General features: G+C 37.0%; 1 non-coding gene across 1 annotated transcript; it reads left to right on the top strand.

Moving 5' to 3' along the window:
• The first annotated feature begins 117,059 nt into the window (after window positions 1-117,059).
• Window positions 117,060-117,163, top strand: LOC122682295. Its single transcript, XR_006337312.1, has one exon. It is a non-coding gene; the product is annotated as a U6 spliceosomal RNA (small nuclear RNA).
• Window positions 117,164-144,179: the final 27,016 nt, after the last annotated feature.

Raw genomic sequence — 144,179 nt, 5'->3', positions numbered from 1 at the left:
TATTCTCCCCACTGAATTTTTCAGTATCATTGTATAACTTACTTGAACACGAATGAATACATATATTTCTGGGCTTAAGTATGCTCCCTTGATTTATGGATCTAGTCTATGTCATAATCACACTGTCTTGATTAGTGTAGCTTAGTAGTAACTTCTGAAATAAGAAAGTAGAAGACCTGTCATTTTTTTTCTCCTTTTTCAAAATTGTTTTAGGTTCAGAGTCCCATGCATTTCCTTAAGAATGTTAGAAAGAACTAACGAATTTCTGAATAAGAGCTAGCTGAGATTTTGAGACAGATTGCAATGAATCCATAGACCAATTTTGAGAATGTTGTAGTCTTGTCAACAAACTTTCTGATTTATAAACATGGGATGTCTTTATTTCCTTTTAACAGTATTACATGGTATTCAGTAAATGTCTTGGTCTTCCTTTATTATTCTTTCAGCAACTTTGATATATCATCCCATTACTTTCTGACATCCATAATTTCTGATGAGATGCCAACTGTTAATCTTAAGATCACTTTTACACAGTGAGTCACTTTTACTTCACGGCTTTCAATAATTTATCCTTGACTTTTGGCATTTTGACTGTGATGTGCTCAGGTGTGGATCTCTTAGATTTAATTCTGCTTGATGAGTGTTGAAATGCTTGGATATATATGACAGGCTGTTGTTTTTTAATCAAATTGAAGTTAGACCATTATTTTCTCAAATAGTCTGACCTTTCTCTCTTTCCTAATTTCTAGATACTTCCCCTATGCTTATGTTCATACACTGTATTGTGTCTAGTAAATCTCCGAGGGTGTGTATTCATGGTTTAATTTTGTTCTTTTTTTTCTTCTTTTTGTTACTTACCCTGGATAATCTTAATGATTTTGCCACTCTAATGATTTTGTAAAAATTGTATTTCATGTACTTTTGAACTCCAGTACTTTTATTTTTCTCTTTCTCACAGTTTCTCTGTCTTTATTGATATTTTCTACTTAGGAACACATCATTCTCATACTTTCCTTTGATTCTGTAAACGTGAGTCCCTTAGTTATCTGAATATGTTTATAATGACTGTTTTAAAGTCTTTATCTAATAAATCCAATGCCTAAGCTTCCTTAAGAATGGCTTCTATTTACTGTTTGCTTTTATTTTGTTTCGCTTTTTGGTGTATGGGCTATAGCTGTTTGGTATGTCTTGTAGATTTGTTTTTTAATGAAACCTGGAAATTTAATAATATAGGCAACCCACTCCAGTATTCCTACCTAGAGAATCTCATGGACAGACCATGGGATGGCAGAGCGTCAGACACAACTGAGGAGCTAACATTTTCCCTTTCATTTTCCTTAGATGCCGTAGAAGCAGAAGTAAATACTTATAACTCATTTTCAACCTGTTAGGAATATATTTGATTTTTTCTTAACTATTGTTGGCTCTGTGGTGTTGAGTAATAAGAAAAGGAAAGAGGTAGTTCAGAAGTCCTGAGAATAAATAAATTTCTGACCATCCCCTAGTACCATGTAACTGTAGGTATTGCTTCTGGTGCGCAAGTAATCAGGTATTACTTTAATGAAATATTTTAACGTCTTTTGTTGAAGTTGCTTTCTGCTGTGTACATTTATGTGTAACAGAATGAAATTTTCAGAAGCATTCAGTGCAAAAATCCAGTTCAGATCCATAAGTAGCTTTTCAAGTATTCTGGTTAATATTCTCTCTGCCCCTCAATAATACACATAAAAATGTACATAATGATAAATAATAGATAAAAATAATAAATGTGCTTAATAAAAAAAAGTGTAACCCAGCCAAAAGAGCAGCATCATAAATTTAATTTCATAGATTTAAGAACTAAAAATTAGAATTTAAAAAGATTATGGTATTATTTTTATTTAATGTGCAAAATGTGTTAATTTCAGTATTTTTAAAGAGTTTTATAGACAATTCCAGATAAATAGCTTGTATATACACAAGGGAGAATGCTTTCTGAATGACTTGAGAAATTTTTAAAGTGACTTTTTGATGCCTTTCCTGTCTCCTTTTGGAACACCTCTCTGAAGTACATAATGCAGTCAGTGCAAATCTACAGGAAAGGGAAGTCAGCTATAATGATTTCCATTTTCTTTTTCATTTAATTGGAAAAGTCTTAGTCAAAAATATGTACATATTATTATAATGCTAAGTCAGTAAGAAGAAACCTGGGAGTAGTCCTATTTGATCATATCTTAGATGCTTCCTATAGTGAAGAATTTCCTATAGAGATAATGCATGCATTTTCAAAGGCCACGTGCTTTTCTTTGCCTTTTCATATTTTATATGTAATTAATTTTGAACATGCAAATATCCCTTTCATAACTCAATGTGCTACAATAAACTGGAGAACAATTTTTGGAGAAAGGAGGTGGTTTGGACTGAACAGATTCCATGCATTTCTGTGCTAATTTGGGTTGACAGCTCCATGATTGTTCTGTACACAAAGTTAAAACAGCAGAAACAAAGAGAGCTGGGCAGCCACCACCAGAAGTTCTCTGTTGCCCTCTGCTGGCTATTGTGGGATATGCACGCGTTCTGTAGGCTTTGATCCACGGGAAAGACGCGAAGGCTGGGGAAAATGTTTGCTTTCTACTCATAATTCCTATCTGTGTTTTAGCTGATGGAATGATACCAGGAATAAATTCATTTCATTACAGAACATTTTTTAATGTGCACTGTGAATTATTTTTAGGTTTCTGAGTTTCCAAAGACAATAATTTAAGAAATGCTCCTTATTTAGTGTGATGTTTTTGGGGGAATAGGAATAATTTCTTCCCTTTTATAATTTTGCTTGCATGATATTTGAAAGTAAGTCCACTTTACTTATTTCTAAGCAGCTAGTAACATTTCTGGACTTGTATTCCTTTTCATTGTTTTTCATTAAACAACTAGAGGTTTACTGTTGGTCATCTTCATATGCTTTTGGAAACATTCCCAACAGGAGGAAAGAAAAAAGATAAAGGATGAGAAGTGGGCTTGCCACAAAATTTGTTATGATTTGTTGGCAAGGTGAAACCAGAAATGTGAGCTCTATCAGTAAGAGAAAATCCAATCAAATCAATAAGTATTTACTGAATTCTATCTAAAGTTTCTTTAGTGCATAATCACTAAAGAAGTTAGCATCTAAGCATAGAAGCAACAGAACCAGACATGGAACAACTGATTGAAGGAATACGGCAAGGCTGTATGTTGTCACCTTGCTTATGCAGACTACATCATGCGGAACGCAGGGTGGAATGAATCACAAACTGAAATCAAGATTGCTGGGAGAAATATCAATAACCTCAGATATGCAGATAATACCACTCTAATGGAAGAAAGTGAAGAGGAACTAAAGAGCCTCGTGATGAAAGTGAAAGAGGAGAGTGAAAAAGCTGGCTTGAAACCCAGCATTCAAAAAACTAAGATCATGGCATCTGGCCCCATCACTTCATGGCAAATGAAAGGGGAAAAAGTAGAAACAGTGACGGGTTTTATTTTCTTGGGCTCCAAAAATCATTGTGGACGGTGACTGCAGCCATGAAATTAAAAGATGCTTGCCCCTAGGAAGGAAAACTATGATGAACCTAGACAGAATATTAAAGAGTAGAGACATCACTTTGTTGACAAAGTTTGTATAGTCAAAGCTATGGTTTTTCCGTGTATAGATGGGAGAGTTGGTCCATAAGAAAGGCTGAGTGCCGAAGAACTGTTGCTTTAAAATTGTGATGCTGGACAAGATTCTGGAGAGTCCCTTGAACTGCAAGGAGATCAAACCAGTCAATCCCAAAGGAAATCAACCCTGAATATTCATTGGAAGGACTGATGCTGAAGCTCCAGTATTTTGGCCACCTTGTGTGAAGAGCTGACTCATTGGAAAAGACCTTGATGCTGGGAAAGGTTGAAGGCAAAAGGAGAAGGGGGCAGCAGAAGATGAGATGGTTAGACAGCTTTACCAACTGAATGGACATGAATTTGAGCAAACTCCAGGAGAGAATAGACAAGAGAGGGAGCCTGGCATGCTGCAGTCCATGGGATCGTGAAAAATGGGACACGACTCTGTGACAAACAACAAAGAATAGACGAAAATGGTTTATCTCTTTCTTTTGTTTGCGTTGTTTCTCTGTCTTCTCTCTTTTCCTCTTTCTCTTCCCATTTCCTAACAACAGAAAAGAGTAAGAATAAAACTAGACCTAGTGTAGGAAAGGGATGAAATAGTGTAAAAAGTTGTAATGAGAATTATGTGTTTATTGTTTGACAGTTATAAAAGTTAAGCATACGTGGCACAGAAAATAAACTGAAAATTCTGCTAGGTAGCGTTTTCAAGTCTCACCTTTTGGGAGGAGTCAGGTAATTAACTGCTACTAAGAAAGCCCTTAGAATGGAAATAAGCAGCCTTGGAATGCTATTCTGAATATGAGAAGATGATGTCATGAGAAATGAGAGGATATAAGGATGAAAGTGCCTAAGTGTAGGTGGAATTAGTCTTCGTGTTTAGCAGAAAAAGAGGGAAAGCTGAATGGAGGGTGGAATCTTCCAGCTGTCATGTATGGGCATGGTACTCAGGTGAAAGGGAGTAGGATAAATATTAGCCCCAGTCTATCGTCAGAGAGATCTCATATCAGCCAGGTAAACAGAAGCTGCCTTTAGTAGTAGAAGGAAATAATTTGATGGAGAGAATTAAAGCCTTGCAAAACCATTAGAACTATGCAGCACAGATCTCTAAAGCCAAAACGTTCAGGAAACAAGAAAAGAACTGGGCTCACCGGAAATTACTACTGGTGTTCTTAGCTGATTCCCCAAGTGAATCAGCAGTGCAGATCAGTGGGAAGCCAGCTCTTTACATATTATGTAGCCAGCACTTCTGCCTACAGATTTTCTGACTCCACAAAGTCTTTATTCCTGTAGAAGTTTCATATTTTTATGTAATCATGGTGATGATGGTTTAGTTGCTAAGTCATGTCCCGTTCTTGTGACTCCATGGACTGTAGTTGACCAGGTTCCTCTGTCCATGCAATTTTCCAGGCAAGAATACTGGAATGAGTTGCCATTTCCTTCTCTAGGGGATCTTCCTGACCCAGCGATCGAACCTGTGTCTCCTGAAAATGTTTAGGACTCTGTTAAACAGTTCCTGATAGGAGAATGTATTTGCTTTACAATTTTTGTTTATACAAAAATATGTTCTCTACTGTATGTGCTATTTTCTATATTATTTTTTCACTTAGCAAGAGATTTTGAACATGCTTAATATCATTTGCATAATATGTGCATTTGCATAATATGAGTTTTAAATGGTTGTGTTTTATATCAGGCCAAGCAAAGTCAGTATTGCCTATTGACTGAGTTTGAAAATGTGGGATGGTTCCTGTAGAGATTAAACAACCCTGTGACTTTGGATGTCATTTCACTTTCCTGAAACTTAGCCACCCTCTTTATAAATGTGAATAATAATAATATATCCACCAAATAGCATATGATGAGACTGAATAACATAATAACTGAAAATATAAGGGCTATAATTTCACCTTCACATAGTCATTCAATACATTAGCATTCAGGTTTTTTCAACTTCTTCATGTAGTATGCAATAGTGCAATAAAAATTCTATTTAAAAACTTTGAACCATATATCTAATTTCTGAAAACTAACAGATAAAAGTGGAATTTCTGCATTAAAGAATGTACATAACTTTAAGTAGCATACTACAAAAATGCCTGCCAGAAAATAAATGCCAATTTCCAGTTCTACCTTCATTGTGTGAAAATAGCTTTTACCCCAGTTCTTATTAGTTTTGAGCATTATCACTTTCAAAATGAAACAATACATATACCAAAACATATTCCCACATTGCTATAAACTGGGTGTTTGTTTTTATTGTGCTGCCCATTTCCCTTTCACCTTGATGAATTATATTTTTTTTAGCATTTCTGCCTGGGCTGCTGATTTTTTTTTGGTGTATTTAAAATATATTAATTCCTTGCTTCTCAAATATGTTCCAAGTTTCCTTGTTTGACTTTTAAATCTTATCTTTAGAATTTTAAAATGTCAAATCTATAAATGTGCATTTCATTATTGGCTTTAATTTTTTTGTTTTTGAAATCATATAGTCACCTATATTTCTTTCATATTTTGAAATTTTTTTTAAATTGATCTAACAGTTATTTTGACATCTGCCTTAGGATAGATTCTCTGGAAGCAAAGTCTGGGGCAGAGTTGTATTTGGGTTTTTGTTGTTGCTGTTTTTGGTTTTTTGGTTTGTTTGTTTGCTAGGCTTTTCTTTTGGAGGGATAATTTGGGAGTGTTTTACAGAGAGAATGCTATCAGGAGAAACTTGCAGGGGGTCAGGAGAGCAGGGTAGAGAAGAGGGAAAATGTAAGCAGGAATGAGGTTCCAAAAGTTTCGCTTCAGTGTCCTTTTTTGTGATTCTCTGTAACTGAAATAGAACTGCAGAGCCTCACCTGCCCTGTGGCAAGGAAGTGGGATTTTGCACAACTCTCCCCCCTTCAGCATGCCGTTTCTGGAGACTCAAGTACGACTCTGTCATACCTCTGAGTGGAGAGGTGCCCCAAATCACCCGAAAGCGGTCCTCTGGAGAGGTTTGCAGATGGAGTATTTGGGAACAGAACCACAACTTATGATGGATGGGTACCCCAAACCAGTTAGAGTGTCCTGTGGTAATGACCTCATGAAAATGCTTAGTCACGGCACCAAAAAAAATAATAAATAAAATAAAATATGACAATAATAGTTAAACAGTGACCACCCATCTGTTGCTGGGTTTTAGCTCCTCCCACTTCTGCTCAGTTATTTTTTGCAGCTTTCCTTAAGTTCATCACCAGCCTATACTGGCTGAGCAGAGATAATTTAAGTGACAGATAACACATGGTATTCTTTGTTTCTCTTCTTCTCAGACACTGGCCTGATTCTCCTCAATTCTCTCTTTCTTCCAAGTTATTTCCCAGAGCATTTTCCAGTGTTCATGTAACTAGACCCCTCTTAGATACAACCACTGTCCAGGAAATGTGCGCTAGTCCAAGAGAAATCTTAAGTTCATGCCTAGACTCCCATGATATATGGGAGGGGTTTTCTTTGTTTTTAATAGTAGACATTTTATTTTTTAAAAATCTGGTGAATATGAAGAGAAAAATCACAAGATGGTGTATTAAATATCAGCATTTCTCCTACTTTGTTTTCCTGTGTGTGAGAATTTACTCAAATTTCTTAATTTGAGTGCAATTTCATTTTTCAGTGAAAATTTTCACAGATAAACTCTTCATAAGTGGTAGCACTAAGGACTAAAACCCAGAATTCTAAACAGGAAAGCAAGGAAATGCTAAATCTTGCCTATATGAAGAATAGCAGAAATGAGATATAAGTTATGTAAGAAGAGATTCTGAGTGTTAAATTTAGCCAAATAAAATACTTTATAATATATTTTCCACCCGAGTCCAGCACTTCTTACCCAGACTTTGCTCTGGCCATATTAAGCTGCTAGAAGTTCCTCAGTAGCATGCTGTTCCCTTCACAAATCATGCTTTTCCTTGTCAAATTTTTTTTTGTTTGTTTTTTTATACCAGCTATGCCCAGAAGCCTAGCCTCCTGTCCGATTTCATTTTCTGTTCTCAGTGTTTTCATGGCATCACAGGCTATGCCACTCACCACATTCTGTTATAATTTTTGAGTTCTTGCTATATTCTTACTGGAGGATAAGCTTCTTGAGGATAGACATTGTGTCTAATTATCCTTGTCCCCTAAATGACTAGTACAGCATCCGCACCTATTAAGTTACATTCAGTCGTTCAATTTTGGGGCCTTTTTCTTTGAACGGTGATGTTTCACTAATAATCTTTCTACTGTGTTAGTGATAAAATCAGAAGAGATCATTGCTTGGCTCCATTTCCCTATCGATGTGAGCTTCCCAAAAGCTCATGTTGTATTCCTGAAGAGCAGCCTTTACATATTTGAAGAACTTTCTCTTTTTCCACATGTTCTTCTGCCTTAGTTATTTTTGGTCTTTGACATTGGTTTCTATGACCAACCCAATTTGCAGGCAGTCCTTTGTCCTTCAGACCTTTATACTCCAGTGGAATGTTCCATTGTAAGTGTTAGCTTAGTCAGCCTGTAGTCCTCAGGTGACCATTCCAACATGAATCTAGGTCCTATTGTGAAGGTATTTTGTAAATGTGATTAACATAAAACCAGTTTATTTTTAAATAAGGAGATATAATCCTTGCTAATATGATCCAATAAGCTGACAGGCTTTCATTACAAAACTGAGGCTTCTGTGAGGTGGAAGAAATTTCACCTGTGGACAGCACCTCTTTCCTAAGAGTTTCCAGCTTATCCTTTCTGACAGCCTGTCCTGTGGATTTTGGACGTACCCAGCTAACCTTCGCAATCATGGAAGTCAGTTTTTTTCCCCAATATCTGTCTGTCCATCTATCCATCTGTCTCTCTATCCATCCACCTTATTAGATATTTTTCTCTGCTGGACCACTGACTGATAATTGAGTCTTGAGGCAAGAGGAACCGTAGAGGTCACACGAGTCTGCAGACGTGAGTGCTGGCTCTTCCTCATGTACCCTCCAGATGCCATGTCTACCCTCCTTCACCTGGCCTGGCCTGAGACGCTTGTCTCTGTGGCCTGCATCAGGGAGGCTCCATCCTCCTCTGTATTCAGGGTGCACCCAGCGCTTCTGGCAGCAGACTAGAGGGCCAAAGGAGAGTGAAGTTCAGGCAGTCACTTGCCCAGCTTCTTGGCTGTTGGGTGTTTCTCCACGTGAGGCAGCCTTTGACAGCCCCTATCCCTCCACTTGTACCTCCATCTTTAGCGATCATCATGGCTTCCCGATGTTACTACAACAGAGCAATGCACCATCTGGAACTGGTTGCCTTCAACCCTGCCCCACACCCTTGCAAATCAATTTTCATTGTGGTCCCTTCAGTTATCATATTTGAGCAGTCTTCCCGCTGCCTTCCAAGCTTTGTACCTGTACATCAGAGATGCCGAGGAGATTTGTACATTATTCCTGATCTCCCAGCCTCTGCTAATCAGCTACCTAGACAAATATCAAGAACAGATGAGATGGAGTGACTTGAAAGCATGAGCCTGGCTGCAAATTGAGAGACTATGCAGAAGCCCCATCATCAGCAGATCTGTGCACTACTGCTGTGTTAGCAATACCAAAAAAGGAAGCAAGTGATAAAAGTAAGCTTGATATTCTACCTATCCTAAGAGGACAAGGGAAAACATGTAACTAAAATGCAAATTATCTGGTCCTTTAAAGGACCATTGCTAAAATAAATAGTTCCTCAGATGTGAAATATTCTAAATTTATAACTTGAACATTTTCATCTAAGAATTTCAAAGCAGCTCTTCACCGCAAATGACAAGAGCATCAGATATATCTGGGTATCCGGGCTCACAGCACACTGCTTATGTAACCGAAGAGACTACCTGGTGCTTTAACAGAACTTTTAAATAATTCTTCTCATGTTCATTGTGTTAAATATCACAGTTGTCAGCTCACTTCATAATCACTAGTCTTTCTTAATAACACAGATAAAAAATGATCAAGTTTCTCAGTTCCTTATTAAAATTGCATCAATTGCATCTAGTTTATCCCGTCTTCTTGCAGCAACCAAAGTAAGGAAAAGCAGTTAATATATCATGATGTATCCTAAACGCTATATTTCTGGGCCAGCTGTCAGTATTTTAAGAACTCAGTTTATTACAAAGATTTCTCAATGGGAAGATATAATAACGAATAATGATCTAAGTTATGGTACTAACAACATTTAGAGTTGTTGAAAACATTGCTTGAGATCGCCTTAATGGCTCACAATGAACAATGTAAAAGGTCAAGCAAGCAAATACAATTGTTGTACCTAAAATTTTTCATTAAACATTCAAGAACATCTGATTTCCTTTAACCATTTAGAAATCTAAGGATTTTAGGCCCTACTGACTTTAAAGCAAAACATTTTACACCAGAATTGTGGCACCATACAAGTTCATGCACCAAAGTCTAGAATATGGACTTTATCTTTTACAGTGTTATATTTTAAACTCCTAATAAAGATTTGAAAATTATTTAGAGTTTTTGTTCAGGAAGATTAGTTCTGATATATTTCTGAACATTCATTGAGTGTGTGTGTGCTCAGTCACGTCTGACTCTTTGTGACCCTTTGGACTGTAGCCCACCAGGCTCCTCTGTCCATGGGATTTTCCAGGCAAGACTACTGGAGTGGGCTGCCATTTCCTCTTCCAATGGATCTTCCAAACCCAGGGATCAAATTTGCTTCTCCTGGGTCTCCTGCATTGGCAGGCGGATTCTTTGCCACTGAGCCTCCTGGGATGCTAAACTTGAGAAGACTTGGTAATAAAACTATAAAAACTTCAACATTTAGACATGCAAACAAACAGTTTCAAATTGGTGGCTGCTCTGATGAGCAAATCAAATGAATGAATGCCATGTACTTTTAGGTATTTTTAGACTTGTGCCTGCCTGAAAGATACAGGGAAGTCTTTACAGAAAAGAGAGCAACAAAACCAAGACTTAGAGAATGATCCAAAGTTTTCCAGGAAGATGAGTGGGAAAAGGTATTCAAATAGAATTTATCTGCTCTTATTATGTCAACTATAATCTATATGCTAACATCTTTAGGGTGTTTATCTTTAGCTCAAATTTTCTTCTGCCTCAACATCCTAATCTCAAATTGCTAATAGGATATCTCCATTCAGATAACCTAGTGGAACCTTAGATTAACTATACCTAGTCTCATCTCTGTCCAGTCTATCTGTAATGTGTTCTTTCTCTTGTATTCTCCATATCAGAAAATGCTATTACCTCCTGCCTAGTTGATCAAATAGAACTCTTTGGTATCATCTTTGAATCCCGTTTTCTTTCATATCCTGTTTTGAATGAGTCATCAAGCTTAGCCAATCCTACTTGTTTCATTTCTCCTAACACATTCAGATTCCCTCTTATATGTCTGTTTTTGTTCAAATCTTCACATTTTATTCCTTGAAATATTATTACAATATCCTGATGGACCATCTTGCCTCCATCAATTTCCTTCAATTTTGTTCTCCCAAATCACCACTAAAGCTGCCTTTCTGAAAAGTACATTTGATTACATTTCTCCCCTGTTTGAAGTCTTCAGAGGGATTCTCTTTATGGCTGAAATCATAGCAGAAAAATCCCTCCCTGACCTGGATTCTACTGTACTTCCGGCCTGACTTCTATCTCTAGACCTCACAAGAACCCACTCTCTGACAGGCACTGTGCGTCAGCTATCCCTGAGTCTTCGTAAATGTTCTGAGTGGCCTTGAAATCTCTTTTGATCCTTTAAATTCTATTGGTCCTTCAAAATTCTGTCCAGGCGCCACTTTTTCCAGGAAGATTTTCCCAGTTCATATCCTATAATTCCCACTCTCCTTCCCACTTAGCTCTTCCCTCTCTATAATTTGCACATCATTGGAGGCTGGCTTCCTGCATTTTAGTTGAAGGTTGGCCTACTGCATTTTACTATCTGTCTTCCAATCTCTTTCCTTGCACTAAGGTACATCTTGAGTATTTCAGAAGTCAATATATTGGCTATAACAACTGGTAAATTGTCTTCTTTTTTGCAATAAAACTTTTTCACATTCAAAAGTCTATTTTTGTTTTCTCAATGAATTTAAATGCGGGACACCTTCTTGAAATTTTTCATTTAAGGCAGACATACTCTTCTTCACCCACCGCCAGATATTTCTTAAAAGAGTCCTGTGAGAAATAAGACAGATAAAAAGTGGATAAATGACAGCATTCTCCAAATTGAATTTTTTATAAAACAAAATATAAGTTAATTCTAAAGATAGGTACTGGATGTCTATTATATTTTGATTAATGTACCAGGACTGAAATTACAACAGCTAATAAAAAAGACATCCCATACACTCAATGAGTTTCCATGAGTTTATATTGCTACATTCAGGGCTTGGAAATAAGTTACCTGGGTATGAATTGGGACTCATATACGTTCTATGTCAGCTGGTATATCAGTTTTCTCATCTCTCAAGTTATGGTAGGAATATGCATAACAAATTTAGAGTAATATTATAATGTACCATAGTTTATTAGGGCTTTTAACAGTAATTCACATTCTTTATCTTATTCAAAGATGCATTCTTCAATTAATATTTTAATTTTATTAATATCTGGTTCCATGTTAAAATATATTATTATTTGCAAAGCTCTTAGAACACTGCCAAGTACACAGTATGTTTCCATAAATGTTGATCACTATCAAAGTTGTTATTTGAAGCATGAATTGAGTCTACCTGTCTGGAACACATAGCCAATGAGAATCCAAATCCAGCTCTTTGATTTCCTCTCCTTACAACTCATGGGAACCCATCCTGAACTTCCAGTGAGGCACAGACCCTGCTGTTTGGGGAAAGAATCAGTACAATAACACATGTATTACAGGTGCACAGAATGAGTGAGTGAGTGAGTGATGAGCAAGTGAAAACACTAGCACATCAGTGGCATCATTCAGTCAGTAAAAACCAGGCACATGTCTAGAACAGGAAAGTCTATAGAGAACAAAGTCAATTATTTGCCCAGGGCTGGCGGGCCAGGGGTGCAGCATCAGTCAATAGTGAGATGTGACTGCTAATTGGTGAAGAATTCTTTGGAGGGGTGAGGAAAATATTATAAAATTATATTAATGATGCTGATTGCACAACTCCAACTACACTAAAGATCATAGAACTGTACACTTTAAATGGGTGAACTTCATCCTATGTAGATTATAAATCAAGAACGCTAGTTTTTTTAAGTAAACAAGAAAAATTCAGACATCTAGCAAAATGCTTTTGAAAGAGTGAATGAATGAATCTGAGAAAATAAAGCTGAGAAACATTATGTTATTTCCCAGAGACAGGTAAACCTGTCTTTAAATTGTTTTACATTTTGTGTTCTGGCTCCTTCAGGCCACTTAAAAAAATACTGAGTTTTAGGCTTATTTTTAGTAACTGTATAAAGGCAGCCTCTTTATAAGCTAATTATACTTTACCATCATCTTGTGGTAACAAAAGGTAATTGCTATATTTTAAATACTTGTAAGATCCCTGGGTCTGGAATCTCTGAAGAAGGGAATGGCTACCTGCTCCAATATTTCTGCCTGGAGAATTCCATGGACAGAGGAGCCTGGTGGGCTATAGCCCATTGGGTTGCAAAGAGGCAGACATGACTGATCTAGTAACACTTTTACTTTTCACTTTCAGTCGTATTAGAATAACAATCTCATGAATCATGCTGCATTACAAATTTCAAAAACCCATCCCATTGTTAATCACACTCAGCTTTCCCAGAAGTGCTATGAGGTTCATGTTATCATCATACCTATGGTGAAATATAATAATAATATATAACGTAGCCATCTGTCCATTGTGTTGACTCCATAGAATCCGTCCATCTCACCTTCCTCCCCTGCAGATGAGTATAGTGAACACAGAATGCTGCCCTTCTGGTCACGAGGGTCAGTCTATGACCCCGAATGTCCTCACCCGCTTGCCTTGTGTAACAAACAAGAACAGTTGCTCCTGGGCAGGGCTTGTGACCCAAACCGACCTTGCGGACAAGCTCCTTGGAGACTTTCAAACATAGATAATTAAAAGAAGGTGTTTTTCTCTTTGATCATGAGCTGTACATGTATGTCAGTACAGAGCGGTCCAAGAACATGTGTCCTTTCATACAGTAAAGCTAAAGTCAGAGAATAAAACCTCCTGCAGAGAGTATCTGAGCAGAGATACAGAGTACAAACACTCCCACAGTCCAGTTTTAGGATCTTGTAGCTCTCCTCTGCCCTTCCTAATAGAAGTGCTGTATATTAGGTACCTGGGCCAATACACTGTTTCCTTAATGTTCAACAAACTGGATTTCTGTGGCTTGCAATCAAACAGTTCCTTCAAATGCAAGTAAACAAAACAGTGGCTTGTGTAAGTTGGCGCATTAATGAGTGAGATTTGAAGGTAAAGCCTGCATGCAGCTCTTCTGACGACAAGTAGCTTTGAAATAAAATATAGCATTGCTGCCTCCTGCTGAAGAAGAACCTGAGGAAAACACAGTTCACATTTGTTGAGCTCTTCATCTGTACCGTGAGAGACCAAGATCTTTCTTTGTGTCTCAGCATCCTTAGGATGTTGGATTACATCCTCTGCTGCTTGTACTTCTGTTTTTTTCCTTTAATTTATTTTTGGCGGTGCTGGATGGTCATTGCTGTGATTGGGCTTCCTCCAGTTGTGGCGAGCAGGGGCGATTACCTAGTTTCAGGGTGCAGTCTTCTCATTGCAGTGGCTTCTGTTATTGTGGAGCATGGGCTTGGTTTCCTCAAGGCGTGTGGGATCTTTGTTCCTGGACCAGGGATCAAAACTATGTCTCCTGCTTTGGCGGTGGATTCTTAACCACTGGACCACCAGGGAAGCCGCCTATGCTTTTACCGGTAGTGACAGCCAGATGATAGGAGAGAGAAGGAAAATGCAATGGAGGAAGAGGGCAGAAAAGCTAAGCGGCTTTCAGCCAACCCTCCCCACCCAAGATTTCTGCTTACATCTCCCTGTCCAGAACTAAGTCACAGAGCCACTGCAGAGGAGACACAGTTCTCTCATTTCTAGATCACGTTCACTTCATTAATGGAAAATGACAGAGGAGAAGGGGGTTGTCATTGAAAGTTGGTTCAGCTAATCCTGCTTGGTCAGATTCTGCCAAACTTTCTCTTCAACATAGTAGACTAAGCATAACTGTCTACTTCCCCTTTTAAGATTCTCATTAAAATATATATATATATATGTATAATAAAACATGTCAATTAATAATGGAACTGTAAGAAGAAGAAAAATAATAAGATCCATTCACACATCCTAAGATGGGCAATAGGAAGCAGATGAGATAGACCTGAGTGAGAAACAAAGAACTACAAACAACAGACCCAACAGAGGAAAGTGCTGCTCTAGTGAAAGCAAGCACCAGGAATCAGAGTGGCCAGTGGGTAGTTATGGGGTAATTAATGAAAAGCCTATTAGCCAGGGCTATAGAGTTTGTCCTCAGACAAAAGCACTGAAAATTAGCTCTGAGCAGAGTAGGAGACCTGTAGGAGGGTGAAGCCCTGGAAAGTAGGGCTGGGCATGGGAGATAAAAAGAAATAACCCATGAGAAAATTCTAAAAACTCTGAAACAGTAAAGAGAGGGGGAAAAGTGAAGACAACCCTTGCTATTAATGAAATACACTAAAATTCTCCACAATGAGTGTGAAGTTTCTTTATACTGATAATTATGCTCATTCCAAATTCAATTTTTGCCTCTCACTCAAACACCATCAAGGAGAAACAGTCAAGATAATCAGTTCAGGAATCGCAGAGGCAGCAGTCAGTTCTCTGTCGAAGGGCACAGCTAAAGAAGGAAGAAGATAGAATTAGCATTCTGCAAGGTAGCATCCCTTATGGCAGAAAGTGAAGAGGATCTGAAAGACCTCTTGATGAAAGTGGAAGAGGAGAGAGAAGAAGCTGGCATAAAACTCAACATTCAAAAAACTAAGATCATGGCATCCAGTCCCATCACTTCATGGCAAATATATGGGGAAACAATGGAAACAGTGACAGACTTTATTTTTGGGCTTCAAAATCACTGCAGATGGTGACTGCAGCCATGAAATTAAATGACGCTTACTCCTTGGAAGAAAAGCTATGACCAACCTAGACAGCATATTAAGAAGCAGAGATGTTACTTTGCCAACAAAGGTCCATCTAGTCAAAGCTATGGTTTTTCCAGTGGTCATGTATAGAGGTGAGAGTTGGACTATAACGAAAGTTGAGTGCCAAAGATTTGATGGTTTTGAAGTGTGGTGATAGGGAAGACTCTTGAGCGTCCCTCAGACTGCAAGGAGATCCAACCAGTCAATCCTATAGGAAATCAGTCCTGAATATTCATTGGAAGGACCGATGCTGAAGCTGAAGCGCCAATACTTTGGCCACCTGATGGGAAGAGCTGACTCATTGGAAAAGACCCTGATTCTGGGGAAGATTGAAGGCAGGAGGAGAAGGGGACGACAGAGGATGAGATGGTTGGATGGCATCACCGACTCGATGGACATGAATTTGAGTAAGCTCTGGGAGTTGGTGATGGGCAGTAAAGCCTGGCTTGCAGCAGTCCATGGGGTCACAAAGAGTCAGACACAACTGAGTGACTGTACTGACCTGAAGGTAGCATCAAAGAAACTTCCCAGAACATAGGGGGAAAAAGAGAGAGAGAGAGAGAGAAAGAGAAGCAGCTAATGAGGGAAAAGAGTTGTGGAGCAAAGGTAGAGCAGATTCAACATCTGTGTAGCAAAACTGCCAGGAAAAGAAGAATAATAAAAGATTATATGGGGGGTATGGAATTGGGAGAGAAGTAATAATTGTGACCAAATCAATAATTCATTGAAAAAGAATTTCTACAAACTGTAAAACAGAACAAGTCTTGAGATTAAAGTGGCCCTTTGAGCAGCAATGAAGAAAAAGTTAGTGAAAAGGCACTGACCTAAGCATATATTACTGTAACTTATGAACTCAGAACTGGGGGAAAAAAATCAGAGCAGGTAGCAGAAAATTTCTCATTGAGAATCTACCTGACAAAATGTTATTCACTTTTTTTTTTTAATTTGACAGAAAAATTATTTGAAGTTAGAAATAGTCTCTCTCCAAATCATCAAGGAAACATGAGGGCAAAGATATCATAGAACATGTAAAGATTTAAAAATGACACCAATAAAGCTATCTTAGGGAAATAAAAATATCAAAGAGCCACAGCAGCAAAATAAAATATAAGAAAGGAGAAGAATTAGGGTTTAAGACACATGAGAGTCAATATATAGTAAAGTCAATCATTAAATCTTAAAATGTATTTGTAATATAAAAGTGAAAATTACTGATAGCATTCAGGAAGAATTGCCTTCTGATTCAAAAATTACCCTGCCACTAGAATTTCATGTATTTAAATAACAGTTAATGAAAGTTGAAGCAAATGACATTCAAATATTCTGGTTTGTTCAAATAAGGAAGTTTGTATATACTCATTATTTCATTATGGTGCTTGAAAAACATGTTAAAATATGTTTGGTTAAGCTTTAATTATGACCATTATAACAATAAAAATAAGATTTGATATTAATACACCCACACACTATAGGAGAGTGAGGGGGGAAATTTCTTTTTTATCTGACAGGCATATGTTCTTTGCTATTGTTTATGTTCTTTATTTATGTCTATTCATTTAATGCTCATAATATTGCTATGAACTATTTGCTATTATGGAGGAGGAAATGGCAACTCACTCTAGTATTCTTTCCTGGAAAATCCCGTGGACCGAGGAGCCTAGTGAGCTACAATCCATGGGGTCACAAAGAGTCAGACATGACTAAGCAACTAAGGACATTTGCTATTAATGTTCTGTTTCATATTTGAAGGTTTATAAATTATGTTAAGTAAAAAAATTTAATTGACAAGGAATAAGTACAAACATGGGCTTCCCAGGTGGCACTAGTGGTGAAGGACCCACTTGCCAATGCAGGAGACAAAAGAGACGCATGTTCCATCCCTGGATTGGGAGGATCCCTTGGAGGAGGGCATGGCAACCCACTCCAATATTCTTGCCTGGGAATCCCATGAATAGAGGAGCCTGGCAGGCTACAGTCCAGGGGATGGCAAGAGTCAGACATGACTGAAGAGACTTAACAAGCACACAAGTATAGACATAAGATTATTCAAAACATTTGTGAAGGGTTACATTTCCTACATTAAGGAAAAGATATTCTCAGACTGAGTAAAGTAAATCCAGCTATATTCTTTTTGTATAATAAAGCATTTAAGTGATGATACTAGAATACTGAAAGCGAACAAAACGAGATTACTTAGTGGGAGACCAGTATCCCTAGCCTTTAAAAAATCACCAAAGGGTCAAGAGTATAAATGCAACTCTTGCTTTAAGAGTATCATGTCGGGACTTTCGTGACAATTCTGTAAACATAAACAGCCATCTTTCCAAGATCCTCTGAGAGCTGTGCTCATTGATTATTAGGTAATTTTATTTACTGTACTCAGGGAAGGAGGCTATTTGCTTCTATTATTTGAAACCATGCACTTGGAACCGGGGCCAAGATAATAAAATAAAAGAGATCCTGCTACTTGGTGCCCTTCTTTGTGAAGACCTGCTATCTCAGGTCCACGCTCCCAGACGTGTAGTTCACAGAAGAAAATAGAATGTTCAGTGAAGCCGCACTTGCAAAAGCCGGTGTTAGTTTTCTTTGTATTTTAACTTGCTCTGTAAGCGACCTAGGTCGTATAGGCTCCAAGGCACAAAAGGCTTAATTTACAAAATCTTCTAAGTAACTGATTGCTTTTACACTGTGGGTTCCTGAGCTGTATGATCAGTCACAAACGCACTCGCTGGGGAGAAAAAAATCATTCATTTTCTCTCTTTGCAAAAAATGCAGAGAAATAAGGACATTCATGGGAAATAAGGAATTTCATGATCTTAGGAAGCTATCAGATCATTATTTTTGTGACATGCTGTTTAATAAGCACATAATGTTGCCATCCCATAACACATCAAGCTTCCTCTTTTGTTCCTAATGAGGGGATTTCTCTGATTTGTCAGATGTCTATGTCGGAATGAAGCAGGAAGGCAGTATATCCAGACCCTCCAGAAATACTGTCCTCATTCTCTTGATTATACTCAAGAAGAAGAGATTGTATCCTTCCTCAGTGGGGAAAAAAAATTATTAAACTGAATGCTGTGTGAGCATGCAGCATGTGAAATAATAAGTCAATTATTATGGAAAGAAAAATATTTCTTTAATGTAAAGTTTTGTTCTTAATGGGAAAAATCTCTCTCTTTTTAATGAAAAGCATAAGACCATATTATTTTAGATCTAAGATAGCTCATTTGTCATACTAATTTTCCGTCTTGGGCTTTATTATAATTTTTAGAAACATATATTCTACTTGCCCTTACATGCACACGCACATGTGCACACACACACACACACACACACACACTCGCTCTCTCTCCTGATTTTTTTCTGTTCTTGTTTTTTTGCCACGCCTCCCACAATAAGCCCAAGTTTCCAAGAATCTACTTTTAGAACTGTGCCCTGACTTGCAGTCTGATGCTTGTCTTTTCTCTGTATGTCCTGGGTTCTAGTCAGGAAACAGGTTTTGCTATCTTCTCACAGAACCATGGTGCTGTTCTGATTACGTGCATCATCTTGTCCCTAGAGGACTGGCCTTTTCACAAAGCAGGGTACTTCTCACTCCCATATTGCCATTTCTCATCTTTTCCCCCACCCCCAGCCCATTACAGAGGTTTAAACGTAAATCACAGCAGTGCTCTCAAAACTTTTGTCACCTGTGATATTTTCCTTTGGTTGAGTTTCTTCATTTCTTCTGGGTTCTGAATTATCCATGAAGGTTGATACTAAACAGTATTTTTAACTGGTCCTCATATCTTTTTTTAGGTTTCTATTGGTTGTCACAGTTTCTTAGATTTTTTTTATTTCGATGACTCTGATATTTGAGGGGTATTGGTCATATATTGTACACATTGCCCCTCCAATTCAAATGCGTCTGATGTTTTTCTCATGATTAGACTGGTGGTGTAGGTTTGAGGAAGGAGGATCACAGAGGTAAAATGCCATTTTCATAACATAATATCAAATGTACAGTTCTATCATCCTAAATAAGCAAGAATTTACTAAAATCCTATGTTCACACATGACTCCAGATTTAGATTTAGGATTTTGACCAGAACTTGCTAAGACAATTCAAATTTGACTAGTTAATCATGGTTTCCTAAATCTTGAACATAAATATAATATAAATAAATATATTTAGATAAATATAGTGAAGATATATAATAAGATAAATAAAGTGAAGATGCCAGAACTTCCTGAGCATAGTATTTCATGGGAAGGGATCAAAGAGTTCAGGAAAGTGGACATGTTAGAATGATTTTCACCTTAGACCTTAAACACACTGTGTGATTATGTTCCCTTAGAGGACCTAGACTACATTCTTTTCACCGTCTTCAAGTGTTGGAGTTGATGGTTGAAATGTTACATAGAGTTGGGCTTCATCATCTAAATGCAGATGATAAGATGCTAGCATGCAGGGATAAGACAGCAATTGACTATCAGAAGCAAAGCAGGCATAGGTATCATGATGATCAGAAAGACATGATTTGTAGCCAGGGAATCTTGATCTATAAAGATCTGTGAGTCCTCAGTTGAGTCTGACTCTGGGATCATGGGACTTGTAGCCAACCGACTCCTCTGTCCATAGAATTTTCCAGGCAAGAATACTGGAGTAGGTTGCCATTTCCTCCTCCAGAGGATACTCCTGACCAAGGGATTGAATTTGCATCTCTTGTGTCTCCTGCATTGGCAGGCAAATTCTTTACTGACTGTGCCACCTGGGAAGACTTCATGAAGACCTATGGTGAATGCTAAATCCATCAAGATGGGGTTAGGCATGAAATAAATGGACAATACAGAGCCTCTTAATGTGTACAGTTTTAAAACTCAAGACTTGGTGAGTAAAAGGCTTATATCAGCTGTTGCAATGGAAAGTTGGCATTTTTCAACCAATACCCATATCTAATTTATTCACAGACCTATATGGCTCATTGATTAAAGAGCAGTCCAGTTACCATGATGAAGGTCACTACAATATCATTGTTAAATACCCTTTAGATCTTTCACAAATAGGGTCTGAGCCATTTGCAAAATAACCATGCCATGAGAAAATGAAAATACTTCAACTTTTGAGGGATATTAAACATATGATCTGAGATGAACTGAAAAAAGTCACCAAAAATATCTTCATGGTTTTCTAGGACTAGCTTAGGGAGATGATAAATAGAACTTGCCCAAAATCTCTCTCATAATAAGTCCACTAATCCATAGACCTACTATGGTTATTTCCTCCTGACTCAAACATTTAATTGGGACAGACAAACAGCATCTGGAAGAACCCATATTCTGATTCTGTAGCCAATGGGATAAGAGCCATAATTTTAATATGGCCAAGTGAAATCCCAAGAAAAAGCCTTCCACTCACCCCATTCAAAATAGAAGCAATATTATAACTCAGAAGACTTAGTTATAGGCACCAGTGATATCAGCATTACCAGGAAAGAATTTACAGAAGTTGGGGTGGTAATGCTCATAATATCCCCCATTTAATATACCTGTTTAGACCCTGGGGACAATGTCAGAATGTGGCAAATGATGGTGAGCTAATGAAGCCGGTACAGGCAATTGCTCTCATTGTGGTTCATTACTAATGCTGATCAATACAGCCTGTGTTGTATCACATGCCATTGATCTGGTGAATGAGTTATTTATTCATACCTGCAGAAAAGAGCAAAACTTCCTTTACAGAGAAATGTGAATAAACTCTCTTCCCTCGTAGCTGTGTTAACTCTTGCACACTCTGTCATAATGTATCAGCAGTCTTGAGGACTTTGAGCATCTTAACGTTTTGAAGAATATTACACTGATCCACTCTGCCCATAACATCATATTGAACTTGATGAGTAGAAATTGAGGAGTACCCTAGAAGACCTAATATAGCAGGTATATACCAGAAAGTAGTAGGTAAACATCACAGAAATGCAAACTCTAGTCAGTTAATGAAATGTTTAAGAATCCAGTGGTTTGGTTTTGGTCAGGAAATCACTTCTAAGATAATTGACATTTAACTAATAGCCACTCATATCCCCTGCCACTAAGAAAAATACATGGCACTTTGTGAATCTCTGTATATTTTGGAGACAGAACATACCACACATCAAATATTGTTTATATTGATTCTTTTTCTGAGTAACTCAGAGGTTGATAGGTTTGAAGGGGGCACAAAACAAGAGAAGGTTTTGCCTCAGTTCCAGGTTTAGTTATCCCTTATTCTTCTTGGTGGTGAAATAGAAAGTTAAAACAGTCAAAATGCTACATTTGATAAAATACACACAGTGCATTTATGTGAAGAAGCCATATATGCAAAAATTTGGGGGTGGAGGATTTTACATGCTCTAGTATTGCCAAGTGACACTGATCACAAAATGCGTAGTCATTTAATTAATAAATTAAGGAGCAGTAGTTATTAGCTTTCTAAATTTCAGCATATAACTTGGGGAACAATAAGTGTGTGTTTTCAAACAGGCAAAATTTTACTTAGATTTAAACATCCAAGAACAATATTTTTCAAGAGCAAGTACTAATATAGTCTCTCTAAAGAATAAAATACATGCATTGAATTTGGAGTAAATGACACACATTAAACATATAGATGCAACCATGACCCACAATAGGGAGTGTTGATTCTCAGCAAAGAATTATTGTGAACAACTTATAAAAATGTGAAGGGAAAATCCAAAACCCCTTTCTTCTGATAAGGCACACTTTAGATTTTGACAAAGAAAATTGCAAGCATTTTAAGGAACCAAGATTTATTCCTAGTAGTTTCTTTCTATCTCTCCTAACCTCAGCCATGCCTGACAATCGAAATGCATAGGCTCATAGGGAAAGTAAGAAAGGAGATAAAAAAGAATGATTATTAGGTTCGACTAAGAAAGAAGATCTTTTCAATGGTAAATGGCTGCTTGGAAAATTATTCATTGATTTCATTGGAATATGATTTTTATAACTTTCTTTATTCCATAAAAGTCAGGGAAAGATATAGTTATAAAAAGGTCTTCTGCAGGATTGCATTAGTGCCTCCAAATGATTCACATGCAAATTCTTTTAGTTCCCACTCAGAAAGAAGCCTGAGACATTTTCAATCAAGAATATGCTCTTGGTTACATGTGGGAGCCTCTGCCAAAAGCAGCAGAAAGAATATTAGGGGGAAAAATTGACCCAAGAGTGTTTTTTTTTTTTTTAACTTTGAATACACTTTTATTCATTGCTATCAAAATTAAATGAAAGGAAATTTTCAGCAGATAAGAAGTTTTTATTTGGTTTTCTTTTTCTTTTTGCCTTTATTTCTTATTTACTATCTTATGTGGGGGCTTCCCTTGTAGCTCAGTTGGGAAAGAATCTGCCTGCAATGCAGGAGACAAGGGTTCATTTCCTGGGTCAGAAAGATCCCCTGGAGAAGGAAATGGCAACCCACTCCAGTATTCTTGCCTGGAAAATCTCATGGACAGAGGAGCCTTGTGGGCTACAGTCTATGGGTCGCAAGAGTCGGACATGACTTAGCAACTAAACCACCACCACTATCTTATATGGAGTGATCCATATATTCACATTGAATATATATTTTACTTTATCCAGCATGTTTTGTGTTTGCAAGAAAAACTTTGTCGAAATGTTTACGTTACCGGAGAGTCAGGTTAAAATTCCGAAAACAGCTACTACGTACATGGTGCATGATGCTACTTTTAATATTGGCAGAATCCGTCAACAGGCCAGATTTTTCTTGAAATTATCATTCTGAATTCTAGGGCATCTATCAATGTTCTTTAGAATGGCTCCTTAGATTGCCTGGAGTTTAATTAAGATTTTTATAACAAATTTCAGCAAATAAAAAATATATATATATATACACAATGTGTATATATGTGTGTGTGTATATGTATATATATATATGTATATTTGAAAGAACTTAAAACACTGTTAAATACATTGGATTTTTTTCTTCTTTCAAGCTCCAACTGTTTCCCATCTCTGAATATATTGAATTTTTTTCACATTAAGGGTCTATTAAATTTCTCTGATTTATATGTCAGGATTTCAAAGTTTATTGGGCTGCACTAGAAACCCAAGTCATTAATAGTGTTTCTCTAACTGCTGCTTTAATAATGAGTCCGTGATGTGTGGTCTGCCTTCATTCTTCCGAGCACTGTTTTCAGTGACTTGTACTCTGCGTAGACTCAACTCTTTTCTGCTTCCCAGGTTTGTAATGTGCTGTTTCGTCTATGAGGCTAAGAGATCTGGCCTCTTCTTAGACTGACTGACTTGATCAGTGAGTTTGGGATAAGGAATGGTGACATCCAACCTGATGTCCTCTTTTCCTTTTCTCCACTCTCAGGAAGCACAGCTGTAGTCTCCTCACTACCTGGCGATGAGAAGCTGGCAAGTCTTAGGGCGCCAGCCCAGTATAGGACTGGGTGGGGAAAACCCCCCTCTTTGGTGTGTTACCATATTCAGAAGCCCACTGTTGTCACATAACAAGCCACATTCTTAAATACTTTGTCAATAATAAAGGTGACATCTTAATTTCCACTTGCCAAACATCCTTGTTCCTCAAAGGTGGTCCAGAATTTGAGCTTGGAAAAGATATTTATTAGCCTTCTAGCATACAAATAACTACTGTATTACTATTTACGTCTTTTTTCCGTATTCCACATACTCACAAATACCACACACACACACACACACACACACATGTTTACATTATATTTATTTCTTTTATCTATCTATCTATATAATAAAAAGCATAAAATCATACTGTTATTCCAACTCCTGGACAAACTCCCAGATTTATTTTCATTTTCCTGTTTTCTACATTTGTAACACCCTCTATTGTCAGTAAGTTACCTGGTATCATTATCATTGGTATATTTATGTATTTAATCAATCTCTCTTTTCATATGATCTTGAACTATTAGGATGGAATTTGTTCTATAAGCTATCAGTAAAAAGACTGCCACTGAAAAAGCAGCCATTATAGAGTATGAATGAACAGATTTATTAAATTATATATTGTGATGTTATTTGAAACAAATGCTATCATGCCTATTTTATAGATGAAGAAATTGAAAAAAACAGAAAGTTTAGGTTCTTACTGGGTAACTTTGAAAAAGAGATAGCCATACTAGTATAAAATTCTTCCTCCCCCATAAACTAACTCCTAAAATAGTATGACACCTGAATTTTTTAAAGTTAACTAATATTAAAATGTAACAGTATCTCTAAAATTTACTATATTTTGAGGAAGTGAGAAAATTAATATAGATGACTTTTAAATCTATTTCTCTCACCGTATCTTTCTACTGACAACTGGACCTTTAAAATACTCACAGTGGTTTAGTCTTTTCTTCATAAATGCAGTGTGGGACTATTGAGATTTATGATAGTGGCATTTACTTCAGTTTACAGATACTTAAGCTGAGGTTCTGGAAAAGGAAATGGCAACCCACTCCAGTGTTCTTGCCTGGGAAATCCCATGGACAGAGAAGCCTGGTGGGCTACAGTGGGATCGCAAACAGCTGGACACACTTATCAACTAAACAATAGCAACAAGCTGAGGCTCAGAGGTCATATATTTAATAAATAACAGAGACCAAACAAGATCCAAATATTTTTGATCTCGAGTCTATCACAGCTATATCATGTTAATAATAGCTTAATATTCTCTTGGTATATACTGGTGAAGTGCACCTGTTTTCACGATTCATCAATTTAAGTCCTGGCTCTGGAGGAGCCCAGGATCCACAAATCAGAGACCTTGACCATATTCTGTCCTAATTTTCCAAAGTCTTGTGACCAATTAGGGTTGTGTGGAGTCTTCTTCAGTATGTTAACATCCAGCCTTGAAGGGGTTACGCATGTCAAAGTGTGACAGTCCACTCTCTTTCCCAGGATTGTGATGTTTAAACAGTAAATACCTCAATACTAGAGAACGTTGATGTCTTCAAATAATCTTTTGAGTTTCCCTTGCAGGTTATATCTCAACTGCCAAAAATGAGACAGTGTAAAGAACAGAAACCAACGCCATGAGCAGTCCTGGATGTGTCCGGTGATGGCTTGTCTGTGAGCAGAAAGATGAAAGTTACTCTCCTGAGCCCTGCAAGTACAAGGCTGGCCCAAATCCTTCACAATAAGCATCAAACGGAGACAACTAGCTACAAGAAATTCCTCCAGCAACAGAATAAATATTGGCACTCCAGGAAATAATCTACCGATGGGAATAGAGGTGCTGAAAATCATCCAGTGACTAGTCAATCCCAAGTTCAGCGGCAAATCCTCGTCCTGACACAATCAGGAAGGTGTCAAAGTAAGTATATTTCCAGTCAATATAGAAGCAATTATCCCTGGTTTTGCCTCCTGTTGGCAGTTCTGTGCTTTCCCATTTATAGCTCCAGAGTTGTTGCTACATGTTTACCATGGTGCTTGCATGCTCAGTCATGTCCAGCTCTTTGCGACCCCGTGGACTGTAACCCCCCAGGCTCCTCTGCGCATGGGATTTTCTGGGTAAGAATACTGGAGTGGATTGCCATTTCCTTTTCCAGATGATCTTCCCAACCCAAGGATCAAACCCTCATTTCTTTCATCTTCTGCATTGGGAGGTGCATTCTTTGCCACTGGTGCCACCTGGAAAGCCCTTACTCTGACACTGATACCAGCGTAAATTTAACCAAGAGAGTCACTGGGTGTTTGCTGACCAGCCTATGGAGTAGTTTGTGCAATCCTACCCAGATAGACTGGAGGAACTGTTTTGCAGGGGCCATGGTCCTCTATCTGATAGCAATACATGACTGTTTTTCTGTGGAATGAAGCATTGTAGTGTGGCAAAAAGAGACACAGTAGAAGTTAGTAAACTCCACTTCTAGTTACAGTGTTTTCACTGTGTTGTGTGGGAAGGAGTTTTGCTTTGGAAAACTCATAGACTTTTGTGTGGATAGAGTATGATATTTCTGGTGGGGCTGCTTTCGAAATGATAAAATTACATGAAAATGGGTGCTGTTATTAATATATTTGCTTTGTGAAAACTATTCTCATGAGATTTTTGCTGTCATTTCTCTTTGAAACAGACCAGTAATATCACTTAAATTCTTCCACATTTATGAAGAAAAAAAAAGTGAAATTATTAGTCTCTCAGTCATGTCCAAATCTTTGTGACTCTATGGATTGTAGCCCACCAGGTTCCTCTGTCCATGGGATTCTCCAGGCAAGAATACTAGAGTGGGTTGCCATGCCCTCCTCCAGGGGAGCCTCCTGACCAAGGCATTGAACTGGGTCTCCAGTTCTGAGGGCAGATTCTTTATGGCCTGAGCCACGTAAAGAGCATGATAGACACTCAAAAGAGCTCCTTTGATACTTATCATTATTTAGTACTGTAACTTTTAGCCATTTCCCCTTACTTTGTAGGCCTCACCATATTTTTGGACAGATTTTACTTTTACTGTCAGTACAATTTAAAAACTAACTTTAAAAAATAAAAAAAAAATAAAAACTAGCTTTAGATTTTTGCTCCAAACAGCAATGCAACATGAACAACTCTGATCTTATATTTTAATTTTAAAAGATACGTTTTTAGTTTAGTTATTTATTTGGCCATGCCAGGTCTTCATTGCAGCACTCGGAATCTTCAGTCTTCGTTGTGGCACATGGGACTCTTTTAGTTGCAGCGTGGGAACTCTTGGTTGTGGCATGTGGGATCTAGTTCCCTGACCAGGGATCAAATCTGGGCCCCCTGCATCGGGAGCACAGAGTCTTAGCCACTGGGCCATTAAAGAAGCCCCTGGTCTTGTCTTTAAAATCATAGCTATTATTCAGGTAAATAAAACATTTTTATGTCTTGGCCAAAACAAAAGTGACATTTGTGCCTCCCCATCTTATATTAAATCCAACTGATTTATGGTAAGTGTTCCCATCTACTCTTTTAAATATTATTTTATCAGCTGTGGATAAATACTCCTCTTATTTCCATGCCACACTAACCTTGTGTCATTTAATATCCATAATTCCTAAGTTACACTAAAATTAGCACTACTATTAGCCTACCACCCAGAAAGTAAGAGATGGAGCTGGGATACTATCTACCCCTTGATAAATATGCTTTTTAGAATCATGCTAATGCCAACCGTCATGGTAGTAGTGACAGGCCCTAAAAAGCAAGCCTTTCTCTTAGCATATGTCATTCTGAATCATATTCCATTATACAGTAAACACTGGTCATGTGCAGTGATGGAGTGGCTTAATTCATGTAATTTCTGCTCAGATGTTAATTTTGTCACTAACCAGCTAGTAATGAAATAGGGCTTTACATTTTCAGTAAGTTATACGTAGACAGACTAAATAGAAACACGTATCAGCGGTAGATTAAGATTCAGGAACAGCTGTTCTCTAATTCAAGGCATCCATAAGGACCCATAAAGAAGCCTTTTAAGAAGTAATTTGCCAGAAATGAGCTATTAAGAAGAGAAAGCTGACTGAGATTACTCAAGGTTTAGTATGGAATAGTACGCGAAATAATCAATCACATGCAAAATCTTCCCACAAAAATTTTGAAAATTTAAACTTCAAACTAACCAGCTGTCAATTCACTATGAATCTTTAAGATGTCACTCAGCGTGTTTTAAGTACTCTCCACTCTTTGAGTTTTGGAAACACAACTCTCTCTCTCTCTCTCTTTCTTCCAGTTTCTATTGAAGTCAGATTTATCCAAGGAGCCAAGAAACATTTTCTACCTATTTCAACTCTCAAATAACTCAGCTTACTAGAATATCCAAGCAGTTTTATTAGCAGAAAAATGTTTTGCTCATGAAATTTTTATTAACTATGCATAATGACCTTCCATGCATCAAAAGATTCATTGATAATAAACATTATTCATAGTTCAAACTTTGTTGCATCAAAAATAGGGAAATCAGATAAGCATTCATGATATTCAAGGGTAAATCCACTTTTCCACTTGATGGCACCTTATGCTGGAATCATCTCCCCTTCGTGAATTATCCACTCTGAGTCACACTGGCTTCGCCTGTGTTATTTGGAAACTGTCAGTTTATCTGTGATCTACCCATTCTTTAATTTCCTCTGCTTTCCTGTGGATAGTCATTCCTGCAGCTCAGTACTCTGAGTCAAATCTTTTGTTCCCCTAAGATATACATAAATCTAGGCTTGCGTTCACTATGGCCTCAATCATAATAACCACCATCGCCAACCAACAGAGAAGTAGAGAAAGTCAACATTTAATATTAACTGAGCATTTGGGGATGTTGACCTGAATAGCCAGTAGAGGTCTCTGCTGCTCTATGTAAATGTCCTTTGTGTTAGTTGCTCAGTCCTGTCTAATTGTTTGTGACCCCATGGACTGCGGCCTCTGTGCATGGAATTCTCCCGGCCAGAATACTGCTGTGGGTAGCCACTGCCTTCTTCAGGGGATCATCCTGACTTAGGGATCAAACCCAGGTCTCCTGCATTGCAGGCAAATTCTTCACCATCTGAGCAATGAGCGAAGCCTTAAGGGCAAAACAAAATGCATGGGGGAAAAAAAAAGGGCCTTTAAAAGAAGAGCAGGGGCCAAAGTGTGGAGTAGTCACCTGGAGTGTATTAGGAGAAGAGCATGTCTTCTTTTTAATGGTGGGAAGAAAAGTGTAATAGTGAAGGGAGAGCTGATTCCAGATTTTCAGGGTCTGGCAGGGTCTGATGAACGAAGCAACTGTAAGCAAATTTCATAGGAGGATTTCAGTCAGCCTCCAAGTTAGGAATATCATTAACTCCAGGAAGTCCAGCTGGGTTTGCTTCAGGGCAAAGGGAACTCAGAGTTGGAGATACACAATAACAAATTCTCCAGAGAGTCAGCAGTGGCAATGTCTGCTGCCAGGTTGTGTGGTTCAGTTACTGTGATTCTGCCCCAAGGAACAGCAACAAGAAACAATTCTAACAATTCTAAAGCAACTGGGTATCAGAGTGTGTCAAGGCAGGGATTAGTCACAGAGGAAGAAATCATGGGGCTTAAATATAGCCCTTGTTCAGTAAGGTCAGAATATTGTCCTAGAATGGATTCCCTGGTGAATCAGATGGTAAAAAAAAATCTGCCTTCTCTGCAGGAGACCCATATCCATCCCTGGGTAGGGAAGATTCCCTGGAGAAGGGGATGGCTACCCACTCCAATATTCTTGCCTGGAGAATTCTATGGACCGAGGAGAAAGAAAAGCAAATGTGCTTATTAGGAATAGGTGTAAAGATCAGAGCTGTACTGAGTAAGTAGTAAGATGGACCAGAAGCTAAATCACTTGAATGATGTATGTAAACTCCCTCTGCATGGGAGTCAGACTGAATTCAGAGCACATGGGGAGTCTAACCCTGCAGAGGTCAGTGTGGCTGCTACAGGCGTACGGGATCAGGTCCCTAGGCGAACAGGTACAGGACAGACTTCAGTCTGGTGCTAATGGTTCCTCTATGTTTTTTCCCTTGTTCTCAACTGTGAATTGAAATAATCCACAAAATATTTGGATTAGCACCCATGAAAAGGAGAGGAGAAGTAGGGTTGGGCAAAGTGGACAGGTGAACCAAAATGTAGAGTCTACAGAGTCTCGGATAACCCGGTGGCGTGGCACCCATCGGAGCTGTCACACAATAGTCTGGGCTTTGCCTCTGCCCCAGCCCCCATCCCATCACTGAATGTGGATTGCCTAAGAGGGGCACAGCCCTAGGACATCTTTCAGGTAGAAAACTACAAGCCATTCTACAAGTCAGCCAATGAAAGTCATTGTTAGTTTAAGAATCTCTTTTTGTTAGAATTGGGTTGTTCTCTCTCGAGAACACGACTGCAAAGGGATTCAGCCCCAGAGTTTGACAAGTAAGATGACATTGTTCTAGATTGATGAAGTTCAAGTCAGGATAAAACCTCACTTGTTGAAGGTTTTGTAAATGCTATCTGGGGAAAAAAGAGATTTGTTAACATGAGGGTGCAGTCTTTTTGGCATTCAAGAACTTGTTAGAATGTATGGATATTTTCTGATTCTCAGTGAGCCAGCAAAGAAATGTCAGTATCTGTTTATAACGTTTCCAAGTGTTCTAATGGAGCAGTCGATAATCAGTGGACCAGTTCCTTTGGAATATCGTTTTGTTTTTATTGGTGGGGTAGGGAGTGGGTGTTGTGTGTGTGTGTGTGTGCACGTGTACACTCAGTCAGCTCAGCTGCATCCAACTCTTTGCTACCCCATGGCCTGTAGCCCACCAGGCTCCTCTGTCCATGGAATTCTCCAGGCAAGAATACTGGAGTGGGTTGCCATTTTCTTCTCCAGAGGATCTTCCCAATCCAGGGATTGAACCTGCATCTCCTGTGTTGGCAGGTGGATACTTGACCACTGCATCACCTGGGAAGCCCAGGGAGTGAGTGTTATTGGAGAATAAATAGGCAAGCAGCAAAAGCAGTCTCTGTGCATTCTAATTAGATGAAGCCTCAGTTAAAAACCTCTTCACTAAAAATTCATGAAATTCAGTCTTTCCTTTTAAATTCCTCCAATCTCCACTCTTATTCACCACCAATGAATAAGAAGTGGAAGTTTTATCAGCTATAGTAAAAGTGGTCAGAAATCTTTGATCTCTCTACTCAAGATGCAAAATCAGAGAAGACTAAGGACCCATATTCTTAACATTATACTTGGAAATTTTGATGTCTGAAAAAGCACTGCTATCTGTGCGGTTTTGACTCTATAATTACAGAGTACTTCAGGATGTACTATTCATCAGGTTGTAGCACATGACCAAAAGAATCTGAACTATTTAATCTAGCCTTAAATGATCATTATACAGCCCTGACTGTTGTGGAGTTATCTAATCTCTTGGGACCTCAGTTTCCTTATCTGTAACATGGTGGGTTAGGAATAGTTCTGTCAAATGCCATTCAGCTCTAAGACTCTATAATTAAGGTTTTTGAAAGTAAATCACATTTCATAATCTCTTTGCAAGATAGGTTGAATTTTGTGAGTTTGCTTTGGAATTTGAACTCCAGGAACATTACTTATGTGTACACAAAATAGTCCCAATCCCAAATAACTAACTTAAAAAAAAAGTGTTAACCTAATACATTTATATTATAACCTTTGCTTGTACTTTAAGCATGTTTAAGAAAACCTTGTTAAATATGTGATCATTTTATCCACAAGATGTCACTGTCTGCCACAATTTGTTTTGTAATAGGCATGCTTACTTACTTTTCCCCTAGGGCCAGCTTGCTCAGTGGTAAAGAATCCACCTGCCAATTCAGGAGGCACAGGAGACAAGGGTTCGATTCCTGAGTTGGAAAGTTCCCCTGGAGTAAGAAATGGCAACCCACACCAGTATTCTTGCCTAAAGAATTCCATAGGCTGAGGAGTCTATGGGCTACAATCCATTGGGTCCCAGTCAGACATGACTGAACAACTGAGGACCAGTGTGCACCCTGTTTTAGAGTCAAGCACATTGAGATCTAAACCTTTTGTGATAATTTCTGTGTTCAGTAAGTGCCTATGTGTGATTAGTAGATTTCAAAGGTAAATATACATCACTCACAGTAGTCTGTTCTGAAAAAAAAATGCTTTTAACCTTATCTACTGATTTTTAATATACATTGTTTCTGATATGTAATTTTATGAAAGAATCATAGATAACATATCATTTCAAACACAGAAGAATATTTAAAAGGCTGAAAATAATTCCTGTACTGAAACACAGTATCTTCTAGGAAAAATAGAAGGGTTGTTTGCTTTATGTTGTGATTGGTCTAAAATGACAAGGAAAATGTCTTGGCTAAATCCAGAATGTACTTTGCAGCAGAGTTTGATATCACCTGGGTGTATCAGAAGGACCTGGCATTTCTGCTTAAATACGACTTGGCTCTTCCCCCGGCCTTTATGCAATGCCTATGCTTTTGTTTCCAAGGCTTTTCTCATGTCTTTGCCTTATTAGCAATACCTGAATTCAATTGCACCATCCCTTCCGGTGGAGGAACCTGAATGACAATGCCGAAATCTCATTAGAATCATCCATGTCACCTTGCACCACAGAGTGGAACGTGTGAACATGGAGTTTAGTAACTGATTAAGTGTTTCACTGTGTGACAGCTGAACCTATAAAGCACACCCTCATCTTAAACTTTGAGGATATTGTTGGTAAAGGACCTTACCATTCACTTCCTGTGAACCCAGATCACAATTATCAAGATAATCTGACTCCTGAAATAAAGATGCAACGTGTTAATCCTTACATTTGTTAACGACTGTGATCAGATTTTTTGAAATGTCTCCTAATCATATGTGGAGAATTGGTCGTGCAAGCATAACAATCAAAAACATCTCCATTTTCAAATAAGCATGTAGTATTTGGGGAGGCCACCGGATGTCAGGCTTCACTCTAAAACCATTAAATGAGTTCAAAGCCACACTTATTTACCTCACATTTCCCTGGATGTGAGGTTATAATAGGTAGTTTTTATAATTCTATTATCTTTTGGCGGACTATTGATTTCATCTGAGTCTAATTATATTTTTCAATGAATGTACAGATTTTAAAAAAAAAAAGCATAGATTTTGTTTTCTTGTTTAATATGCCCACATGTTTACTTGTTTTTAGATGACTTTCCTACTAATGTTAATATTCCTACATTAAAAAGAATGAATGAAATAAACAGCCCCTCCTCCCTCTTCTCATGTGAAGTTTGTTACTTGTCTTGTTTGTCTCACTCATAGCATCATATAAAGAGAACAGAATTTCTATACCGTTCTCAAGTTCTTTCTGTGGTTTGTGTTCTATCAGCCTTGCTAATTCTATGTCCAGTAGTTCATCTTGGCTGAATTCTAGGAAATCTGAAAGAAGCAGTAACAGTAGGATACACTGGAAACAGCAAGGAACCAGACATAAAATACCTGGGTTCAAACCCTTATTTTGCCACTTTCTAGCTGAGTGACTTTGAGATAAGTTGTACATTCTCCTTTGGCTTCAAATCTAAACTTGACAAAATTAGCATAATATGGACTGCTTTCACAGAAGTTTCATGAGGACAGTAGGCTCTATTTTATTACTATCAGTTGATGACCACCATCTCAGAGTTGTGTGGAATTTTAGGAACAGCAGTTTCATTTTTCCATGAGTTATATTCCCAAACACAGCCCTGAGAAGCTTTATCCACTGACCATAGCCTTTACCAACAGGATGTTTTCGCTGCTTAATGAGGGACAGAGATGAAACTGCGTGAAAAGCTGGAAGCAATCCACTTGCTAGGCCAAACTCACTCAACCAGCTAGAAAGCTGGGCATTGGCACAGTACTGTAGAGCATGAGTCTGGCAGGAAGCTTGTTGCCTCCTTGGCCCCGAGTCATCTTTCAACTTGCTTCAGCTTGTACGGGCTTTATTGTTTCATTCTTCCCCATGGACATTCGGAATGTCTTTGGTTAAGGTGCTGCCAGGCTAACAGAAGGCAGAACTGTCCTGTTTGTGGCCACCACTGGTGCCCACCGTTGCTGTCCTGTAGAGTTTGCACGGGGGCAGCTGGCTGTGTGCCCATGGTCATCTTGGCCCTCAGCATCGGTCTGTAAACAGGTAATGCCTGTGGGAAATAGTGGCATCCCTGGTTCATGCGTCCTTAAAGAATTTAGACACCAGCAGTTAACAACTGCTGCGTTGCTTTAAGCTTCCCAGAAACCTTAGGACATAGTATTAACACTGACATTGAGCTCTCTTTCCTTCTCTTTATCTAATCTCGCTTCAGAAATTAACTCAAAATGAATCCTGCTCTACTATATTGGTGAGGCGGACAGACTTAACTTGAAAGCACTTATGAGCTAACCAAATCTTACCAACTGATGGTGGAGAATAAGAGGGATGCAGTGGCCTTTTCCTCATGGCCCAACTCTCTTGGCCGGGAGCAGTCCAGGCCCCTCTACGTGGTAAACCTCACTTCCCTTTTAAGTGTAGTTATTTCTCTGGGCCTTCTGATCTCTTGTACCTAAAAACCCCATTTGCCTCTGCACCCCTGTCAACCTGGGTGCATCCAGCAATGAGGAAACTGACACTGCTGACAGGCTTTGCAGAGTCTGTAGGGAGATCTTTGGAGGGCCAAAAATGTGGCTGTGACTCAAGTTATTGTGAAAAGAGATGGAGAGGCGTGTTGTAAATATTGCTCTCTATCATTAACAGAGATAGTCATCTTTATTGAGAGATGGAGATGTGTGTTATAAAGATTGCTGTCCATCATCCAAAAAAATATACTGTAAAAAGATTATTTAGGAGAGCATGAGCAGGCATGTTACTTTAATTATTTTACCAAGCAGTCATTAACCCTGTTTAGAGTATAAATATAACTTTGCAATATTACAGTAGTATAATCTCTTCAGTATATTTCAACCGAACATTTGATTGGAAAGATATATATATTTAATTGTTAAAGTTTGCTGGTGAGGACAATATTTTTCTCCTACGTGTACCTCATTATGTTAACATGTGCTTTTTGGCCAGACTGGGATTAATTTATTCATTTGGGTTCACAATACCAGTTTTAATTCATTGCAGCTCACTTCTTTATTTGTTGAGCTAATAATCTACAAACTCTAAAGAAATTAAAAGGAAAAAAATCTGTGAGGCTGCAGTACCAAGTATCAAAGAAAAAAATCTTCCTCCCCATTATGATTGTTCAAGGCTGTGTTGACTTATCTGCTCAGAGGATTGATTTTGTACTTTCCCTGTGCCTATTCACCAGGGGCAGATTCCACCTGTGGTATTTCTATTTGTCTGATGAGCTAAAGAAAATCGTGGAATTAATTTACAAGGATAAAGGAACACAGTGATGAAATAGGAAAATGTTTCACGCTATTTAAAACTCAAACCAAAACCTTTACTTTGAAAAATATTCAAGTCATTATGGAAAAAAAAAAAAAGAAAAGAATGGCTTTTTTCACCTGAAATTTTCATAAAAATATATTCAGTCAATCTATAATTTTCTGGCAGATGTCTGGCAAGTATTGTCATTTAAATATAAATCAAGCCTCCTTTAAAATTACAAACTCACACCTTGGGTTTGTGAGCAGTTGTCATCAACCTACTAGTTTACCTCTTGCCATCAACCCAGGGCAGTTTTTATCATGTTAAAAGATCATAAATTAACTCTTTGCATGTAAATTTTATCCTTATTTTTTAGTTGAAGGGTGGAGTTTTACTTGTATAAGGATTGCAGAAATTAACCTTTTGACAGTTGAAGATGAAATGAGAATAATCTTTGGCCAATAAACAGTGAACGGTGACTTAAGGCATCAAGCTAGAATTAAATTCATGGTACTGTAAAATAGTAACCTCATTGAGGATCAAAGTCATGCTTTTTTATCCAGCGCTTCTTTGTGACAAACACATTATGTCAGCTCCACTAGCTCATTTGTCTGCTGCAGTTCCACTTTATCAGGCTGGAGTAAAAAGAATTGATGTGTCTGGATAGATAAAGTAAATGGAAACTCAGGACTCATTCCAATATGCTGTACTTTGATATATTTTGCAAACCTGAGAGCAGCTGGTGTAACACTAGTTACTGTTTGTATTTAAATATTGTACATTAGAAGACCTTTGAAAAGGTGTTTTATAATGTTCTTTTTTTCCCTCCCTTTTTAGCACCTATTGGCTTTCAGATTGTTCTTTTTTCTTTCGTTTCCTTATTGTGTCCACAAATATTTTCAGAGCCTGGTCTTTCAAAAACTTTTGTCTCGTTACCAAGTCAAGTAGAACAAGATTCTTTACAAAGTGCTAGTGGAAATATAATTTCAAATTGTAATTGTCACTCGCCTTTGCCATATATCCTCATTCTTTATTAGATCAGGTCTTTCTTGAATCAGTAAGATTTATCTTCCAAAATTCCCTGTCTTCCAATTTCAATCCTTCGAGTGAATTCCAAAATGCTACCAAATTCAGCATAACAGATGTATCTTCTTTAACTTTAGATCAAGAATTGATAATGAATACAATAAATTTATTTTCATATAAAGTTACCTTTGACATGAATTATTTCATCAAAATAAAAATATTTAATACATTTTAATAAAACCAAAGGAGCGCCCAAAACTTACAAATACTAGAACCATAATTTATCTCAGATCAAAAGACTCAAGCAAGTATTAAAATATGGATACTGACACTAAAATTGCTGGTGTTTTATAGGTTTGGATGGCAAATAGTTTTAAGATTGTAGCTCAAGATGCAATGGGGAAAAAGAATAAATTATAATAATGAATAAATTCCTAACAATTAATTATTCCTATACTTTGTCCTTTCTTTCCTTTAAAACATTTTTATACCATCAAATTACAGTAAATTATTGGGAATATCACTTAGATAATTGAAACCCAAATATTACTGTTTCATTATTTGGATACTTTAAGTTGTGTGGGATTTTGTGGGTGTGGGGTTGTTTTAATTTTTAATAAATACTCTGCTTTTTCATTCAGTACTCTGTTACACTTGATTAAATCTTGATTTAGAATTAGAGGGTAGGAGTAGGATTGTGAAGCCTCTGAACGAAGTTAAACTGGTACCAGATATTATGCATACTAAGTACATTAGTAGAAAGAGACATCGATGGGGTGGGGGGTGGGCCTGTGGAGACAGGGAGTATCAAGAATGAGGGGCTAAAATGACCCACAGATCTGTCTTTTACCAATACATTTAGGAGGAGCTAAATCAGCTACTGATAACTCTGCTGATTATGGGCTTTCTCAAGCTGCCTTTATGAAGAACAGGGAGACACGATGATCAGCTCTTATCCCTGAAGAGGAACTTGATCCTGATGGAAACATCCTAATGGAAAATGTGCTGCTGGGATGAGAGCCTGTGATGGAGTGGCAGCTTGGCCATGCCACAAGTCACTTAACATCATGTGTGCCTCCTCACTTGAAATTTTCAGACAGATTTTTACATGTCGAAAAAAATGCAGTGATATAAAATGGCTAACATAGGGTCTACACTCCTCATGATTCCTCAGTCACATGTCACATGTGTCTTCAGAATACAGTAGACTCTTTGAAAACATAAGTGAGAGAGAAAGCAAAGGTAAATTCATTGCTCTCCTTAAAAATATACGTGGTTTTTATGTTTGATTTTTACTGTAGATATAATTGCCAGAATATTTTAATCCAAAGGGGAAGGGGGAAAACAGTGTGAAAGAAAACAGAAAAAGCAAATTGGTATATAAACTATATCCATGTAAAAATAAGTGTATTTTAAAAGTATACTTTAACATCAGTCATTTCAAACATGGATGCTGAAGTCTATGAGTTTAGTTCAACTGAGCTTTTTTCAATAAAGTACAGACTCAACCATTTTAAAATTATACTTTTAAAACCTCTTATTTACAGAGATGGCCTTTGGTATGTGCATGATATATAATCAGCATTTCGGATACACTGACAAGGACAAAAATGTCATATGTGTCCAATACGTACATATCTGTACCCTCTTACACTCAAACAAAACGGTAAAGATTCCAATCCTAACAACCAAGGAGGTTTTTCTTTGTTTGGAAGATTATTTGAAGAGCATCTTGATTCCTATATGTCTGTTACTATGAAAAGTTATAATGAAAAAGAGAACCAAGACAAAAAGAGAGTATTCAAAGGCTTTAAAGAGTATGAGGATTTCATGTTAATGAAGCTCCAGTCAAGTTGAGCTGCTGAAGGGGCAAAATATAGAACTAGGCCAGTAATAGGAGTAAGGATGATTGAGAGCAAAGAGGAGAGGGAAGGGCAGAACCAGACAGGGGTGTTATTTAGGGTGTGTGTAGTGTAGACTCTGTGTGGCTTGTCTCAGCGGCTTAAAATGCCACGCCATTGTTTAGTGTCTTCAAAATGCCATATGGGCCACACAGTTTGTGCGGTGACATTTTCTAAGTTCTATCAGCGGGAAAGAACACCGTGTCGAGTGTCGTGGGCCCTTCTATGGAATGCCTGTGCATGCCTTCAGTGATGTCACTGAAACCCTATCTCAAGCAATAGATGTCAACCAGTCTACCGTCTAAATGCCTCACTTGATGTGGTGGAAATGCAGTGGGACTCCTCCCCGTACATTGCACTTTCTTCTTTGCAGTTGGCCAGAGCCAATTCCTTTGCAATATAAATGACTTAATAACCCTGCATTTGCCAGTTCTGACGTGGGTAACCAGATGACCCGAAGAGTGCAGAACCTGCCCTGAGCCTTACTTGGAGTGACAGCCACTAAGATGAAGAGACTGCATGTTACAGTATGAAAATTTGAACGTGAGAGTCCTGAGCATGGAGTCCTGGTCTGACCCTGTCCCTGAGTCGCTGAGGGACTGGGCATGTCATCTGATCTCTAGGAGGCTCAGTTTCTTTACCTGTAAAGTGAGAATGATGGGCTAATCTTGACACTTGGGATTTTAGTTATAAAGTTCCTTGAGATGTGAGGAAGAGGCATCCTAATTTCGCTCTCATGGAACCTGATTTCTAGTAAAAAAAAAAAAAAAACAGTTGGGAATTTCAAAATCTGCTCCTGTTGATGAGAAATAATAATGGTGATTTATCTGCCTTTGGGATATAAAGATTTCAGACAGGACTTTGAAATGGAAATCCTCAGAGAGAGTTTGAAACAGCTATTTAAAAAAAAAAAATCATTTCTCTGAGCAGAAATTGTGCATACGTTGTCATATTTAAGTTTCCTAAGAGTCCTGTAAGTGATTAAGAGCTGGTCCCATTTTATAGATGAGAAACCTGAACCTCAGAGAATTGCCTTGCTGATTGGTGCCAGAACTTGCACAGCCTGCTGGTCCAAGCTCATCTGTTCTCCTGTGTGTTACAGCTGCTGGGAAGGGACGAGAGGAATGTCTTGCAGGCCTACAGTATGTCAGGTACCACGTTACATCATTATTTAATCCTTGTTTCGGTGGCTCAGCCGTAAAGAATCTGCCTGCAATGCGGGAGACCTGGGTTCAATCCCTGGGTTGGGAAGATCCCCTGGAAAAGGGAAAGGTTAACCACTCCAGTATTCTGGCTTAGAGAATTCCATGGACTATACAGTCCATGGGGTTGCAAAAAGTTGGACACGACTGAGTGACTTTCACTTTCACTGAATGAAAGGCAGATTATTCTCATCAGTATTTGAGATGGTAAAATTCCATCCCACCACCTGCCTTTGTAAATAAACTTTTATTAGAAATACCTGTTCATTTGTTAATACATATAATCCCTGACTGCTTTCAGGCTACACAAGTTGAGTAATTGTGACAATCAGGCTGACCCACAAAAATTAAAGTATTTATTATCTGGACATGTACAGAAAGAAAGTTGTTTGAGCATTGAGTTGAATAAATTCTTTGGGAAGAAAAGAGATCATTGATCACAAGAGAAAAGACATTTGGTTGTTAGCCTTAACACAAACATAGAAACCTTTAAAAGAGGTAAACCAACTGATTAAAAAATGCAATGAAATAATAATGTAGCTATTAAGCTAATATGGCTGATTTCTTCCTGTAGCTGAAAACTTACTCTGAATGTGATTTGAGGAAAAAAGTTCTAAAAATATTTTGAGCAATTGAAGCATTATTGGAATAACTGATTATTTATTATGCTTTTATATTTATCATGTTTATAAAAAAGGTTTATTTCATTATTATAATTGAATGAAGATGTTTACTTTGAAGAAAAATGTACATTTGTGCAATTTCCAGTAGTTTTTTTTTTTTCTTTAAGTATGTGTCATTTTCAGGCTTCTTTTATCAGAATTACTCCTGGTAGGATGAGGTAAGCTAAAATGTGACATGAGAAGATAAATATACATGTAAGGTGTTGAAATTCTTTTTTTATCTCTAAAAACTTTCTCATTATGCCCTGATGCATTTTCCATTGCATAGGAGAAAGCAGGGAATAGAATGTGAGCCAACTCTAAATTGTTATGTGGATGCCTTCTGTCAATCTTCTCTGATTGCCACCGTGCTGCAAATCTGCTTCCTCTTTTCTGAATTATTTCTTGTTGCTTTTGGGGACCCAGAACTCCCCATTGTAAAACGTTATCCAGATCTGCTTCCCATCCCTTAGATCTACTTTCTTCAAACTTGCTCCATCAGACTTACGAGGATTGTTTCCTCTTCACGGGGCTCTGGGGATCTCCAGCAGTTAAGGTCTTCTGTATGGTTGCTACATTTTCAGCTCCCAAAGCGTTCTCCCTTAGCGAGACCCAGAGGATTGGTTGTGCTTTTCTATGTGCGTTGGCGTTGCTCCAAGTGGCGCACACACATGAACATATGTACCTCTCACAATCACGTATCCAGAGTCAGTTACTGTTGCTAGTTCCGTTTTCCTGATGAGGTCACTGAACAAGAGAGGTTGTCCAGTCAGCATTTCGTGCCTTGGTGGAACTGGAACCCAGGGGCTCTCCTCTAGGACCTATGCTCTTTTTCACCGCATGATACTGCTTGATTCCTGCAGCTGTCCTAATTGATTTAATCCGTACAACTGCCCCATGGGGAAGGCAGATGGAACAAGCAGGTTTATTATCCCTTGACTTACAGATGGATAACATGAGTCCACCTGTGCAATAGCTAGAACATAGTAGATCCAGAATGAGAATCGAAACCTTTTTCTAAAAACATGTTTTTTTTTTTCACAAAATCATTCCTTCTAGGAAATAATGGAACAACCACATTATTCTTGAGATTATAAGACTTTATAAATTGCTAACATTTTTTGGACTAATTGTGTTTTATTCAGTGACACCTGAAAAAATGGTTAACTCGTAGGAGTAAATTTCTAATAGTCATACTGGGAATCATGATGGGTTGGTGAAGACAGGGGTTTTTGCAGAAGGGGTTGAGTGAGTGAGTGAGTGAAGTCGCTCGGTCGTGTCCGACTCTTTGCGACCCCATGGACTGTAGGCTACCAGGCTCCTCCCTCCATGGGATTCTCCAGGCAAGAATACTGGAGTGGATTGCCATTTCCTTCTCCAGGGGATCTTCCCGACTCAGGGATCAAACCCAGGTCTCCTGCATTACAGGCAGATGCTTTAACCTCTGAGCCACCAGGGAAGCCCAAGGATCTCTCAAAACAAGGTTGAAGGGATGTGACTACCTGGACTTCCTTGTGCAAATTAGAAAGTAGCTGCAGATAATTCTACTAGCCTCACATCATCTACTAGCCTCAGAATGTGTGGAGTCATCTATTTAGCATCCTGAAAGGGAACGGACATCCATCAGCTCAACTCAGTCCCCAGACTGTACAGGCAGTAATTAACTGAATGAGTATACAAAGTTACTAGAGAACTGAATTGTTTAACAGATGCCAGCAGTGAACACAAGCTGACATCTACAGAAGCTGTCCATGCCTAATCAAAAGACTTTATCAGTGGCTTGCTATCATGATTTAGCGACATGGACATTGTATTGAGACCTAAATGATGTAGTAATTATGTCTGGCAATGAAATATAAGGGCAACTGGTGAGATTGAGAAAAAGAGGAAGAAATATCCTTTATTTCCTGTCTCAAACAAACTTTTTAACTAGACATGGTTCATGTCAAGACACAAATGGATTCAGAACAAATGAGAATATGGTTAAAAAAACAACAACTTTGCAGTCCAAGGGAACTAAAAAGAGAAAGAATACATTATGGATGGGAGAATTTGACCATGATATTCGAAACAGGCAGTTTCCCCAGAATTTGGCAAATTCTAGCAAAAGCAAAAAGCCCTGAGTAATCAGTTGTTGATGTTGATAAAGGTGACCAAAATAAAAGGTTAGAAGGGCAACTAATGTAGATGGTACCATAAAACCTTTCAAAACAACAGACACAACAAGACATATTTTGATACCAATACCAATACAGTCTCTTTTTCCTCTGAGGAAAGAAAAGCCAAATTTATGCCTAGTTTCAAGCAAGAAATATATATTTCTGGTTTTAGAAAGATAGTGGAAGACTCTGTCATGTATGAAAAAAAAGTCAGTGGAGAAATCACCTGCAGGAGCCATTTCAAAGAATACCAATTACCTTGTGGTTTCCACTATCATTGCAGACCCAGGAAGAGATCTTTACCAAGTGATTGACCTCCATGGCCCGTAGCACTGGTATTCTAACTATTTAGAAGAAAAATAATTCTTCCCTCTAATCACTCTCAATTATCAATGCCTAAATGAAGCCTTTTCCCAGCTATTCTGTTTCCCAAAATGAGAATATATGTCCTCACTCAGCATGCATAGCCACATTGTAAAATGTTTCATGAAACAAAACTTGTGCTTTCTCTGGGCAGTGCAGTTGATATTTTTTACCTCTGTGCTATTTTATTCTGATATGTTGTCTTTCATTTGAAAAATAAATAATTTCACCTACAGAACTGATTTAATCACTCAATAATAATTCTGAATTACATTGTGAGAACTTGAGGCATATCTTAAGTCTATTAATGCATCTTCAGTTATAGAAATTGGGTGATATAAATGCCAATGTAAAAAACCAAGTTTGCTTTTCAGAAATAACAAAGCTTGCTTAAAATTTCTTAGATTACCAGATTCCATCTTCATCAAGTCCATTTGAAGAGAGATTTTAAGCAAGCTGCATATTTTATGACAAATAAGTCAGTTATATAAAGAGATAAAATACTGGTACATGAAGTATTATTTTACTAAAGCATCATGAATATTAAAGAAACTTCCTGTATGTTTAGGTCATTCTTTTAAAATATCAATTAGTCTTGCCACCATGTAAATATTGGATTAAAGCAATTAGAAAGAAAGGAAAGGGAGACCATTGCCAGCATTTGGCTTTAACGTACAGAAGATTTTTTTCCACATTTTTCAAAAGCTGCCTCTTTTAAGAGATTAAAAAAAAAAAGTAACAAATTGATCTAGAACTTGCTAAATTGGCTCCAAGCTTTTGTATCATATTAGATCTTTCTAGACTGAAAGCTATCCATGCACTATGACTTGTACATGATTAACTCAGTAAGATTGTTACTAATGGAGTTGGGAGGCTGTCCTATACGGATGATGACTTCTCAGGTCAGAGACTGTATTTGATTTATCTTTGCATCCCCATTACTTAGCACTTGGCTACTCATGATGAGTAGCTATGTGAATAAGTGAATAGATGCTAAGTGACTTAAATCTGTTTCATTCACCCTCTTACCAACACCTATATCCTAAACACAACTGGGCAGCGAAATCATGCGTTGGTACTCAGGAGGATGATAAACCATAGCCATCCTAGCATAACCAATTCAGATATTCAGTTGAATTAGTTACAAAGTAAAAACAAAACAACAACAACAAAAAAAAACTGAGCATTTTATTTTCTGGGGTCATGCTCAACTATATCTATAGGATGTCCCCAGAAAACTCTTTAGAACTATCATATTTTTAATCACTAACAAAGAAATATGCTAAATCACATAGTTCCATCACCCCATACCATTGTCATCAGGAAGGATAAAGAATCTCTGGTAGATACAGTGGTCCCTCATGTATAGTCATTCCCAGAATGGAAACCACCTAAGTAGCTTATCACAGATGATATAGGTACATCCAGTGTCACTGTTTGGGGAACAATTAACACTTTTCGAGAGTACTTACTGTTCTCTGAATGTACTAGCCTTGCATTTCCATTTCAGCATCTTCGAATATATTATCTTGTCTATCATTCATCAACTTCCTGTTAACTCTTGAACTTGGGGTGTTGACATTCATTCTGCTCTGCAGTGTCTGGCTCACTTGTTACATCTTCAAAGAAAGCTGTTATGAATTTCTCACATGGGTAGTGTCTCCATCTCTTGCCCTGAAGCCATTTATAATTTTCTTTTATATATTATTGCATACAATATTTTCCATTTTAGAGTCTAAGGCTCTATGACCTGAGACCTTACATAACTTGCTGCTCAAGGTTATACACCTGGAGAATAGAATCCAGCAGTGTTTGGAACACAATTAATTTTCAACCATTAAGCACACATTCATTCATTCAACGGTGCTTTATTGAATGTTTAACCCTGTTGATGACGTTTAAAGCACTGAGAATATCATTGTAAACAGGATAGATAGAGTCTCTGCTCCCTAAGTGCTCCGCTGGTGGTTCAGCAGTAAAGAATCTGCCTGCAATGCAGGAGACACAGGTTCAATCCTTGGGTCAGAAAGATCCCCTGGAGAAGGGGATTGCCACCCACTCTGGAGTAGAGAATTCCCTGGGCAGAGGAGCCTGGTGGTCTACAGTCCATTGGGTTGGACACGACTCAGTGACTAAGCAATAGCAGCAGCTGCTGCTCCCTAAGTGCTTATATTTACACCTGAATGTCTAAATTAAAAAAAAAAAATAGGCAAATGGATGAATGAATTGTGCTATTATTTAGAATAATGTTGGGGTTTGGATTTGGGTTACCTTAAATTCAAATCTTGCGCTTACCTTCTATAAGCTGAGTGAAGCTGGAAATGTTAAGATAAATAGAAATGTTAACAATAATACTTATAACTTTATTTGGAGAATTAACAAGTGTATAAGTTATTGGCACACATCTGTCACTCATTTAGTGTCAGTTTCCTTCCAGTTACCAAAGGATAAGAAATCCTTTCTTTGCTATTGTTTGGAATACAGCAACAAAATAGCATAGGTGAAGATCCTTCCCTTTGTGTATTAATAGCTTTCATTCCAATGTGGAGATACAGTGAGCAGACAGGAGAGTAAATTAATAAGTTACAAGTGAAAGTGTTAGGCGCTAAGTTGTGCCCAACTCTTTGCGACCCCATGGACTGCAGCCCACCAAGCTCCCCTGTCCATGGTATTTTCCAGGCAAGGATACTGGAGTTGTTTGCCATTTCCTTCTGCAGGGGATCTTCCCGACCCAGGGCTTGACTCCAGGTCTCCTGCACTGCAGGCAGATTCTTTACCAGCTGAGGTACCAGAGAAGCCAATAAGTTACAAAGTATGATATAAAAAGAGAAATATTACAGGAATGAATGAAAGTAAAGCTAGGTAAGGGGAATGGAGAGTGCTATGGGGTCAGTAGCTTTATAGAGCTATTTCTGCAAAGTCTTCCCAAACCAACCACAATAGATAACAACTGTTAAACAGCTGATGCATACTGAAAGAGTCCTTCTTATAGGTCATATTAAATACTTTTTATATGTAGACATAACAGAAAGTGGCTATTTGGGAGGAAGAATTGACTGTGGTCACTGATTTCTATCTAGTGTATGGTTGTCTTCGGTCAAATAATCTTTTTTTTGACTGCCAAAAATACATAAACGAATAAACAGGCACTTAATTTATACAAAGTCTCCCTTTATTGCAACTATATAAACATTTCTGAGAATGGTCTTTGGGGTACTATTTGTAAGACCTCACCTCTTGAAAGGTGATGAATATTTGGGTATTCACCACCAAAATATTTATGGACTAGGTAAGTCACAAATAGGGAAAGAAGTACGTCAAGGCTGTATATTGTCACCCTGCTTCTTGAATTTATATTCAGAGTACATCATGAGAAACGCTGGACTGGACAAAGTACAAGCTGGAATCAAGATTGCCAGGAGGAATATCAATAACCTCAGATATGTGTATGACACCACCCTTATGGCAGAAAGCAAAGAAGAACTAAAGAGCCTCTTGATGAAAGTGAAAGGGGAGAGTGAAAAAGTTGGCTTAAAGTTCAATATTCAGAAAACTAAGATCATGGCATCTGGTCCCATCACTTCATTGCAAATAGATGGGAAAACAATGGAAACAGTGACAGACTTTATTTTGGGGGGCTCCAAAATCACAGGTGGTGACTGCAGCCCTGAAATTTAAAGTTGCTTGCTCCTTGGAAGAAAAGCTATGACTGACCTAGACAGCATATTAAAAAGCAGAGACTACTTTGTTGACAAAAGTTCATGTAGTCAAAGCTTTGGTTTTCCCAGTAGTCATGTATGGATGTGAGAGTTGGACAATAAAGAAAGCTGAGCGCTGAAGAATTGATGCTTTTGAACTGTGGTGTTGGAGAAGACTCAGGAGAGTCCCTTGGATGGCAAGGAGATCCAACCAGTCCATCCTAGAGGAAATCAGTCCTGAATATTCATTGGAAGGACTGATGCTGAAGCTGAAACTCCGATACTTCAGCCACCTGATGCGGAGAACTGACTCATTTGAAAAGATCCTGATACTGGGAAAGATTGAAGGTGGGAGGAGAAGGGGATGACACAGGATGAGATGGTTGGATGGCATTGCCAACTCACTGGACATGAGTTTGAGGAAGCTCCAGGAGTTGGTGGTGGACAGGGAGGCCTGGCGTGCTGCGGTCCATGGGGTCGCAAAGAGTTGGACACGACTGAGCAACTGAACTGAACTGAAGTCATTCTCTAAAAGCTGTAATTCAGTCTCTGTTAGTTGCCATGTAGCCAGCTACTTTAGGATAAAAGCTAACCTGTGATGATCAAAGACACCCACAAATATAGTGTTTTGAATAATATAAATGTGTATTTTGCAGACAAATGCTAGTTCTGAGCTAGTAAGTCCAGCCCAGTCGGGCTGCTTGGCAATCGGGACCCAGATTTTGATCTGTACTCCGTCTTTATATATGTAACCACTGCTACACTGATTTAGTGTTTTAGGGTTAAGATTAGACGTTAGAGTGCAGGATAGGGAGTCTTTCCTGTATGATTGATATCTACACTTTTGTGATTGCTGTCTGTTTGGAGTATCATTCCAGTTCTAAATCTCTGTGCAATGAATGTGTCTGTCTTTTGAGCTTGATTTTGTGTAACCATTCCTCCCTCCAAGCACATGCTTCCTCTTCCTATATCGCTGTGCTTAATCACACCTGCTTTTTTTTAGGCTTACAAACTCATCTTACTCTTCCATGTGTATGCCTTTCTCTCTGTCTAGAATTACATCCTTGCAACCCAGCCTTTGCATATCTAACTCCTTCTCCTTCTCTGAACCTCACCTGAAAGGCCAGTTCCTGAGGGAAACCTTCTATGGTTCCAAAGAACCTCCACCTAACTAGGTTGAACTTTCCTTCTACGGATACAGTGCCCTGAATTTCTCCTTTGTGATATTCATGATCATCAGCTCGATGTCAGTCTTTTCTGAGAGACTTTTCTAAGCTTCCTGAGGTCAGGAAATGTTTCTGTCTTGTTCACTGTTTCACTGGTTTATCCTTAACATGTCGACTTGAGCAAGTCATAGTGGAGACACTCAGCAGGAATTTGTTGATTGAATGAAGGAGTGATGAATGAATGAATGTATGAAGGACTGTCCCATTGTCAGAGAGGAAGTATTCTTGTAATATTTGCACCTGACTTCTGAGATAGTTGAGCTTATTTTGGCTTCATCATAACAACAACAAAAAATATTGCATCAATTGAATCAGCATTTGATGAATACCTGCCATTTACCAGGCATGGTGTGATATGTTGAGAAAGATACAATGATGAATAAAGTAGGATTCATTCCTTACAGAAACAACAATTTAGGCATTTTGGAGCCTTCCTGTCACTTGGACTTGACTTAATCATGAATTAATACACAGGAAAAAATGTGTTACAAAATTCGTACAGTACACACTTAGTAAAATTTAAAATAAAAATATCTGAATGAATATTTGTTATCCTTATTTTTAAAAAGCAATATGTCTCAGTAAAAGTTGAGTAACTGGGACTAATTCTCCACTTTTATTTGGTCTTCAGATAGCTTTGTTTTTTAACAGAAACTGGCTGACTTTGGATTCCACCATAGGGTTATTGGTAACAGAGAAAGATGCAACTTCACATGATAAACACAGAGCCCAAAGTAAATGGCCTGTTAGGAAAATCTTTACCTCTTCAATAGTACTTTTCATATTGGCACAATTATTAGATGAGATTAAATGAGCTTTGAGGGCTCATGAAAGCAGTCTTGCTTTCTATGGTTTTTAGAGTCTGGTGCACAGAGAACTTGAATGTATAATAACTCATGCAGTGGGTTCCAGATTGTTTATCTGAAAAGTAGGTTATCCATTTGATAATGTGTTGTATCTATTTGAACTGGAAGTCATGTGCAGGCTGTAAAATTTCCAATTAGAATCAGAACATTTCCATACCCACCCATATGTTTATCTGGATGAAGTCAAACTTCCACTAGTAATTGAATTCCATTAGCTTCTTTAGATATAGATTTATGTAAATAATAAATTATTGGATAAATACTTTTCTTAATTTTATCGAACCTTTATTTGTGCTTAAGACTTAGGCCCATCATTTTAACTAGCTGTTCCTATAATGCTGATCACAAACCTCAGCAGGAGCAGGAGTTAATTAAAATTAGCTGCACTAACAGTGTTTCTCATACCTTTCACTTAAAATATACATGAATCCCTAGCACGATGGAGCTTAAAGAAAATTCTTATTAAATCTTGTTTTTCTTTAAAGTAGTGTTTTGAATGTTTATTTATTTATTTTTGCTTCTTCTCTCCCCTCCCTTTTGCTCTATGTGTTCTGTCTTATTTTGTTTCAGCTTGCATCTGTTTTTCAGTTTATTGCTCTGGTGATAAATTTTAATTTATATTTATTTTTTATTTCCAGAGTATTTATTCTATTTGTACCCACTGACTTACAGGCCAGGATGGTGATTGTTATACAGTAGTTTACTTTTAAAAGAAATAGGACTGCTCAAGCAGCTAATACGGGAAGATGTATCACCAGCCTGAATAATTGTGACAACCATAGACCGTATCAGTGTCTGTTTGTTTGCACAATACCCTCCTGCATTAAGAAAGCCGTCCCAGCTGTCTTGGGCTCTGGAGTCGCCCATTTCATCACTTGACACTGCGGCAGATGTTATGGATTGATAAGAGACTTCACTTCATTCACTCCACATCTAAGATTACCTCTGGAAAAAAAATCTAATACATTATAACCCTCCTGGCCATTTGTTAAAAAAAAAAAAAAAAGATCAGCAATTTATTCCCCTTTTTAGCATTAAATTGTGGGGTTTTTTTTTTCTCGCCTCTTTGAAAGCACATACTATTTTAAAATGGCCATTTAACACATTCATAGCATGGTTTTCTGTAGGCAAGAAAATCAGTGCAAGGCAAGAATGTAATGATTTAATTGAATTAGGACCAGATCAGATTTAGAGTTGATGACTCATATTCCTATTATGTAAGAAAGATGCTGTTTGCCTTTAATAATAGAGATACGTACTACATTCGCAGCTTCGTTAGAAATAAGTGCTTCTTGACTTCTGAAAACCTGAAAAAGAAGAGCTCAGTCTGGAATTTGAAAGGAAGTATAAAATCTGTATTAAGTTGAACAGATTTCTTAGCTAAACAGCAGATTCTCCCCTTTCGTTTAGAAAATTCTAGGATTCATGTAAATGTACCACAAATAGGATTGACCATTGCTTACAGATCGTTCAGTAAAACAGTCTGAAGAGTGGGCATTTCCTACATACAAATAGATTTTATGGAAAAATGTGGATAAAATGACTAAAAATATACAATGGGCTTGTTTCTTAGATGTGCATATGCTCTGTGCACAAACAGTGTGATTTTATTGTTCAGGCTGTAGGCTAGCATGTGATTGGAGTGTGTTTCAAAGTCGTGTGGCAGGAGAGGGGTGTGTGTATCACGGACACTGTTTTTAATCTCGGTCTTGAACTGGCACACAGAACCTTCATTTCTGCTCTCTCCATTTAGGCATTCTCACCATTTACTCCCATCTATTCCTAACTTAAAATTATTTCCTGGGGTGGGGGGGACTGTCAACCTGTGAATCTCTCATCAGTCCAACCACTACCACCCACAGGCAAGGTCATCAGATCCCAAAGTGGCCAGAGCTACTCAGCGTATCAGGGCCAGGAGAGAAAAGAAAAGGGTTAGGAAAAGTGCATCGTGAGACTAGACAGCCCCCAGGAGAATGGTTGTTCATTTTCTCTTTCAGGCGCTCAGCATTTTAAAGTTCACAGGGTCTTTCATATTTATTATGTCATTTTTTTGATCCTATGTTGCACTAGAACGATACAGTCAGGGCAGGTAACAGCCCTTGTTTACAAGGGGAAACTGTCTCAGAGAGAGGTTTTTTTTAGCTCTCACAGCTGATCAGCGGCAATTACCAGTTTCAACCCAGGTGCATGCATTGCCTGTGTGTGCTAAATCGCTTCAGTCATATCCGACTCTCTGTAATTCCATGGACTATAGTCCGTCAGGTTCCTCTGTCCATGGGGTTCTCCAGCCAAGAATACTGGAGTGGGTTGCCATTTCCTTTCTGCAGGGGATCTTCCCAAGCCAGGGATCCAACCACGTTTCCTGGGTCTCCTGCTTTGGGAAACAGATTTCTTACTGCTAGCGCCACCTGAGAATCCCTATCTAAGATACGGTACTAGTAAAACTAGTCCTGAAGTCTGCACTGCAGAGCGGAAAACAATCACTTCTATATTTCATCACTTGTATATCACTGATGCTTTCACATTTGAGCATTGAAATGACAGTTCATCTCAGAATCAATGGTATCTCACTTTTATCATTAAAGGTGTTTTTGTTTTCTTTTTTAGGAATGCAATTTAATTGTGCTTGTTGCAATGTCAGGCGTCTAAAATGTAATCAAATGATCACCAGGTATCTACTGTGAAGTGAATAACCAAATAATGCCTCCCCCCCCCAAAACACAAAACTTTGATTTATCTGGATCCAGTAAAAAATAACCCAGACTTTCCCAGAACAGTGGGTCTAAAAAGGAGACCCTAGCAAACCTCTGCTGCTGCTATGTCACTTCAGTCATGTTCGACTCATTGCATGACTATAGCCCACCAGGCTCCACTGTCCATGGGGATTCTCCAGGCAAGGATACTGGGGTGGGTTGCCATGCCCGCCTCCAGGGGATCTTCCCAGCCCAGCGATAGAACCCAAGTCTCCTGCATGCGTCTCCTACATTGGCAGGTGGGTTCTTTACCATTAGCACCACCTGGGAAGCCTAGCAACCCGCTGGTTGAAAACGAATAAAAAGGATTTTGCTGAAAGAATAATACATCATATGAGTAAGCTGACTTTTTATAACAGTCTCTCAGTGTATAATTTATAGTTATAAGATGATCATTAGTATTGAGGCACATGTTTTAATTTCCATTATATACAGCAAAGAGTGAAGATTAGAGCAAGAGACCAAACTATAGATAGACCGGAAGTGTGGATTTTGATGGGAGAAGTTGCTCAATCCATTCATCTGTGAGGGTGGGAGGATGCTGGAGAGGCAGCAAGGCACATATCCTGTTTGAAGATGTCCTTAAAAGGGAAACCCAGAAAGGAAACTCCCATTTATTTTTTATCTAATCTAGATTGCATTTTCTACTTTATAAAATTATGTGTGTTCCTGGAATGTCCTCCTCTGTGTTGCTAGAACTTTGAAGAATGAGAGATATAATAAGCACTGGGCAGACCTTGTTTGTAAAGTAAGTAAATGTTCTCCATTTATCTATCCTATAAATTTGAATTGTCAGGTTGATATACACCTACTCTTAAAATGGTAATGATGATGATGATATAAAACCACTAAATAGCACCAGCTCTGTGATCAGTCTTGCATATAACATGCTCAAAGATAAAACTCATGACTTTAAGAAGTTTGCATTATAAGACAGAAGATAAAAATGTAAGGAGGGTTTGCATTCTTATGAGACCAGACGTGGAAGGTTTTGGAGGTGAAAGTGGAAAATATTCTCTGAGTTGACTTGAGAGGAAGGCAATCACATGTTCCTTTTGTGTCAGGAAAAGGTACTGACCTTTAACCATCCTGACTAAGCTCTGAGGTTTTCCGTCCTCTTCTTAGAAACTCTGCGATCTTTTTTCCTCATGCCTCTCCAGCAGGTGATCAGGGGCAGCAAAGACGACTTCCCTCTCTAGGGTTTAATGGTTGTTGTTCAGTCGCTCAGGCATGTCTGACTCTTTGCGACCCCATGGACTGCAGCACACCAGGTTTTGCTGTCCTTTACTATCTCCTGGAGTTTGCTCAAACTCATGTTCATTGAGTTAGTCATTTCATCCTTCTCCTCCTGCCCTCAATCTTTCCCAGCATCAGGGTCTTTTCCAATGAGTTGGCTCTTCACATCAGGTGGCCAAAGTATTGGAGCTTCAGCTTCAGCATCTGTCCTTCCAATGAATATTCAGGGTTGATTTCCTTTAGGAATGACTGATGACTGGTAGAGTTTAATGGCCACCTACAAAGTCTCTATTGACCTTAGAGAGAAGCTCCAGCTTTCCAACCATTAATTGTGTCTTGTCCTGGGTGTGACTGTGGTCTGTCTGATTGCAGAAGAAATACAGGGGAATTACACTGGTGATCTGAGTCACTTTCATTTTTTTGGTAAACTTTGCAGAGGACACTCTCTTGCTCTTGGCCAAACTACAGGCTAAAGTCCTCATTTCCACATTATTACACAGAGGAAGGATTTCTTGCAAACATACCAAGCAAAGAAAGAATATAAATTCTTTTCTTAGAGCCATGAAAACTTTTCAAGAATTGCTCACATACTTAGCCTCAAAGAAAATTTAAATAAAGTCCACAAATTAGAGCATTTAGATATCAGAAATAAATGACAAAAATAACTGAAAATTTCTTAGCTGCTTGAATTTGAAGCAGATCTCCCAAAGAATCCCTGGACAAAGAGGAAATCACAGAATATTTCTCAGGAAAAAGTCATAGGAAGAAGAACACTTCATTCCGATGCTGGCCACAAACAAAAGTATTCATAAAATCAAACTCTATCGCATGTCAGTGTCACTAAAGAGGAATCAGTGTAAACTGAAATTGAATTATCAGTGGAAGGAGTGGTTTTAGTAGAAATGCTGTCACTTGGTATTGCTTGAGTAGGAGCTTTGGGGAAAATGTCAAGACAGGTTGTATAAAAAAAAAAAGAAAGAAAAAAGCTCTTAAAAGCCATGCTCAGAAGTGTTTGGAACAGCTCAAAAGAAGAAACATGAGCAATGTTTGAGAAAGAGAACCTAGAAGATGTGGGGGTCACCTTGAAAATGTGGGTGAGATGACAGGTTGCAATAAAACATGAGATGCCGGGATTCTTGGTAAGACTGAAATACAGTTAACGTGCAGCGTCTGTTCTATCTTTCCACATCAGCTGACTGCTATTTTTTCAAAGCCTCCAGAGCATGACGACTACAAAGCAGAAAGTTCACATTCTTTTTCCCTCTCTGCTTTTCCTTCTCTTTAATGAGTAGTTTGGAAAGTGGGCAACAAACAACAGCAAACACGCACACATTCACACACAAACAATAGAAGCTGCGCCCTGATCGGCAGCAGGAGATGCTTTGGTTTTCCTCCCAAATGTGCCATTGCTTCTTTTGCAGAAAGCTGCAGGGTAAGCCACTTGGAAAAGAAACTCCACTTTGACTATTTCAATCTTCAGCAGTTTCTTTTTGATACAGCTGCTTTGGAGGTGTATTGTTGTGTCTGATAAAAGGTTGTTATTGGAACAAAAAAATGTGTTTTTTCCCTCCCATGTAATATGTAATAAAACTACTCTATGAAGTCTCAATGAAGTCTCTCAATTGAGAAAAATACAGACAATTTTCATTATAAGTGAATGTCTCCAATTCATTCCTTTTCTATGGGAGGAAGACATGCAACAGTAACTTACTGTGGGCCACATTTCATAAGATATAATCTACTCCATTATTCTTGTGTATGTTTCCTATGAAAAATGTTATGAAGTTTTTTCCCCTCACAAAAATACATATTCCCTTATCTCATTAAGTCCCTATCTCACACAACACCCATTCTCCAGCTGCCGCTGCCTCCCCACCCCCCGCTTCCTCACCAGGGTCTCCCCAGACTGCATTGCTATTTAAAAAGTATAAAAGAAGTGCATGCATTTTGTTCACACAGTCAGTCTATTATTCAATTTAAAATCTCAGGAAAATGTAGATGAAATTCTGAGAATGAAATGAACCTGGGTTTGGTTGACTATGTCTGGTGAGATTTTGGCAATATCAACCCACTACTGTGACAACATTTTTTTATTGTATGTAAAAAGTAATATTTGTTTCCATCGATTGTAGTGTTTAGGCTTAGAGATGACCTTATACTGGTCAGAGCTGCCCATTATTTGTTCCCAATTATGTGGTGCTGTGGTGTTGTGTGAGAGAAGTGTGGGATATGTTACAACCTGGAAAATTGCATTTTATCCAATACATTTAACATTTTTTGTGTGCTTGCATCTTTATATATATTCAAATATACCATTGATAGCTGCATATTTGTGAAAATCTGAACACTATAAAGTATGTAGGTTGAAAACTGAAGGTTTCCTACTTTCCCTCTCTTCTACCAATTTACAGTTTACTCCCACATACTCACTGTTAAAGATTTGGGATATATCTTTCACACACACACACACACACACATAAATATCCATTCTTTTTGTTAAAATTATAATATTTTGCTTACTGTTCTGCAAAGATAGTTTTTGCATAAAATATGAATTTTCATATATTCCATATAGATCTATTTCATTCTTTTGAATGAAAGCTTTATGATATTTTTACTTTTAAAAATCAAAGCTGCAGTGAACATAATTTTACCTAAATATTTGACTGCTGGACCAACAAATATGTACTTTTAAATTTTGATAAAGTAACTAATTTGAAATTTTAATATGGTAGAAGTTTTGCTTTAAAAAATATTTAAAGGTCCTATAGAAAGTATCCCAATTTACATTCTCTGCTACCTACTCTACTAGCATTATTTGAGAAATAAAAAAGTTCTGTCCTTTCTGACTTGCATAATATAGATATCTTAGTATAAGGCAAAAGATGTGGAGTGACTCATTTTATTAAGAGTAAATAAGACTTGAAGCCCCATGGAAATGGGTTTTAGTCATAGCTCTACTCATTGCTTGTCTGCATAAGTGGCCACAGACCTACTATTAAACCTGAACGTCCATATTGTTGTCATGGAGGTAGGGGCATAAGTCCTAAGTGCTCACAGAATTTCAGTGAACAAAAAGACAAGCATTCAGGAAAGATATTTTCAATTAAAAGTACAAGAGAAAGATGCACTCATAACCTACACCTCAACACACACTTATAAATGAGATGATACATTACAAGTGAGGTGAAATGAGAGCCAATCTCGTCAGTGTCACTGCACATATGTTAAAGGGTCAAAGAAACTAAAGTTTGTTTCCCCATCATTCAGGACACTTAAAAGATTTTGTGCCTTATCTCACATACGTAGGCCACTGAGACATGAAGGATCAAGTGATAAAGTTCAGTGCAACTTATAGACATTAGTAAAATAAAAAGTTAACAGCTGTGCTCTTTAAGAGGTCAGGGTCATTTTTGCGTGCCATCGTTACTGATTATCTGAAAATCTATTATGTCTTAATATCTGGGTTTACCTAGGGAACTTTGGCTGAGGAAATAAAATTTAAGAAAATGATATATTTGCTCTAGATGTAACATTAATATAGTGCCAGCAATATTGTGTTTTGTGGAAGAAAATGTAAAATGTTAAAATGAAGCTGTTACAGAGCAAGAAAACTTTTATTTAACTCAACGATCTGGTTTAACCTTAGAGACACAGTGGCCTTATTTAACTACATTCATTTCTTCATGGTAATATCAAAATAGGTTCTACCAATGTCAATCAACTAATACCATTTGTGTATTCTTATATATATATAAAATGTGTGAATAAGCAAAATGAAATGTTTTCTTTGAGGAATCATTACAAAAACACCATCAATTTATCTCCATCATGTATAAGAGAAAAGAAAATCAGCAAGCTTGGAGACCATATAGCAACCATTGTAAACCTAGTAACTGAGTAACTAACAAATGTTTCTCAGCCTCATCCATAAAAATCAAGACATAATGTAAGCCAGTATTGATAATCAGCTAGTCAACAAGTATGTTTTGAATTTCTACATTTGAGGTCAAGACAAATCTATTTTATTAACAACTTCCTTGAGAATCTTTGTGATTAATTTCTACCAGGAAAGCATTTTAATTGACCTGTTTGGGGACTTCCCTTGTGGTCTAGTGGTTAAGACTCCACGCTTCCACTTCAGGGTTTTGGTCCCTGGTTGGGGAGCTAAGATCCTGCATGCCATGGTGTGCAGCCAAAAAAAAAAAAAAATGTCTTTTGGTGTTAATGATGATAATAATAGTAAACCCTTTTGTAGCACTTCTTGTGAGCCAGGCATAGCTGTATCGTATGTACATTAATTAATATTCCTGAAGTTTCTTTACTAGAGATGAGGAAAAAGACACAGAGAGGTTAAGTAATCTTTCCATTGTCACACAAGAAAAAAGTGACAGTCTGGATTTAATCCCAGTCTATGTGGCTGCAATCCAGACCATTGTATAATCTCTCCTTTATGCCTTGACAAATAGGTTGATCCCTTGAATGTGTAGGTATTAACTAGACCAACTTTCAGAAAAGAAGATACACAGTTGTAGGATAGAGACACAATTTAATTGCTTTCCAAGAAAACAGTTCCAGCTAACATTGCATTTTTTTCTTTTTATCTCCCAACTCATTCTTAATTGACTAATTAAAATAATCTTTAATATAATGATGGATTTGATAACTTGGCTAATTTAAAGATTAATAGTTTTATTTCCATTTGAGTTTTACGAATGGTTTCTCTAGTGGTGTGCCAAAATCATTTTTGTATTCTCTCGAGACAGCTTTACTATAACATACAGCACTGTTAATCTCAGTAGTGAGTCTTCTGTAAACAGTCAACCAACACTCTATGTTGTGGAAACCAATCTATATGCAGTTGAAACAATCCACAGGTTCTAACCTGGAAACACTAGGAAAACAATCTGAATGCATTAATCACAGCACTATGAACTATATCTACCCTATTTCTGTTGAATGTATACATGACATCAGAACCTATATGCATCCAGGGGCTTCTCTGATGGCTCAGTGGCGAACAGTCCGCCGGCCAGGACAGGAGACACGGGTTTGATCCCTACTCCAGGAGAATCCCACATGATGCAGAGCAACTAAGCCCAAAAGCTACAACCAGTGAGCCCACGTGCCACAATTATTGAAGCCCGTGGGCCCTAGAGCCAGTGCTCTGCAACAAGAGAAGCCTCTGCAATAAGAAGGCCAAGCACCTCAAACTAGAGAAGGGTCCGGCACAGCAACGAAGACCCAGCATAGCCAAAACAAAAACAACAAAAAACTATATGCGTCTAGAAAAGTGAAAGAGAAACTCAAAAACCCCATGGCTTAATTTATGCAGAAAATACTGATATAAAGAGGAAAATGATTCATACAAAATGTAAAGGCAATTACTCATGCTCAGAAGTCACAGACTCTTAGCTAGTACAGATGTAAATCTGGAGCTGTAAATCTTATCTATGTTAATTTCCTAAAGTACCCTGCAGACACTCCTATTAGCTTCAAGATGAGAATATCTTGAGGGTTAAGGTCACTCATATCATTATCACTTATCTGGAGAAGCTTCTTTAGAGTGTATTGTGTTATGATCCATTGAAGATTGATTACTGAACGATCAGATAGATGCTCTACCAATTAGCCAAATATTTTCTCTTTAATCCATTTGCAAAATAACAAACAAAAGAGAATCGATATGGATAGAAATTATGGGAAGTACAGCCCTGTCTTATTTATCTGTGTAGTCTCAGCTCTAACACCAACTGTAAGACTGAGAATGCATGGTTGTTCAGGAATCAGTTGTGAAACTGAATTGTAAAAATCAGAGTTTAAGACATGCTTCCAAGCTTCAAAGTGGTTACAGTTTATTTGAAGAGACAATGTATCAGAGAAAATAGAAGAATGGAACATCAAACGACTCATCATAAAACCTAATAGTAAATATGAATTCATAGAGTGAGAAGATGAACCTGAACCAGGAAAAATAAAACTGAGAAGGCTACATTTTTTAAAAAAAGATTTTGGCTGTGTATTTAAAGTTATTGTTAAACTGTGGGTAGCATTCCAATGGGAAAGTGAACCTGTGGGAGGTGTTTGGACATGGAATCCATTAAGTTGCACCAAATCCCATCCAAATTAATAGCAAATCTTTGTAAGAATCCAGACCAAAATGTCTAAAGATCTTATTTCTCTAAATGACTTGTTTGAGAGTAAATGAAATGGTGATGCAACATGTACATGTGAGTTCTTGCATCTTCCTTCTCTTGGAAGTTAGGGGGAAAAAGTAAGTCTATAGTGACTGTGTCCTGGATTAGATGCTCAGATTCTGTGACATGCTCCCCCTAACTGATCCCCATCAACCTGGGCATTTTCCTTGTCAGTTGACATCCTCATATTTTCTCCAACCCCATTGATACACCATGTTTCTTCAGGCTAGTCCATAATTCTTACTCTTTTCTCCTCTTGCTCCGTCTAGAAAATAAATTTCACTTACATGTTCACGTATCCTAGGAAACAATTGCATTCAAGGTCAAGATCAAGTGAAATCACTTAGAATTATCTCTGTCTCTCTCTTCCTTCCTCTCCTGGGCTTTATAACTGAACAACATGGACTTTGCTTTAGAGGCTTTGCAGGAGTTATTTTTCCAGTTCCTGGTCTCATATATATAACCATTCACAGAACACATGTATGTATATTCATGCATGTATATATATATATACACATATATGTATATGAGGAGGGTACGGCAACTCAGTATTCTTACAAGGAGAATCCCAGGGACAGAGGAGCCTAGCAGGTCTGGGGCTTATAGGAGGAGCCTACAGTCCATGGAGTCGCAAAGAGTTGGACACGACTGAAGTGACTTAGCATGCATGCAGGTGCGTGCACACACACACAGACACACACACACACACACATATACATACAAAAGGAGAGACGACTCATTTGTTGATGTATGCGTGGGGGTGTGATATATAACTTTGTAAGAACACAATAAAGCCCTTGCCACCTTTATCTGTGAAGAAATTGACTTTTAGAAAGAAGAGCACATTGCTTACAAATTTTGTTAAAACTTGATGTTTCAGCCAGTGGCAACCTAGAGATACTGACTTCACCTGTGTGCTCAAATATAATTCTGTGCTCCGAAGCTTGTCTCCCTACCTCCCTTCACTCTTTGCTCTCCTCTCGTGCCAATCCCCACCCCAGCCTACAAGTCTGCAGAATGAACTTGGAGTCTGTCATTTGGGGAAGGCAGAAGCCATGTGCCATTCACCCACCTCTGAGTTCCCACAACTTGAAATGCAGTAGACATGTCATCAATATTTATTGAATCTTAGTAGCTAAATGAAAATTTAGACAACCAAATATGGCAATAGATTTTATGCAAGAATGCATTGTGAACGGCTTAGGAGGAAATACAAGGTTCCAGAGGCGGAAGGGCTAGGGAGTCACCAGACAACACAGCCCACTGTGGACCTTTGTTCAGTTGAGTCTGACTCTCTACTTCTCCCCCTGGCTTTGTGCTTACCGATCCCGTATATTCTACATATGCCATCTCTTCTAATGCTAACAAGTAGAGCTAGGAATTGCTATCTGTTTTGTACTACCAGCAAAGTGCCGAGTGGATGAATCACACTCAACAAAAAGCATCCTTCTTGTTCAGTCGTTAAACAGTTTCCTATTTAATTCAGAGGGATTTCTCTGTCCACACAGAACGTCTCTCAGAAGGTGTAAGTACTTTTTGACTTTCCTCATCTAATATTGAAATGATCTTTTCTCACAGGTCTAAGAGGTACCCCCACAAGTAGGGAAGTTGGTCTGAGAGCCCAGAGTTTTGTTGACTTTTTTTCCCATGACCCTTGATTGTAGCAGAAATACTTGTTTATGTTGATGTGTGTGCGCATGCTAAATCGCTTCAGTCATGTCTGACTCTTTTTGACCCCATGGACTGTAGCCTGCCAGGCTCCGCTATTCATGGGATTTCCCAGGCAAGAATACAGGAGTGGGTTGCCATGCCCTCCTCCAGAGGATTTTCCCAACCCAGGGATTAAACCTGCATCTCTTAGGTCTCCTGCATTCTTTACCAGGCATGTTCTTTACCACTAGGCCACCTGGGAAGCCCTGGGTACATGGATGGATGGAGAGAAATTTGAGTATGTGCAATACGGAGATGGGAAAAGATAGACAACGATTTCTAAAATTTCTTCCTACCTCCAGGTCTCAATAGGACTGTGGCTCAGAGTTTGCAGTGTCCTACTGTCACTTCAGGGGGATAAATTCATGCTCTCATGGTTTCCATGAGTCAGAGAAGTAAAAGCGAAGTCAGTGTGTGACACCATGTCTCAATGTGCCCCATTACTCTTCCTGTATGATTTAGTGTAACTATTATTCTATATCATAGTTAAACCTTACAGACACTTTCAATTCACCCTGCAAACACCAGAGTCTAGGTATCCATTTGACACAAAAAGCCAGCAAATTCAGGGACAAACAATGTCCCCTTGGGGCTCATGCTTTATTATTCTACTAAATTTAATTGAGGGAAATAGATTTATGTCTCTTTATGGTCTGAGAGTTGTACCTTTTCTTTGTTTCACTTGGTCAGAATGAATCTGGTTATTCAATATTTCAGAATCAGACTTTAAGGAAAAGTATTCATTACCCATAGATATAGAATATTTAGAAAATTACATAGATTTTAGTCTGGGGCTGAATATCTTATAATTCTATATGCTATTCAAATTTATACAATTCCATTAATAATCCTAATGAGGTCTCTGAGAATTAAATACCACATAACACGTTTTAGGCTCTTTATTCCACCTTCTCTCCTGTGTGAGTAAAATTATATTTTACTTTTTTTTCCCTAAATAATTCAAGGAAAATGCATTGTCTATTCAGAGAATACAGATTTTATTAGACGAAAGGCATAAAGATAAAGATTTCCACTGCAATTAGTAAGTTTTAAAGTTTGATGGTAGTTCAATCCATAAGAACATCTTAACAGTCTGTGGTAAATTCTATTATTGACTTTCTAACTTTTAGCTTTCTCAAAAAATAAATGTTTGTTCACGAAGGATTCTGCTCTGGCACGAATGAACAAAGAAGTCAATTCAGTTCTTATACCTTGGTGTATATTGGATCTCAGACTCAACCAAGACCATAATTTAAAAACATTAAACAAAATGAATTGTTTAAAGTATTTGACTAGTGTGAGAAAAACATCCAATAACTTAAATGATGTGCATTTTCATGGACTTACACACAGGAAGTATGTAAAAGCTGATTCTCTCTCGGCTCGTCTAATCTGTGTTTCCCACATTAATGATTAACTTTCAGTTATGTAAAAGTTTGTAATTTTATGAAAACTGAGAATTAAATTATTGGAGTAAATTATCATTCTTCATTTTTTTGGTAGACTAGTCTTAAGGCATTACCTTTTTCTTTAAATTGTGATCAAGCTGAGCTTTGTGAAAGTAGTGTAAAATTGTTAGGAGTTTTTAAAATGGTTTCTATGATAAGACATTTATTTTCTTTCTGATGGTACAAGATAAAGTATACTTATTAATAGCATTCGTCTTTACTTCTACTTTTGGAAATATGTAAACCTCAGAACATAACTGGAATTTCTTCTGTAACCTTTGTGATGTTGGTTAAAGAAACTGCATTTTCTCTCACTGGAAAATCATTTTAAGTTATTGACTTTGTTCATTCATTATCTTATAATCTCACCTCCCTTCAAAAAATTTTAGTATATCTTAGTGAGGTGGCATAAAGCGTAGCTACAAAAATACTATACAACTATTTTTCCTTGATTTTTTTTTCTTTCTAAAAATATTGGGTTAATGTCAGGTCCACGAATATTGAGTATATTAGAGTAAAAAGTCAGGTATCACAAATGAACTTACAAAAGAGAAACAGATTCACAGACTTCAATAACAAGCTCATGGTTGCCGACAGGAAGGATGGAAGGCAAGGATAATTAGGGAGTTTGGGATGAACATATACACACTGCTATATTAAAGTGATAACCAGCAGGGACCTACTGTAGGGCCCAGGGGACTCTGCTCAACGTGATGAGCCAGCCTGGGTGGGAGGGGAGTGTGGGGGAGAGTGGACACAGGGATGCTGAGTTCCTTCACTGTTCATCTGAAACTATAACAGCGTTGTTTGTTAACACCCCAGCGCAACATAAAAAGTTTTAAAAAATACCACAGAACTTCAAAAATGAGTGAATCGATACTTTAGAGAACTATACATGATGAGGAGATTTGATATTCAGCAAGAGTCGGGGACCAGATACATTAATAAGAGAAACAAGGCAGAAATTCTTTGGAAAAATTAATTATTCTAAAACTTTTAATCTGTCGATCAAACTGGTCCTTTGTGTGGTAACAACGTCAGCAATCTAACATCGACTTAATTAAATTTTTCTAGAAGTTAGTATGTAGTCTGGTGGTGGTGAGTACTGTATATACTGAAAATAATGCTTGTCTGCTTTAAAAGTCACTAAAGATTTGTCTTTTCCATAAAGGTTTCCTGGATATCCTTACTCATTTCCAGATATTAGTGAACAATCCTCTCCTGATCTTTCTTTATGACCATTTTTATCATATAATTGCCATATATTTCTATTATTGAGATGTAGCAACAATCTGACACTTGTATCTGGACTTCTAATTTTCATGTGATAGGCTTAAATCCTAAAATTTTCTCATTCTACATGGATTTTTTAATGCTTATTCATTTATGCCACATATATTTCTAATATGCATATATACATATATATATATATATTATATATAATATGTCCATACATCAATCACATATATAAAACACTTCACTTTGAGAGGCAGGGGGTGATTTAAAAATAGCAACTATTAATACCAGCCTGGAAGAGTTACTGCCTGGTTAGGAAGGTGTACTTTGAATCAGGATGGTAACAGTGCAATATAAAACATGTTCATGCTGACAGAGAGGGACATATGAGCTATTTTGTATATACAGAAGGGAACAAGTTTACTTATATTGAGGTAAGCAGGAAAGAAGTGGCTTCTGATTCACACTTTTAAAGAGAATAAGAAGAATGTTCTTGGCCACGTAGAACTATTAAGGAATTAGGCACCAAAGAGATAAAACAAAATATGCTGTGCTTGGAAATGTAGGTACAGGGACAAAAAAATTTGACTTGAGAATTAGGTCTTAGAAAAGGGAGCCATAATGGGGGAATAGCATATAGAAAGTTAGAATGAAATGGAATCTAAAAGAGTCTTGAATACAAAAATTAAAAAATCTGGACTATATTTGAAAGTCAGCAAAACAGTCAAGCGTTAGCTCTTTTTGCCTCTGTTGACTCTGAAACTACCTACTTTTTAAGGGTAAAATGACAGTCTTGTACCTTTGATATTGCTTTGCACATAGCATTATTTGTATCACTTGAGATCCAGTAAACTCTGACCTTTCTCCAGTGATATACCTAAAATAGTGAGGGTTCTTAAGGATACCAAGCCCAAGCAAGGCTGGCATGTCATATTAAACAGAAATTGTCAGGTCAAACCTCCAGTAGTTTGTATGCCTGCCAAAGACTTATCTAAATTTATCCAAGCACTTTGTCCTACATGTTAGCATAGAAATCTTGATAAAGCAGGCTCTCTGGATGATTGTTATTTCCTTTCTGACATACACAAAGCAAAACTTACTCTGAGAATGGCCTTTCCCCTGGTATTTTGATATATCTACTTCTGAAAGTGGGAAGTCAATGACATATAAAAGCGTATTTTTTTTTTGTTTAAATGTTGGTACAGCATTATTTAAAAATTAAAACAAAACAGTTAAGTAGCCTTCTTTTTTTTTTTTTTTTTTTTTTGTATTTCTTCTCCCTACCAATTCGTTGTTGTTGTTGTTGTTTAGTTGCTAAGTCATGTCCAACTCTTTGCGACCCCATGGACTGTAGCCTGCCAGGCCCCTCTCCGTCCAAGGAATTTCTCAGGCAAGAATGCTGGAGTGGGTTGCCATTTCCTTCTCCAGGGGATCTTCCCAGACCAGGGATCAAACCTGTGTCTCTTGCATTGGCAGGTAGGTTCTTTACCATTGACCCACCAGGGAAGCCCCTACCGACTCATAGTAGGTGTTAATTGAGCACCTACTGTATGCTAGATAATTTATACTAGATACTACTGTATACTAGATACTTTACAGGATGACAGAAATACCAAATAGAATGTTTCTGTCCTGCAGTAACACTAACCTGTTGGATCGTACACATAATGAAACAGTTATAATGAATTGTAAGAAGTGCTAAAATAGAGACATGAAATACTTGCTTAAAGCCCCAAAGAAGGAGCTCCCATCTTTCACTGCATAAGTTTTGTATTATTACTAAAAGTTCATCTAATACCTTTTTAAATAATATTAATCAGGATAAAGCAATTCATTTATTCATATAAATTCCCTATATCTCTGTGTTCATATGGCAGTGGCAATATGCTTTTTAACTAAAATGGTTCAAAGTCTTTTCTGTTCAATTATAAGGTCAAGTAGAGGATGAGGTAGTTGGATGGCATCACTGACTCAATGGACATGAGTTTGACCAAACTCCAGGATACAGTGAAGGACAGGGAAAGCTGGTGTGTTCCAGTTCACAGGGTCACAAAGAGTTGGGCATGACTGAACAAAAAAGGAGATTCCAAAGAGGAACCTATGTTTTCTATGCCCAGCCTCCAAGGCTTCCTCTCTGTCAGTTTTACATGCTGTGTGGTCTATCACTGTGAAAAGCTAAATTGTGACGGACGAATGCATCAGACAAGAAAAGTTTTGGTTATGAATTCCGACTGCCAGTCTCTATGGTATTGGACTCCATGGTTTATGCAACTGTTACTATGTGTTTGTCAAAAATTTAACATAATTCGTCATTTTATTGTGAGTCCTTATAAAGCCTGATTTAGAAATAACAGTCCCCACAGAATGAGAATTTTATTCACTTGCTTTGGGTCAAAAGGTGATCTTTATGAAACTAGAATTCAAAATCTTAATTCTTTTCTTAGAAAATTAAATGAGGCTAAAAAAATTTTAATACCTTTCCTCCCATGTATTTCCCTACATACAGGTTATTTTGTTTTAAAAGTGCTAAACTGCAGGGATATTTTTAATATTATTCTGCTTATTCCACTTGAGCGAACCTGAGAGTTGTCAAATTCATAACATTATGGTTTTCTCTCATTGACTGTATTTGTGTGGGTCTAGCACACCTTTCCACAGTTGAAAAGATAACAGAACTATAGAAGCTGACACGCAGACTTGGAATGATCCTTATCTCTGTTGCAGTAATGGGATTCTGCTGTGTGACCAGGACTCTGGGAACCTTACCTCAAACCCACATATCAACAAGATACTGGATCTTGAATAACAAATTAGTGAAAAACAGAGAAAACATTCTCTTCAATAATAGAAAATCACTCCCACATCGAGGCTTGTCCTCTGTGAGCACAATCGTCTCCTACGGGCAATCCTATGTTTAATTCTGAGCAAAGTTTTAGTTAACTTCTCCCTGAAGTCATGGTCACTTCAGGGAGAGAGTTTATGATCTTCTCGCGTTCTTCCAGATACCTCTTCTGCTTTGTCATCCAAGCCAACCCAGGGGAGCAAATGCTATTTAGAAATGGATGTGCTGACGTCCAGGGCACCTCCACACCTTCTGTTGCATTACTTTCAGCTCAGGGAGTCTGTGTTCTCCCCTTCCCACTCTTCTGTGTCTCTTCTCTAACACTATTCCTTTTAATTTCCTGAGGAGTTATGATTTAAGTGTGTGAAAACACAAGAAAAACGTACTTTATATATGTAGAGTTTTTTTTAGTATTTTACTGAGTTTTTCCGTGCTCACCACTACAAAAGACCCAGAAATTGATGTGTGAAATGTGTGTCCAAGTCAAAGCAAACTTAAATCCAAGTAGTGGGGTAAAACATGGTCCTCTGCAGATCCTACCTTAATAAGAAACAATTAATGTGATCAAATTTCTATATGAACAGCTTAGTTCCTCAATTAAATAATGCAATAAATGAACTTTCTAAAGGAAAAGAGACTATGGAACAGAACAGAGCATTAAGGCTTCTTGAATGTTTCCAATTGATTGGATTCCAGTTTCTAAACACATGCTGTATTGTCTATGGCAATCTAGCAATTTATTCAGTTCAGTCAGTTCGGTCGCTCAGTCGTGTCCGACTGTTTGCGACCCCATGAATCACAGCACGCCAGGCCTCCCTGTTCATCACCAAGGGCAATTTATTATCATAGTGTTAATATATATATGTTCTGACTCATAATCACTTTCATTAACACCTCCAGTTCCTAGGCATAATACCCTTAATCTAATTAAAATAATGCTAGATTTAGATGTGAACTTCTAAAATCCGAGACTTGTGTATCAGGAGTATATTCTGTTTACAGACCACACATCTTTTCGTGGTGTTACCTGGACTGAAGTTCTAATAAGACAGACATATTCCATGTTATCTTGTTTGACTGAATCACTCGAATAACTCACAGTGTTTTATAAAAGACAGCCACTCCAAATAATATTTTTAATGTAGGATTCTAAGAAAGTAACATAAGTAGCTAATATGCAATGTCAAGGCAGCTAAAATACCAGATAAAAATATTTTTGTAGTCACATGTTTAACTTTGATATATGGTATCTGGAACTATTTCCAAGTGGTTTTTTTTTTTTTTTCTTACATAATTACTTCATTCCTATAATTACTTCATTCCTACACAGAGAGCTTTACTTACTACTCCTAATGGTGGCTGGAATTTGTTCCCTTAAGATAGGTGGTAACTTTTAAATCTTTTTAAGAATCTACTTGAAATTATTCTATCAGGAACAGTTAGGGAGGGTTGATAAAAGTATGGATGAAAAATCCAAATTTGTATCCTTGAACGCTTATTCTTGTGTCCCCTCCCTTGCTCTGTGACATGAATTTTACAGAGAATCTGTTCATTTTCACTGGGAATGTAAAGGTGGAAAGTATGGTTTCAGAAAATACTATTCCCAAAGGAAATATTGAAAAACAATGTAAACCCAGTCAAGTCAGGAATCATTAAGTGAACCCCATTCCTTACATACATAAGGCATCACAAGTCGGGAGTGTATATGAACACAAACAGCAAGATTGTCTGTAATGTCTGGTATGTTTTCAAAATGTATTGTATCTATTGCTCTAAAGGGAGATTTAGTGGAAGTAGGTAAAAATTCCATTTTTTTTTTTTTTACTTTATTTTTGATGGGAGCAGGGAGAGGAGATTAAAAAGCGATGAAAAATTGAAAAAAAAAATAAGTGATTATTTAAGAAGCTTTATCTTACTTCAGATTTGGCATTTCCATTGTAGTGAAAATAAATGTGAAACACATGGCTTGGGTTAAGAGGTCACAGAAAAACAAATTTAAAGTCTTAAGGCCAGAGTATTCATGGCAAACTGCTTGTTGAGTCCTATAAGAATTAAGAATCCTAGCAAAAGTCTTGAAAACCCCAAAGGGGCAGATTGCTCAGGTCACAGAGAGTGCGCTGACTGAGGCTTTCTCAAGGATGTTCCCAGTCCCAGGCCATCACCTGTATGTACTTGGGGAAAACACGTCTGTTGTTACCTGCAGGACCACTGGAAAATTTGGTCCACCAGCACTGGTGGGCCCTTCTTGGGAGTCAGATGGCTACAGCATTATTAAGGAGAGCAAAAATAGCCTGGGAGAGTAGATGCTAGACTTCGCAGGCTGCGGATAAGTTTGAATCTTTTTCTAATGGGAGCTCCCTCCAGGTTTTGAGATGGGGTGAGTATGGGGAGCAGCATGGTCCAGTTTGCAGTTTGAGATAATTTACTCTGGCGTAGAGGGGGGAAGTATTGGAATAGGGTGGGTGTGGAAGCTGAATGATTCCTAAAACAGTTAGGAATCTGTTTTAATCAACCAAACCACAGATGCTAGTCCTCTGACTAGGAGTTGGGAAGAAGCAGAAAACTAAGAGGGCAAACACAGTCTTGGATTGGATGTAGTGGAAGAGAGGATAAGTAGATACAAAAACAGATCCTAGATTCTGGCTAGAGTGCCTGTGTGGATGGGAATGCCATTTACTGAGATGAGAGTGATGTTGAGCATAGGTATAAAGATTAAAAATCAAGGAATAAGGAACTTCCCTTGTGGTCCAGTGGTTAAGAGTTTCGCTTCCAAAAAAAAAAAAAAAAAAGAAGAGTTTGGCTTCCAGTGCAGGGAATGAGGGTTCAATCCCAGGTTTGGGAGCTAAGATTCCACCTGTCTCGGGGTCAGAAAATCAAAACATAAGACAGAAGCGATATTGTAGCAAATTCAGTAGAGACTTTAAAAATAGCCCACGTCAAAAAAATCCTTAAAATAAAAAATGAAAGAATATATTTGGTTGCACAAATTGGAAATACCTATGGATATCAAACGAAGAATAGCTATTACAAATATTTATCATGTGCTTCACTAAGTGCCAGGCAGAGTTTTAATCAGTTTTAATAAACACAGGTATACTTTCAATACTGTTACTCCTATTATTATGCCCATTTTACAGATGTGAAAATTGAGTAAAGTTAAATAAAGCATTCTAATGTCACATACCTAAGATGTGGCAAAGCTGGAATCCAAGCCTGTGCAGTCTAAATCCAAAATCCTTATTTTTTAAAAATTTCATTTCTTCCACCTGACCATTATTATTGTGCTACATTATTTAGATAAGTAAGCAATTATACATATGAGTTTAAAATTCAGAAGAGAAGACTGATATAAAGCTGCAGTCCACGGGCTCACAAAGAGTTGGACACAACTTAGCAACTGAACAACAACAACAAATTATGAGACTAGTTTCAGTGGAGCAAAGACAGCAATAATGCATTTGAGGGTGAGGGAAAGAGGATGTAAACAAATAAGAGGCAACAGCATATGTTGATGATTCAAGTTTGTCTCTGGAGGTCTAAAAAGAAACAAGTTTCCCTGAAAGGACCTTGGAGTCAGGGACGTTTTTTGCTTTAAAGCTACTGGCATTTGCTTTAAAGATGGGTCATATTTTGTGTATGAATGAGAATCATTTAGCAGAATTAATAAGGCTTAAGATCCAGAAGAGAAAGCCTAATTGAAGGAGCAAACTGCTCCAAACAGCATGCAGATGGAGGTAGGATTGAGGGTTTATCGGTAAAATTCAAGTCTAATTGTTTTTGTTTTTTCTTAAATGATAAATGAGACAAATTCATTAATTGAGAAACTGGAATAGAAAGAGATGGGATGAGATAAGAATAGTATACTACAGTGCTGTGCTGATCCCAAATATTCTCTTTAGGGACGTGACTTAATTCTCTGAAATGCACAGTAGTGATACAATCGGATTTGGCAGTGTAAACACAGACACACAAGCACACACACAATGCCCAGTATTACAGAATCTGAGGATGGTGGTGTTGTCAGCTGCGTAAAGAATAGTGGGAAAGTCCAGAAAAGAGTTTTTTAAAGACCATCACATTGTCCTTTAAGGAAAAAAGTAACCTTTCAAACAATGCAACCCTGGATAATCAGGTTTTTCCTGCAGTTTCTGAGTATAACATCTCTGGCTGAAAAATGGAAAGAACTCTTTCTTACCATACAGGCCTATCTTTTACTTTTCTTTTCCTAAATATTTGTTTCCAGTGGAACTAGGATACAGCAGGATGGGTGTATCAACGCCCCAGGGATTCCTGGAGACGCCTTGCCTCAACTCATTAGTATCTTTCAAAAATAACTATGTCACACAATGATCAGTTTTCTTTTTCTTTTTTCTATTATTTTCTAAAAAGATGTATTTAACTATCCTGAGATATTTGCCAAGTTCTACTGACTTATGCATCATCCATCACTACACTAAAAATTATAAAAGGTGGATATTATTCTCATGATCTTCCCACCTCCAGTGTATCAAATTTAATTGTCTTCTATAGGTCACTAGGGCCTCTTGTCCTTTTATATAAGCTCACCTGTGTGCAGAGAAGCACAGCTGGGTCGTTTCCTTGCTGCTACTGCTGCTGCTAAGTCACTTCGGTCATGTCCGACTCTGTGCGACCCCATAGACGGCAGCCCACCAGGCTCCCCATCCCTGGGATTCTCCAGGCAAGAACACTGGAGTGGGTTGCCATTTCCTTCTCCAGTGCATGAAAGTGAAAAGTGAAAGTGAAGTCGCTCAGTTGTGTCCGACTCTTAGCGACCCCATGGACTGCAGCCTACCAGGCTCCTCCGTCTATGGAATTTTCCAGGCAAGAGTACTGGAGTGGGGTGCCATTGCCTTCTCCGGGTCATTTCCTTGGGAAATCGTAATGTTCAGTTTAATGACTGCTTGGTGTGAGAGTGTGTGTGTGTTTCCTGGGAAAAGATAGTTTTATTCTAATTGGTACTTCAAACAACAATGTCATGATCATCAAATCTGAAAAATACACTTGGAGTTTATTATCTGGTTTTAGAAGACAGCAAGCAAATGGCAAATCAATTCTAGCACTAGAGAAACCAACAGCTTAGAACAATACATTTTCAAATATTAACATCTCTTCATTAATGTATCCTTTATTTGTTCAAGTATCTGTTGGATACTCAGCAACACTTATATTTTGTTGAATAACTTTTATTATTTTTGTCTATTCATTAAATAATGTAGTTTCTATAAATTCTTCTCAAATATAAAATGAAAGAATACATGTCTTGATAATCTTGTTTCCTTCTTACTAGGATTTTTCTTCTCCTTGAAAAGTTCCCAGTGACTCAAGGTTGATTCTTAAGTCTCTACCTAGAGATTAAGTTAATTCTATCTGTTAGAGGTCTGTAGGGTTAATCACCAGCCTCTCTAGATCTCTGCCTATTGACTTTTCTTAGATTCCTCCCAACTCCAGAGAAGTTAGTTTAACAGTCAACTTGCCTAATAAGTGCTTTACCTCTCCTGTATTCACTTCTCAGAATAGACTTCTTTCTAATTCACGTCACTCACCCACCCACCGCCCCCCCAACTAATTGCCCCATGATTGTTTTTCAGATCTCTGTCACCTTCTGACCACCCTTTCTCACTACTTACATTACTTGTGGTCACCATGTCAACTGACATTTTTATTCTATTGTTTTATAGTTCTTTTGAATGGAAAATTCTTCAAATAAGTAGTGCTGTTTGGCACAAAACTCCCTAACTGCTTCCTTACTGATTCAATGTAAAGACAGGAAATGCTCCAATTTCTTCACTACATCCCCCTGCGCCATAAGTGTATGGATTCTTTCCTGACGCCAAATATTTGCTTAGCCAGTTTTGTGCTTTCTGTGACATGTTATGAAATGACAGCCTGGGGCACAAGATAGAAAGCTTTTCCAAACTATTCTCCTGGTAAAATGCCAAAAAGGACTAGGGCAATAGTCCTTTAAAATAATATAACACTGTGCTATTTAGGCAACAGTATTAATGTTACACAGAGAAGATAACTGGATGTGAGTGTAGATAAACAACCTGGAACAAATGTCAAACTTATATTTAGAAATAGAATTTTAAAATATATATCCATATTATTTTTGCTCCTAAAAGGTATAATTAATTATTTGAATTATCATGACTAAGAGGAGAATAATCACAAGAGAGTAAGATGTTTCTTAGATGAGTCTCCTTTAACTCCTTTTAGTAGGCTAAGAAAAATTATTTCATATTTGCAATGTAACAGAGTACATCTGGGTTGGTAAATGCTAAGTAATCAGGATTAAAAATCTGACATACAAAATAGGCTGGTTCGACTCCTCAATTAATGACTATAGACATCATATGTGGCCAACTATTGGAAATATTAACATATGACATGAGATCCATTTAAATGAAATGAAATCTCTGGGTCTTGTTTATCATGATAACAGAAGTTAAAGGGATTTATTACACTGTGCAGATCAGAAATTTTTAAAAGAATACAAGGTACAAGTTCAGTCGTTCAGTCATGTCCGACTCTTTGCGACCCCGTGGACTGCAGTACGCCCGGCCTCCCTGTCCATCACCAACTCCTTAAGTCTACTCAAACTCATGTCCACTGACTCAGTGATGTTATCCAACTATCTAATCCTCTGTCGTCCCCTTCTCCTCCCGCCTTCAATCTTTCCCAGCATCAGGGTCTTTTCCAATGAGTCAGTTCTTTGCATCAGGTGGCCAAAGTATTGGAGTTTCAGCCTCAACATCAGTCCTTCCAATGAATATTCAGGACTGATTTCCTTTAGGATGGACTAGTTGGATCTCCTGCAGTCCAAGGGACTCTCAAGATTCTTCTCCAACACCACAGTTCAAAAGCATCAATTCTTAGGTGCTCAGCTTTCTTTACAGTCCAACTCTCACATCCATACATGACTACTGGAAAAACTATAGCCTTGACTATTATTCTTGAAAAGAATAAAGAGTTTAAAATAATATTCTGGGAATGCGGAATTGCAGCTAACTTTATATATATATATATGACTTCCCAGGTGGCGCTAGTGGTAAGGAATCCGCCTGCCAATGTAGGAGAATCAGGTTCAAACCCTAGGTTGGGAAGATCCCCCGGAGAAGGAAATAGCAACCCACTCCAATATTCTTGCCTGGAGAAATCCATGGACAGAGAAGCTTAGCAGGCTATATAATTCATGGGGTTGCAAAGCGTCAGACACAAGTGAGCACACACACACATTCTCATAGATAGATAGATATGTGCATATAGATATGCACAAAGATGGATAATTTTTAGAATTAAAAATATTTAAATATTTTAGAAGTGCCTGATGTATGATCTAGTGATGAGTAGAGACTTCTTATTTCATTTTCTTTTCCTTTCTTCCCTCCCTTTCTCTCTCCATGAACTTTCATGTAATGAAGTTCCTGATAATTCTTGTGTATCTTACATTTTTCAGTAGGGATTTCCCCAAAGATAACCAAAATTCCAACAGTTTTCATTGTGTGGCAATAAATTTTATTCTGTGGTAGGAGCAATTGAAAAAGAATTCTGGAATAGTTTTTTATGGGAATGCATCATTTTTTCTCTATCTACTTCCATTACCCTTCTGAATTCTGACATCACTCTGTTTAACTCTGTTAAAACTTAAACTTAGTTAGCCTGTTTTACCTACTTATTCATGAAATGAAATCATCCCATCATGATTTCCATCATGTAGAAAATAGGATGTTTCAACCATTAGGTCTATATAGATCTTTTCCCCCAAAAGATCAACTGCTAAATTAGCATTGTATTTTGGTAAGTTTATTTAGAATACCTATCCATTCCTACAAAGGTTGAGAAACAAAATGTAAATTTATATTCTAATATTTGGTTTAAAAACTTATATAAGCAGATTAGTATTAACTTTCTATCCAAAAAGCCTCATTTGAAAGTTCTGTTTGTTGTTTGTTAAACCGTGTCCAACACTTTTGTTACAACATGGACTATAGCCCTCAGGCTCCTCTATCCATGGGATTTCCCAGGCAAGAATACTGAAATGGATTGCCATTTCCTTCTCCAGGGGATCTTCCCAACCTAGGAACTGGACCTGTGTCCCCTTCATTGTGGGCAGATTCTTTACTGATGACCCATCTGTGAAGACCTGATTTGAAAGTACTTCTGTATTTTCTCAAAGTACTTGCATGTGTTGTGACGTATTGATTTTCTGAGATGCCCTTTAAAAGACCAATGTGAAAAAGAATGAAGCATTGAATAGTCAGTTTTCAAATTAGAAAAATAAAAAAATCTTGGCTTATAAATTAGAGGGAAAAAAAATTTTCTTTTTCTGAGTCTGAACTCTGTTCTGAATTTCTACCACAGATATTCTTACGTGTTATGACTCAAAGTAAATGTTTGTCTCTTTCATAAGCTTTTTTGGCAAATATCCAACATTTGATTCCGCATTAATTCAGAGAAGGAAGTGTGTGCATGTGTTGAAGGCGGGGCGGGTGGGGGTTGTATTTGTTTCCCGTAGCCCCAACTAGAGCCTTAGGTAAAGATCATAAAATTTTGAAATGATTTTGTTTGACAAACATCCAACATGGTACATATGTTATGGAAAAGTAGAGTTTGATTTCATATATTTAAAAAAATATGAATAGTAATGTTAAATCTAAGTCTTCCCAGGCATTAACTTTGTTTTAACATTGCAAAATAATTGTTTTTGATGTCAATAAATAATAAAAACCAAACATTGATGTTGTGGGTGGATATCTCTAGCCATCTTTCTTTGTTAAACTTCCAAATGCTACTACAATAAAAATATTCATTTGCCAAAGGGGACTATAGTGGTAAGTACACAAAGACATTAGTCTTTGGTGAGAAAGAAGCAAGAAAGCATGGAATTGACTTTGTGGGTGAAAAGGGATAAAACGTCCTTTTTTTTTTTTTCTGTGTAAGTATTCCAGTGGCAAATTTTAAATGATGATTGCTTTCTAGGAGGGTCTGGGAGTCTTTGCTCCTGTGCTTTGGCTTCTTAAACTATATTTCACAACAGCATATTTTAAAACCTAGAATTATAGTAGGATTTTGGTGTTTCAGACGGTAAAGAATCTGCCTACATGTGGGAGACCCAAATTTGATCCCAGGGTTGGGAAGATCCCCTGGAGAAGGGAGAATGGCAACCCACTCCAGTACTCTCGCCTGGAAAATTCCATGGACAGAGGATCCTGGCAGGCTACAGTCCATGGGGTTGCAAAGAATCAGACATGACTGAGCAACTTTCACTTCACTTAGAGTCTAAGTTTACTTATTTTTGTTTTGAACCCTCTATTCTAACACATTTATTAGACCTATGATAAGATAGATCAAACATAATAAGTTTCATTAATACTCATCATTAATAATTAAGCTGTAATGAAATTGAATATGTAAATAAGAATTACAAAATCAATTTGCCTTTAACATTTAAACACTGATTGAGATTTGCAAAACTTAGTACATAGCAGATTCCTTAATTTAGGCAATGCGTTCTCATTTGATGTATGTTGTGGGATCCATTCTCCGATATGATCCATGGATTGACACTGGTGATGAATACAAGCAACTATGAGTTGTGCAGTCTTTGTGTGTGTTGGTGTTGAGGAGGGTGGTTGCAAACTGGAACTGAGTCGTAAATAAATAGTGCATGATTTATGTAATGCAACCTACTGAAACTAAGTGACGTTTTTGGTCCATATTCCCAAACCATGCTGCTGTGGTAACTTTGGTTTACCATAATTTTAACAAGATCACAAACAAGGAAGCATTGTATTACGCTGTTTTACATCACTGTTCAATGAACAATTTAACCCAGTTATTGTATTATTTTCAGAAGATGCTTATTTGACTTCCTGGCTAATAACCAGTGATGCTTTTGTAGACACACAAAATGTTTTAAGTCACAGAAGGGATTTGAAATATAAGGAAAAGGGAACAAAGAGAATAAATGTGTTCACAGGAAGGGATTTTAATTCAAATTTAGAGATACAGTTTCATACAACTGTGAGATATACAAGTAGGGATTTCAGGACAAGGAATTGGATACATGGGAGTATGGAGGCCCAGGGAGTGTTGGTGTGGTCAAGACGTAGGCCTGGGGATGTGCATAAGGTTAGCCATGGAGAATGCGGATTGAGAAGAGAGATGACTCTAGAATAGTGCCCTGGACAACTCCAGTATTTTAACCAAGGATCCAGAGAATGGTTCAAAGGGCCAGGCAAGAGCAGGAGAGGTGATGTCATAGAAGTGAAGCAAGTAAATATTTCAGGAACAAAAACGATCTGTTATGTTACATGCTTTCACAACATGTTTTAGTCCAAATTAATTGTACTTACTGAATCTGGAATGAACGTTTTTCAAGCTGGACTATAAGCTTCATGAAGAAGTGAACCAGGTATGTTAGATCCAGGGATATATTTTCAGTGCTATGAATGTGTCTGGTACGTAGATGAGCTTAATAAATGTCTCTGAATAAGTAAATTAGTATATGTGCACATAAATGTATGAATGATGAATGACTGATTATGGAACTGGTGGGTGGTGATGAGGATGTGTCTATAGGGTGTGAAACATGAATTCCTATGTGAATGGGCAAGAGAAGTTTTATTGACATGTGCCGTATAAACCAACGGCCTAGGGAATCCCCTGGCCTGGCGGTCCCGTGGTTGGGATTCGGCGCTTTCACTGTAGTGAAAGTTGGGGCCCAGGTGGGGGAACTGAGACCCCACAGGCTGTGCTGCACAGCCAAGAAAAAGCAACCCACAGATGGTCAAACGGCCCGCAGACTGCCATGCACTCGGTGTGAAGATGAATCAGTGTCCTCTCATCATTAATGTGCCGGGGATATTAATCTTAGAAAATTGAGCATGTTTCCTCTCATCTAATGGTGGCCCAGATGGATGTTTTATAATATGACAAAATGGTTAATTATACCTGAAATAGCACACCAAAGTGTGAGACTTAATTCAGATATCCTGTGGGGGAGCTATGCTATCAGTTAATGAGACGAACCCAAGAATACGTGCATAGGGTAGCCTGTAAAATGTTGACAGCTAGATGAAGGCATTCCAACTTGCTAAGAAGTCCTTGAGGTATTACCAATAAGCTGTTTTACAGATGTGAAGAAAGGAGTGTATAGAGATTGAGGGACATTCAAAGGGCACTGAACTGCTGTGGCAGAAAGGAAAATTTTCACCATTACTTCCTGCTCCCAAATCCAATGTTCACACCACCATATTATACCATCCCTTGCAAAACAGAAAAAGAGACACAGAAATACAGAACAGACTTTTGAACTCTGTAGGAGAAGGTGAGGGTGGGATGTTTCAAAAGAACACCATGTATATTATCTATGGTGAAACAGATCACCAGCCCAGGTGGGATGCATGAGACAAGTGCTCGGGCCTGGTGCACTGGGAAGACCCAGAGGAATCGGGTGGAGAGGGAGGTGGGAGGGGGGATCGGGATGGGGAATACGTGTAACTCTATGGCTGATTCATATCAATGTATGACAAAACCCACTGAAATGTTGTGAAGTAATTAGCCTCCAACTAATTTAAAAAAAAAAAAAAAGATGGGATAAAAAATAAATAAATAAATAAAACAGAGGTTCAGGATGGGGGACACATGGACAGCCAGGGCTGATTCATATCAATGTATGGCAAAACCCACTACAACACTGTAGTGTAATTAGTCTCCAGTTAAAATAAATAACTTATTAAAAAAATAAATAAATAAATAAATTGAAATAAAGAAAGAATTTTTTTCAACATCTCTGTATGACTATATACTAGACCAGTAATATGCAATTTAAAATACCCCCTTTTTATAGTGAATTTAAAAAAATTTAAACTTGCTTACAATAAAATGAACAGAAATATACATTAATACTTATCTGACATAATGGTAGCTATTATTTACCCATAGATGTGTAGTAATTTGTTATTTATACATAGGATAGTGCAGCTGTATATCTTTCCTTGCCATTTCCAGCTTCGAAAGACCACACACATTCCCTGGCTTTTGGCCTCCTTCCTCTTGGAAAGCCAGCAACGCAGCAACCCTCTGACCTGTTTCTGTTGTCACATCTTTTACTGCATCTTTTTTTCTTCTGCCTCTTCATTCCATTTATAAGGACCAGTGAGATTACATTGGATCCATCCAGAAAATCCAGGATAATCTCCCCATATCAAGGCCCTTAACTTAATCACATCTACAAAATCCTTTTTGTCACGAGGTAACATTCTCTCAGGTTCTAGGGATTAGGATATAGACATCTTTACCGAGCCATTATTCTGCATGCCACCCCATCTGATATATTTTATGCTTTTAATTTTCATCTCCAGATGATCGATTTGGATCTCGTCAATGTCTTCCGTCTCTACCTAAATACACTCACTGTTTCATTTCCCTTCTTAAGCATACGGAATATAGTTATAATAAACATTTTAATGTCTTTGCTTATTATCATCTGTATCATTTCTAGTTCTGTTTCTATTGGTTATTTTTTTTCTCCTTCCTCACTTTGGGCCATATTTTCCTGCTTCCTTGAATTCCTAGTAATTTTATGTCAGTCACAGAAATTGTGGATTTTATCTTGTTTGATGCTAAATATTTTTGGTTTTTTTCTTTATTTTTGTAATTATTAAGCTTTGTTCTGGGAAAAAATAAGTCACTTGGAAACAGTTTGAACCCTTTGAGGCTTGCTTTGAACCATTCTTAGGTATGTTAGCAAAGACTTATTCTATAGCTAAATTTATCTCCTCTCCTGAGGCTATACCTAACTGAGTACTATAAGCAACATCCTTTGCATTTTCACTCTAGATGATTGAAGGCAAAGATACCTGTTTTTTGGTGGGAAGACTCCTCCCAAGCTTGCACTGATCTGTACTGAGCTGGTGACTTCAGGGAGACCCACTACAGGTCTCAGGAGTTCTCTTGCTGCATGGTTTTCTTCCCACCACACTTCCAGGAAGGCCTCCAGGATAACCTTGATTCTTCCTCCCTGCCCTGTGGCCTGGAAACTCAGCAGAGAGTCCTCTGATGCAATCTTCAGGCTCACTTTGTTTCCCCTCTATTTAGAAATTACTGACCTATGATGCCTGGTATCCAGTATACAAAACACCATTTTCCATATATTTTGTCTGGTTTTTTTTTTTTTTTAATTTTCAGTTCCTTTAAGGCTGCTGCATAACTTCAATCTCAGTTACTCAGTTTTGGCTGGAAGTAGAAGTCCTTCTGTCTTTTCATTCCAAAAGAAGAGTCATTTAAAAGACTTATGACAAACCACATCTTGGGAACCCTCTGAAGAAAGGATACATACACACAAATATGTATGTATATACACTGTTTAGTAGGTCTCCCCTGGTGGCTCAATGGTAAAAATCTGTCTGCAATGCAGGAGACACAGATTTGATTCCTGGATTGGGAAGATCCTCTGGGGTAGGAAATGGCAACCCACTCCAGCATTCTTACCTGGGAAATCGCATGGACAAAGGAGGGCTTATGGTCCATGGGGTTGCAAAGAGTCAGACATGACTGAGTAACTAAACAACAATACTATTTAGTGTCTTAGGAGGATTTTATTCCTTCCATAATATAAATCCAATAGCTTCGCAAACTGGCACAGATTTTATTTTTTAAGGTTATAAATTCAACCCTAGCAAGAATGCCTGTCAAGAAGATGAAATCATGGAAAGTAATGAGTGTAAAGGAAGTATTTATATTAGAAATATTTGGATACTGTTTCTTTAAAGGGAAGAGCTGCGGCTGATCTGGTTGGCACTGGGGACACAGGAAGGAGGAGCTGATGGGGTCCAGTGCCAGGGAGCTGGGCGTTAGGGCAGCTGCACGTTTTGTTGAAGCTGCCATGGCCTTGCCAGCTCACATGATCCTTTCACAAATCATGCAAATTTCAGGGTTTTTTTGATGCCACTTTGGATTCATGCAGGCAGTGCAAGGGAGAAAAACACTTGTGCACACACGTGTGCACGCACATGTACACACACACGCACCATTGTCAGATTTGGCCAGGATTTTGTAATTTTGTAGCTGCTAAATCATGTGCGGAGGGCATGGCTGTTCTCACACCTCTGAGACTGACGATGGAAGGGAAGTGGACAGTTTGCATTTCTCCTGCCAAAGAAAAGCAGAAATGGGGAAATGTATGACTTAGACGGCCAGCTGCTCTGTCACACTGGAGGCACTGGAGATCCTCTCCTTTGCAGTCTTTCCCTGATCATGATGACACTCTGATTTTCCTCTTCTGAATGCCTCCAGCACCTACAGTCCCACAGAACTTAGGACGCACACAACTCTCTTGCTTTTGTTTTTGAATTGGTGTTTCCTTTTTTTTTTTTTTTTTTAAATGTTTCCTCTTTTAATTTCATTGGTTGATGTCTTTCTGGCTGCTCTGCATCTTTGTTGTTGCACTTGGGCTCTCTCTAGTTGTGGAAAGCGGGGGCTCCTCTCCAGTTGCGTGCCTGGGCTTTATAGCAGTGGCTTCTCTTGTGGCAGAGCATAGGCTCTAGGGAGTGTGGGCTTCAGCAATTGTGGTGCCTGGACTCCAGAGCACACGATCAGTACTTGTGGTGCATGGACTTAGTTGCCTCATGGCATGGCAGAATCTTCCTGGACCAGGGATTGAACCTGTGTCCCCTGCATTGGCAGGATTCTTAACTGCTGGACCACCAGGGAAGTCCTACTGCTTCCTTTTGAGAAATACTTATTCTTCAATCAAGTTGAGTGCTTCATGAGGACAGAACTTCCCATGATATACACATGATGCCGCAGCAACCTGACCTCCACCCTCCATAAAGCCCAAGTGTCTGCCATGGCCCAGTAGACTCGGTCTGTTTTTCTAGAGGTTATCTGTGTATTTGGTAGTGACTCTTGCCTGGTATCCTCATCATAACAGGATGTTGGGGTCAAGGAGAAGGAAGTGACAAGGAGCCACAGAGAGGCAGTCTCTGACAGCCTTTCTCTGATGTCATCCCAGTTATGCCCTCCCTCTCCATTTGTTTTTGCCACATCTGCCTTAAAACAGATGAAGTGTTTTATAGCGATGGGGGGAAACAATGGAAATAGTCACAGACTTTATTTTTCTGGGCTCTCAAGTCACTGCAGATGGTGACTGCAGCCATGACATTAAAAGACGCTTGCTCCTTGGAAGAGAAGCTATGACCAACCTAGACAGCATATTGAAAAGCAGAGACATTACTTTGCCAACAGTGTCCATCTAGTCAAAGCTACGGTTTTTCCAGTAGTCATGTACAGATGTGAGAGTTGGACAATAAAGAAAACTGAGTGCCAAAGAATTGATGCTTTTGAACTGTGGTGTTGGAGAAGACTCTTGAGAGTCCCTTGGACTGCAAGGAGATCCAACCAGTCAATCCTAAAGGAAATCAGTTCTGAATATTCATTGGAAGGACTGATGCTGAAGCTGAAACTCACATAATTTGACCACCTGATGCGTAGAACTGACTCATTGGAAAAGACCCTGATGCTGGGAAAGATTGAAGGCGGGAGGAGAAGGGGACGACAAAGGATGAGATGGTTGGCATCACCGACTTGATGGGCGTGAGTTTGAGTAAGCTCCAGGAGTTGGTGATGGACAGAGAACCCTGGCGTGCTGTGGTCCATGGGGTCGAAAAGAGTCAGACACTACTGAGTGACTGAACTGAATTGAGCAGAGAGTTGTTAGGTGAGCTTTTGGCCAACTTTCCTGTGATGTGTGCATTTCTAACAAAAAGTCAAAAGGGATCCAACTGAGAAAGGATCAGTATAAAACCATGCAATTTCATAGTTAATTCTGAATCTACACAATCAATGAATGTTCTAAAATAAATTGAAGCAAATTTATTTGATTGAGGACCATCCAGGGAAACATTTGGAAAGTTACCCTGTTTCTCCAGTTTGGAAAGAGGATAAAAATTACATAAGGCATAAAGGGGAGTTGTTGTTCAAGGGGCATAAAGTTTCAGTTAAGCAAGATGAATAAGTTCTGGAGGTCTGTTTACAGCAGACCTTAACTATCTGTAGTTAAGAATGCTGTTCTGTGCGCTTGAATATTAGTTAAGGCATTGCCCTGGTGGTCCAGTGGTTAAGACTTTACCTCTCAATGGAGGCGGTACATGTTCCATCTCTGGATGAACAGCCAAGATCCCACATGCTTCGGGGCCAAAAAAACCAAACATGAAACAGAGGCAATATTGTAATAAATTCAATAAAGACTTTAAAAATATTATTAAGGAGGTAGATCTCTTTTTAAGTGTTCTTATTACACACATACACACACCACAAAGTGGTGTGAGGAAATTTTGAGATTGATGGATATAACTCTTACCTTCATTGTGGTTATGGTTTCATGGATGATGTCCAAACTCATGAAATTAGTCCAATTATATACATTAAATATGCATATCTTATATATTAATTTTACCTCAATAAAGTTGCTATATATAATGCATAAAATTTATAACATTTGATAAATTCAGTTTCAGAATGTAGGGAATGCCTTTCCAAAATGTAATTACTATAATAATAATGAAAAATGATAATAATTAAAAGCCATAATTGCTCTGGATTTCACAGAGTATTTCTTTTTTCTGTTATCTGTGTTTTGTCCTTAGATGTATAAAGAAGTGGTTGAGAGCAGAGGGAAATCCAAAAACACAGAAAAATAAAAGGATGATGGCAAATTTTGTTGTTGTATTTTCATCATGTTTAATTCCATTGTAATGACAGGGAAGAAGTTGTCTGTCTGTGAGTCTGTTAGAGAGACTCATGTGTGGCAGGAACTGAAGCGATCCAGTTACTTTTAAAATTTACCCCAGTCCTGGTTGAAGCTGAAGCATAGGTATCTAATAATCAACAAAACCAAAGGTTATCCAACGTTTTCCTCACATATGTGTGCAAACGTGCAGACTCAGTCACTTCAGTCATGTCTAAGTCATTGCAACCCCATAGACTGAAGCCCCTCCCCAACCCCCAGGCTCCTCTGTCCGTGGGGTTCTCCAGGCAAGAATACTGGAGTGGATTGTCACACCCTCCTCCAGGGGGGATCTTCCCAACCCAAGAATAGAACCTGCATCTCCTGAGTCTCCTGCATTGCAGGCAAATGTTTACCACTGAGCTACTGGGGAAGCCCTTCCCCACATGTACAACATACATGCGCTGAAGTCACTTTTATTCTGCCCACCAGTAATCCCATCCAATTATAGTATAAAATACCTGGTGACATGCACCCATCAGAGTGACTGCAACTCGTCTGAAGGCAAAAAGCGCACACTGTCATTTCATAAAATCATTTACCCAATAGTTCATTTTGCTCTCGTTTAAAAAAAAAAAAAACCAAGGAATCAGTAATTTATAAGTAGCTCTTTCAAGTTTCTTGGAATTGATCCATGCCGCTTTTCATTTTAAAACGTACTTTCAACTGTTCTTTGTAACTTTGATCTCTGCTTTGAATTTTACAACAAAGGGAAGCAATCTTTTGGGTTAATTTCTTTTTAATTGTGATAAGAACATGTGATATGGGTTAGCTATAGGCACAGCGTTGTATAGCAGATATCTAGAAGTTGTAACAGAAACTTCATACCCATTAAACAGCATCTCCCCTCTTCTTCTAACCATCAGCCCCTGGCAAACACCATTCTACCCTGTTTCTATGAGTTTGACTATTTTAGCTTTCTCTTATAACAGGAATCATGCAGGAATTGTCCTTCTGTGAATTATTTGGCATAATGTACTCCTGGTTCATTTATGTTGTTGTATTTGACAGGATTACCTTTTTATGGTCAAATAGTTTTCTACTGTATATACGTGCCACATTTTCTTTCTTTGTTCATCCATTGATGACCATGAATGTGGTTTCCATCTCTTGGCTCTTGTGAATAATGCTGCTTTGAACATGGGAGTGCACATACCTCTTGGAGATTCTGATTTCAATTCTTGTGGAGGTATATCCAGAAGTGGATTGCTAGATGTAAGCAGTATTTTGTTTTGGAAAGAATTCCCTGTGCTTTTCTGAAAAATCTCAGTTGATTCGCTGGAGAAACCATAATAATTTGCTAAATTCATTTTAATTAACAGTTTTATATAGGTAGTTGGTGAAATATCAAGAAATCCAATACTGTAAGTAGACTTAGGTGATATTACTTTAATAATTGTTTTCATAATTCATTGCTCTATTTCATATTTGTATTTTTTCCTTTTATATCTATTTATACCTAAGTATCAGACTCACAACTTAATAGCATGGTAAATATTATGTTCTACAAGGTACTTTAGTATTGCTCATTGTTTGCTTTAATGCTGTTATTATAGACAGAACCATTTACCTCAGTTTTTTTTACCTTAAAATTACACTTTGAGACTTTGATCCTTTTATTTGCATAGGCAATACAATACACCACAATAGTAACAAATAAAACAATATTTAAGAAATATGAGCAATAACTCAAAAGAGACACTAGAAACATTAACTGAGGTAAACCATAACTTGCTTACAACATGTTAGCTAGGGTTAACTAAACAAGTCAGCTTCTTAACTTATGAATGACTTTTAAATATATGAATTATCAGGAATTATCAGGAGGTTTTTTTCCTTCAAGATGACAGATCAAACACACTTCTGTATCTTGACTCACTCCTGAGATCCCATTATAATGGTAGTAATGGAATAAAGGAGGTGTAGACAATAGCTTAAAAAAATTCTGTAGCATTCTTAGAGTAATATAAGAAGATATACACATGCGTGCATGAATGTGCACACAAACACACACAACACAAAGAAAATGAGTAAATGAAAGAGAATGGGATGCTGTGAAAAAGGAGCACAAAGAAATTTAAAGTAAAATTTCCAACTAAAGGCTTCACAAATAGATTTAGAAGATAAATGCAAGAATATTAGAATATGAGAGTCTGAAGATAAGAGGATAAAGGTAGAAAACATAGGTGGGATATCCAGAACACCCAACATGACACTACTAGGATTTCTAGGAAGATAGTAGGAGAAATGGATAGGGAGAAAAATATCAATGAAATAATACATATTACTCAAAGCAGAAAAGAAACTTGAGAATATGAACCATAAGGATTGAATACTAACTCAGATAAATTGACTAGAGCCATAGCGTCTTACCATGAGCCAACTGGTAGACCATTGAGAAGGTCAATAGCATACAGTGATACATCAAAATATATTACACAGGCAGATGAGGAATAATCCTGTTTTTTAAAAAGGATGTATACCACATACAGCAAATATGCAACACACACAGTGTGAAGTCACTCAGTCGTGTCTAACTCTTTGCGACCCCATGGACTGTAGCCCATCAGGCCCCCCTGTCTATGGGATTCTCCAGGCAAGGGTACTGGTGTGGGTTGCCATTTCCTTCTCCAATTTACATAAGTATCTGTGATCATTCTCCTTTCATTGAAAATACTCACCTTTACCTAAAATAGTCATTAATAGTTTACATAAAACTTTAAATATTTAGAGATATAAGCATGACAAATCAATTTTTCTAATCATTTCCTGTTTTTCACACTAGAGTTTTCAAGCATGCACATATTATTAAAAGTAGCAAAAACTTCTTTATATGTATATATTTTATATATACATATATAAAAGTGTACATGTATATATATAAAATATACATGGAGGAGGAAATGGCAACCTACTCCCATGTTCTTGCCTGGGAAATCCTATAGACAGAGGACAGAGGAGCCTGGTGGGCTACATAGTCCATGGGGTCACAAGAATAGGACATGACTTAGTGACTAATCTACCACATAATATACATATATGTTTACAGGTGGAAAAATTGAGTTTAATTGTTTTCAAAGTGGATTCTGAAACTCAATCTCTTCATCTGTAAAGTGGGCAGAATAATGAACCTATCTCATATGGTGACTTTTAGAAACAATTACACTTATACATACAAAATGATTGGGACAGTGCTTGGCAGAGAGGAATTGCTCAGTGAGAATTGGGTACTATTGTTAGGACACTGAACAGTAGGCCAATTTATCTCAATTATAGAGAAATTGGTGGTAATGAAAAATAAAACTTTAAAGCATATAGACTGATAAAAGTAGAATGTATGAAAACTGGTTGCTTATGCAGAACAAGACCAGGGATCTTGTAGGACACAATGATTTTACTTTTCAATATTAAGCCCTTTTGTACTATTTAATTTTTAAACATATTCATGTATAGGAAAAAATTGCTTTCTTGAAAAATTGCTTCCATTTATGTGTTTATTCTAGATCTCTTAAGCCTGTACATTATAAGCATTGAGTAAACATTTGTGGGTGAGTCAATTATAAGGGACTAATCTGTTGAATCTTAATTATCTATCTCACTCTCAACACTGACTTTGAAAATACATTTCTACAATACTTTGAGAGCCTGGTTTAGCAAACATTTCATACTACAATAACTTAATTATTTCCTTCCTTACTTCAACAATCAGAATGCTGTATGGAGATAATAAAAATATTATCAGTTCATTTCAGCCAATATGATGTGTTTTGTTTTGTTTGAGAATTGAAATACCCACGATTTTCCTATATCTCTTAGGAATCTTTTTGAGAAAAAAGTACATTACATTACTGAAAATTTGGTCATCATCCTTGAGTTCTGCCAAATCCTGCCACTAGCTTCCTGGTTTATCATTATGTCACTCACTAGTTTTTGCACATGATTTATGAATAAAGGTGATGGCTCTTCTGATTGCTTACTAAAGGAATATAAAGAAAGTTTCCAACAGTCCTTTGAGGGGAAGGGTTGAGCTGAAATCCTGTCTTTATCATTTACTGAATAAATCCAAAACTAATTCTCCTCCTTTCAATAGGAGGTAGGTATAGAAAGGAGTGTAAAAAAAAAACTAAAAATTTGTGGGACTTAAATGAAATAAACATTTGTGAGCAAAGTGGAAGAGTTAGTCACTCAGTCACATCTGACTCTGTGTGACCCTGTGGACTGCAGCCTGCCAGACTCCCATGTCCATGGGATTCTCCAGACAAGAATACTAGAGTGAGTAGCCATGCCCTTCTCCTAGAGACCTTCCCAACCCAGAGATTGAACCTGGATCTCCTGTATTGCAGGCAGATTCCTTACCATCTGAGCCACCAGGGAAGTCTGAATTAGAAACTACATCAAGACAATAGTACATGGAAAACTGCATTTAGCCCAGATGTAAAAGGAACCTGGCCAGTTATTATTCTGCTTAGAGAAAATATGGTAGTGAAATCTGAAAGAAAAAAAGTCACAATAATTATCATGCTACAACCCAGAGCATGTTATCTGTCATCTAATTGGTGGTGATGAATAATATAGATTAGTAAGACTGAGCTTTTTAGTTTTCATAAATATGATTTAGTGTCATATTTTGCTTACTAAAAATTAGTCTTTTGGAGAAAACCAGAGATGACATTCGAAGAGTTTTTTTTTTTAAGAGTTTTAGGGAAAAAAAAATTAAATATGAAGTAATCATGTATTGACCTAACATTATTGATCCTTGCATTAACAAGAAAACTTGGAAAAGACAGGTTCAGAAAAATATGATGTCTTTAATTGTTATGATGTACATTTGTGTTACTTTAATGAAATGTATCTTTGAAAATAGCATTTTGGGATACTATTTTTAAAGATAAAATGAGTTCAATATATTAATCAGAATATATTCTAAGGGCCTTGTCTTGAAGAGTTTTGATGGATACAATGAAGAAAAACCCATCTTTCTTCAGAAAAAAATAAATAAATAAAATCACAGTTTGCTACCTGTGCTCCCACCAAAAAAGGAAAATGCATTACTGTATTTAACCGGTATCTCAGATTATGCTCCTGAATGATACTCAGAATTTGCAGCAACATCCATCAAATCAAACTTTAACTATTTACAGTTTCTTTCCCCCTTGAAATCACAATAACAACTCTTTTCCTGGGGGTAGGAGAGAGAAGGTATGCTGTAAAAGCTATCTGAAAATGAGCATTTTATTTATGCTGTTTTTATTGAACCTAGGAAAGGTTGGGAGTGTTGAAAACTATTCAGGACCTTATGCCATCTGCCCTTATTTCATATGTTCCCTCATATGGGCTGGAACAAAGGGGTGGGCTGGATGGAATTAAAGAATGTATGTATATATATACATACATATATATATATATATATATAAAAGGAAAGTAGTGATCAAACGCTACTGATAAGGGAAGCCAGTGTGCTGCTGGGTGATGTGTGTATTCAACTCCAGGCTGACTCCTCTTATGCTAATACAGCCAATTTCCTCTTTTATTTCATTTCTGGAGCCTGAATCTGCGATCTCTGATAAGGTTCCCAAGGATACCGCCTTCACTCACACAGGAGGAGGGGGAAGGGGGAGTGGGTGATGGAGATGTGTAACTCGGAGAGAGCACTAGTGGATGAATAATTTAAAGCTCCGCCCGGAGATTTGAGGCAAAATGCAGAGATAAGACACACCACAGGGTCTTCTCTGTTTATTCAGAGCTTCATCTTCCAATGACAGCTGACCTCCAAGGTCAAGGGTATGATGGGAAATAGAACCAACAGTGGGAAAAGGTACCACACATCCCAGAAGAAAGTAATGATTTACTTTGTATCAAATGAAAAATTGATCTTTTTATTTAACTACATTTTTGTTGCTGTTCATCAATAGAAAACCTGTGATGGAAGAAACTTTGCATAAACCACAATATATTCCTATTTCCCATGATATCAAGACCCTCCCACAAGCTCTTTCTCAGCAGCTTCAGCTTGACATGTTTTAATACTCATGTTCACAAAGAAATTTTTGAGGTCAAAATTAACTTTGACTGAGCACAGAAAGTATATGTGACTCAGGACCTCACGTGACAAACACAGTATTTGGATTCAAAAGATCTTTAGTCTCCCTTAATGCAAATGATCTGTTTCCTTAGCTCCCTACCTTTTAAAATTCGTACAATTAAAGGGTTCACTTTTCCCCCTCATTACATTTTTCTGGAGCCTTACATGATCTCTTTTGTGGCATAACAACATTACATACATTGAATCTAATCAAATCTTTGTGTTTTTACTAGTTTGCTGCCTAAATCCCTGAATCTAATAACTCTTTGCAGTTCAGAAAATTTGAAGCCATTTGTCCTGGCTGGGACCATGTTGTTAGTTTTAGGATCTTACAAATTCTGACAGTAAGACACAGACCTAGGCAAATTCCGTGCCCCATTATCAAAACCGTCTGCCCAGTCGCTCCTATTTGTTTCAATAGAATATAACCATGACCTCTGCAGAGGGAGAGGCAATGTCAGATGTTTCTCAGGGCTGGTTTACATTTCCCTCATCATCTTAAACTGCTGTTTCTGCTTTCCCCTGTTTGAATGTTACCCATGTTTTCATTCCTGAGGAATCATACCTTTTATCTTTTTTAGATAAACATGAAAATATACCAAGGTCACTGCCGGGTGAGAGAGAGGCAAGATGTGCGTGACTGCCACCCAGACTCATGCCGGTTTTTTTTTTTTTCCTCCCTTCCTTGTCAAACAATCCTGGAGGGTTCCAGGCAAGGGTGATTCACAAGCTGGCCACATCTAGTGCCTGTACAGGTTGTCCTTCCGAGGCCCATTAGAGTGGAGCCAGCCTGCTCGGATTTTAGCACACACTTTGCCCTGTCCTCTTTCTTCCTTCTTTTCCCCCTCCCCGCTACATTCTTGTTTTTATACTTAGAAGCAAATGCAAAGTGAATTACATTTTATTGCTTCTTAGGTGCACTTCATGCCTTTTTGCCAAGGCTTAAAAGAAAACCATCCATATTATTTTTGGCCTGGCCTTTTTTTTTTTCTTCTTTTCCTTCTCTTCCTCCTTCTTCTCCTTCTTCTTTTTCCCCCTGAGTTAAAGAAAGAACAATGGGAGAGAGCTCACAAACTGAAAAGCAAGTTAAACTGAAACAGGAAGTCTCTGATAAGACTGCTGTAAACAAAACTAAAATATCAGCTTTTGGGTAGTGAGGGACTGTAGGTCTTCAAGTCAGCCCTGTTGCCATCTTCTTTCATTGACTTGGAAATCAAATGTATAGTTTAATTTTGACAATGAGCACAATTAACAAAAGAACAGGTATCACTTTGATTAACCACTAGTAAGAATAGCAGGTCAGTTCCTCACTCTGCTCCCTTCATAGACATTGTGGCACATCAGTTTTTAGTTTCAAAGAATTTCACTTCACTGTTTCCATTTGCAACAAACCAATGAGAAAAATGCTCATTTTGCCAGATAAGGTTGACTAAACTATGTTTCTAAAATGTAGAGTGCAGTATTGCACACAGTAGGCTAAATCTCATGTGGGCCCCGTGATATGGAATTTTCATTTTATTCTAAAAAGTGATTTGGTTTGTTAAATTATTGGCTTTCTAGGGGTTTGTTTCTATTCCTTTTCCTCCATTTTACCATTTTATCTAATTTCTCTTAATTTTATCTTTAAAGTATGAGTGCTTAAATATAGAAACTCAATTTTTCAACTAAAAGTGACATTCAAATTGAAAGAGGACATCAATTAAATATAAAAAACAACTTTGGAAACATAAGTAGATTGAACTATATAAAAACATCGTCTTGGACTGAGAGATCTCTCTACCCATGTCAGCGTTTAGAAAACAGTTTTCCTGTTTAATAAAATAATCAGGAATTAGTCCATATTCATAAATGTACTTTATTGATGATCATAACAAATGAGATTGGGGTAGACAGTAAAGATATTCTAGTACAAACTTTTTAAGAGAAATTAATGGCAAAGTCAGGACTGAAAGCTCTACTTCCAGCTAGCCCAGTGGTCTCTCCACTGCATTCTCAAATTATCTTTGTTAATATGATTAAATATACAGTTGCCAGCTATCATGCCATAGACCTGAAAAGGGCCAGAATTCACTTATGTTCCTAGACCCTCAAAATCCCTGAGTCTCTGGTTATTCTCTTCTAGAAACAACTCTCCTTATAAAAGCTCAACTTTGTGAGAAGCTTAGCCGAATAACACAGTACACATGCATGGATAGGTTAGATAAACTATCAAAACATTAAGCCTTTACATTTTTTAAACTTTGTTAGTTCAAAAAGAATGTATTTCAACAACAATAAAAATTAATTTTACTGATGACTGTGAGTACACTCACATAGGAACAGACAGATGAGAGGAAGATGGAAATTATCTCATGGAACTTATGAATAAACCTGTATTTACCTATAGGGACTTTTAAATTTAAAAATAGTTAAATAAAAAATAAAGGAAAGTACAATGAAATTAAAATGGCAAGAGATGCTATTGTTATAGAAATGCATTGGAACTACTTTAGAATTGATTAACTAAATTTAAAAACAATGTTAATTAGAAGTCTAGATACTTAGAGAATATTTGGTTTAATTCCTTCATTTTTAATCTGAAGTCCATGATGCTTTAAGAAGTTAAATGACTCTCCCAGGACAGCACAGCTAGTCTGCAGTCGAGTTGGAAATGAACTCATGTCCCCTCCCTGTAATGGCTTTTCAACATTCAGCCAGTCCGATCATCCATGATGCCTCAGATCATCAGAATCTCTCATTTCCAGCCCCAAACCGATGATCCTAAAGTACTAAACTACATAAACTTTCAATTTTAACAGAAATATTTTTCCTACAGTTTAGGATTCCAAAGCCTCTGAATTTATCTAAGTCTATATCTTTTTTAAATTGAAAATTTTAAATTAAATTTGGAGATATCAACTTAAAAACACCCATCAAAGTAAAGCAAACACATAAACAAGCATCAAGTCTGTATTCTCCTTTGGCGTGTGTTTGTTGATTCTTTCACATCACTGTATATCCCTGAGTTCTGACTGCCCACTTAACATGTCTTAGATTTGGATTCAAACTTACTTAGGGCCATCATTTACTGCAGAGAAGATTCTCGGGCATCCCGCTAGCATTATTTGTAGGCTTCTTAAGGCAGGGACATTTTCACATGAGTGTGATTGTGCAAAGCACTTTACCTCACCTGTGGGAATGTTCGCAGTAGGGTGTTCAGTCATTAAATTAAAGGGAGCCAGATTCCCCTTGGCTGTTTCCTGTGGAGATGACGCTGGCTTTGTCTGTGTCATGCCCTGTCCCGCTTCCCCAGGGTGAATTAATCCATCTGTAAAAACCAAATCTGTGGGGGTGGCTCCTCTCTTATCTCTACTATTTGCATTTTGTTTCAGACTTGGGAAATTGGTTTGATCTAAGAGTTTAACTTTCAAGGTCACTATATATATATATATATATATATAGCTATATATATATATAGCTAGCTAGCTATAGCTCTTAACATTGTTAAAACATCACCATGTGCAGATTTGAAAATATCCTATAGTTCATTATGGTTATTAATACACTTTGATAATTGGTATGTGTTCATATTATAGAATATTACTTGCATATAGCTTTGTGAAATATTATTCTGCACGCAATTTAGGATTAAATTTATGTCCTACTCAATTTTTGACAAATTAAAAAAAAAAAACTTTGCAATTTTATTCTTTGTGTGTCTTAACCTTCATCTTATTCTTACGTTTTTTTTAACTAACACATATTATATGTGTGTGTTATATGATATGTGTTATCATAGTTAAAATATTAATTACAGAGGTCAGTGAATCTAGAAAAGAATGTATGGCGTTTAAGTTATTTGTTTTTGGCATATGATTACTTAGATGAACTCTTCTACTTATAACCTATTTCTTTCTCTCTCATAGAAAGAAAAACATCACACTGTCATTTACACATTTTTCTGACAGATTTGATTAGCTTCCTCCTTTAGCTAGTACTTTTGTGATATACACTGTAAAAAGAGAAATTAGCAGATGCTCAATAATTTTATTACCTAAAATCCTCAAAATCATGATACTTCTCTAAACATAAAATGCATATCATCTTTTTCAGAATTGACTTTGTAAGTTAAATCAAGCTAGTTACTAAAGCCGTACTTCACTCTCTATGAGTAGACATTTCTAAACTTTTTTTTCATGTTTTAAAAGACATGATTTGGGGAAATGTTTTTAATCAACTTTAAAAAGATAAAAAGCAAGTATGTTTTAGCCACTTTCAATTAAATGGGATGAAATTGTGTCTCTTTCATTTAGTTATGGGTGAGTCAAAAAGGCATCACCTAAACATATCTGAACTATAACTTCAGTAGGATTTAATTCTCTTCATTGTAATAATTCTAAGGTTGGTAATTGCATGGCTCTTCCTATTCTTTCAAAAGAAAATGTGTTAATGCTGGTTGAGGTTTACAACTTGGGCTTGTATTGATGAGAGGTCTTGTCAATACTTAGTTGAAAATTAAAAACCCCTGTGTCTATTCTGTGTGTATTACACAGATGTATGAAGCATCTGTGTAAACCCATGTTTCATATTCACCCACCTACCCACACATTCACCTGTGCTTCAGACTCACAGTTGGTTGTCTTAGGGTTTATACAATGAAGATTCACAAAAATTAGGTGATGTGGTGATCTGTGGTGGAGGTTGAAATGTCTTATAAATGTTAGTTTGCTTGTTAACTATGAAAAACACATAAAAATGTTGGAAAACTGGTTTTAAATTTATCACATGGTATTTACTGAGTATAAGTTAAATAATACTGGTTTTAGAGTATTTTAAGTGTATTTTCAAAACTCTGAATGAGAGAAACTATAAGATATTTTATAAGGTGGTATCTTGGTTTTGGACAAAAAAAGTGTTTAGATGTTGCTAACGACAAGACTGGGCGTCTGAACTGAACTGAACTGAAACTTAAAGTTTCACTTAGTGAACTGAACTGAACTGAACTGAAACTTATCTAAGGTTTTCATGGGAAATAGCTATAAAGAGGGTTATTTTTGAAACAGTAAATACTACTTTGTACATATATCTAGAAAACAGGAACTGTTATATTTTGAAAAATTATAGATGATTTCATATTAAAACTGTTCTAACAAAATAAAGCTATTTTGATAAGATCTTTCAAATCTTTGTATTTATCTGTCTACTTAGGTCTTACAACATTTAAATTTATTGAGAACAGAACAAAAACGATAATCCTGTTAGGTTTTTATGAACAAAGAAACTAAGATTGAAATGATATAGCAGACAATTAGAAATCATTTTCATATCAAAATACTGAAAGGGAATTTTTGATGGTTATAATAAAATGGGATGTATTGACAGATCATTTTTCATCATTTTTCTCTTTTAAAAATAACCATTCATGAGAAATAAAGTGAAGTAACATGTAAGATACTGCATATGCTATGTAAGAATATAGCACATGTGTGACCTAGCTTACCTTGAGCTTGTGTAAGTAGATATTCACTAAAGCAATACAACTTTATTTAACATGTCTCATTTGGAAAAGCCTTACATGTTAAAGTATATAATTAGGCAAATAATTAGAAGAAGTGAAAGGAGCGGTAGATAAGCAAATTAAAAACCAAACATCAGGTACTCGGGTGTGAGTACCTAATTCAGAGTTTGTTTAACTGTTATTTATCATAAGATTCTGAATCAATATAAAGGACATAAAATGCTAGATATTAAAAAAAGAACATTAATAATAGGAAAATGTTGGCCGATATTACTTTCACCCGTTTTTCTGTACCAGTGATTTTTCTTTTGTACACACCCCAGTGCCTTATTGAGTCACTGTCATATCCTGTGTAACTGCATGATCCATTTTTTTTCATCTGGTTCCACGGGATGAAGACTGACATTCTGATTTCACAGAGAAGATATGGATTCATAACAAAGGGCTTAAAATTAGGGTGTTTTTTCCCCCATATCAGTTTTGCAATTACAGATGGCACTCAGTTTTCAGAACAAAATTATCTGTAGTTTAATTTGATTCTGTAACACGTGTAGAGGTTGAAATTTAGGTTCACTGATAAAGTAACTTCTTGTGGATGAAACTTCAAAGATGAAGAGACAGATAAAATGCCTGGGCGCTATCAATACAGGGCAGGTACAAATGACTTAGATCTCAGGATGGAATCTCGAAAGGGACAAGGCACTATCCTCAAATCTCTTCCTTGGGCTCACACTCCCTTCACTTAATGTGACGGTGGACACATTTTCTTGCTTATCTGGTAATATATTTTTATTTGTTCAGAACAAATTTGAATGATATCACCTAGTGGTAATGGGGAAGCTCATCTTTCTCTGCTGTTGATTATGAAAAGATAGAGCATAGAAGAAGAATGTAGAGAGAGCAGGGTGGGATTTGAGCGACTCAAAAACTGTATCCAAATTGAATAGCCAGCCTCTGACCTTCAGGTAGGTCAAGGAAGAATGAAGTGGACCATCTACTTAAGCCTGAAGACCCCCCTAGACCCTGGGCATAGAAGGTATCCCCACACAGTCATCAGAGGGCTGAGGAATTGAGAAGTTGAAGGTGGGCAGAAGCACCAGGAGAATCAAATTAGCCGTTCCTTTCTTATTCTTTCTGTCTAGATCTGACCTTTAGGGCTCTTGGAAAGTCTAGCTCATCTCTATGAATACGCTAAATTCAACTGTTAGAAGAAAAACAATACTCTGAAAACCATAATGAATCTTCATTTGGTTACCATGATTTGGTGCTGTTTTTTCTGCCTCCTAAAATCACCTTACCTTTTGAGGACACCATAGAGCACTGAGGAGTGATCATGGGCATGATGATCTCGTTATTATAATTTCACAAAATCCTTGTAAAACATAGAAATGTGCTTGGAAGAAGGTAAGCAAAGGAGACTGCAAAGGAGACTGAGAAAATTACCTAATTTCTCACAAGGTTTTCTGACAGTGACCCAAAGCCTTTTCTGTTTCTCTAAAAGCAAGCATTTCTCAGTTCTTCCTTGACCATGTATTCTTCTCTTTCCCTGTTTTCTGCCTTGGAGATCTCACCTCTTACGAACTCAGTTCTGCCTTTCAGTACAACTCATTTGGTGGTCAATAGTAAGATATTTTCATCAATACAATTAATTATTTAACTGATATATATGCTGTGCATAAAATAAGTATGGTCAAGAAAGTATGAATATTATAGCATATCTTCTGTGCTTTGCAAACTGGATACTTAAACACTAGTGGGCAATGCTGCCCTGCTAAATGGTCATCAGAAAACAAGGGCAGTCTTTAAGAGGTTTAGCTGGAAATGTCCACTAAACAGGATTTGTACCAGCAGAAGTTGTCACATTTCTCATACAGTCATGAATGTAGAGAGATGAGCTATACTTAGACTCCGGAGAGCATGAAGCTATATGTCACAGGGTAAACCAAGCTTAGGGTTGTTTAAAAAAGAAAAAAAAAAAGCTTTAAAACTGTAGGAAAATATGAATTTGTTCTTCAAAAAAGACATCCACAGTCAAATACATTTGTCAATGGCATTAAAGAAGGAAAACAAAGGTGGACTTTCAGGTTTTGTAAAAATGCAACTCACCACTTAAAGAGGGATATGATTATTATTCAACCACCTGCATTACTGGCTTCCTTACCACCACTCCAGCTGCCCTTGTTTAGGTCAATTTTCATTTATTCATGTAAACGCCCTTACCTTCCACATTTGCCTGTTTTTGTTTTGTTTTTTTCACTAGTTCTTCACTGAAATTCAGCATAAAATCCATTTCTTCCAAGTGCCCTATCTTTAGTCGTAGGTAGCCCATGCTGCTGCTGCTGCTAAGTCACTTCAGTCGCGTCCAACTCTGTGCGACCCCATAGACGGCAGCCCACCAGGCTCCCCCGTCCCTGGGATTCTCCAGGCAAGAACACTGGAGTAGGTTGCCATTTCCTTCTCCAATGCATGAAAGTGAAAAGTGAAAGTGAAGTTGCTCAGCCGTGTCTGACTCTTAGCGACCCCATGGACTGCAGCCTACCAAGCTCCTCTGTCCATGGGATTTTCCAGGCAAGAGTACTGGAGTGGGGTGCCATTGCCTTCTCCAGGTAGCCCATAGCTGATAGCAAACATTTTTTTTCACTTTGCATTTCTATAGCACTGATGCATATTATTTACATCTTAATATTGCAGTTGCCTAATTCTTCCACTAGATATATAAAGCAAAGGTATATCTTGTATCCCCTAAAATACTGTATGCTTCCCCAGAGATTCTAGTTATTTATTTTTATTCCTGAGGTCTTGGGTCAGTGTGGGGACTGGAGTAGACACATTAGAAATGATTGATGGATAAATGCATGTGCAAATCAACCACACAGGGAACAACTATATACAATAGTATTTGCATGGGCAGAAAAGAATGTAAAGAATCGAGTTGGAGCAGTGAGTGTTGTTAATTATCTCAGCACTGGCTGGGTTGCATTAAGACAAGGAGGCTGGTGTGTGTTAGAATCTGGTAAAGGAGTATTTCCTAATTCAATCTACACATCAGCAAACAAGGAAGGAGACTGCGTAATTTGTGATGAAGTATTGAAAGGGACATTGCTGGATGTCTGAAGATATGGAAATCCTGGTGTATGAACTCACAAACTCTTTGGTTTCCTAAAAAGAACTAACATTGTGGATAAAGGGATGTAGAAGGGACAATCCTTCCCTGTATATCTGGAAAGTGAAGTACACAAACTTAACACAATTTTCAGTCCAATAAAGGAGGTTGCAGCTCTCTCTTTTTGTGAATTCCTTTGAAATTGAGAGACAATTGTAAATTGCTTTTACTTCAACTAACTAACCAAAGCATGCTTTTGCTGTCAAAGAAAAGCATATAGGTTAAAACAACAACAGCAGAAAAGACTTAGATGTGAAAGTCTTTGTGTTTGCCACAAGAAAGGAAATACAGCTTATAGTTAATGTCGCTCAGTTCAGTATTATCATGAAGGATTCATTTGTTAGTATTCCTGTGTTAGGTCTTCTACTGAGTAAATTGTGAAGATGTGACTCTTAGTACTATTAGTTTATAATTAAATCATGATACTAAGAAGCCTATGGCAAATTTACAAAGTTCAACCGTGAAGAGATATAATAAGTAAAATGCTTACATGAGTGAGTGCATTCTAAGAAATGATGACTGATGCAGGGACAGCAGAATTTGTATTTTCAGTTGGTGAGGTCAAGGGGAAATTGCTACCTCTCTCCCCATGAATCAAGGAAAGTTTTATTTGTGATTTGGCACCTCCTCCTGCCAGATCTCTAAGTAACTCCACATGAAGTCTGGAAAATAATGCCCTTTAAAGAAGCTCAGAGATCTCAGTGGAATGTCATGGATACCATGAAAATTGGTACAGGAAACAAAGAGGAAAGTTCTCTAAACTCATCATGGGAAAAGGCTTTCTGTAGCTTGGGTGCTCTTGAAAAACTCAGAGTTTAATAATTGGTTGTTGGATATATAGTGAAGGAATGTCTCAAGTTTTTGCAACTCCTGAAGCAGTTTCTCAAGATGATGCAGTTATATCCATCTTATTTCAGAGATGTGTGATTGGATCTATATCTCCACCCTATATCTTGTCTCCCTGTCCTACACCCTCATCACCCCTTGTTGGTGGGAGGTAGCTAATATCTCAATATTTCAAGACCCAAGTACTTAAAAAAAAATCAGAACAAATTCATTCATGAGTAAAGTTTAACATCTACTGTCTTGATCGTCAAGCTCACCATGTATTTTGGACACTGCATACTGGAGAAGGAAACAGCAACCCACTCTAGTATTTTTGCCTGGAAAATTCCATGGACATAGGAGCCCGGTGGGCTACAGTCCATGGGGTTACAAAGAGTCGGACTTGACTGTGCACACACACATACTGATAGTATGCTAGTTAACTTTATTAGCTGGAACAAATTTCATGTCAATACAGATATGTAACAGATTTGTTGTTGTTCAGTCGCTCTGTCAAGTCCAACCCTTTGTGATCCCATGGACTGTAGCCCACCACATTTCTCTGTCCATGGGATTTCCCAGGCAAAAATACTGGAGTGGGTTGCCGTTTTCTCCTCCAGGGGATCTTCCCAACCCAGGGGTTGAACCTGTATTTCCCACATCTCCTGCATTGGCAGGCGGATTCTTTACTGCGGAGCCATCAGGGAAGCCCCATATAACAGATTAGTCTAATGTTAATTTTATATATGAAAGATTATTCCAGATTCCATTTAATTGGGAAAACAATTATGAGAAAATTCACTTTTGAACTATTAGTCAAGAAACATCAAAGTAAAAAAAATACCACATTGGAACTTAATGGATAAAACAGTTTTAATTTCTCAGAGCAATACCAGTTCACTGCTTTCAACTCACATGCAACATCCTCTTATTTTGGTCCAGATTTTGTAAGGAAATTAAAGTGGCCATACTGGGAATAGGCCATATCTGGAGGAATAGATGCAATGAATGTCTCCAGATAAAAAACAATTAAGGATATTAAATTGACTGAAGTAGATCAAAGAGAGTTAAAAGAGATAAGGAAAAACAGTATTCCCAAGGACTAATAATTTGGGAGTGAGTCATGATAGTTCTGGAGGGACTGGAGTGGGTGGTATCATGATAAAGAGAATTTGACAAGGCCAAGTCTCCAGTAAATGTGCTGCAAATCTTTCCAAATTAGTTGGAAATCTAACCTTGATGTGGCTTCTTTCTCAGGATATCCCAAAGTAAATGAGTGCTATTACCTCCAATCTCTCTCTCTCTCTCTCACGTCTCTCTTAGTTTCTAAGACAAAAGGAAGTCATGTTGAAAATGAGTGGAGGAAATGATACAAGAACCTGAAAGTACTGAGTCCATACTGTATCTAAACTGAGAAAAACTTAGGAAAATTTGTCCTTAGTAGTAGATACAGATTTTATTGCAAGTCCCAAGGCCACACAAAATTATCTCTCACTGGGATTTTTGGAGACTACTTGGCAACTATAAAGACCAGTCAACTATTGATCACCTATCTCAATTTCTAAGTTACCATTAACCATCCATTAGTTGCTACTATTATTATTATTCTTTGTTAGGGGCTTCAGTCCAGTCACTCAGTCGTGTCCGACTCTTTGCGACCCCATGAATCGCAGCACGCCAGGCCTCCCTGTCCATCACCAACTCCCGGAGTCCACTCAAACTCATGTCCATCGAGTTGGTGATGCCATCTAGCCATCTCATCCTCTGTCATACCCTTCTCCTCCTGCCCCCAACCCCTCCCAGCATCAGGGTCTTTTCCAATGAGTCAACTCTTCGCATGAGGTGGCCAAAGTATTGGAGTTTCAGCTTCAGCATCAGTCCCTCCAATGAACACCCAGGACTGATCTCCTTTAGGATGGACTGGTTGGATCTCCTTGCAGTCCAAGGGACTCTCAAGAGTCTTCTCCAACACCACACTTCAAAAGCATCAATTTTTTGGCGCTCAGCTTTCTTCACAGTCCAACTCTCACATCCATACATAACCACTGGAAAAACCATAACCTTGACTAGACGGACCTTTGTTGGCAAAGTAATGTCTCTGCTTTTTAATACGCTGTCTAGGTTGGTCATACTCCTGGGTAATGTCCCAGTTGTAAAACAAGTGGCTGTTGTCCACAGAAATGTTGTGAAAAGGGATACAGCCTGAGCATCAAAAGTGACCCCTTGTGGTGGATCCATGTGGACAAGTTGCTACTAAGAAGTGTCTTGTTTCAGTCATCACCATTCCTGATCAGGGGTCCCCACGTGCACCTTGCACGCCAGCCCCAAGGCTTGCTATCTGCCGGGACACAGTGTTCCAAGGAGTTCTGCCGTGTTAAGGTTGGTTGGATTTGGGTGTTTCAGTGAAGCTCAGAGGGGAAATCTAGTCATTGGGTTTTATGGTCACATGCCTTGGTGGCGGGAAGAGGAGCTGCTACCCTACTATTTTATGGAGCACATTTCTGTGACTGGTTAAAATATAGCAAGTTACTGGGTGAATTGTTTTCTCTCAGGTCTAAACAATATAATTTAAGAGAAAAAATCTTGACGATTGTAGAGTTCATATTCTAAGTACTCAGATCTGCTGAAGAAAAAAACTTTTTTTTTTATTGGAGGATGTCATATTGTCAATGTACAAATAGTGACAGAAATGCCTAGTAACTACTTAAAGGGAATTATGTTCTCATCTCACCATGAATTTTACTAACTTTGCTCTAAAAAGCAGCATAGCCTTGCATCTGCTAGAACCACCTATATGCAATTATTTGCAAATACATTGTTTTTTATACCACCTCTTGTCTGCAAATTCTGTGCTGGCACTTTAAATTTTACACGCGTTACCCAATTTAACTCTTTCAAGGTGAATATTTTCTCCAAGTCATTTATGAAGAAATTTAAGAAGTTTTAGAACACTGAAACCTTTCGCTTCTATTAAAAACTGTTACTTTCTAAAATATCGCTGGAAAGTTGATGTTTCCTGAAAATAGGAAATGGGGCTCTCCTTGTCAGCTTGTTAATGGAAAGCTAGGATTCAAACCCAGATCTATCTATTGATATTTTATGACTAAGGTGAGCGAAGGACGGTGGTGCAATAAGCGGCCATATCAGAAATGCCAGACTAAGTTACTCTTGCAAAGAATAAGTTCCCCTTGTAGTAATTTGCGATAACAAGGCAAGCTCTTACTTCTCTGTTCTCAGTCACATAGCTAGACATGTGTGCTTTCTTCCTGCTCCGTTCTGCTCAGCACCTTTCTCCATCTTAAGAGGTGTTCATATCCTGATGTTCTCTTCTTTAGCCCTAGTGCCCTTTGACCTATTGACTACTGGAGATACCTGTCGATCCAGAGGTGAGATATTCTTTTGGTCAGTGCTGAAAATGAAATCTCTAAAACCAAGCTCCAGAGTTTGAAATTGCTGCAGACTTGTGTCCCTCATACATGACCTCCAGTACCTGGATTCTCACTAAAGCCCAAGGGCCAGTGATGGTTTATAATCTCTCTTGGTGATCAGTTTACACCTGATGCTTTTTTTTTTCAGGAGACTGATCTATCAAATCCATGGGGCTATTTGGCTCTATTCTTACATAAATTCAGTTCTGATTTAACTGATCCCTTTTCTAAAGTTTGATGCTTTAGCAAGAAAGTCTTAATATTTTTATATCTCAGACCCCTAAGAGAATATCTGAGACATGAACTGACATCATAAATTGTGATGACTAAATAAATCAATCAATTGATCAATCAATCAATCCTAAAAGAAATCAGCCATGAATATTCATTGAAAGGACTGATGCTGAAACTGAAGCTCCGATACTTTTGCCACCTGATGTGAAGAGCCGACTCATTGTAAAACACGCTGATGCTGGGAAAGGAGAAGGGGGTGGCAGAGAATGAGACAGTTAGATAGTATCACCAACTCAATGGAGATGAATTTGGGCAAATTTGGGGAGGTAGTGAAGGACAGGGGAGCCTGGTGTGCTACAGTCCATGGGGTCACAAAGAGTCTGACACAGCTTAGTGACTGGACAATAACAAACAACAAATAAATCAAGTTGCAAAACTTTCAGGCCCCTGGACTACTCTGAATTCATAAAGCCTTGCTCTTTAGAGTTCCTCAGTTGTCTACTCCTATGTTCTTAGAAGGGGCTTCCCTGATAGCTCAGTTGGTAAAGAATCCACCTACAACACAGGAGACCCCGGTTCAATCTCTGGGTTGGGAAGATCCGCTGGAGAAGGGATAGGCTACCCACTCCAGTATTCTTGGCCTTCCCTTGTGGCTCAGCTGGTAAAGAATCTACCTGCAAAGAATCAGCTGGGTTCACTCCCTGGGTTCGGAACTGGAGAAGGGAATGTCTAACCACTCCAGTATTCTGGCCAGGAGAACTCCACGGACTGTATAGTCCATGGACTCACAAAGAGTCAGACACAGCTGAGGGGCTTCACTCCCTTTCTTTTCTCAGTACTCTTGATGTATGAATTATCACCTGCATTCTACAAAGAGGTTTCTGGAACCCTCCTAAAGTCACAAAACTAAGAAGCCTTCAGGCTATGATTTAAACCCAGGCTTCCCTGGTGGCTCAGACAGTAAAGAATCTGCCCGCAATCCAGGAGACCTGGTTTGGGTTGGGAAGATCCCCTGGACAAGGGAATGGCAACTCACTCCCAGTATTCTTGCATGAAGAATTTCATGGACACAGGAGCCTGGCAAGCTACAGTCCATGGGATCTCAAAGAGTCAGATGTGACTGAGTGACTAACACTTGAATGTTTTCATTGAAGTGATAAAGGTGACATTTTTACCCTAGTTTTTACTTTTTCAACTCTTTTCCCCTTTACTGTGCCAAAGCATATTACAACTCTAATTTCTTTCTAGTGGTTCTTCCTTTTTTTAAATTTCCATCTTACTGAAACCTAACTTCAGAGGATATGAAATCAGTTTTATGTAGTGTGCATGTTGAAAACACTCTATTCCATGTATATCTTCAGATACTGAATTAATAAATAGAACACAGGATTTACTGTTGTAAGAGAACCTCCTATTGTTTCTAGGAAAATATCTCCACATCGGTTCCAATATTTGTATGATGAGACTAGATGCATTTGCTCTGCCTGCCACATGCGGAGATTGCAAGATAAAAATAAAATCTCATATATGAAAGTGACATTTATTCCACAGGGCTATGGAACATCATGTTTCCATTGGCTTCTTTGAAACTTAAGGATTAACTATGGCTTGAAAGGCTTTAACACTATTTATTGAACATCAGCTGTTAATGAATAGGGGAATCTCAAGTCAAAAGGAGTCTTTCCTGATACTTGGAATCAGGACAAGTATTGCTTGTTTCTCCCAGGCACACAGAAGCAGAACTGTTAATTAGCTAGAACAAATATTTGCTGTGGGGACTGCGGCAGTCTTATGCCAATGCCCCCCCACCCCACCGGGTCAAGGTAAGGGTAAGTGTAAGTGTGCGTGTTGGGTGTGCTGTGTGTGGACGAGAGTCCTCAGGATCAGCGTGTTAGTATTCTACCTCTGTCCCTGAGAAACCCAGTGAGGATACAGGTTGGCAGAGCCCTCTCTAACTGTTGGGAGGTTAAGAGCAATAAACTCAGCCTTTAGCGGGGGACCTTTAACAAGCGGTCTCTCAACACCAGTAAATTAAAAGTGATTTTCAGAACTACTTTTGAGGAGTCATCACTCTGGGGCTTCTGAATAGTTTTTGGATTCTTTAATTTCAAGATCCAGGAATATACAGATTATGTACTGGGTGTACTAAATCGACACCTTTTATTGGAGAGTGGATATGTATGCCTGCAGTATGTTCTCCAGATGTAAAAGTTACAACTGCAAAAGATATTTATCTGCACAGTTATAACCCTTTAAGTCTCCTATTATGACTATGGCTTTCCATCAATAACTTTCATTTATATGGGGAAATTTTTAGACGCTCAAGATAACCAAATCTGGATCAAAAATGAAAGGAAAAACATAAACACCACTCTTATCATAAAAATGGATAAGGACAGCTACAAACAGCACACAATCAGATTAGCAGTATTTTCTAGGAAATAAATGAAAATGCCTGTAAAGCAGTGGAAACTTAGGCAGCCGCTCTGCTGCCTACTCTCATTTCCCAGGCATGTGGACCCAGTGGAATCCATCTCTCTTTTCCCTTGCCTGTCACATCTCCACATCTCTGTTGACTTTCCCACAAAGAGAAGAAGCAAGGCATCCCCTGCTATCTGAAGGGGTCCTGGTAATACCTAACCCTTCTCCAGGCTTTCACATGTGTAGAGCTGATGTGTTCTGCATAGACCAGCAGAAGACACCAGCTGTGAGAAAGCTGGAGTCAGGAGAGTCAGAATCTGGAAACTCTGATGACTCAAGACATCAGCATGTGCTTGCCTAGATAATCCCAAAGAAGGAGAAAAGGGACCCATAGGGTTATAAACTTGGTGTTGTATTCCCTGACCCCAGAATTCTCCCCCTTTCTCCACATTCAACTCTTTTTTTATTTTTCTAATCATCACGACTAAACTTATTCCATAGCCATTTCAATGTGCTTGAAATTCTAAAATTTCTTTCATTTGTTTTTCTCTTTTAGACAAAGGTGGGGGTACAGTCTATTGAAATACAGAAGCTGCTCTGATACCACTGTCGCCAAATTATAATATGACCTTTAAAATACCTTTTATTTAGAGTCAGGCTCTAGCCTGGGTTCTGGTTGACACACCAGGAAATGGCCTATGTGCAGGTCCATCAGACAGAGCAAGAAAATCAGAACTGACATTTCTGAGGGTGGTACTCCTAGACCAGGTGATACAGCCCTTTAGGGCAGGAGCTATGTCTCTTTAACCCAGGACAGAAAATATTTGGTGTGCTTTGTCAACAAATAATTTAGATGATGGATGAGACGCACTGTTGGGAATTTGTGTCATTAGAAGATGGGGCCACAGCAGGACAAGATGTGAAGCTAAACTGTCACTGTTTCTCTTCTGGAAAAATACTGGCTCTCCTGCTGGCAATGAAGGCAATGTATTTCTGAATGAAAGTTACTTTATATTGACTCTTCCTCTTTGTTATTATGATTCCAATGATCATTTTTTATGCTCTTAGTCCTTTCACTCAGAGACATTTCTATAGGACCACAGCTGCCTTGTGATGTTTAGAAATTGAGCAGTATGATTGAGTTTAATCAAAAGATGAAAACTTTCCAGTTATTGAAACATTGCTAATCATCCCATAGTCTTGTTGCTTCAACAGTTGTACCTGAAAATACCTGCAGACTGGTTTCCACTGCCTAGCTTGTTCCCTCATTAGCAGGATTCTCCTGCAGGCAAACACCTGCATAATCTTACCTGCTGGCCCAGGCAGGTGAGCGCAGAGAAGCCAACATGTACTCTGCAAGAAAGACCCCAAACAAATTCTTTCTTTTTGTTTCCACAACCTCGTATGCAGGATTGTTATATATTGAAAGTGGAAAGTGGGATCGGGCACTCTTCTGTATTTCTTCCCAAAAAGCCAAAGGTAACATAAATGCATTGCTGGAAAATCATTTAAAATATTAATAAAAAAATCAACTACAGATTTGAAGAAATGAGTGGATTTTTCCTATTTGACAGCTTATCAGTAAGTTGTCGTTTAAAATGTTTTCTACCCTGGGAGTGTACCTCAGTGATGATAGCCATGTATAATTCATAAAGGAAAATAGATTTAAATAAGCCTGCTCAGTAGTTCAGGGTGTGAAAATTCAACAAGCTAGTTTCTTTTCACTGTGCTTGCAGTCACTTTTCCTCCTTCAAGCTCCCACATTCTGCATTGTATTTACTTTTTTGTATTTCGGATCATAATATAATTTGTTTCCAAATGTACATTTAAAGAAGGCAACTTTGAGTGACACAAGAACAGCACAGTAAATGAAAAGTAGGATGGTATTTTCATGTAAATCACATTTTATAAATATTTAAATTACTTTCTTTTGCAGAATAAAAGTGTATGAATACACTTTACATTTAAGCTACAAATTATGCTGAAGGAGTTTTAGCTTGTAGAGTTATTGTTCACAACAATGTATATTAAATTTTTTCTGTTCTTACATAATTCTTCAAGACTTTTTACTGGCTGAGGTCATGAGAAGGCCAGAGATAATCCATCTGAACTTGACCATCTGAACTGAGTGTCATAAAACTCAACAACAATAAAAAAATTTTATGCATCCTCAAAATCTTAAAATTTGAGACAGTGAATATCAAAGTCACATTTTATTTGGAAGAGTGGCAACTGTAAAATACATGACTTACAAAAGCACAATCTAATCACACTAATTCCTATCCTGCTAATTTGGATTTTGCAGTAATTCAAAGATGATGTATATACATTAGGAAAAAAATGGTTATGATTTAAAAGGAAGGACACCAAAGCATCAAATCTGAGCATTTTGAATCCAAGGTTAATGAAATGGTGGTAAAATAAAACTCATTTGTTTGTGTGCTTATTGTGTCAGGAATTGTGATCTGGTTAGGATGTTATTTCCACCAATGTTCAAATGTTTATGAAGTATATAATAGTATCCAAATTTTTCATAAAGAAAACTAGAGAGGTTGACTGATTTATCAAAGGTCAATTGGCTAAAAGAGCCAATTAATCCGAACCCAGTCTGTCTGACTAGAAAATAAAAGCTTTGAATTAAAATTATTCTAATATGCTTTCAATGTATGTTTTGAAATCCTAAGTCTCCTGTGGAAAAAGACTTTTGTGTTGGTAGCATATTATTAATTGGTATAGGTTTATTTTGAATTATCATTTTCCATTACCTAAATTTACATTGATATTTTAGTTGGAAATATGAATGTATTACTTAAAAGTAAAAAAGTTAAAACATTTTTAATCATTCTAATTTTTTTCTCCCTCTGCACTGTGTTTAATTAGTAAGTTCTTACTGTGTTAAAGATGTATCTCTAAAAATAATTTAAGAAGCAGAAAGCTTGTTAAATAGTTTTCATGATCTATCATACTAAATATATCATGCACTGATTATCTAAAACTAGGTAATTCCACATCAAATTTGGGAAAATAAACAGCAAATGAGAATCTCATGTTAACATGTATAATTATCATTTTCCTTATTTCTGAGGCCCGGTTGATAATTTATTTAATAAGAAAATACATAAATGTCCTTTAAGCTGATTGATACACAATAGAACATATAACACAACCTCAAGTTATGTTGGTTTTCAGTGACTTCTTTAAAAAAAAAAAAACAAAAACAAAAACAAATAATTCATCCTCTCCTATCTATCCTCAAAGATTGTTCGTTGATTAAGACAATGAAGTTTAGACAGAAGTATCTGATGCATAACAAAAGCCAAAATTTTCCATGTTTCTTTTCTAAAAACAGACATTGGAATCAATGAGGCAGTATTAAAAAATAACAATATAGTGAAATAGACTTTGATAAAATATGACTAATTATCATTACTAGATTTCAAATATTGAGAAAATAATGTTTCAGAAGATAAACAAATGATGAATATAGCACATCCCAAAATACTAAGGGAATTGTTTTTCACTTTTGTTTGTATATCTTTGTGGTTTTTGAGTTTTACATGGTAGTTTCCTAGGCGAAATGTTTTTGATTAATAGGTCTGTGTTGCTTTATATTTGACACATTTGCTTTCTAGTCAACAATAATATGGTGAAGAGACAGGAGAAAACAATATTATGACAATGACCCAAAATCATAGCAGCTTAAATAAAATAGAGGTGTCTTTCTTTTTCTCTCACATAGAAGTTGAGCTGATGTGGCAACTCTGCTCTGCAAAAGTCCTTATGAGCCCAAGCTCTTTTCTATTGTTGTTCCACCTTTTTTAGAGAATTACCTTCGCTTGTGTGGTCCATGATGGTTCATTACCAGGTGTATCTTCTAACTATGAAGAAGGGGAAGGAGGGAACACCAGTCTACTTCCTTAAAAGTTATGACTTGGAGGTTATACAGCCTCCTGCCTCCTCCCACATCCTATTGGCCAGAACTTCGTCACATGGGCCCATCTAACTGCAAAGGAATCTGAGAAAAGCAGTTTTTAACTGAGTAGCCTGTGCCCCTAAAGTTCTATTCTTATATAACAAACCATTAATGAATACATTAGCTCCTGCCATAGTCAGTATCCATTATGAAAAAAAGCTACAACTTTAAAAATAAATATACACTTCAATTTGCCATTTGTAATATGGTGATACCAAAATTATAGGTTCAGAAAAATAATCTGCTGATGACATTTTTTTTAATTAATTAGCTTTATTTTTTAGAGCAGTTTTAGGTTCACATCATAATTGAGCTGAAAATAGAGATTTTCCACATATTCCCTGCCCCAACACATATCTTTCCCACGATCATATCTTGTCATTGTAAACTTGTCCAAACGCATGTGTGGAGTGTTAAGTCACTTCAGTCATGTCCGATTCTGTGCGACCCTATGGACGGATCATCCAGGCAAGAATACTGGAGTGGGCTGCCATGCCCTCCTCCAGGGGATCTTTCCAACCCAGGGATCAAACCTGCGTCTTTTGCATCTCCTGCATTGGCAGGTGGGTTCTTCACCACTAGTGCCATCTGGGAAGCCCAAACCTATAGCATGTACAATATTAAAAGTGAATTCTTGTGAACTTTGGGTGATAGCAAGACATCAGTGTAGGTTCATCAGTTGCAACAAATGTACTCCTCTGGTGTAGGACGTTGATAATGATGACATTTTCTATATAATTTACCAATCTATTGCCTCGCAGCTCTAATTAAACACTTCATTGCTCAGCATGTGATTTCTAATCATTTTCTCCCTCCCATCTGGCTTCATGTAAAGCATTCTCAGCGGGGGCACTGGAGGGAACCTGGAGGCAGAAGGACTCTACATCCTGGTTCTGGTGCGTGTTCTTTCTCAGCAGGTTCCTATGGTGTGTGGCAGTCACCAGGGCATGGTGTCCCTTGCGGGCAGTCTCCCCTGACTCCCAGAGGGAGGTTTCCCAGAGTACCTTCCCCACCAACAGATTCCAATGCGCTTCGTGTGGCCAGCTCTCCGTGGATGGCTTCCCCCTGGCACCCTAGAGGGCAGATTCCCAGTGATTCCGGGTGCCGTGGAACCACAGCTGACTTCTCCTCCATGCACTGGGCCATGGCCTCGCCCCCACAAATGAGGTCTGGATCTCAGTCCTGGAAACAGGCTCCAACTGCAAATCTGTTCCTGCCTTGAGTGCTGTATTTCGGCCTTAGGGGGTAGAATCTTCTATTCCTATATTCTTTTGAGTAACTCTACTTCTTAATACCCAAGCCTCAGCTACTCTGATGATTCTCTGTTACAGTTAATAAATTTGTATTTTTCATATTCCCTGTTGAATTTGAATAGATTCTGTTTCCTGATTGCATCTTGTTTGATATAAATGAGGCAAGTCAATCATATTAAGACAACCAGAGTTTCCCCTTTCTCTTTGTGGAATGTAAGAGGCTGCAGAAAGAAATGGGAAAATTTGTGACATCCGGCTGTGTCATTTTTGAAGTCTATGATTAAGGAGAATACTCAAATATCCTGAGAATATCATGGAAGTAAATATACAAATCAAACCTGACAGCAACAAATTGCTTATGAATCAAAACTTTGCGTGTCTGAAAGTAGTGAGCATTCATGGGAACAGAATCAACGTGGGTGTTTTAAAAAATGCAGTTGTTATGCTGTGATATTTTTCATTCTTTATCAACATCAGATAAAAAAAAAAAAAAAAAGAAACTAAGCCTTTAGAGCGTCCTCCAAAAGTTGTGTTCCTTCTCCTACACTATTCTCTTTACACTTCTAGGGAAGAATATTCACATTAAGTATAGGAAAATGTTTCACTTTGATAGTAAATTATGCTGCTTTCTGCATGACTTCATAGTGACATATTTGTTTTAGGCAGGATTATTAGCTGCCCTGCATCCCTAGCCTAGATGGAATCTTTCAAAGCTGTAGCTCTGGAAATTAAGTTGGATACAAGATGGAATTTTGCTAACAGTTTCAGTTGGAATGTAATACCAAGAAATGTTAAGGTGTTAATTTCTTTTTCTAAACTAGCGCTGGGCGGAAGAGAATGAGGACAGATACGTGCAGTTCTAAAGGCAGGGGTGTACTTTAGGAGAAGCAATTTCTTCCATTTAGTTACCATCATTCTCCCACATTACGAGTATATATTCAATAAAACTTTTAAAAATTACTATTTATAGATTTAAATGGTTATTTTATAATTATCTCATATATATTTGTTTTAATTAGAAACATGTTGGTTTTATCAGCAATTTTTGCTTTGCATGTTTTTGTTAACATTGTTACTTCAATTTTATGTATTTCTTTTAAAAAAGTGAGAGTGAAAGTGCTGGTCGTTCAGTCGTGTCCAACTCTTTGCCATCCCATGGTCTGTAGCCCGCCAAGCTCCTTTGTCCTTGGAATTCTCCAGGGAGAAATACCGGAGCGGGTTGCCATTTGCTTCCCAGGGGAACCTTTCCAACCCAGGGATCAATTCGGGTCTCCTGCATTGCAGGCAAATACTTTACCAACTGAGACACCAGTCAAGCCCCAAAACTATCATCTAATGCCACTTTGGAGATCGCGTGAAGTTTGCTGTAGTAGCCGCTAAGAAGGAGAGAATGATAAGATGTTGTATTTTCCTTGAGTCCCATTTTCATAGGTGTCTTTGCATAATGAAGCATATGTATTTATAGTCTTGTGTTTCTGTATTTCAGATCAAGTTTCTTGACGTTCTTAAAGGTTTTCTTTAGTGGTTTTTGTTTAAACCTAATTTTCTCTTACAGAAAGCTATGTAAATTTGGGTAAATCTTCATTAACTTTAATCAGAACTGTATATAGGTGGCAGATGTTTAAATTTAATGAACTCCGGCAGTGGGTAGTTGTATATGGAGTCAATAGGTGCATATTTAAGACATTTTTTTCAGCATGAAATGTTTATTTTTATGTTTTCAAGCATCATATATACATTTTGCTTAGGTATTAATTTCTTTTGCATGCAGTCTGTTTTCTTTGGAATTTGTTTTTCTTCTGTAGCAGAAACTGAACTATCTTTTCAAGTTATCTCTGTTGTCTTTGTTTCACTTTAGTCATTGCATTCAGTAAGAAACATAGACATGTTGAAGGATGAGATCTGGGCATGGAATTTTAGGAAGCTCCTTCAAGTGAAAACAACAAGTGAATATCATGAATTATAAATCCAGGTATCTTTGGAGTACTGTTGTTGAAATAACTTATTTGTGTACATCACTCTGTATTATCTCTCAGTTGTTAACTTCTCAGTGTGTATTTGTGGAACAAATGGAAATAATTCAGATGAAAGTGTATATATACATATATATATATTTATATATATATATATTTTTAAATAAGAGTACTAGATTCTCTCTTAAACTCAGACTTTCAAGGTACCAAACCTTAAGATAGTTTTCAACTGGAAAAGTATGCAAGTACCTCATGTCAACATTAAAATTTAAGTCAACTGCAAAATTCCCACTAAAATTTAGCCTTGAACACATGAAGATAATTCACGGCAGGGGAGCAGTTTAGATGCACTGCCTGCTCTCTGTCCTAACAACTTGATCTATTCTTTACTTCCTATTGTCACAATGTCTTGCAATTGCCAATGACAAAGCCATCGCAAACTCCTAACCTGTTTCTTTCACGCTGGGTCTGGAATAGTAACACCAATGTTCTAGTTCATAAACTCAAACAGCCCCTAAACAGCACCTGAGATCTGAACAGAAATAGGAATGGTATACATATATTCAAAATGTGATAAGTAATAAAATGATGAATTAGTTCAACTGACTATAGAAACTGTCACACAAATACAGCTCAGAACGCAGGCAGAAAGCCTTAGGTGCAGGAGATTAACATTCTAGTTCAAATAAGAAAAAAGTGCATTGTATGGAGCTTCCAAGAATATATAATTGTGTGCAGGATTTTTTGTTGTAATTTGGATGGATTCCAACTTTTCCAGAAGAAAGCCTTTGCTTACATATTAAACAAACATATAACAGAAAAACAGAGAGGTAATAAATAAAAACATTTTTTCCTTTTAAAGAAAAATTTTCAAACTGTTTTAACTGATCAATATACATGAAGATGTTCTATTCAGTTACATGTTGGATTCTGCCTTATAAAAGTTCTTTTAAAATAAGAGAGCCATTGTGAGTCAAGGTGTTAATATATATGTACTATATATAGTACATATATATATATATATAAAGTTATGAAGCTTGTTGGCAGATCATGGTTTGTTGAAATGGCCAATACCACTGAATCCAAAGTAAACGCAAAGTTACTTATATGCCAGGGGACCTCCACAGTTTGATTAGCAAGAATACCGAGGAAACAAACCTCAGCTTGTCATTTTTTGCTTCAGCTTTGTGGATTACCCTTAATGCATTGTAAATATGTATTAACATAGAATAATATAAATACATGTCCCATGCAATGAAGTCATTCTTCTTCTTAGGTAAAACGATTCCACTATAGGAAAAAATGCAGAACACAACCTTTCATGGAAGATCTCATTTCTCTAAGACCTGCTGAAAACAAATAGCAATGCAATATTGAAAATCAATGCCTACAAAATGTCTAGAGTGTGTAACAAAAAAATGTAGGATTTAATTATATACAACAGGTAGATAAAAGGGGAGGGATTTAAAAATTTGAACTGACACCATTTTTTTTGGCTGCCATTTCCTTCTCCAGGGGATTTTCCTGATCCAGGAACCGAACCTGGGTCTCCTATGTTGCAGGCAGATTCTTTACCATCTGCCACCAGGAAAGCCCCTTTTTCAGGGTAATCCTATGTAAATCTATTAGAAACATAGATTAATTTGAAACTTTTTGAAAACTTTGAAAGACATGAGCTTTTAAGGAAAAATAATATTCTATTATATAAAATAAATTATTGTATATATATAAAAATTATTGAAAGATAGGGCAATTTAAATTGTTAAAAAATTCAAAACCAAAGATCCTTAGTATGACTTTACCCAAAGATGGAAAAAGTGTCTCTTATACGTATGGAATAAATATGGTCAGCAAAGTAACAGAAAAATAAGGAGGGTGCTATGCTACAGTGAACTGAAAAGTTCTCCTTTATTCTCCTTTATCAGTTTATATGTTTATTAATTCTCCTTTATCAGTTTATATGTTTATTAAACACACATAAGTCAATTGTACCTTCCATGTTAATTGCATAGATTTCATCTGTGTGATATGGCCTCGTTGTGAATTAATATCAGTAGATCTTTGTATTAATAACACTATAGAAAAAAACTATGCCGAACCATTGAATTTTTACATCAGTGGCACTCCCCTGATATTATGGAGATATATTCATTTGGAGTTTATATTAAGTACTTTAAATATTAATCCAGAAATACTAGCAAACTCTGACTTGCCTAAAAATCTATTCATTTTATATGCCCTCCCTCAAACCTAGAGAGAAAATCGTAAAACTCAAACTTAGCATGAAAGATGATTTAAAAACTGTTTTTGTTTACCCATTGGGTATCTTGAATACGGTAGACTTGTCATGTTTTATTTTCTATTTAAGAGATGGGACAGGCTGTCCATCTCCACTTGTCATTTACCAGGCAAAATAAATGGGGTTTGGCGGCACGTGCAATAACCGATGCGGCCACGAGGTGGCAGTGAGAGCTTTTTGTCTCCAGAATGCTCACCGTCTTTTAGAGGTTAACGACACAACCCTTGGCCTTGAGTCTCAGGACCCAGGTGTGAAAGCTCACTGACTCTCCTTTCTGACAGTTCATGTTGCTCTCAGATCTCTTGCCTCTGTCCAACCCCATCTTAAGGCGGCCAGTATAACTGCCTTACTTTCTTTACTTTTTAGGAACTTGCGAGTGGTCGGTCGAGGCCAAGTTTGCAAAGGCGAAATAGAAGAGAGAAAGAAGGAAGTGAGGGGAAAGACCAACAGCGGACCCAAGTCCCTCTGCCGCTGAATGATACTCAGCTTGCAGAGGACCACAGATGTGTATATTTATTATTTAATTGTCTTCTGCCACAGGCAAAAAATACCCCTGACTTTCTTCAGCATTTTGTGGTAAAAAGTCTATCTTCAGTCATGACCTACACGCATTCCAATGTGAATGCGTGTTTCAAACAATTGTTTATAGTTGGGACCATTAACTGATGACAGTTTAGCTTTCCAGAATGAACTGGTTTTTAATTGACAATGAGAAAAATAATACTTTAAGAAGTTTCTTTAGGTATAGACTGATAAAATCGTTAGAAAAAATTGTAGCTTTAAAGTATGTAAATAACTGAATTTTTATCAATCAAATCAATCAAAGACTAATAATAATTATGAAGGTGTTAGATATTATCATAGCTTGTAACAATGAAGTAATTTGTTTTTCAGGGAAGGAAGCCTTTAAATGTATTCACCTGAGTAAGGGCTTTTGATTCTTAATAAATTTGAAGGGCTACATGAAGGGAAGAGACCTCAGATTATTATTTTGATGAGTGGGCTAAGTTGATAAAACAAAGAGGGTGAATTATTTATAAATATATATTAATCAGTACTGCCACTGCTAAGTCGCTTCAGTCGTGTCCAACTCTGTGCGACCCCATAGACGGCAGCCCACCAGGCTCCTCTGTCCCTGGGATTAATCATATACAGATAAATTGAATTACCTTATTTCAGAGAACATCCCCATTTATTCTCATATATTCCTATTTTAAATTATAAAAACCTTGACCTATATCACACTATGCCTTTCTAGCTAATAAAGCTTAATAAGTATGCTATATAGTTAGTTGACATCTATGCAAAGTTACAATTTATACTGAGGAACCTTAATATGTGTTTTTATTTGATTTTTAAAAACTGCTTATTTATCTTTTAATTGACATTGAAACAGTTTAAAATCTTATAGAATAGAAACAACAACAAAAAACAAAAAACACTAGAATGGGAATTCTGGGGCATTTTGTAGTGTGATTTTAAACTTTGCAAGCATCTGAAAAATAAGAACGTTTTCAATTGTCAAATTTCCAATAAGCTTTGTTTTTATTTTTCCTAACATAGGAAACTTGGCTGAGTAATAACATGTTCAATGGTAGAAGCAGGGATTTAAAAGGGACGTTAATCTCTATTAAAGTAAGTTACCTCTAATTTTGCATGAATACATTTTGTTACTAGGTGGAAAGAGGTAATTTATATATATAATATAGAGATCTATTGTGGACCTGCAAAAAGCAAAGATTATTTCTTTATATTTATTTATCTTTTGTTTCCCACAAGCAACCCATATATATGGAGTAGATATGTTTATATCTACTCCATAGATCTGAGGCAGCTATATATATTCCATAGATAAGAGACAAATAAATCAATCAAGTACATTTGCAAAAAGAAATTCTAAAAATCCAGGAAAAGACAGGAATTTCTCTTTTCACAATTCTGTTAACATTCCCATATAAAATTACGGCAAAATTCAGTAGTATTTTAAAGTGATATAGATAATTTATTTGGTGCTATCAGTAATCACACTGTGTGAAATCATGCTCTCAGTAATCACACTGTGTAAAATCACTAGTTTTTAAAACTTATTTCTTCTTCATGACATAGCCAGATAGAAATGGAGTTGAATTATTTGAAATGTGTTTTAATTTTCCATGTATTTTAAAGTTGAAGTTTACTGGCTACTTTGTTGCATGAAGTAAAGTATATTTGCAATATTGTAAATATATACATATTTTTCGTGCATAAACAGAAAACCCAAGGACTCAAGCTAAAATGATTCCTCTATGAGACCAGGACCTTCTCTTATGACTGCATATATTATATTAATTCACTGATCAAGAAGTTTGAATAATGTTCTAGTGTTCCCGTTTTTGTATTTTTTTATTCTGGAGTCTTAGGTTTCAACTTCAATTATTTAGGGAAAATCTAGTCAAAGACTTTTATGTGAGAATTTTAAGGAATAAGAAATGGAAAGCAAAATCATGACAAATTATGTACTAATACCTATTTACCTTAAATCTGAGAAGTAGCATTACAATTTCTTAGATAAAAAGAATGTCTCCATGTCTTTATGGATGCAAATATCAGTGTTGTAGAAGCAGTGTAGGCAAAAATTTCCTTCTAATTTTGGAATACTTTGTAAGGCTTTAAAAGGCAAAGCGCGTAAAGAGTTATCTGAATTTGTGTGTATACAAATATATTCAGATGTTCAAGCAGACAGGAGATGTCTGGGACAGTCTTACTATGTGGTTTTATAGCTTGATGTTGGAGACTGGGAGATGATGCTGTATGAAACATCTCTAAATTTTGCACAGGATGGCATTTTCCTGTGTCCTGAGTGTGAGCCAATTAATGAACAATGATGAATGTTGGTTACATTTAATATGTCATCTAAGGAGCACAATATTAAACATTTAACAGCTAAAAGGAATGTTTCAGACTTGTCCACACATGCCTCCAACTTCCCTCCAAAGGACGACACTGCAGAAAGATCTCATCATGTCCTAAAGGCCTTAGAAGTAAATGCAGTGCTTACTTCAGGAGCACACATACTAAAACTGGGATGATGCAGAGAAGATTAACATGGTCCCTGAGCAAGGATGGTGTGTATCAATACATCCTGCAAGTGTCTCATATGTTTAAACACGAGGCAGTTTTTTTAAAAGGCTTAATTCCGTCGGAGGTCAACAAAAATATTTAGGTAGCCAACAAGACATCTCGAGAGCCAGTCCATCTGTGAAAAAATGGTTTTTGTTTGTTTGTTCACCAAATCTATATATTGTAAATATATGCGCTTCAGTACAAAAGTAATCATGAGATTATTAACTTTAAATTATGACTCCCAGAAATAAATAATTAATAGACAAATAACAGATTATCTCAGGTGTTAGAGGGTGGTGAGAGGACAGTTTTTTTGTTAAATGAAAGATGAACCAAAAACTTTTATTGGAAGTAAAATAAGATAGATTCTAGTCATATAATAACATTCTTAGACTTCTGACTCTAAATTCCTTGTCTTTGTTACAGGAACTTGATAAAGAGACCAAAGTCATTGTTTGCTTTAAGTTTTATAGTTCTATGAAATAGCTCCAAACAACTAAACTTTAAATAACAAATATTTCATTTTTTTCTACTGTATGCTAAAGAAGAGAAAGAAACCTAATATTCATTGAAAGTTACCTAGTATCTGGTATTATATCCTTTACATGTATTATTTATTTGGTTTTAGAGACATTCCTAAGGTACTAAAATTAAAATTATGGTCATTTTGCAATATTTCCAAGTCACTATTGAAAATATGGCAGACATTCAAATTAGAGATAGATTTTAGGGATTAAATATTTCGTAAGGCAAAAATATATTTTGTTTACTGAAAAAAAAAATTATGAATGCAGTTTGCATTTGACCAAATCTTCTAATCCTGGGCTTGGTTTGTGTTGTAACAGCAGTGCTTGTCAGCAGAATAAGGTAATTGCTGTAGATAATGTTTGAGAAAAACTTCTATTTTAACAACAGAAAATAGTAGCTACACATTCCAGAAGGCTATATTCTAAAATTTTATTTTACAGGATGTTTACGTATTTTAACATTAAATACATAAAAGTAGGTGTTCAAATTCTGATGTAAGTGATAAAGTCAAGCAAACGCTATAAAGTATTTAATATTTGGAAAATCCTTTGAGGAATGGCTGTTCATATAAAGAATTGATGTTCTTCAGTCCATTTTCTACTTTCCCAATCTTCATGGTTCCCTGGGCATTGCCAAATGGACATTTTCAATCCAATTAAATACACAGATTCCATAATTTGCCTCTGTTTTTACTTTCCCTTCTTGATACTTATTTCACTTGGGTTAATATTTGTTCTCAGCTTATTTCCTCAAATCTGTGTTGAACCAGTTTTTCTAAAAGTCCACTTTTTCTTTGGACTTCCAAATGACAAAAATAAACTGTTTTTAACTAAGGTCAGGAAGAGGTTCACAGAAATCCTGTCATGATTTTAGGAATAGTTAGCAATTCAGACAGGAGCACCAATAAAAACAACTGCAAGTGGAGAGCCCAGGTTCCTGAGTCCATTTTCTTCTATCACATGTAAGTTAATACTCACTGATAAAACACTAAATGCCAGGAAGCACATGAAGCATCTGAGACAATGGAATGAGCTGCCAGAGACTGGCAACAGAAAAGCAGTTGCAAATGTGGGTGTTGTGTGACTAGGATAAAATATCACAATGTGTGCCTAATTTTTTTTTCCAATCTGATTCCTATGCACAAGTCAGCTAAATGAGGCTAAAACACCAAGAAAATAATAACAAAGACAAAAATGCCTCTTTCTAAGTAGAAATGACCCCGTTCAATGACTTTTAGATGGACAATGTCAGATTCAATATTGTAAACACATTAACAAGATTTTTTTCAATAAAATAGGGATAAGTAACAGGAATAGAAAGGAAAACCAAAGAAGAGTTTATGGTGTGTGAGAGATATCCATTTTAATAAAAACCTGAGTGTATTAAAAGTAGGTTAAATCTATTCTTTTTTGAATGGCATTTTCCTCCTATTATTTATTATTATTTACCTTGAGACATATTATTATTTACCTTAAGACATTTAAGCCTCTTATATGATCACATCTTAAGTTTTTATCTGCAAGGATTAAGTATATTATTATAGCTAAATACTACACTAGTCATATTTAGCCTGATATACAGAAGGACAAGTTCAAGATCCTATTAGTGTTTCCTTTGTATTGATACCACTTAGGTCATCAATTCTTTTGGATTACCTTAATTTAAAGTGAATGCATCACCGCTTTTCCAACCAAACTTGTTGTTTAACATTAATTGTATAGTTAAAATAGATTAGACTAACATTTATTGATTAAGTGGAAAGTTTTATTAAATCATTATACCTTAGGTGAGGAGGGATACTTAATTTTAGCCATGTATATGTGAAAAGCATTCAAGAAAGCCATATTGTATGTTTCAGTAGTCAAATCACGTTGAAAACAAAGTTTGTAATGGGGTGTCTGCTTATTTCGTTTCAGTCATTTTCTCTCTTCCTTTAAGATAACAGTTTCTTTTTGAGTACTGCAATGCACTTTTAAAAATCTTCCTTGTAGTTTTATTGTTGACTATACTGTTCTGTAGTGTTCGTATCCCATATTTCTATGCTCTATCAAACCCTAATGAGAAACTTCCTGGGGTAAGATACTCACTTGTTTTCAGTGTTATGTTCCTTAGTTTCTAACACAATGTCTTATATACACATATTGAGCATGCAACAATTACTTGAGTGCATACTATAAGCAGGCACTATGATAAACCAAGGGGCTATAGATAGGAATAACACAGAAAATACTTTTTCTTACATTGCATATGAGGTACTTAGAAAGCAGCATACCATGGATTCAGCACTTAATTTTGTAATTAGATCTAGATTCAGATCCTACAAGTTCTTTTTGTTTCAGTTTATTCATCAGTAGAAAAATGAATAGCACTTACCTAGGGCTTCCCTGGTAGCTCAGCTGGTAAAGAATCTGCCTGTAATGCAGGAGAGCCGATTCACTTCCTGGGTTGGGAAGAACCCTTGGAGAAGAGCTAGGCTACACACTCCAGTATTCTTGGGCTTTCCTGGTGGCTCAGATGGCAAAGAATCTATGTGCATTGCAGGAGACCTGGGTTGGGAAGATCCCCTGGAGGAGGGCACGGCAACCCACTCCAGTACTCTTGAAGGGGCTTCTCTGATTTCTCAGTTGGTAAAGAATCCGCCCACAATCCAGGAAACACTGGTTCAATTCCTGGGTTGGGAAGATCTCCTGGAGAAGGGAAAGGCTACCCACTCCAGTATTCTGGCCTGGAGAATTCCATGGACTGTATAGTCCATGTGGTCCCAAAGATTTGGACATGACAGTGACTTTCACTTTCACTTGCCTAAGAGGTTTTTTGCAGGTGCCAAATCATATTATTAAAGTAAACCTCTTAATATGATGTTGGGTTCTATGAAGTTTATAATAGACAGAAGCTATTTATTATGTAAAGTGTGTTAAATTGTATCACTTTATTTTTTAATGCTATTGACACACTGCTATGACTACATGTTTAGGCATATATATACAGGGCCATTGGGTAAAATATTTATGGTATAACATTGTCTTATTAATGAAACCAATACCACATATCTCCTCATTAATTCTGGTAAGATAAACTTTTATAAGTTTCTTCTGAGGAATTTTTCAGTATTTAACTTTGTGAATTTTGCTATGTTTATGTTTAAAAGCTCAGTGATCACTTAGAAATATTATCGTTTATATTTTTATTTTTCCTAAAAATATATTTATTTTATAACTTTGAATCCTCTTTCACCTTTTTGTTGTTCAGTCGCTAAGTCGTGTCCAACTCTGTGACCCCACAGACTGTAGCGTGTCAGGCTTCTCTGTCCTTCACAATTTCCTGGAGTTTCCTCAAACTCATGTCCACTGACTCAGTGATACTATCCAACTATCTCATCCTACTTTACTTTAAGTTCGTACTAACTTAGAGTGTAAGATAAGGATACAATTTAAGGGCTATTTTTCAAGAAGCCATGTATCTCAAAATTATTTGATAATTATTACATCTGCTTATATAAATTTCATAATATATTCATGATCATAAAGTTTATACCTCCTGGGAATAAAAATTATATTGTTACTTAAATTATGGTATTGCTTATGTTGTAAGCATATTTAGAGACCTTAGTTCTTATTTCTTACAATGTGAGCTTTTTTTTTTTTTTGGTGAGCAAAAATATCTTAAATATCAATATATACCACAGTAGTTTCAGATTCAAATATCCCATTCTTCAATTTTTAAATGTTATTTATCATTACCCTGTTGCGCATTTTTAGGTAAAAGTTTCCAGGGATGTATCTGTGAGTAGTCTATGTTCTGCATCCTGTAGATCTAAGCATAGAAGTCTGTTCTGTTACCCCAGCATATTAAATACTTTGTTCTTGGTCAAAATATCCTTGTGCCACAATATTTTTACTCTCAAAACTTTGTTCTCATTTTACATTGCATTCTGGGCACTCTGATTAAGGAGAACCTGAAACCAGTATGACTTTATTTTTACTTTTTGTGAATTTTTTCTTTAAATTCAAAAACTCTGCCAAGTTTATTCTAAGTCACTTCATTTGTGTGTGTGTTGGGGGGTGGGGGGCAGGTTAATGAACTCTATTGACTCATAAACTTAGGTAATGCCTGTTGTTTTGTTTATTTTTGCAAACTCTTAAAAAGGGTTCTCTTAATGAGTGATTGTTAAGCTTCAATTGTTATAATTTATTCCCAATGGCTGTTGATTATTTATTTTGTCATTTTTTCTTCTATAGTTTCTACTGTTATTACTATATTTTTCTTTATATCTAGATATCTGTAATCTTTATTAGTGATTGCATTTTCTACAAAGGCAATTATGTTCTTTACTATAACTGAAGCCAACTTTAATTTTTTCATGTAGTATCTTTTTCTCTACCATATTCTTTTTATATACTTGCCAGCAACATTTAGAATTCAACATTCTTCCTGTTCTCTTATTTTTCCCATTTTATATGTATTTGACATGTTTATGACATACTGTTTTCTTAAGGGAAAACTGTGTTTATTAGCTTAAGGTCAATGTTGTTTTTATCCTTGAATGAAGTAAAGCCTAACACTGTTGATGTTTGCAAAGGACATTTTTCTCTTCCATGGATATCACTTTCTTTCTGTTTCCAGAATCTCATAATCAGTTTACTGCTCTCTTCAGTGATGCATATCTCCTCTAGGCAAATTCCAGGATCAAGCAAGCCTTTAAATAGCCTAGTTATGCAAAAGTTATGCAAAATATTATCCTGTGTCTCCTGCCCTTTACTATAAATATTAGAAGATGAATTAGTTCCTAGCTAATTGTAAATACTCTATATATTTTCAGAATGAATTATCCTCAGGCATTAGCAGTAGTCTACTAATTTCTGCTTTTTCCTTGCAATGATCCTTGAAATGCTTCATCAGTTTTCAGTCGTCTACAAGGGAAAGTTGTGGACTTCTGTAGACTAGTGATAGATAATGCCAAGTTTAGGAGAGTAGTCCTGACCAACTCTGGAATGAGAACTAGGAGTTAAGAGTGACCTCAGAATTTTTCATTGGCTCCTTGAATTAAAGTCTTTATTGGATGTTATGTTGATGGATAAGATCTTTCTTTCTGTATAATAGCATTCTTATTTCATATAATCAGACATAAGTTAGTTCCTAATCATTTATTAACTGGCTAATATGTAACCTTTCATCTTGGAGACTTAAATGTATTTCATCAGTATTTGTGGTTTCATCGACTGCTACAATTTATTTTTCTGTGTTTTCATGAGTATATCAAAGGTCTGGCACAGGTAGGCAGCTGTCATCTGAAAGTTACACCATTACTTCTAACACAGATTACAGTGTCTTTAATAATAATTGGTAATGGCCTTTACTGCCTGTTGATACATTTGCTTTAATGATTAAGATTTATCATGATATTAAAAACTCTCAAGTAAGGAAAAATTTAATGTAATCCCCTTTCAGAAAATTTCACATGACTTGAATAGCTGATGATATGCCTTTAAAAAAAAAAAACTCTGAGAAAATAATTTTTCTTGAACTTTTGAGAAGTATAACTTGAAAGAAAAGTAGACTTTTGTTTTAAAATTCATATTTTTATGATTATGGAACAAATTTTATGCAACTATATAGAAAAATATGAAATTCCAATTTAGAATTCCATCATGAAACTACATCATTCTAATTTCTCCATGCCACGGTTTGTTAATATTCCTCAAAGTCCCAGGATGCAACTATAAGACTGCATTCAAGTCTATGAACATGAGGCAATCATGCTCAGCAGAGTATAACAATAATTATAATAGAGATTAAATAAAAATAATTAGAAAAAGTTCATCTAGTTTTGATGTATTAATTATTCTGACCCTGTTCTATTCAGAGTCTAATTATCTGGTTCAGTGAAAATGCCAAGATTTCTACGACTCATAAAAATTACATTCAAGTAATTATGTCAGCAAACTAAACAGTATTCATTTACCATGCCTTTTTATGCACACATTTGAATATGCTTTTTTAACTGTTTTTGCTCTTTGTTCCTATTCATGGGAAATAATACCTGTAGAGAAATTTGAAAGTCAGTTGCACTCTGAGTGTAATGTGCAATTCTTGCCGATATTCTTCTTTTGTAAGACTGCTGTAAGTCTCATATAACCTTTGTTTAAAAAACATGAATTAAAGTTCACTCTTCAGTTGTTTCAAAGAAACCTTTAAAACCTGTAGCTGTAGTTAAAAAAATTTTTTTAAAGCAGTAATACAAAGCATCTCCTTGAAAGTTTCTTACCTTTGATAGCTCAGAAGCAAAGTAGGCCTCCAGAGTTACTTTTCTACCCTTATTTCTTTTAAAGACATGTACTGGCATCCTATAAAAGAGTCTGGATTTAGAAAAATTCGTGTGTGTATATAATATTGGTATCTTACTCTCATCAACAAAGTTTTAATATCGTTAAATATTTCAAATCACTCAGCAGTTTCAAGCTGTGAGAAGTTTTCCATTTTTATGGCCCAGTTAGGAATTCCTTAATGCTCACAGCTAAGTAACTTCATATAACAAAGACACAGAATTACACTGGTGAGGGAATCAATATCTATTCCATTCCTTTTAATCACTTTTACTATCTTAGTAAAATATGCCATAGACATTCTAAGCAAAAATTTGTTGCTGAAAGTATTCAGATTATTGCTTTGCTTCTGTTTCCTTCTTTGTATGGACAGACAAACAGAAGATTGGTTGAAAATATAACCTTCAGTTAAATTCATTTTGGGAAGAATATGTTAGTGGTTAAGGTTTGAAGTCTTTCCCTGGTGTTCTAGTGATAAGATATATCTATGATATACACAAATATGTATTTAGTTATGGCCTATTTGTTAAAGGGGGGACTACATCTATCTTGATTCTCAGTTTATTTTCAGGAACTACAAGTTAGTTCCAAAATTTATCCAGGATAGGAAGGGGCAGAAGAATCAAGGAAAGCTTTGAAAATGTATGGAGCTGAAGTGAGACTAAGATGAGAAGAAGGCAATAAAAAAATTCACATAACATACACTCACAACCATGGCAAGGCTGCCATGGCTCTGTATACACTGAACATAGCTGATGGGCTTCCCTGATGGCCCAGCAGGTAAAAATTCTGCCTGTAATGCAGGAGACACAGGAGATGTGGATTTGGTCCCTGGGTCAGGAAAATTCCCCTGGAGGAGGAAACGGCAACATACCCCAGTATTCTTGCCTGGAAAACCCCAAGGACAGAGAGGCCTGGCAGGCTACAGTCCGAAGTGTCGCAAAGAATGGGACATGACTGAGCAACTAAATGTACGCACACACGTAATTAGGTAAAAATTGAAGTGAGGTTAGTGATGGAGCTGGCGCTGAAGACAAGTGGCCCAAAGACATGATTCCTTTGTGTTTTATATTCATAGAAATGACCCTGCTAAGACCTCCACAATAGAATTTTTTCATAGTCTCTACTTTTAAGCATACATTGAAGTGTTTGTCAATGCTAATATTAATAAGATATCATGAGAAACAATAAACTTTACAGAGAAAATGTCCTCCTTTGAATTTGTCAGCTGTACTCAGTACCCTAACTTGTTCTGAAATACCAGACATTGAAACACTAAAATTTCATAAGTAGCAGTCTGCATCTAGGCTTTAAGTAGAACAAGGACCCAACTTTTTCACATGTTCAGATAATCACATATACACAGAGTATGTCACTTTCCCCCTATTCTTGAAATAGCAGAAGGTTTAGAAGTAAGTAACTAGCTGTTTTGTGTTTTGATGCAAAGTGTCTCATTTTGACACCTGTTAAGTTTTCCCCTTGAACAGGTTACTCTTTATTGCTGCGATACAGAAAATAAGATAATAATAGGAATGTATGCTTGCAACTCACCATCTAAATACATGGACCTAACAGACAAGATTGTGAACAGGATTTGGCAAAGGCTTCAGTGGAAGGAAAGCTCATCTTACCTGGTTTGGGTAACCCGTCTTTCCACATGCTGTGCCCTCCTCATCCAACCTTATTCTGCTGGGTTGAACAGAACTCCCCAAGGGTGTCTTTACAGTATTCTTCCCTGCCTCTCAATCAGCTGCTCAACTGATGGACCCATGTGGGATGTCTTGGGGTAATTTCTGGTGACACTGGAAAGACAGCTCTGGGGTTGATGTCCACCCCTTCAATTTATCCACAGTGTTCTCATCCTTCCAGTGGCTCCCTACCTGCCCTTGGAACTTGACCTGGGGGGCTAGAGCCCTACCCGGAGTCTCTTTTAACCTGAGTTCTAGATGCATCCCATTGGTCCCCTTCCTTTACTCTCAGTGAGGTGCTATCATTTTGGAGCCAGAAATATTGCCGTACACTGTCAAGTGTAGAAATGAAACTATAGAGTCAGACTGCTTGCTTTCAAATCCTTTCCTTCACAGCTAGATGACCTACAGCAAATTACTGAACCCCTATTGTCTGCAGTGTTCTGTATCTCATAGGTTGTTTGAGATTAAATAAATAAGTGAATATACGTGAAATGAAGAAATGCTCTTGGCAAACAGTTGGCACGACGTAAGTTGTAGCCGTAAAATGACAATACCATTTTACATAAAAAGGTTACTATGAAAAAAAAGTTACTATGAATTGTTTTTGTCATTCCCCACTTGTAACTTATGTTAAAAACCAAGCCCCAAATTTTCTGTTTGCTCTTGATACTCAAGCAAATTATTTAGAAGTCCTTAGTTTTTCTTCTCTGTCAAATGTGTGGCATTTGCAAATGAAAAGCATTCATATTTCAGATTGTAACCCCTCTTACATATTTTAAAACTTACTGAGAAGTTCAGTAGTTTGTTTGTTAGTTAGTTTAGCTACATCTACAATTCACCAAAGGCAGGGGGTGGCACTGAATCAGGTTAGAATGGTCTATATTTTACACAAATACATATGAAAAACAAAAAAATCCAGTTTAAAAATTATACGTTTTCATGTATAAATTTGTGCAATGTAAATGCTTGATAACATAGACAAAGAAGTTTTTATGCATGCTCACTTGTTTCTGACTCTTTGAAACACATGGGTTTTCCTAGCAAGAAAACTGGAGTGGGTTACCGTTTCCTACTCCAGGTGATCTTTCCCATCCAGGGATGGAACTGCATCTCTGATGTTCTCAGGGATCAAACCCTGTCTCTGGCAGGTGGATTCTTTACCAATGAGCCACTGGGGAAACCCAGAAAAATAAATCTTTATGACTATTAATAAAATAGGAGCTTCCCCATCTTGAAATCTGTCAACACGCACAGTACAATATTTTTTTTTTAGGGACTTTCTGTAGCAGGATCTCAATCATTTTTACTCCTTTATAGAGTAGACCTTATCTTCATCATGCAAACACTAAAACTGATACTCAGAGATGGTAGACGATTCTAAGTGAGTAGTAAGTAACAGCAAAATTTAAATTCATGTTTTCTTCCCTGTGGCCCATCAACAGGTTAATGAATTAAAAAGATGTGGCATATGTATACAGAAGAAGAATATGTATATTACTCAGCCATGAGAAGGAAGGTTATGCTTCCATTTGTGACTTGGATAGTCCTTGAGCATGTTATGCTATCTGAGATTAGTCAAACATTGTATGATGTCACTAATACATGAAATTGAAAAATGTCAAACCTCAAAAAAAAAACAAAACACAAAACCAAAAACCAGAAAGTAAAAGTGTGATTACCAGGGGATGGGGATGGAGAGATAAGTCTAGAAACTTGTAACATGTATTAAATAAGCCATAGAAATATAATGTATAGTATCTTGGATATAGGCAATAATATTATGCTATAAGTATGTAATGTGAAAAATACTGGTACAAGAGCAACTATGTTTTATTAATAATAATATATACATGTATCAAAGTGACATGCTGTGCACTTTACATTTACACATTGTAAGATGTCACATTTATCCAATTTAAAAAGAATATGTATTTTCTGATGCACTGTGGTCCATCCAATATCTATTTGATTTCCCTTCTATGCATTTAACTGGTCATCAAATGCCCTCATCACATGGATCTTAGAATTCTAAAATTTAGTTGAGCACTGTGTCCCACTGCAATTGTAGTGCTTTTGTTACATGACAGACCAATGAATCTGAGAGATGAGGAGTTGAGGCAGGGAAGAGACTTTAATCTGGAAGCCCGTAGAGGGAGAAGATGTCAGACTAGTGCCTCAAAATAACCGTCTTATTGGGAGTCTGGATGCCAGGTTCTTTCATGGATCAGAGATGGGGGGAGGTGAGGAAGCAAAGTATAAAGGCCATTAATCTTGCAAACATCTAAAATGGCAAGCCTCAGGCGGGGATGTGTGAATTTCTCCCTTCCTGTCGTCCACAGGTGGACAGGGTTCTGAACAAAGCCACTTTAGTTTAACCCTCAGGTAGAAGCTGAGGCAAATCATTCTGTATGATTATAATAACAAAGGCAACAAAAAGCAAGCCAAAGAAACAGTCCCATCACGGGGTCAGAATTGGTTTCCTCCCTGACACACTTTCTCCTTGTCTTTTGTGATTCTTTATATAGGGAATTTATGCGTTTGTTTTTTTAATGGATGGATTCATATCTCATAAGACTGTCAGGGGCGTGTGTAATTTCCTCAGCTCTATCTCGTCACAACAAAAATTTGAAGCAATGGACATTAAAGCCCTCGGCACGTCACAGCTCTCGGACAGTGTTATAGCTCCATGTTACAGCTCAGTTTTATTTAGAAAACAAAGAAAAATACATCCTCAAGGTGTGAGGGCATGCTGACCCAAAAGACGCAAAGAGAAGAGAGAGAGAGAGAGCGTGAGCGTGCCCGCGCGGGAGAGAGACCCCCGGCCTGCTGGCCCCTCTTTTTGTGTGTATTTTCCTCCCCCTGGGCCTGCCCTATGTAAATTGGGTTAGCCCGGAGTGCTGTTTGTTCTACCTGAGGTCCTCACTCTGGTCCTTGGACCTTCCTTTGTTCTATTTTCGCGGGCTTTTCCCCTTACTTGGCTTCTGGCCACTGCCGTTCTGTTCTGGACTCCTTTTTCCTATTCTAACTACCTAACAAGACCATTTTCTTCTGTCCCTTTAATAGTGGAAATTAAAAACATTTTCATTGGCATAATTTACTTTGCTTGTTATACCCAGGCCATAGGGAGGTGGCGTTTGTGTCAGAAAAGATTTGCTGTCTGAAGATTTAGGTTGTGCAAGCTCTTTAGAGCTCAGTAACTATCAGCCTATTTACTTTGAGTGTCTTATTAATAGCTGCTACCCAGAGCAGGGCTCATGGTGTGATTCAGTTGTGACAATTTGCATATAGATTCCTAAAGGAATGTGTATTCTAGGGAAAATTTATAATGATAATGGCAAAGAAATTAAAAGTAACATCTAACTGATGAACCTATTTGCAGAGCAGCAATGGAGACGCAGACATAGGGAACAGATTTGTGGACACAGGGGAAGAAGGGGTGAGACCAATTGAGAGAGAAACATGGAAACATATACATTACCATTGTAAAATAGAGAGCCAGTGGGACACAGGAAGCTCAACCCATGCTCTGTGACAACCTAAGAGGGAGGCGTGGGGTGGGAGGCGGCAGAGAGGTTCAAGAGGGAGGGGAACGTATGGATACATGTGGCTGATTCAAGTGGATATATGGCAGAAGCCAGCACAATATTGTAAAGCAATAATCCTCCAATATGAAACTTACCAAAAAAGTAACAAGTATAAGTTGTTGTTTTTTTTTAAATTAAAAGCCAAACATTTCAGAAATATGAAGCCACATTAGAATTGTGCATACACAAATTTGTATTAAACTACACATAAGTCTTTGATGGTTAAGTTTTAACTCCTTCTACAGAGGAGTACAGAAGCAAACCTAGATGACAGCACCACATTTTATTTATCCAAAAATAATTAGCAGAGGTAGATGAATTTTAGCTTTTACAGGTTACCATTTTAAAATAGAGGTGACCATTCTAGTCTAGAAAAATGCAATGCACTCTGCTCAGCTTTCTGGCCAATGGGGAAGGCCTCAGCCACTGTGTGTCAGAAGACTACCCTGAAATAAAAGCTGGGGAATTTCCAAACTTAATACATACATAGTAACAAGTATCAGAAACAGTAGAGAGCAGTTAAGAGTAGTAAAAGTGCAATTTGGACGTATAAGAAGAACATTAAAACATTTTAATGCTATAATATTCTATATCCAAATCCCAAGAAGTACTATCTCATCTTTGAAAACTTCAAGCAAGTGTACTTTATAGGTGCATAAATACATATATTCAGTCATACTTTTATTGCACGTAGAATGTCTTTTGATGTTATAATGATGAAATATCTCTCAAGGAAAAAATGAAAAGGTAAAGCAAACACTCAAAAAAAAAAAAGATTAAAGGAGAGATTATGTCTGTATTCTCATAGTACATATTGTGTTTTTTTTTTTAATCTAGACACATTAAAATTCTAAAGGTAGATGGATAGTTTGTCAATAAAGAAGTCTAGGATCTTAAAATTTTTGAAGTTTTAGAAGCAGTGAAGTTTTACAGAATAAAGATATCTGAAGTTAAAAACTCCTGGATTTATTAATCAAAGCAACCAGATAGCAAAGAGGGTAAACCAAGAGAGAAGCAGTCTCTGCAGCTCTCAGTCTTATCATGGCCTCTTATGAAATCCTAGACTTTCAGCTTTTTTAGATCTTAGATCCTTCACCTAAAAATATTAATGTATGTACTAGATAACATTTAAGCTTCCTTTATTCTCTTTATTATGAAAATATATTACATTAACTTGGAGTATATCTTAGACACATCTGGAAAACCACATTTTAGAAAAATCTCAGTGGAAGGAGATCTCTCTCTACTAAGATGCAGGTGAAATTTGTAAGTTTATTTAGGCAACTTAATCCTTTCTTATTTCTTTCAAAGGAATACACTTTGATCATACCAAATGCAATATTATCTTAAAATATCTTTGTGGACAGTTCTTGTATGAGAAGAAAAAAATTTTTCCAGTAAAAATCCATGGAGGATGGTTAAGTCACAGCTCTCCATTTCTTTCTGAATATAATCTTTAATTATGTCTAGCTTTCAGCTATCCCTAATGAAAGAGAGGTTAACTTGTTAAATGGGGAACTGATCCCAAAGTATAAATTAAATTTTTAATGTATTTAGAGATTGTAGATCTTTTTCAGCTGGAAACAAATAGACTGGGTCATCCCCCTTCCCAAGTATAATGTCTTATAACTTAACTAGGCTTCTGATCACATGTGTGTACTTTAAGCGCTTGAGTAAATTCATCCAGTTTTACCTTTTCCTAATTAATAAACTCAAAGATACTTAGTTTTGATAGGTCAGAAAAATTGGTGTATCTGGAATATTAAAAAATAACTCACAAAAATCTACATGAAGTATTTCAAGTTGAGCATTCTTGTTTTATTTTGTGTTGCAGACAAGCTACTGAAATATTTTCATTTTGCACATATATGAAAGGAAAGGCTGTATATACCACTTTGTTCCATTTTTTAAAAATATTAAATATATTATATAGAAAAGTGTTAAGTAGTAGGTACTAGGACACACCCAAGCTCATATCATCCAAATATAAAGTATATTTGAAAAAATGTCCCTGTTCATCATCAACTCCTGGAGCTTGCTCAAATTCATGTTCATCTAGTTGGTAATGCCATCCAACCATCTCATCCTCTGTCATCCCCTTCTCCTCCTGCCTTCCATCTTTCCCAGCATCAGGGTCTTTTCCAGTGAGTCAGTTCTTTGCATCAGGTGGCCAAAGTATTGGAGTTTCAGCTTCAGCATTACTCTTTCCAATGAATATTCAGGATTGATTTCCTTTAGGATGGACTGGTTGGATCTCCTTTCAGTCCAAGGAACTCTTAAGAGTCTTCAACACCACAGTTCAAAAGCATCAATTCTTCGGCGCTCAGCTTTCTTTATGGTCCGTAGAACCTCTGTTTTCAAAGACTGAATAAATTCTGATACATCCATACAAAGGAACATTATTCAACAGTAAAAGGAATAAACTATTGATTCAAGCAACAGCCTGATAGGTCTCAAGGTAATTATGCTATGTGGGAAAAAAAGTCAATCTCCAAATGTACATATTATATGATTCCATTTATGTAACATTCTCAAATGGCAGAACTATAGGGATGGAGGACAGGCCAGGAGTTGCTGGGGAGAGAAATGGAGAGAGGAGACAGGGGTGTGACTACAGAGAGGTTATACAAGGGAGTTCATTTGTGAGGATGGATTTGTTTAAAGTTTACTGTGCCTGAATACACAGTAAACAGTAGTGAATAGGTATTCACTATTATTATTTTTTATAAAATGCTTTCCCCCTCAATAATTATAGTAAAAATATTTTTACCATTTAAAAAAATAGAAAATTTTTTACTGTATTTTGTCACTTTCTTTTATTCTTTAAGAACTCAAATAGGAAAAGATCCAAATTGAGCATTCTCATCCATTCTATTTTCTCTATCTCAGATATAGCAGTAATATTGAAGTTGATGTTTGTTATTTCTGTCTACAATCTTATACTTTTGGTTCATATGCATGCATACATTATATATAGTATTTTGGTTTGTTTTTCAACTTGACACAAAGAAGGCCATATTACAGGGATGTTTTCATAACTTGCTTTATAAACATATAATATTCTGGAGGTATATACATGATTAATGTATATATAATCCATTAATTTCAACTGTTTTATTACATTGTGAGATTATACCATAGTGTTTTTTTAATCTCATTCCCTGTTGATATAATTTGATAATTTTATATAGTTTTTTCTTGATTACAAACAATGCTTTTGTAAACATCACAGCACATGTCTCATTGTGTATATATGCCAGTAGTTGTTCAGGTTATAAAGCTGGTAAAAAATTTATACATTTTATATTTACATATTCATTTTACTAGATATTGTCAAACTTGTTTTCAGAGTGATCAATTTTCATTCCAATTAGCCATATATAAGAGCTTCATTGATATTATGAATCTTAATATCCATCTCTATCTACCTATCTATCCATCTATCTATCTATTCACATACAAAAGCTATTTGGTTCTTTTGGTAGTTTGACTTTGCAGAAAATTAAGTTTAAGCATGGGGTTTTCCAGGTGACTCAGTGGTAAAGAATATGCCTGCCAAGCAGAAGCCTTGGGTTCCATCCCTTGGTCCAGAAGATCCCCTAGAGAAGGGAATGGCCACCTACTCCAGTATTTTTGCCTGAGAAATCCCATGGATAGAAGAACTTGGCAGGGTACAGTCCACAAGGTTGCAAAGAGTCAAATGCATACTTAGCAACTAAACTACAACAAGTTTAAGCATATATTCCTGTACTGGTTATTTGGTTTCTTTCTCCTCTGAATTATGCTCATTGAGTGGTAAATATTGAGTAAAGAGGTAAAATAGTAGGGGAATAAGCCATACAGATACCTGAAGGAAAACTTGCCCAGGAAGGGAGAAAAATACGTACTAATGTCTTTGTGGAGGAATATCTGGTAAGAAGGATTAGATAACTAGAGAGCAGTTAGTAGACAAATTCAGGATTGGAAAGACTGAGCATGCACATGTGCACTCAGGAAGGTAAGGGGTGGTAAAAAGGATACATTGGGAAAAGCTGGGTAGATGATTAAAATGATTTTGCCTTTTACTTTGAGTGAAATATGAAGTCATTGGATGGTGTTAGTAAATCAGTGGCATGAATAACTTTAATTCTAACAGGATCGTTCTGACTGCTGAGGTGAGGCTAGATGTCATGGCAAAGAGCAGAAGCCAGCAAACCAGTGATGGAATTGTTACCAAAAAATCTAAGCAAGGGTTAATTGTGGCTTAGATCAGGGTGACAGGAGCAGAGGTAGTCAGGAGTGGTAAGAATTTGAATATATTTAAAGGCAGGCTCAAAGAATGTATTGATAAATTAAAGGTGGGCTGTAAGTAAAAAAAAGATGAGTCAAGGATGACTCAAACTTCTTGGGTTGAGAAATAAGAAGAAGGAAGTTCCTGTGTACTAAGATATGTACTAACTTCTTGGCATTTCAAAGAATTTTACAATATCAAACAGAGGTTGGTATGGTTATAGTTGAAGAATTGTCTGTAGCAGAATCAGAAGACTTCTGATTTTTGAGTAGAGACATAAATTGACGGCTCTGATGGAAGAGCCAATAGCTTCAGGTGAATTTCTGTGTCTGGCAGTGGAAGATCAACTGCCTCCCTCCAGAACTGTCAGAAAAACAGGTGTGGGAGGGGTCGAGGGGAGATTTGATATAAAATGTCTTCAAAGTTACTGGAGAGCTACCAAGGAAATGAAGACTTAGTGTTCAAGATTCCAGAAGATGGTGACCATCTTCCTTGTTGCTATTTCAAGACATTTTCTGTCCCAAAACAAGGGCTAATAGGTTGAGAAATTATACCAAAGTGACAGAGAGTCTGTGGAGGCCGAAAAGAGATTCTAACCATCTCATTAATGGGGGAATAAAAGCTGTCATTCCACTACCGCAAAGAGGAAGTGTGTGCACGCTCAGTCTCTAACCCACGTGTGGCTGCCATAAATACTGTAGGGGTTTTGTGGGACTGTGACATGCTTACCAAACGAATGTGTCATAAAATAGAAGTAGAGCACTGCTTAGAAAGATTGAAGACCATCTTTGAATCATCTTAATATCTAATATCCTAAATTGATTTGGGATTGCTAGTGCCCGTAGTGTGACTCCATAAACAAAGTAAAAGTAAATCCTTTCTAAGAGAAGTAATGTAATCTAAGGTCTCACATTCTCTCTAAAATTTTTAATATGAAATATCCAATATTCATGTGAAAATAACCGGGTATGAGAGAAAACAATACCTGAATGAAAGCAGAGATAAGAGGTAAAAGAAACAAACACGTAGGAATCCAGATAATAGAGTTATCAGATGCAGACAGTGAAATGACAAGGGTTAATAGGTTTAAGAACTTAAGTGATAAAATGGAGAATTTCATTAACTATTGAAAATAAGCAAAGGAAATTCTAGAACTGAAAAATCAGTAATGGGAATTAACCTAACTAAAAAGACTGATTTGTTTAAAAAAAAATGTGTGTGTGTATATACATATATGTATGTATTCATATATTCAGGTTGAAACATGGTAAGGAAAATATTCCCCAAAATAAATAAAAACATAAAAAAATGGGGTATAATAAAAGGCCTATTATATGCACAACTGGGCTCATAAGAGGAAAGGAGAAAGAAAATGAATGGGAAAACATTTGAAGTGATTACAATTAATTTTCCTAAACCAACAAAATATTTTGAGACACAGTCTTGAAAGTCAGCATACATTAAGCAGGTTTAAAGAAAAGTACATTTAGGCACATCATAGCAACATGTAGCACACATTAAATAAAAGCAGTCAAAAAATAATATTTAGGAAATTCCCTGATAATCAAGTGGTTAAGACTCCACACCCTTACTTCCAAGGGCCCTGACTAAGATCCCACAAATTTTGTTGTGTACCAAAACAAAACAAAACAACAACAACAAAGAAACCCACAATCTTTGGTTTTACTTTGAATGAGGTCTGCTTTTCAACCAAATTAATGAAAGACAGAAAACAATGGAAAGATCTTTTTAAAATGCAGGGAAAATACAGTGACCATCTTAGAATTCTATATCTAGCAAAGTCGTCTTGCTAAAAATAAAGGCGAAATATAGACATTTTCACACAAAAACAGAGAGTTGGTCACCAGCAAACCCACATTAAAGAAAGGAAATGCCAAAAACAATTCTCTAGGTAAAAAGAAAAACAGCTAGGTAAGGAAGTATAGAGCTACTGAGAGGAATGAAGAACATGTGATGTAAGTATGTAAGTAAAGCTAAGAAATAGTAATGATCTAAAAATGGTATAATAATTGTAGTGCATTATAGAGTTTAAAAGATGTACATAAAAAGTAAACTGTATAAAAACCTAAGGAGAAACAAGAGGGCACTAATAGAAGTTTTAATATTCTTGCAATATAGGAAAATTAGTAAAAATACAAACTTACGTTGGCCTTTAATAGATTAAGAATGCACTTTTCAATCTCTGGGATATCCACTAATACATTTATGAAAACAGATTAAAATAATTAATTATTAGGTGGAAAGGGGGGATAACAAAACAATTAATAGAATGAAGGCAAGAAAGCTTATGAGAAAGGAAAAGCAAAGGATGAGGAAAATAGAAAATGAGAATATAGCAGATATAAAGTTAAATATGTATGTAATTAGTATAATGACATGGCAAAGAATGTCAAACTAGATTTCAAAATCAACTGTCTGCTACTTATGAGAGATAACTCTAAATTATCAGAATGCACAGATGTTAAAACTAAAGGATAAAAAGACATACAATGAAAATAAAAATCCAAAGGAATCTGGCATAGCTGTAGTAATATCAGACTAAGTAGATTGGGGGACAAAGCATACTAGAGATAAAGAAGTCCTTCGTAGTCATGATCATGAGTATGTTAACAATTACAATCCACCAGGAACATTTAACAGTTTATAGGAAATATATACTAACTGCACAGCCTCAAATATGTAAAGTAAAACTAAAATTTAAAAAATAAATAAAGCCACAATCTACTTAGGAGCTTGTGGGTAGCTATTGAATTTTGTCAAATGCTCTTTAATCTTACTGAAATGATCCTATTTTTTTCTTCACCCTGTATTTATGATAAATGAGATTGATTTATGAATATTTTAAGGAATTTACATTCTTAGGATAAACCTAACCTAGCCATATGTTCATTTTTTTGTTTGTTTGTTTTTAGTATTGCTGGATTAGATTTTCAAATCATTTATTAAGAAGTTTTAAAACTGTATTTGTAAGAGTCTGTAATTTTATTACTTCTTATAATATTTTAATCAGGTTTTATTAAAAAGGTTATGATAACATAATAAAATGAGCTGGAAATGATTGTCTTATTCTCTCCTTTCTATAAAATAGACTATACAAAATGTGTAGAATGTGCACACCTCTCAAGTCACATTCTATACTTTGATACAGTCTATTTCATCATCACTCATTTCAAATCATTTTAAAATTTCACTTGTAAATGCTTTTTTAACTCAAGCATTATTTAGATGTATGTTATTCACTTTACAAATATTTGAATATCATATAGATATATCTGTTGTTGCTTTCTTATTGCAGTCAGATATCATTATCTGTAAGAATTCACTCTTTGGAAATTTATTGTTGTTTGTGTCATGGCCTATCATATGGTCAAAATTGTTGAACATTTCATCTGCATCAGAAAAGATGTGTATTCTCCAGCTGTTTGGATAAGTGTTTGATAAATTTCATCTAGGTTAAGGTGATTGAAAATGTGACTTCTGTACCTACAATTATTATGGTAAAACGACTGTCTTATTGTTATGAAATGTCCCTCTTTATCTCTCATATTATTTTTTAACTTAAAATAGCATTTACAGTTCTCTGTCGAGATTCCCCATTTGTTCCATCATTGCTATATTATTTAATACTCTGAAAATATTTTTAGTACCTATGGAGTACTTATAATTTCAACATTTGTCTCATCTTGGTGTCTGTTTCTATTGACTATGTATTTCCTGATTCAGGTCACTTTTGCTTATTTATTTGCATGTCTAAAAATTTTTATCATATACTGAATATTGTGACTATTGTAGAGAACTTGGATTCTGTTTTCCTTCTTTTAAAAATGCTGATTTTTATTCTAGCAGGCAGATCATATGTTTGTACTCAAACTCCAACCTCTATTTCGCCTGTTTTGGGCAGCAGCTAAAATCACTGCTCAGGTTTTGAGACATCTCAGCTTTTATTTTGGGCTTCCCTGGTGGCTCAGATGGTAAAGAATCAGCCCACAATGCAGGAGACCTGGGTTCGATCCCTGGTTGGGAAGATCCCCTGGTGAAGGGAACGGCCACTCACTTCAGTATTCTAGTCTGGAGAATGCCACGGACGGAGGAGCTTAACAGGGTACAGTCCATGGGGTCGCAAAGAGTCAGACACGACTGAGTCTCTTTCACTCTCACTTTCAGCTTTTATTTTCTGTTGGTCTTGCACTTTCCCACAGGTGTGCACAACTCAGTTAATAGCTTATATGAAGGTTTGGTTCATATAAGGTTCTCTGTGTCTCCCTCTTTTCCATATCTCCCATTTCCATTTCCCCCAATCTCTCTCTGTCTCACACACACACACAACTTCAAGTACTTTGTCAGCCCTGAATTCTGCTCTTAGATCCCCATCCATAAGAATGCATCTGTCTGAGTTTGATTATCCAGTTAAGATCCAAGAGTACTCTAAGGTGGAAAGGGTATAACGTGACATCTTTCTCAGGGCATTTTCTTTCCTTCAAGTGTCTATCATCTATGCTCAATTTGGTCATTCTCTTGTGCCTCCAAATAACTGATTTTAATACTTTCCCTAGAATTTATAGTTGTCTGTGAAATATCCATAAATAGATTACTGAGATACAAGTCATTCTGTCCTTCAGTTCAGTTCAGTCGCTCAGTCATGTCCGACTTTTTGCAACCCCATGGACTGCAGCACGCCAGGCTTCCCTGTCCAGAAGTTGAATCTCTGCCCTTATCAGAAGTTGAATCTCTCTTTTCTACAATAAACTACCAGAGGGGTCCCCTCTCAAAGTAGGCACACCAGGCTCATGAAGACCCTTCTTCTCTATTCTTGGTGAGTCACACAAAGATAAGGACTAATGTCTCACTTAAAGCTATTAGTATGTCTAGTAAAATACCAAGAATGGAACCTCTCTGAGATCTGTTTTGTGGGTAGAATTTAAACTTAGGCCTCAATAGAATTACAAACTTAAGGCTACCCAGTGGAGAACAGACCAGAGGTTGCTCTGTTGTACCGAAGGATTTGTTAGTCAGTGACCTGAAGCTGAGACTAATTTCCTTTCTCCATAAAATAGGAGGCACTAATACATACTTTGACCCAAAGGATACTATGTGAAGAGTTTTGTTAGGCCTAAAATGTTTGAACTTCTCTAAGAAAAATATTGTGTAAATAGAAGATGTGTCTTGTAAGAGAAATCATTTAATTTAGTTTTCTAAACTACTCCCATAATACCCTTTCTACCGATGCATAACTACTATTTAATGATAATACTATTTGTATTTTAAATTACTTTGTGTGCACTGGATATTTACTCTGATCCCAAGAAGTATATTGCCTCCGGGGGTGGTGTTATGCTGCAGTCATAATTAACTTTTGCTTAAAAGTACTCTATGATCTTAGGGAAAAAAAAATTTGTTAACAGTATCATATTTATTCTTCATTGTACTGCAGAAAATTAATACATAATTTCTTTTGGTTTCTTTTGATATTTGCTACCATTGCCTTAGACCAAGGATGATACTTTCTTTAGTTATATGTTATTAATTGTTAAAGACAGAGTATGACCATATACGCAGAGAATTTGATAGACTTATTGGAATTAATCTACTTCCTATCAGTCTGTAACAATGTAAGAATTAAAGTTTATAATTAGAGTAATAGGTTGCTTCTTTTTTCTTTAATATGTTTTAGTAGTACATATTGCATTATACTACCAAAATTTTCTCAGTGTGACCCTTACATTTTTTTGTGACAAATTATAATTAAAATTATCTCCACTTACACTAGGTTGCTAAGTTATTTGTGATAACAGTGTTCAGGTAGGAAAACCACCTATACTTGTTATACTTGTGTATCTATGTAACATATGCATACATGTATGTATGCATATGTATATATATGTGTATGTATATGTGCATTATATATATATAATTAGATTCTGGAAATAGGCACTATGAGCTTTGCAAATGAAAACTGTTATCCATCTTAGCTATTGTAACACAAAAACTAAGCTAGAATTACAAAATAGATATGCTTAACTCCATATGGAATAAGAATATACATATTAAAAATAAAGCATTCTTAAAGTGACATAAAAATAATAAGTATATTAATATCAGGATGAATTTTAAAAACTATGTAATTCAAAATAAGTGAAGAAGCCAGCATGTGCAGGCATTTTCTTCAGAATACCAATATAAAGTAAGCCAGTGCAATTCAAGCTGATGACTGATTTTTTCCATTTACACAGTTAATGTGCAAATTAATTGTAAATTCAAGTCATAATCTAGGTCAGAAAAGTATCATAATGAGTATTAGTCAGATTTTTTAATTAATGTGAATATGATTTATATGTACTTTGAACAGAAACATAGGCTATTAGACCAACAGTGTTGCTATAGCTTTACTATTTGACTATAAGTAATGAGATTTATTTAAGATTAAAACTTTAAGCCAGTTCTGTTGTATGGCATGCCACACACACAGATAGCTATCAAGTCCTCTCTCCCTTGTGACCGTTGATACAGTATCTATTTTTTATAGTTACCATTTTACTGAAAGAAAAAAACATCAGATGCATCAGAATCTCTGAAAATTCAATGTATCTATCCACAAACACAAACATTATTTCAGGTTAGGTGATGAAGTGTACCTACGGATCCTTGGGTACAAGCATGTCCTTCCTGCTGCTGCTGCTGCTAAGTCGCTTCAGTCGTGTCCGACTCTGAGCGATCCCATAGACGGCAGCCCACCAGGCTCCTCCGTCCCTGGGATTCTCCAGGCAAGAACACTGGAAGGGGTGCCATCTCCTTCTCCAACGCATGCATGCATGCTAAGTCGCTTCAGTTGTGTCCAACTCTATGCAACCCTATGGAGAGCAGCCCACCAGGCTCCTCTGTCCAGGATTCTCTAGGCAAGAATACTGGAGTGGGTTGCCATTTCCTTCTCCATGTCCTTCCTAGGCAGTTGCAAATATATCCAGGCTGATGACTGCATTTTGGGAACAGATAAAATTAAAGGCTAGGTCACAAATATGGGATTTTTGTGATTTATGCATTATGAATGGTTGGAGAATTTCCATGTACTTAGGTCACTCTTCATTTCAGTCAAATTTAAAGAACATAGCACTGTTTGAATTGAAAGTCAACGTACTAGGAACGAGACAGAGCCAAAAGTTAGAGTCTGTCCTCTGAGCGTTTATAGTCTTTTCCTACTGTTACAGAATAAGTCAAAGGAGGACAAGAGCCAGGAAAAACATACAGAGAGTTTTCTGAGGTACCAAGTGGGCTTTCTGAAAAGAAAGTATATACATCTTTCATGACACTGGAAAAATAATTTAGAACTGTATCTGGGAAGGTGTCGCTAAAATTAGGAAAGAATTTATAAACAAATTTAATGTTCTAAGTATTTATTTTTCAATGTTTGAACTGAGAATTGGCAACATATGTTTCTAATTAAATTTCGATATTCATTCTCCATGGTTTTAAGGTTACTAGTTTCTTCCACTGAAGAATTTTAGAAAGATTCAGTGAATCTTGAATACTGAATACTGAAAGATTCAGTGGCTTTGATTCTAATCCTGCAAAATTTGTAGCTAAAGTATGTTATGAATGGAAATATTAATAATGAATAATTAATAATTCATCTAAGCTTAATGTAAAAGAATTTTAAATACAATTTTTTAGTTGAGTGGCCACAGTAATAATAACAGATAATTAGTGAGTATAACAGCAAGAATTCTTAAAAAATTTCACGAGGTCTGTAATCTTTTACCTGAGATGTAAGCCCAGATTTTCAGTCTCTTATAACCTAAGACCGTCCCACTGAACTCTTAGTAGAGTTATCATTTCTCCTTTGATCATCAATTTTCATAGTACACTGAAATAAATCCTGCAAGTGTCTATCAATATCATTCATTTTATACTCCATGAACTAGCCACGATTGCGGAGGTCTTCATCATTACTAACATCCAACGTCTCTGGGTACAGGGCTCCAGCGTTACTTTTTAAGAATATTTCTTCTCTCCTCTCTTTAAGTAGTGCATGCAAGTTCAGTCACTAAGTCATGTCTAACTTTCTGTGACCCCATGGACTGTAGCTGCCAGTCTTCTCTTTCCGTGGAATTTTCCAAGCAAGAATAACAGAGTGGATTGCCATTTACTTTTCCAGGGGATCTTCCCGACACAGGGATAGAACCCATGGCTCGTGCGTTGCAGGCGGATTCTTTATTGCTGAGCCACCAGGGAAACCCTCTTTAAATAGACTGAGTGATAAAAGTGTACCTGGAGATTGAGTGAGGAAGTCCCTTTTCCAGACCCATTGCTGTTGTTTTAATCAGCAGCTTCCCAATGAGATCCCTATGTGAAGAAAGCTCCTCCCACTGCTTTTAGCCTTCACTGAATGTTCTCTTGCTAGAACTTCAATTACAATCATATATTTTTGACATCCTTGGATTACATGATTTTATTTGTAGGGAAACTCAGAGGGAAATGGGCAGGAGTATACAGAATTTTGTATTTCAGAGATGCTGCCTTTCACACATCAAAGAGTGTATTCAGTGGTTGAAAGTGGTGTTCTTTATATCAGCTAGATACTTGGCATAATATTGCCACAAAAAAGTTACTACTTTTTCTTTCTTTCTTTTTTTTTTTTTTACTGGTTTGTTTTCTCTAAAATAAAGCTGAAAACAGTACTTCATGTGTTAGAGATGAGGATTTATATGAAGCATTTGGCAACTGGAACATCTTATTTTAAGCATTGTTATTTTCACATAACAAATAAATGCATATACATGCAGAGATTCAAACATTTATCTTTTTCCTATTCAAGTAGAAAGTGATTGGTACATTATACAAACTTATTCCTCCCTGTTTATTCAATAATAACTGTTACTCTTCTGGACCTTCCTGCAAAGCCTTCTAAGATCTAACCTCATACTTTTAACCTTTGTGCCTTCACTGCAATCCAGAAGGAAAAAACCAAACCAAACTATATTGTATTGAGGCATGATTCTGCCTAGAATATAGAATTCCCACCCTGTCTCTGTGCTCACACTATTCTCTGTCTACCCACATCTCTACCTGTACAGATTCAAGCGAAGTGAATCATTCAAGTGATTGCTAGAACCATTTAAGTGAAGTGAAAGTCCCTCAGTCATGTCCAACTCTTTGGGACCCCATGGACTATACAGTCCATGGACTTCTCCAGGCAGAATACTGGAGTGGGTAGCTTTTCCTTTCTTCAGAGGATTTTCCCAACCCAGGGATCAAACCCAGGTCTCCACATTATAGGTGAATTCTTTACCAGCTGAGCCAGCCCACACAAATTGCCTGCTTCTTCCATAAAGACTTGCCCCTGCCTACCCTAGTCTGCCCACACTCTGTCACAGCTCTTTGATGGTACTATCTCTCAAATCACTTAGTTCATCATATAGAATGTAATCAACAAACCAGCAACTAGACAAGAGTATTCCCCAGCCCAACTGATAGAAAATGTTATCTAAATTTATTTTTGGAGTATTCAAGCCTCATTTCAATCAAAACCCATAACAATATCCCAAGTGAGAGATGTATAAATTATAGGAATAATATTTCTCCCCTTTCAAGAAGGGAAATAAAACCTCTTGCTCTTGCTGATATACTGACTTAAGGCAAAATTAAGTTCAAAAGAAGGCTTCCCTTGTGGCTCAGTGGTAAAGAAACCCACCTGCCAATGCAGGAGAAGCAGATTTGATTCCTGGAGAAGGGAATGGCAACCCCCTCCAGTATTCTTGCCTGGGAAATCGCATGGACAGAGGAGTCTGACGGGCTACAATCCATGGGGTTGCAAAGGAGTCAGACACGACTTAGAGAGTGACTAAACAACAACAAAGTCCAAAGAATTTAAATAAATTTTTCAAATTGAACATGAAATGACTTAAAGACACCATTCTGGTTGCCATCAAGTCATTATCCAGGTTGGATGAAAGGGAAGGTGTTTAGAAAATTGAAAATTTTTGTGCACCATACCCCTATGGTATGTCCCAAACACACGCATATGGAGCATTTGCAGAATTCCAGTATGATAACAGCAGCCCTGATCTAGCTGAGACTAACACTTCCACCTAAAAGGGAACAATAGTAAGGGTGTCTTTGGCTGCAAATTTTTTGTTATCCACACAAATTTCTACTCTCCCCATATGAGTTTGTAATCCATTATTCATCATAAGAAAGCTGACTTATGAAATCTATAAACTACATTTAATTGTGTTGTACTAGAAAGTTGGGATATTTCATATTGTAATAACAATAACTCGATTCACAGGTTTCCTTTTGGGAGGCCAGCCCTAAACAAAAGTGTCATGTTAGTGTTCTTAGCGTAATGCCATGATACCACCTTTAACTGAAACTCTCATTATTAGAGTCACAAAAGCTTTAGATTACAAAGCTGGGTCACTGTCTCCAGAAGCTACCCTTGTGATACCTGCACAGGAGAAATAATACAGGAATGATAGGATTCTTGGGAAAACTGCCAAGCAGGAACATGTTCCTGAGTAATAAGTGTCAGAGAAAGGGACAAGAAAGAAATATGATTGTTAGGCTGGATGTCTACAGGAAAGGACTAGGCATTAAATTAAATCCTCTATATGTTAAATTAATTCTTCTGTATATC

The sequence above is a fragment of the Cervus elaphus genome, chromosome 23 (genome assembly GCF_910594005.1).
Source record: "Cervus elaphus chromosome 23, mCerEla1.1, whole genome shotgun sequence".
NCBI classification, from domain to species: domain Eukaryota; kingdom Metazoa; phylum Chordata; class Mammalia; order Artiodactyla; family Cervidae; genus Cervus; species Cervus elaphus.
The sequence above is the reverse complement of the archived record's forward strand: the minus strand, read 5'-3'. Positions and strand labels throughout refer to the sequence as shown.